General features: G+C 37.7%; 1 protein-coding gene across 1 annotated transcript; it reads right to left on the bottom strand.

Annotated features, from left to right (window-relative positions):
- Positions 1 to 11,064: 11,064 nt before the first annotated feature.
- Positions 11,065 to 84,631, bottom strand: klf7b (Kruppel-like factor 7b). The gene is made up of 4 exons (XM_042001293.1): positions 84,310 to 84,631; positions 35,145 to 35,796; positions 25,325 to 25,448; positions 11,065 to 14,973 (listed from the first exon to the last, which is right to left on the bottom strand). Exons 1-4 carry the CDS (start codon positions 84,409 to 84,411, stop codon positions 14,922 to 14,924), a joined length of 930 nt encoding a protein of 309 aa, XP_041857227.1. The 5' UTR covers positions 84,412 to 84,631; the 3' UTR covers positions 11,065 to 14,921.
- Between the last annotated feature and the right edge of the window lie 59,548 nt (positions 84,632 to 144,179).

The raw sequence follows: 144,179 nt of genomic DNA on the forward strand, positions 1-144,179 counted from the left end.
GTGGCATGCTTGTGTTAAGTGGGAGGCCCCCCTGCAGCACACCCTTCTTACCACACCACCAGCCTGTTGTGTAAGCACACACTAACGTGGCACTGAGACGCCACTATTTGTTCTGTGTGAATTACCAAAAAAGTAGAACACAGCAGTGGCTTAATAAGGAAGTCTGTTTTTGCCACATAAAGTGCAGCCACTATGTAAAAAGGCTCACATGTTAATAAGATTAGCATCATTTTATGGTAGTCTGACAGCCAGTCTGATGTTGACACTTGCCTTATTTATTGCTCTGTCAGACTTTCTTTTCTTTGCTTCTTCCAAAATTATCTTCATGTTCTTCTTTACTGAATCAGCCATGCTGCACGTCAAAAACAACCAGCGTGTTATTATACAGTTGAGATCCGGTGACACTACCATCAAGCAACACACAGCTGTCCTGTGATACTTCCTGGCTGAACACAGTGTTGTAAAGTGTGGTTTCTCAAACCCATGATACTGCAGGGACATGATGGTTCCAGAAATGTGCATAATGAATGTCAGTGTGCCACCACAATGAGTCAGAAGCACAGAGTTTTAAGATCAGAAACTTATATAGTGTTGTTTTAAGGTAAAGACAAGAATTGGTTAGAGTAACAATAATAATGCATTCATAGCTGTTGGGACATTCATCCTTATAAACACTTTAATAATATTCCCTGAAGTATCTTTTACAAATCTAAATAAAAAACCAACACTTGTGAATATATTGGAATATAAACTAATACTCCTTCTAAGTTATCTGCAGTACTGTGTGTACTTTCAGCTCATGGGTACACCATGACCCAAAGAAAAATTAAACACACTCAAGAGTCAGATGAGAAAATGGGTCTCCATGTACTCATGGAGAGATAAGATCACCTGCATTCTTTTAAACAAGAAAATGTGATTCACATGTTTTGTTAAGATTTTAAAGGACTAGGATAATTAGATTCTATGACTGTTTGATAGTTTATATGTCTCATATTAATAAAAACTTTCATACATAGCAAGAATAAAGTCTCAAGACACAGTACTGCTTCCCACAAATTTAATTCTGAGATGTAAGAACTCCCACGGTCATTCAGAATCACAGAACACATTAAAGAATGTAAACTACTGCTGTGAGGAATATAATTAAAGTATAAAATCAGATTCTGGTCAGTGGGTAAAATCCTAGACTGCAGGTGTTTATGATGGACTCCTCATTAACCTCATGCTTTTTACCCAAAATTAAAACTAAGGTTTTTATTTGTTTTTTTATTGCACTTTTTCTGTCCATGAACAAAGTTATGAAAAGACTATCAAAATACTTCTCATGAAACATAGTGGACATATGGCACCGTGGACAAAAAAGAATTTCATTGAATCCAAATAAAACTGTGATATTAACCTCACTGGAGGATGCAGCAGCACAAAATCAGTGTTTGTGTGTACCATTTTAAAGCCATGTTCCCATCATTATCAGGTCTCAGTTAATTTGTAAAGCAAGCAAATTCTTCAGGTCATGTAAAAGCAGACAGTGATTTGGAGGCTGCTTCTGCAGCAGATTTGGAGTTACTTATTTACTCCGAAGTCTGACTCATACTATCTCAGTAGAGAGTAAATTCCAAAATGACCGTAGTCAAATAATGATAATAATATTAATAATTATGATATTCATATTCATTTAATAATTATAATAAAATAATCAGTTTTTATTCATCATCAAAACTGGTTCCTGTACCAATAGATTAATGCTGATATCCTTGTTTCCCCCACCCAGTATCCACCCACACATTATTAAATTTTACGCTGATTCTACCATACTGTGACTGTATTGCTGAAACAATGAAGCTGTAACGCTTCAACACAAAAACAATATTCAGGAAGACAAGCAGGTAATGGGTTAGAGAAATATGACTACTGTAACACGGGGCAAGCACACTGCCAAAACAGAGTGGTGTGTATGCAAAAAAGAGAGAGGGAGAGAGAAAACTACATTTGTCCATGTAGTTTTGTATTTTTAGATCAGTGTGTTGGTAGTGAACCCAGAGGACTGTTTGGCACACAAACAGAGCTCAGATTGATGAGAAATGCTGCTGAGTGCTTACGAAAGACAAGAAGACCTGACTAAACATCTCCCGTGGTTCATCACAAACCCATCAAGGTAGCTACTCAGTCTGGCTAGATGGTTTAGCTCACTGAAACTGAAATATGGTAGAAATGTTGTCTGGTCTGACATGTCTCAATTTCTGCTGCCACAGAATTTGGTGTAAACAACACAGAAAACATGGATCCATCCTGCCTTGTAGCAACAGTTAAGGCTGGTGGGGTCATGAGGTGGGCCCCTCACTACCAACTGAGCATCACACATACACCAGAGTCTATCCCTTTATAACCACAGTGTACCCATATTCTGATGGCTACTTCCAACAGCACAATGCACCAAATCATCTCAAACTGTATTTTGTGATTTTTAGTGAGTAACACCCTGCATGGAGTGCATCATGACAGCTTTCAAATGGAAATTAGAGTCCTTATTTTGTTATTTCTCAGTGTTTTAGCCGCATAATCACAATTAAAGTTTAAAAATACTGAACCTTAAAAAGGCATAGTATCTGAATCTGATGGTAACTAGCAGAGTTTCAGCTTATTATTTAGCCATTTGACACATAAATTAAGATTCTTTTGTGAGTATCAGCTGCTTCAAAATAACCCCATAAATATATTTAAATCCACTACTATTCCAACTAACTTTGTTGGCCAGTAGAATCTGAGCATTTTGTGATGTACATTAAATCAGCTGGATTAAACTCCTCTTTCTCAGTCATCATAAATAATTTTAGAGCTGCTGATGTTCCATTACCAGATGTTGTGTTTTTTCCCCTTTTTAGTTCAAAGCACCATTATGCAGGGTATCTGCTGGTGGACAGTGTGGCCTGAAATGAGCTGACATGGTCCTTCTGGGAGATAAGCATAGAATATTCTGCAGGGAAATTCACCACATGTCTGTTTGTCATGCTGCTAAGGAAAGCTGATGGTTGCTGTTTCTGTAAACACTTAGCAACACTATACAGACTAATGCTGCTGAATAAGATTAGAAACAGCTCACTCGCCCTCTTTCTCCGCCTCTGACAGAAAGTGAAAAAGCGTGCAAAACTTCCAAATGCCAACACTAATCAGCATTGTGAATTCCCATTTTCTAGCCAACACAGCCAGCCCACTGCTGAGAAATGATAATAATCCTCTGTGCTGGCTTTGCTGAGATGTCTTCATCTTAAGTGCTCTGTAAGCAAAGAAAGCATAAGCAAATGTAGAACTGCAACGTGTTTATTCAGAGAAAGGCAGAGGGACCTGCTCAGATTATTTAAATCAGAGGAATGCATAACAAGTCTGTCATTTCAGAGAAACGCAATCATGGTTTAGTCCTTTTTAGTTAGTTAATTATCTAAGTAAGAACCACAGACCAAACTTAAAGAGCAGACATTGCATGTAAGCTTTCATCTTCTGCTTAATTGATCCCTAACTAGCCATTAATGATTTGATTACCCCATTTAGTCTACATGACACTGGTTTGTGTGTCAACTCAGTTAGTGACAAGTTAGCTGTAATTAAATACTGTAAGACCATTTACAGGGAGGAGGGAGCTATAGATATTCATGAGCCTGAATTAATTTGTAATAAAGACCTAAATTACCACCAGTGTTGAGAATATGATCAGTTCTTATGTGACACGGTTTCTCCCTGCAGTAAAGTCTGCGACAGAATGTGTCCATCTGCCTTAAATGGCCGTAATGAAGGCGTAATGTGCTACCACATCTCTCATAATTACATTTGGGTGGCCACATAGGAGAGATTTCTGTCTTTTTCTAGAAGATGTTTGAGTTTTTCACTTGTCTGATGTGGAGAAATAAAGTCCAGCAAATGTAAAAGATGACTGTTGTGTCACAGAAGCTCATAAGAAGATTTTGGCAGGAAAAATTCATCGTGGTGCAGTTGAAGGGAAAATTTTAAGAGCAATGAAAAAAGAATGAATGCTGTTTAGTAGAATTTTCAGGCAGAAGAAAAAGATGTCACATATGAACTTAATAAATGGGGTTTTTGGAAATTCTTATTTTTATTTCAATTTTAAAAAAATTAGTTTAGAACCCATTTTGAATTTCTGAAAAAGTTGTGTTTAGAATTGAAACACACTGAGATTGTTCCAGGAGCACTTCATCCCTGAGGAAGTGTGTGTTTGTGTGATTTTATTAATAATGAACCTTCATTGTTAAACATTGAACTAGTTAAAATGCATTTAATGCAAATACATTTACAAGAAAGCCAACGGACTGAAAAGTGTTTTCCACTGTCGTTAATAATGAACTGGTAGTTATAATATTTTGTTTGTTTTTTTTTAGGTTGAATACAGGCTGTCAACTTTAGGACTGTAGACTGTTGACATAAAGCAAGTAGAAACACACCTTTTTGGAAAATTTGATGATTTTATTTAAATTTTCTGATCAATTAATAAAAATAACTTGATGTAAAGCCCCAAACATTCAGTTGACTTTTAAAGGATGCTAAGTGCTTGTGTTGGGTTGCCCTTTTTTTAAAAAACAAATTTCCTTTGTCCTGCATTTACAGCTGTAATTACTATTCTAAGGTCAAAGATACTTGCTTTTAATTACGGCTATGTTTATAATGGCGGCCTGACGTATTTTGCATGTTTGAAGTGTCATTTGTGAATGTCCTGAGAAATTAATGCTATGGTTTTTTCAAGCTGCAATATGCAAGTAACCACTATGGACAGAATTGGAATCTTCTGGTAACAATCAACACAAACAATTGTGATTGCAACAGAGCCGGTTGGTGGTGTGAATGTAAAGTTAAAAAGCAAGTATATTTTTAATCTACTGGAGCACTGACATGCTCAAACACACACACACACAAATAAAATAAATAAATAAAAAATAGTGAGAGTAATAGTGCATCTTGGCAGAACTGCATTCAGCAGAATGTCTGTAACAAATCAAATGATCCTGGTATCACATGCACGTAAAAAATTTTCCACAGACTCATTTATTTTAAATGTAAGGATTTCTTGGAAAAACAGAAAAGAACAGCCTGTTTATGTTTGTTAAAGAATTTGGGATTTGTTTGTTAAATGTGTTTGTTTAAGCACACTCATGCTCTACTGAGCCAAATATAGCCAAAGGTATACTGTAGAATAACAAACAATCATGTATCACAACGTTTAGTGAAACAGGAACCTTCATGACGGACACCTGCTCAGATGACCAGGGTGTGTTAGAAAACGTAGGCTTGATTACTCAACAGCACATCAGAAACAATGTGTTAAAATTACAGGTCACCACCCTGAAAGCATCAAGTTTCTTTTTCATTGACTTGGTTACCATAGTGATGAGCCACACCAGCACTTCTGTGAAAAGGGCAGGGGCTTTACATGAAAAGGTCAGAGATCTAATGTATCTCAGCTAATGTTTGGTTGCCCAAATCACAAGCTTTTCCAAAATCTTGACAAGATATTTTCTTGCCTACATTAAATAAAGACTCAAAGCAAAAGTAAAAACTACTTACCCAAAAATAACCAGTGATTAGAAATGATATTGATATGATATTTCTGTAGATATGATATTTCTGTAAGATGAGAAGGTGACCAAACATTTACATATCTGGGCAAATGACAGATACCAGATATTTTTCCCATTAAAAACTGTAAATCTTATTAAAAGATTATCTCTTTGCAGCAGCAGATATAGATATAGCTCTGTGAGGTTATCCTAAATGATCTTTGATGGAATAAAATGCACCATAAGTTATAAAAAAAAACAAAAAAAAACAAAAAAAAAAACACCATAGTCACAACCAGATTCTACCATTTATTACACATATTACATTCTTAAATAAAAATGCTCCACTTAACAGTTCTTGCATAGATATCTTACAATACCAATTTAGAAAAGAATTATGAAACAGACCAGTAACAAAAATAAATTTTCTTCTTCCTTAATAAAGAACATTACCATACTAACATCATATAATACAAATAATATTTTAAACACTTTGTACAGCAAAACATTGTAAGCAAAACAATACAACTGAAAATAAAACAAACTGAACGGAGGTGACAGTGACAGAAGAGAGGAAAGGGAGGGGGTGGAGTAAAGGTTTATGGATCTGATGTTGATATGAATGGTATCAGTTACAGAGCCCCCTGTAAGACAGGCGTACGGGATGGTGTGATGGTGAACTTGTCTTTTTTACTTCATCCCAGAAGATATATATTTGTGATCCCTCAGTAGACTGTGTACACACACAGGATCATTTAAAAGGTGCAAAATACCACTTCCATTATTGAAAATGTTGGACTGGGTACACAGTATGTGGTGTAAGGATCAGTACAAAATTCGCTGCTGTTTTAAGATTCTTTTTTTCGTGTAGGTCTGTTTATTTATTTATTTAGATTATTTACTTAGTCCAACACAGCCAAAACATAAGAGCACTGAAAATAAAAACTGTCCTTTCTACATCTGTATTTAAAAAAGGCAGCTTTTTAGCGCATAAAATCGTACTTCAATTCAGTGGCAATAGCCTACGGAGGCTGAGAGCGGACATTCCTTCAATTATTTATTCTTTGTGCCATTATCGCAAATCATTTATTCAGTTATCTTGAGATAACGAAAGTCACTTTGAAGCGATATGTTACATTTTCCTCATTATTTCTAGAAATCGTGATTTTCTCTACAATTATGACAAACTGTAATTGGTTTTGAGCTTTTCTCAAGATCATGAGATGGTCGAGGTGAGCTTGAGAATAAGCGGTTAGCACCTAATTTATTTTGCAATTGTCGCAATCAGTCAGAAGCTCTAACATAAAGTCGAGGCAAGCATGTCTTATTTTATTTGTTTGTAGGCAAAGACTTTCCTGAACACAGGCCCTTGCTGTTTCATCTATTTTTTTTAGTTATCCAGATTTAGAAAATAGCGAAACCATGGTCTTTGTGTTCCATTATCTTGCCATAATAACGACAGAACAATGTTCAAGAAAATGTTCAAGCATGGCTACTCTTGGCTTTTGAAATAGCCTAATTGAAAATAATACTTTTGAAACAGTGGAATGATTTGAGAACCAGAAGATCGTAAAAGATCGGTTTAATCAGAATTTAGAAAAATTCTGAAAGGATTTAGCTATGAAAATTTCCAGCAATGTAATTATATGCTGAATAATACAAAGACAAACAGGACCTTTTTATACCAATCCTTTCTTCCACATACAGTGACAGAGAATAAAGTGACAAAGAAGGAAGAACACCTACAAAGATGGATAAAAGGAGGTTAAACAACCTTTACCAGCTGAGAATATTCAACTGACATGATGAAAAAGTTATTACAGTCCCATGAAAGAACTGTTTGGAGCTTCCATGCTGCATAGCTCCTGAGAAAACATCTCAAAACAGCTGGATATGTGAGCATGCTGTGCCCCAGAGGGCTCTGACGGTTGTGGATTCTGGTGGAGGAGGGGGTTTGGTCGGTAGGTAGAGTGATACAGACACAAGGAGAGAGGTTAAGACGTGTGAATCTAATATACTGACACATCAAGCATGAACAAACACAGTAGTTACAGACAGAGTCACTCCGGGATGCTACTGATACCAAGAAAGTTCAACCAAGTCACGGCATGACTGAATGTTTGCAGGGTACAATGTATTTCCCCCAGGGTAACGGTGATGAAAAGGCATTTCACCAGAGGGATTAAACAGATATGTCAGTCTAATCTATAACAAGTGGACCAGTAGAAAATGGTTCTTGGTGGCAAAGTGCATCCTGGTCATGTGACAAATGTTAAGTGAATATTTGACAGAGTGCTCAAACAGACTATGCTAGCAGTGCGCGCACATGATAAGTGCAATAGCTAAGTATGATCATGTAGTGCAATGGTTGCAAGAACTAAAGCAGATCTATGGAAATGGCTGAGACGGTGTTGTCGCCACATACGCTTAACTTCATACAGAGCCGTCTGTATGTAAGATCTCACGCTATTTACAAAAGCTGCCAGAAGTGACAATCTCTCTTCAGGATGATATGATGAAATGTTAGGAAAAGTGAAGCCTTGTCACTCAGAGGAAATGACTATCTGGATGATTAAAGGATGTTTTCTCTTTTGGTTTGAAGGTCTGGGAGTGAAAACAAGTGCCTGTTCCTTTTGTCTACTTTGCAGATTCTGTTAAAGTTTCATAAAGTTATTTGAAGTATCTTTCCATATCAGTCAATAGCCAATCACTTGTTTGCAGTAAGTAAGGTAAGAGTAAGTTTTCCAACACTAATTTACTTTTAAGTCAAAGTGATGCAAGGAAATAAACTAATGGCGTAATTGACATCTTGGTTAAATTAGTCAACAATCTGGGATTTGTTTGTTTAACTTTGCATAAAATTATAGCAAATCAAACTGCTGTTATTAGATCTAAGTTTTTAGGATAATAATTTAGGATAATTCATGAGATGGCTAAGATTTACAAATAAATAGCTGTGTTGGCACAAATGTTAGTTAGTTTAGTCTGGCAACTTTATCTTGTAAGTCACTGGTTCAAAAATACTAATCCAAAGTAATTAGCCCTCTCATGCTATCCAAAAGTTTTTTAAAAGAATTTTTTCACTGATAGCATTTTATGCTAATAATAATTACATAATAAATTCTTTGGGCCATAGCAATCATGGTCGAAATCACACAAAGCACCAGTGATTTACTTGGTAGACAAGTCCCATACTGAAACAAGATATTTGTCTTTTCAGTATTAGTTATTAACGATTAGGTCATAACAATAAAAAATAATACACACACTCCATTGACATGATTCACAAAAACTTCCAAAAGGGTACATGTAATTTAAAACTGTTGTTTCATTATGTGGAAATAAAGTTGCATCCTGTAAGACAGCAAACAATGCAAATTCATGTTTACTCCTGGTGCAGATGACTAGTTCATTAGTTCATTTAGTTCATTACATTTGTGCCAACATGACCAGTAAATTGAGAACATGCAACTGTAGCTGGGCTTGGACATCACAGAGATAACAAAATTATATATTTGATGCTGCAAAATTTTGGAATGTGCTAAAATTTTGCCAGAATTTATAATGAATTAATGTCTGACATCTGAATTTAGATAGATTTGCATTTGGTTAGTTTTATGTACCTGAAACAGAAAGAAATGGTAATTTTACCAAATTTCATTTGAAACGTTCTCATATTCAGACTGACATCCCAAAGTGAAAACACCTTTAGTAAATTCTTTTCCTATAAACGTTGTTCGTTGATGCATGGGAATGGTAAATATGTCTGATGTTGGAGATGCAACATTAGATTCATCATCAGTTTAACATTTCCAAGGCTGAAGCCTTTTGATTTTGAAATGAGACATGACACTGTGATCTGCAGTATGCTAAGAGGCTAACTTGAACTAAAGCTACGTCACTCCTGCTTAAGCTGCCAGCGCCACTATACTGGGCACCCTATAAGACCATGAAATATTTTTTTACATTTGTGAACAATGAGTTAGGCTCCAGCTTACAGTAGACAAGAGACTGAGAATGTTCATGTAGTCAGAACATGTCTGTAATCAAGATTGAATGGGATGGGCATGCAAAAAAATAAAATAAAATAAAATAAAAATAACAATCCCTTTCCATCCACCTTCCATCCATCACTTTTTTTTCTGCATCTCTGCCTCTCAGATCTTTCCACTACTTATATCTGGTACATTCACAGCAGTTAACTTGTAAATATGCAAATCTTTGGACAAAACGTGTAACATGTGCATTCAGCAGTTCTGCAGCTGATAGTATGTGGACAACTGCTGTGGACAGAAAGGGAGAGGTGGGGTGAGGATGGAGGGATGGAAGGAAAATAGAATGGCACTTTAAATGTAAAGGAAAAGGTAAGGGTTGAGGGACATGGATTAAATATCTGTTGGGACTTTGCAAATAAATGGTCATTTATTTTATCTATAATCCTTGAGATAAAATGCAAAAGTTGATTTCGTGATTTGGATATTCATCTGCATGAATTATTATCAGTTTTAATCTTTCCTTTCATTAAGGTTGAGTTTAAAAAAAAAAAAAAAATAAGAATAATTTTATCCTGGTACTTCTCTGTTTTCTTTTTGTTTATAGACTGTATCCGATTTGTCCACTGGGTGCAGATATCTGGTTTCAGCTTGAATCACAGGTATTGTCTTTGATTTATTTTTTCTCCAGACCAGATGATTTCCATGTGACCCAGAGCTATCTTATTAGCTCAACTGCAGCTAGAAAGCAGGCCCCATGAAAACTAATGCTAATCAGAGGTGTGGAGCAGTGGCTAGCTGGCTTGGAAGAGACTGGGAGATGACAGGGGACCTGGAGCAACACTGTGACAGAAAACCAGCACTGACAGGTTGAGACACAGGAAGGGAACCAAGTGTATATCTGTATCTGAAGTGACTTTGATATCTGCCAGATGTCAAGGGGCTGATGCCTATTGTAGCTATATAACTGCAGGATTTAAGTATTTTGTAACCTCAACACTTGTTGAGGTAACTGTTTTCTACAAAGACTCACCCTTTTTGAGCAAACTAATAGTCACTAGAAGTTTTGACTCAAAATTGCAGTCATTTTGCGAGCAAAGCTGATTTAACAAGACCCTATTCCAATTTCAATTTGAAGTTAGCATGCATGCTAAAGTTTGTTTTCCTCTGAAAAAAGATAATCCCCTCTGCTTTCTGTAATTTATGTCCCCATGTGACATTTTCTGAAATTTAATATCCATTAGTTCTTCAAATAAGCATAATGAGCTCTAATGCATTTTTATTGTTTTAAACAAAATTAATGAGCTTTATGCACCCTCCTAACTGAATGCAAACTAATCTGAGTGTGATTTTCAATACAGATCCAGCAGGGGTCTGTGAAGGCCTGTGTTTACATCTTTTTAATCTATGAGTTGTATGAATGCATGAATGAGTAGAGAGTTAGAAAAAAATATATACACAAAGTCAGAATTTGTTAAGAAGATAAAAAAAAAAACAACAACAAAAAAAAAACAAAACCAAACAAAAAACAAAACAAAAAAAAAACAAAAACAAATCCAACACCAACTGTATCAAGTTACTCCCCCCACATAGATGCACACTAGTTCAGAAGTTAAAAATCTGCTTTGAACCATCGCCTAATGGCTGCTTTCCTCACAGTATGCCTAATGGGGATACACACATACACACATTCATGCCGTTAAAAGCCTCACAAAGTGCTACCATCCCCATTCTCTTTTGATTGTACATCCTGTATAGGAGGGCTTCTTTCCTCATCTCTTGGCATGCCTCAACATTTTGGCGTGACTTTGCATCATCCAAGAGGAAAACAACCATCAACACTTTTTGTAAAAGAAACCAGCAACAGTGAAATAAAAAATGAAACACTGGATCCTAAACATGAGCTGCTTTGACATATTTAGCAGACGGAAAGAGTTTTAGTAGAGAGAGCTGCCGCTAGATACACAGGACTCATACGGAGGCGGTGTCACGCTGATCTCTCCTGACCGGGGAGACTCTGCCCATGGCTGAAGGGCAGTTCCATGCTGGAGGTTTTTGGTATCGATTGTTCAAAGCTGCACCATAAACCCCCCTGGAGGGGAATGTTTTCTCTGTTACACCTAATGAAAGCTGGCAAGGCCAACTAGCATGATGACTGGGCATGCTGGGATGTAAAATCCCCCACCAGCTTCAGGAACCTGCACCCTCACCCAACTGCACCAGTCAGCAACAGTGAGTATTGGACTGTTTGCAAGTGCTATGGGGCATGTGGGTGTTGGTGGGCGGATAGAGCAGCCGTGTGAGCGTTGGTGTTGAGTGCTGATTGCAAGACAAGATTATTTTTTTTTTTCTCCAACAATGCAGCGAAAGAAGGAAGCAGGCATTGAAGATGTGTGCTTGCCCCAGTTTTCTCTCATCAATCTTTTTGTTTCTTTGATAGTGATCACATTCTGGTATCATATAGAGGTCATTGGTTTCAACTAACAGGAAAGAGATTTCAAAATGCTGCAGGTGATGCACCAAACATCTCTATAGTTTCTGTTCAAATTTCGGTAGCAAAGATTTGCTTTGCTGAGATAAATTAATTCTGTTTCTGCATCTAAAGATCTGTGCACAACTAGCATTACAAGAACAGCTGGTACAACCGAACCGGTGACAATTTAGGGTTTCTAATGTTCAAAACAGACTAAAACTTGAACTTCATTTCCCAGAAACATTACATTTTTTAAACAATTCAAATCACCTATAACCTCAGATAAATCTGATATCATGATTAATTGTAAATATGTTTAAAATGAGATCCAAGAAATGCATTTTGTTCTTTATAAACACAACTGAATAGACAGTTTTTGAAACTTTTTGAAATAAATTGAAACAGTTTTTTTATGGCTTTGTAGATGCAATATTTCCCTTTGTGCATTCAAATTGAGCATTTTCTGTTTAAATTAACCGCAAAATATAGACTCAGCTTTAAAGACATATGTGCAAAACTTGGAAATAAGTATTTAATTTATTCGTTGAATGAAACTGGAGCCCAAAAGCAGGGTAAGTCGGGAAAAAAAGACAGCTTAATACTAATTACAATCAAATAAACAAATACAAGTAAAAGTTGTATTAATTTTGAAGTCTATTCTGACCTTTTTTAGACTCTTCTTGCGATTTTGGAGGTATTTAAAGAAGCAGCTATGCTAACCCTTCTAGCAACATGACTGCTGTTGTTTTTAAAATTCACCTGCTGCAGTTTTTTCACTTCAAGTTATTGCTGATGAAAATACCTGCTAATACCAACAATGTGACCACAAACTGAAGTAAAATGATTAAATGAGAGGTGCATACTGTAGCGAGGGTTATGTGGGAGATTGTTGGAGCTGAGAACAAGCTGATTTCTCACTTCAAAGGATTTGGAATTGTTTGTTACTTCCAGCCAAGAGCTAAGATACTCTTCCACTAAACAACAGTTGCTAAATTCCTACTGTGAAAAAAGATTTGGGAGCAGAACATATAATTCCAGAAAAAGTGTGCGTGTGTGCATTCATGAGCTGGAGTGTGTGTGCGTGTTTTGTAATAAAGCCCACCATGCAGTGTTTTGTTTTCTGACTCTGTTCATTAGTTTCATAATTATTTTCCTAAATCTTATTATTCTTATCTTGAGAAGAGCCGTGAGCGTAGGAACTGCAATGTGTGTGTGTTTGTGTGTGTTAACAGAGTACGTGTGCTTGTTTTGTATGCAAAGTGTAGAGCGAGACAGGATTGTTTTTGTGTTGTATTTTTTCAAGTCTTTTATGATTTTTTTTCTTTGTGTTCCTTTTTTTCTTATTTATCGCTGTAGAAAAGAAAAAGCACAGATAACATTGAAAAAAAGTCAGTGCAGTCAATGGATACGAAACAGGCAAATTTGACGGGTCGATGTGACCGTTTCTGTTCAGAGCCGACACGCAAAGGTTGGCTGGCATCTTTAGTCCCCATGAGAAAAACCAAAAAAACAGCTTTTCAGCCTCCGTTCTTGCCCTGCAGTGATGCCAGGGAGATGAAATCTCAGAGTCTGTGAAAGCACTCACGGATGACTTTTAAGAATAATAATAATAATAATAAAAAAGAAATCCCAAAAAAATACAGGTTGCCAGTTTTTAGCGGTTCTTCCTCCTGACTGGTAGAGTGTGAGACAGCAGGAGGTCAGAGCAGGGTTTTGTTTTTCAGCTGCGTAGGGCAGAAAGACCAGCACTGAAAAATGAAGAACTCTCTGCTTTCTGCTTTTATTTCAGTCCAAATAAAACACAAATCCCTTTTCTGAGATTTGATTCCATTTCCTTTTTGTTTTGTTTCCCTCCATCCACTGGTTGCTTACAGACGGCAGATGCAGAGTCGGTGCACATGGGAATAAAAAGACCAACAACGCTCTCCTTCTCTTCCCACACATTCTGCTGAAGTCATCTCAGATTTTCAGTTTTCAACACATTTCACTGAGTTTTAAGACATTTTCTCTGAGAGAGAAAAAAGATCAAAGTGTCTTTCTTTTTAATAACAACAATAAGAAGAATTATAATCCTCTAAGTAGAAAAAAAGGGAAGAAAGTGTCGCTGCGCATTTCTGTCAAATGGCCTGCGGAGGCGGCAGGCGTCTCAGCGAAGGTGAGGGATGAAAACACCTTCTGGAGGAGAGCCTGAGAGCTGCAGCAGCATCCGCTGACCGAGGTCCCATGGGCGCTCTCAAACACCCGGTGTCCGAGCCCTGGGTTCGATTGTCAGCCATGCTAGGAGTCAATCCGTACAGTCTCTCTCCTGCAGATTTAGCATTGTTGTTTTCTTCACATAGATTACAGACTGACTGCGGCAGATGATGGTTTCTTATGTTCCGTGTATGAAAACCAGCAACAACGAAAGAAAGAAAAAGTATTTGTTAAGCACTAACAGCTGACTATATGGATATTAAGTTTCTCCACCATACTATCTGCTTACCAAAGTGATTCGATAATGTAAACACACTGAATACATAGAAAAAAAATAAGGCGGCACTATGTTTTATCAATTGAGTTATGTATATGTTGGTTTGGCAGTGTCCAAGCCCCCAGAGCTGCATGAGAGCGGCCGGGGTTCACCGGGATGATGCATTCAAAGGCGGGTGTGTGAAGTGTTCTCTATTGCAAATGTGAATGTGTAATTTTAAAGAAAAACAACAATCTAGCTACTCCTCATTTTCCTCTTATTCCTGTCTCAGATGGCCGTTGGAGACAACTGGTTTTAGATGGGTCAAATGAGGCGGGTGGTTGGTAGCTTGACTGCCCCTCCTCTCTCCTGTTACCCCTCCTCATCTTCTTCTTCCTCCTCCTCTTCTTGCTCCTCCTCTCCTTCTTGTTTCTTGTTTGTCTTTAGATATGCCTCTTCATGTGCAGGGCCAGGTGGTCCGATCGAGAGAAACACCTGCAGAAAAAAGCAGCAAAAAAGTGTGAAAAATATTTCTTTGTGATTCAATACATGCATCGAGCTTGCAGGGGTAAAAACAGCAGGAACAAGCAGGAATTAAAAGCAAATGCAATAAGAATGAAATACCATAAGTTTCCACGGACATGCAAAAAATAATGTGTCAGTGCATGTGGCAAGTCCACAGATCGATGCCACTGGCTCTGTTTCTAAGTAACAAATGTGCCACAGTCCCAGTGCCCCAAAATTCCCACTGGGCCGTGTAATTTCTTTTTAAAAATCACCATAATTCCATGTTTCTTGAATTTCCCCCTGGCAATATTCTTTTACTGGAAATAAAAAAAATCTAGCCCCTAAAATGCTCCTCAGGCTCTGTGCTTGTGAAGAATGCTGCAGGTATTTTGGACTTTGGGTCTCTAGGCTTTGAGTAGATATGAATTATACCTGTCAGTCCAGAACCATCAATCATCCAATTCAGTTTCAGTTTATTTATACGGCTGCAATTCACAGAGACTCACCGCATGAAACTTTACAGAGTACGACAGACGCTTTGTACTCTGGTTTATGTTTTTAAGTGGAAAATGATGCTGATTTTAGTTGCAGTGAGAAATCCAGTTAAATAAGTTGGGGACCATTGGTATGTTTACTTAGGGACCATTTAATTGACTGATTAGTAATCATACAAATGATAAGAAATTGCTAATAGTAAAAAATGAAGAAGTGCTTTAGTTACATTTCTTTGGATGTGGCCCAGATGTCATCATTCCACCTCCTCTTAATTCCTAATTCTTAATATAAACTGTTTTGTGTTTAACAATCTTATTAGAGCTATTGATTTAACAAATCAAGCAAGGCGATGTTGGGTTTTGGTTAAGTACGATTGATCCAGACTGCTCTCATGGGGAAAAATAACAAAATAATTTCACTAAATTCTATTTCATGCTGACACTGCGTTTCTATAGATGATGTGGGATTTGACTCCCTCTAAGACTTTACTGAGGCAGTATATTTTGGGAAAATTTTAAGGCAAGCAATGAGCTTGTCCTAACTAATTAGCTTTTATTACCTAAACATAACCAAGTGGTTATAAACATCTAACACATTGTTTCCACATTTAGATACGCTTGCATGCCTGTTAACCTGGATTGTCTACTCCTTTCGTAATTTCTCTGCTATGAAATTTGCTTCAGGAGTTGCTGGGTGAACGGAGAAGCAAACAGACTCTATGTTAATGTTAAGTTAATAAAAATTAGTCTAAATTCAAATTAAAAGCGGAAAGCACTGAGTCAAATAGTGGATGAACTAAGTTTCACCCTCCAGTCTCTAAAGACAGACTTTACTGCCGGAACTAGTAAACACTCTTTTCATGACAGTTTAATGAAATGCCGTTTTTGTGTTCATGTATTTGTTGCTATGTTGCTATCGGTTTGCCCAATCTGGATAGATACTTGCTTAAATGTTGTTTCAGTAGCTGCCAGAAAATATTGAGTCATGTTCTAAAGTAATAATAAGCTTTCTAGAAGAACCCAAAAGTATAAGCAGAGTGAAGCACAGAGAGCTAAAACATAAATCCTTTGTCACATTGAAAGTACAGAGATGAGCGACTTCATTTTTAAACAAGTGAATTTAAGCTGTATTTCTTCTTCATGTTACAGTGACATCTCAAAGCGAATAAAGGCCAATTCAGCCTCAGCGACTCTCTACACATGACTCAATCACAGCCATAAATCACAGCCAGACCGCTACAGTTTCGCAGTCAGTCCAGCAGCTCAGAGTAAAATACAACTGTAGCGGCTAATTAGATATGCACTGACTAACACGGAGACTGGCAGCGCTCTCTGATGCTGGGCCATTTAGCTCAGTACCAACTGCACCTGATAACATAAAACCAGGTGCCGGTGGTGCATAATATAATATATACAATATCACAAGTATTTCCGTTTTATTATTTGTGCTTTATGGATTGTGAGCACATTAAAGCTGAACATCCACAATAATATCCAACACAAATAAAACGACTAAAGCGGAGGCGAAACAAAATGCGAGCGAGACAAAAATGAGAAATTAAAAATTCAATTTGCCAGAGGCTTAATTAATTATTAATTAGTCAAGCCTATTCTATGTGTGTTTGTGTGTGTGTGTTTGTGTTTTTAAACATGCTGTTCTATCCAGATACAAGCAGAAACAGAGCTAAATAAGTACAATTAATACTTTAGAGGGTGCTTCTAAGAATTTCATTCTAAGAAGTTTAGCATTTAGATTTAGTGAGGAACCTCATTTAAAGCACAGAAATCAGGGGGCAGTTTCCCTCTGAGCTACAACAAATTACAATAACAGCAACAACATGTTGTCCAAAAAAAGCTCTTAACTGATTTTACAAGGGGCAGGAACTACCAAACTTTCAAAAAATCTGTACTTTCCACTCCTCACATTTTCAAAAGAGGCTAGTTTCTTTGGTTTTATTGCAGCTAAAAGGAATTATTGATTTTTTTTTTTTTTTATTTAGCATCACTGTGCACCTTACCAAGACCAAGATCAATTTAAAAATGGGATCCCTGTGCTGTGTCCATTGGCACATACGGAACAGAACTGCATGTAATGATGTAACATAAAAAAGCAGACACGATGGAGACTTAGACCTTAACTACGCGACTCTAGACAGTTTCTGTTTTAAACTAATGTTTTTCCCCCTGTAATGTGTATACGACAACATGTTAAAATGCAGGAGAAGTACAATCTGAGCATGCACAGTAAGATAATTCTACTTTAGGAATTATAGAAAACATTGTGGACAATGTTTTACCTCAATCATTTATCCAAAACCTTTCAAGCAGGTGCAGTCGAGTACATTTCAAAGCCGGTACTTTTTCAGTTTTACTTTAGTACTTTACTTTAGTCGAATTAATACAAAATCATTTCAATTTAAAATTACAGTACAAAATGTAAGAAAAATTGTGATTGGTTGATTCTTTCTCCCCTTTATTAATACCCACAGATGCTTTATTATAAATGGCATCTGATCAGTGAGGTATAACTTGTAAGGATCAGGCTTCTGTGCAATGAGCAACACAGCTAAATGTGTGGGTTTACTAAAGGGAATACTTATATATATACTGTATATATATATTTTTTTTTTTTTGCAACTTTTGGACTTTTTTATACTGATGATTCACAGATTGCAAACTTAACCACCTGGATTTTGTGGTATGCCTTTTTCTTTTCAAGTGTTATGACAACAGTTAATCGAATCGAATAGAATCAAATCAAATCTAAACTAATCAAATCTGTAGGGTACAACTGACAATCAAAAAAACTTGAGCCTTGAGGAGGATCAAATTTTCAGTTGCACTTAAACCTGGCAGACTTGATTAATAATGCGGAATCAAACCATGATCTTCTGTATTTTTTGCAGCATCTTGTAAATCTGTGCACCAACTGTTCAGCATGAAGGGTTTTATTTTGTATGCAACCTGTACAGATTTTAACTAAACACAGAACACTCAGTTTTTGGAATAAATCCTTTTTTTATTTTGTTTTATTTTTATTTATTTTTTTTGGAGCTTCAATGAAGGCAGTACGTTTTCAGAATATTAGGGTAGTGGAAACTGTGTGTGGGTAGAGCTTTCTTGGATGCACTTATTCATACAGAATGGTACAATAAACCTGCTGTGAGAGTACAGTTGAACTCTGCTCTTTGTTGCCTGTGATCTGGTGTTTCCCTTTAGCGCCTTAGCTGGCCATGTGGTACCTACTGTACACCTTCACTGATCTGAGCATGTGTCTGTGTGACTGGACAGATGGCCATGCCAGCTACTCTGTCACTGTTGGGGGGGCGTAGCAGCTAGTCCAGCTGGTACCTCCACCCCTCCCTTCTTCTTCCCCTCAAACACACACACACACACACTAACACACCTCCATCTTATTGCCCTCTCCTCCTCCTAACTCTCCCTTCTCCTCCACTTTTAATTTTTTTGTCCTCTTCCTCATCACCCCTCCTCTTCAGTTCCATGGAAACATCAGGGGGTCTTTGCTTGATTAGGCAGGATTAATAACAAACTCGCACACATGCGTGCGTGTGTGTTTCCCCTGGAGAAATTGTGTCAGATTGAACATTATATCAAATGTTAACTTCTCCATGGCTGCCACTTTTTGCCATTCTCATGGTAATATTTAGTGGACTCCACCCACCACAGATGCGTGTGTGTGTGTGTGTGTGTGTGTGTGTGTGTGTATGCAGCTCGAGGTGCATCCTGGCTGCATTAACATTCAGTAATTACATGAATGTTCATATCCATTTTGTTGAAGCCAAAAGGGAAAAGTGAAAACAGGATTGCAAAGTCATTCTAAGGGCTCCTTTATCTTTAAAACAAATAAACCAAGGTGTTCATGGACTGAAACTTTAACCTGATGATGAAACCTGATAATGAAAAGACAAAAGCACAATAAAGCACATAAATACAGAGAAAGCCTAAATTCCCAGAAAGCAGGCAATTATTTTTGCACAGAGATTTCAGCTATATTTATGTGAGATTATCACACATGTATCTCCCCACTGAGCAGATAGCTGAGTGTAAAGTTGCCACTGACCACAGCAGGGAATAAAGAGAGTGTAAATCTTCCAAAAGAAAAACTGCTAAAATATATCCAAGTCATTCAATTACAATCAACATTCTCACTGAAGCCCTTTTTTTAAATATACTGGTTGAAATACCTATTAACATCCACCAACACCTAGCTTTTGAATGCTTTGGAAATAACTGATAGGAGCGTAACACCTGGGTGCACACCTGTTTTCAATATGGGCTCTGCACTCAGAGCTGCAAGACTAAGCACAGTTGAAGTTTTTTCTTTTACATGGCATTTACTAACTGTAAAATGTGACCTGGAAACTCTGAAACTGACAAAAAAAACTACTTGCAAATAAAAATAAGAAGATATTGAACTTTTCTTATGTCCAAGACAGATGGCAGTTCCCTCTCAGTCCCATTTGGTGGGGTTGATGTCTACGGTCCAGTCAGAAATAAGCTATCTGTATTATCTCTAAAGTTGTGATTACCAAAAATTGTGGTCCAACACAGCCTGCAGGATTGAATGTAATGCCATCCCTTCACGTTGTGGTATTTACAGACTTGTAAACTTGGTTCTGATTATGTTGTACTACTCAATGCACTGAGGGTAAACTAGCCATGTGGATTTGTTTAAGTGGTTTTACCAACAACAACAACAACAACAACAATAATAATAATAATAATAATAATAATATAGTAAAGACCAACATTATAACCCCCAGAGCTATTTTACATGTTAAGATTTAAACACCTTAATGTGAAAAACTACAACAGCCAAGGCTGAGAAGTCATTAGCCTTATTGTCAATTAAAAGATATGAGACAGGGGCCACACTGGAATTATAGAGTAGAACATTTTACATCTGAAGCCAGGGATGTCAAATGTCCGACCAGAAGGTCCAATCTGGCCCGCGGGTTGAATATGGCCGCAGGTGGCATGGCTCAGTGGGTAAAGTGGTTGTCCTGTAGCCCAAGCATTGCCGGTTCAATCCCGGCCCGAAGAACTCATGTCGAGGTGTCCCTAAGCAAGACACTGAACCCCTAAATGCTCCTGATGGGTCGTGGTTAAGTGCCTTGCATGGCAGCTTCCGCCATCTGTGTGTGTGAATGGGTGAATGTGACGTACATGTAAAAGCGCTTTGGATAAAAGCGTTATATAAGTACAGACCACTTACCACTGACCAAATGTGAAAAAACCCCAAAAACAAACAAACAACAACAAAAAAAAAAAAAAACACAGAAGACATTAACTGCAATTTTTTAAAACAAAAGTAACTGCAATTCCCAATGTGTACAAGTGAGGTTGCATTTTTAAAAAATATTTACAAGGCAGTGGGATAACTCGTTATGTCTTACTTAAGAGCTCTCACTCCACTTTGTATTATGAGTCAGTTCAAGTGGCCAGCATTACCAAACAGATGCGTATATTATCATCTATGTACATTTAAAATAACTTCTTGTTCTAGAAAGGTTACTCTGATCATAATGTTAAATTGTGTATTTTTCAGTTCCAGGTAGCTGTGATTAAGTTTTATCATTTAACAAATCCTTTGTGATGTGTAAATTTAGTGCACGTGTAAATAATACACGGAGGAAATATAGTTAAAACTGTACTTCTATTTCTCAAAATATTTCATGTTGTTCAAAACCTAAATGGTTTGTTCATTATATGTAAACATCTTGATAACGTGCAAGTACCTTGTGGAAAAAATATGTGGAGTTTTAATTACTTATGGATAATTATTCTGTTATTCTACTTTCCAGCCCACTTGAGATCAAACTGCACGTATGTGGCCCTGAACTAAAATGAGTTTGCCTCGCCCCTCATCTTAATTTCGGATTAAATGCTCATTTTGAATACCCTTTTGGATAATTTATGCTCATACTGGTTTTTACTACTGACTTTTAATTTAAGTTTCAGGCAAACAAATCAGTGAGATCTTTACTGCAAACACTCTGGATGACTTTCCTGCATGAAGTGGGCGGAGCTTCAGTTGTGGCAGCAAGTGAATCAGCTTATGTCTGTGTTTTTGTGTATCCAGGCATTGTTGTTGTGTCTGGACATTTAAATATTCATGCGGCATGCATGACTTTGTGATTCTGCATACAGTGTTTGTGATTGTGTGTGTTCCAGAAAGGAGCTAATACAGTCCCAGCTCTGAGCCTGGATTAGAAGCTTCCAGCAGGTTTCTTGGGGGTTTTATATCTAAAACCCAAACTAGAGGGAAGCCACAACAGCCAATTACACTGTCTCTAGGGTGAAAGTTTGTGTGTGTGTGTACATGAGTGTGTGTGTGTGTTTTTTAAATTGGAGAAATACACACACATACACACACACACAGAAAGGGAGTGCATGTTCAAGTGGAGCTGGCATCTGGTGCCACTCAATTAGCTGAGACCTGCTTGCCAATAGCCAGAATCCATTTAACAGGAGCATGAGTAAGCACACACTCATACAAACACACACACACACATACACTTACTCTCTTTACCTTGAAGACTAAACACTAAACAGCCACAATTTCACTTTCAACAGACTAACAAACACATCCCTGGCTTCAATCTACCAGGCTTTCGGTTTGTCTTTGGCTTAAAATTCACACCCCCTCATCTGCTTCTCCTTTGTTTTCTTCTAACTGCATCGGACGTGAGTCGGTGTAACAAACATATCGATGCGGGATCAATGAACAAAACCCTCTACCAGCAAACAGATAACATGACTTGAAAGTCAATACATTTGCAGTCAGTTTCTGAGCAGAAACGTGTCCTGGTCCTGCACACGGCCCTATCTCTGCCCTGTAATATGACTCCACCAGGAACTAACTTAATTTAAAGTAATAACTTTCCTTATGATTAAATCGACCACACCATAAGCTAGAGTGCTGAATCTTTATTATCCTTCCAGATAGAAGCTCAGCTGAGATCCTCTCGCACAGCTGCCAAGGGAACAAAGCAGCTTTAATAAAATGCTCACGTCTCTTGTAAACTTCAGAATGACATATTTGGAGTATTTTGTCTTTATTGGTGTTTATTTAAAGGGCTTGATTTTCTTGTGCATATGAAACAAGGTGAAATTTGCTGTAGATCATTACTGTCATGAGATGCATGTAGGATGCAGCTGGAAGAAAAATGTTGTTTTATTTATCATTTGTCAGGAACAGACTGATTCCCTGCTGTTTTAAATGCATTAAAAAGCAATGTTCAGAGGCAGTTTCCACAGAGGAAGAAAGAAAAGAATAGTTGTTATATAGTTATTTCCCAGCCAACTGTTCAAATCATTCTATTGGTTTAATGGAGAGGCATTAGGTTATAAGAAAATTAATGCACAAGTTTATTTGTCTTCCCAGATGTCAGTTTGATCATCTTTCATTTTCTGAGTTTAATGAAGCATCTCGGTGATTAGCACAAAGTCTGTAAGCAGGAGGAGACAGCTTGCCTTGCCTTCTAAAGATGCCAGCCCAAGTCATCTCATCTCTATGTATTTTACACTTGTAAAAACAAAATGAGATGCTCTGATTTGTTGAGTGCTGTGCTTGTTCATCTCTGCTAATTATCGGCACATAAACTCCTCAATCCTACTTGCAAAAAACTTTCAGGTTTGTACATTTTTCTAAGTCTTACACAAGCATATTTTGTCTCAGTAGATTTGTTGGAATGTAGCTAAAACCTGCTAAAATGGCTACATTACATCATATGATAATCAGCACATTCATTTCATCATAGCACTGAATTTGCATTCTGCTTTTTGCTGGCCTGTTACATTTACATTCTGCACTAACATTTGCTTACAGGCCACTTCATCAGGTACACCCAGTTCTTTTAGTGTTTAGATTGCTTCTAAACACAAATAGTTAATCAGCCAATCATATGGCAGCAACTTTAGGCAAATTTAGGCAAACATGGTGAAAGAAATCCACATTAGTCCAATTTATAATAACTATGTTCACACAAGCCTATTCATAAAATAATAGCCTATCAAAGGCTTTATTTTAGTGACTTTGAACATGACATGATTGTTGGTCTGAGTATTTTAAAAATCTGCTGATTTACTGGGATTTTCAGGCTCACCATCAGACAAGCTCACAAAAATTGGACAACATTAGATTGTAAAAATGTTGCCCGGTCTGATGAGTCTCCATTTCAGCTGACATATTCTGATGGTAGGGTAGGAATTTGGCATATGCAACATAAAAACATTAATCCATCCCGCTTTGTATCAAAAGTTCAGGTTGGTGGTGGTGGTATAATGGTGTGGGGGGTATTTGCTTAGCACACTTTCAGCCTCTTAGTACCGACTGAGCATCATTTAAATGCCACAGCCTACTTGAACATTGTTTCTGACCATGTCCATCCATTTATGACCACAGTGTACCCATCCTTTGATGCCTTACTTCCAGCAGGATAATGCACCATTTCACAAAGCTCAGATCATTTCCAACTGATTTCTTGAACATGACAATGAGTTCACTGTACTCCAATGGCCTCCACAGTCACCAGATCTCAATCCTGTAGATAAACTTTGGAATATGGTGGAAAGGGAGAGTCTCATCATGGATGTGCAGCCAACAAATCTGCAGCAACTGTGTGATGTTATCATGTCAATTTGCAGCAAAATCCCAGAGTGATGTTTCCAACACCTTGTTGAATCTATGTTATGAAGAATTAAGGCAGTTGTAAAGGCAAAAGGGGGTTCAACCTGGTACTAGCTAGGTGTACTTTATAAAGTGGCCAGTGGGTGCATATTGCATATTTATGTGACCAAATTCACAAAAAGCTCTAATTTACACATTTTTCTCTTATTGTTGTGAGATGGCCAAACAAGACTGAAAAGCAGCTGATTCAAACTACATGTTGGCCTGCAGTAATGATCAAACTATTGTGAGGCTGCTGCTCTGCATGAAAACCTTGGGTACATCCTCATCTGACAAAGTGTGTGATGTGATTTGGCCTAAATTTGACTGCATTCATCACCTAGTGAGAAATTTAGAAATGGCAGAATGTATTGAACATTTTATCCAGGTGAAAGATATGTGGCATCTACTGCTCCACTTCCACTGTTTTGTTGGTCCTGTAACACTGTGACTCCACCAGAAAGCCTGCCAACGACTTCTTATTTGCTGAGGAAAATCAGCATTTAGGAACAGTTTGTGTGTGTTAGGTCAAGATCACTACTGACTCACTTCTTCCCTCCTCTGATAGTAACTAAAATTGGAGCTCAGGCTAGAGCTAGTCTTGTCTTTCCTACTTACTGTCAAACTGTGGTAACCAAGGCTATATGACAGGAGAGTATAAATAGTAGGCTATGGCCCTTATCGTTTCTCTAGCTTTTCCTCATTGTCAATCCTTGATGGTGTTTGAGATGCACTAAAAGAAAAATGTTAAGCTTCCAGTCTGTCTTTATAAATCTTTGAAGAGTGTGATTTAACTTCCATAACATTGCTAACTTCACTGCTGTCAACATCAGTTGATACAGAGGAAGCTAAATCAACCAGCATGGGATTTTTCAGGACCCTCAGTTTCAAATGATCTCATGGTTTTTGATCCAAATGTGCATGATCACATCAGAATCTTCTGATTGGTGTGTTTGCATGAAGCATTTTTATTACAATCAGGCTTTTAATCAGCATACATATGTCCATGTAAACATGGCTAGTGTCTTTTTATTTGGTTCTCTCTATTAAAGGACTCATCCTTGCTAGTTAGGAGACATGGATGTCCTTAAATACAAAGTACATTGTGTGGTTGTAGTATATTTTGTGTACATGAGAATGACTGTGTGCTTACCTGTCGCAGTGGTTGCACTTGAATGGTTTCGCTCCGGTGTGTTTGCGGTAGTGTCGTGTCAACTCATCACTGCGGGCAAAGCGCCATTCACAACCTTCCCATGAGCACTTGTAGGGCTTCTCACCTAAGAAGGAAGCCAGAGCAAAGGAGAGAAAGATGAGAAGGTGTCAGATTTTATTACAATTTCTACATTTAATTTCACACATCTACACTACAGCTGTTCGCTAATATACAGGTTACCACCCCTAGTTTTTTCCAAGCACCCACACACAGGCACTGACACACACACATAAAGCCCAGGGGCCGACCAGGCAGAGCAGTTTTAACACAACAGCCATTTCAATGAGCCAACACACTTAATTAGCTGTAAATGAAGTCTTTCAGCACTGCGGCGTGTTAATTCATAATCCCAAATTCACCCTGAAATGAATCTCGTTTTGTTCCCTCTATTACCATCTCTCCCACCCTCCACACACACATACGCACACACACACCCTGAGGTGGGGGGATCTGAAATGTAAATGAAGTTTCATCCTCCGGTTCACCAGATGGGAGAAGAGATGGTCTATTGTTCTCAGCCTGTAGTTATCTCTCCATGATAGAAAGCCTTCCAGCTGTGTGTCTGTATTTTGTTGGAGATGTGTGTGTGTGTTGAAGCACACTGTCTTCAGATGGGACCTGATGATGTCTCACAGTGTTAAATGATTGTATGAGAATATGTTTCACAGTGCGTGTATGTGTGCATACATGGGGTCAGCAGTGAAAGCAGCCTCTCTGGCTTTGCATAAGGATCATACACCCAGAAACTAACCCAAAAATAAATATAAAGCAGCACGCATGTGGCCATCCTAACAGTGCTTGAAAAAATCTACAGCAGTGTGAGCTAATAAATAATAAAATGATGATCAGTAATTTAACAGCATGTTAGTGCTGCAACAAAAACCATCTGTTTTGCCTCAGATGCAGGTATTTGTGAGAAAATCCTCCAGGAAGTCAAGTTTCATCTGATAAATATTTCCACCAGAAACACTCGCACACTTGATTTGCCAAAATTTGTTTAATGACATGTTTCCGCATTGTTTTGTGGTGGAGGCTCAGTTTGCTCCACTGCTCAAACATCAGTCAAATCAGACATTAAACCAATTTTATTTAAACAATAAAACATTTTAAGCCACATAAGTTTGTCTACAGAGCACACACTGTTAAAAAAAAAAAAAAAAAAAAAACTGTTCGGCCTAATTGCAGACCCCTGGTGTGCATGTATGTGAACTGGGGGGTGGTAACTATAATTGGGGTCTTAATGATTCTTAATAGGGAGTAATACAGCAGCTTACAGTCAGTTAGCCAGATGTCCCGACAGCCTCTCCACTCCCATCACAGCACACACCAATCCTCTTAAGAAGACAAACATGCCCCAATTCACAGCTAAGTGGGACTGATGTTGAGACTGAAGCATCACAAAATAAAAAGTCTGATGTTCCCTTTAATGGCACCACTCAACCATAATTTTCAAGCCTATTAAAACTTTGTCAGCAACATAATTACCACAACTATCATTTTTTCACTCAAGGAAGAAAAGTTATAAAAATAAATTGTTCCATGCAAACTCTACATGCCATTGCATGTTATCCTTATAGGACAAGTTTGTCACTTAACTGGGATGGTCTGGGGCAACTAAGAATCCTTTTGAATCAACAAAACATTTTGTCAAAGAAAATAAAGAAAAACCATGGTTGATTATCAGGGTAGACAAAGTGCCATTTTATGTGCAAAAGCACTGCTACTACTGCTTAAATACTAGTACTACTGGTTTTATAAAATCTTACAGTCTAGTTTTACTGTATTGATGGAAGAAACACACCTCCTTTTTAAATTTAAGGAGAAATGCATAAAATTTCACCCAAAAATATAACATATATACAGAAGCAGGTTTCTTGCTTTTGTTGGTCTTGCTGTGTCAGTGTTCAGCGCAACTGCGGTGCATAACCTCTCCAACTTCTAGCAACGGGAGAATCTCAGTGCTTTTGTGAACTTAAACTGTCTTGATTCAACACTTCAATCATCACACCAGAGTCACCCAACCAGGAGAAAGAACACCTTCACATGGACTCAGATGCAGAGTAGCTCTGACTGCAAGGTGATGCAACAACAAGCAAAAGATGATGCGCAGCAGGAACATCCAACTATGAATGATGCCCACTTCCCATTTATTTCCTTGCAGTTTGGCCGTCTCTTTGATCGGACTCGTCTTTTATCCACAGACATTACATGACTGCACTTGCTCTTGGGCTGAATTAATTCCACATCAGGAGCCATGTTTCCAAAGATTTGCATATTCAAATTCTCCAGTCAAATTTCATCCAGTTGGTGGTTGATTTCCACAACAGAGATCTGGGTTTTATTGCTGTCTGATTGTGCCCTTTAGGTGGCATCTGTTTCTCTGCCACATCTTTCACTGTTTCTGATCTATTTGCGGATAAGATAATGGGGCAAATCATCAGCCTTTGAAAGGGAATTCCATCAACTGTACACATGCAACAACACAGTATGTAACCTTTTCTAGAAGCTCTGTGGTTAGCAACAACTTAAAAAAAATCTCACTCATCCTCATCCCTGCTATTAAGTACCAACTTAAAGCTGCCTAAACACATCTAAATCTCAGACAGAGCTATAGGAAGTTGAGTTGCATGATGGTTAATGTAGATGCAAGGTTGTGACTGAGGAGAACAATGAAGTTGAGTTAAATGAAAAGGCAAGAGGTATTTTTCAGGATCAGTGTATGTTTTCAGTTGTAGGATTTTCCATTTAAAGGTGAGTATTAAAAAATTAAAACAAGCATTTATTTAATATTTGTTTTAAAATCCGGTGGTTTAAAAAAAAAAAAGGAAAAAAAAAACAGCCGGTTCCATCAGTCCTTCAGCGGATTATTCAGCCACCTGCTGATGGAGCGTCTCTCCATCCTGACCACCTACACCACCCTGGAGCACTCTGTGCCTTCATGATAGACAAAGAGGCTATCTATGGCATTTGCCTCAGGAACATAGACATTGAGCATCCCACCTACAACAACCTAAATAGGCTGATTAGACAGATCGTGTCCTCCATCACTGCCTAGCTGCACTTTGATGGAGTCCTGAATGTCGACCTGACGGAGTTGTTTAAAAGAAAAAAAAACGTTTTAAAGTGAAAAAAATAAAAATGAATTCTGGGGCATTTTTTTCTTTTAACTATTAAAATGGATTTAACAAAAAAATTGAAAATGGCTTGAATTTGGTTTTGCAGCTTGTGGTGTCGATTCAAGATTTACAAAGAAAATGGAGGTTGATGTCAGTGTAGGTGTAATTTTGCAGAATTTCTGCTCTCTTATTTCAACATTATATGAATACATGCTTTCTTAAGACATATGTTTAGTTTTCTTTTTTGATGTTGGTGTGGTTGAGCTTGCACGATTGTTTGTAAATGCATCATCATTAGTGGCCTTAATATCTGTCTCTGCATCACTGGTGCCAGGGACATCTACGCACCCGGTTAATGTGCAGGACACGGGGTCATGCAAAGAGTCAAACACAGAGCATTCTGCTCTGAGAAGCATCCTGTGCATCATTAAGTGCCTCATTACATCTCCTCACATTAATTTGTTGCATGTTGGGGTGTTGTACAATTTGTTTCTGTATAAATTCTATACTTATGGCCTTTTAGTTTCATTGTTTAGGTAGCTAGCAGCAGGCTACCTGTTGCCTTTGCAATTGTGTTGTGTACATATGATGGCACACTCTCAGATACTTCTGTTGTCTAACATCCACTTTGTGACACTTTAAAGGGCAAACTTTTCAATCAACACCTCATGCACTAAGTCACTCCCAAACTCAGCAACATTATATGCACTCCTATTCAGTTGAATTAATACTAAAACTGGTGCTATGTTAGTGCAGTCATACCCATCTCTGGTTACTGGTATTTCAGGATGTTACCAGAACTTAAACTTAGTTGCATCTTAGTTTGTCAAAGTCACTCCATGCCACAATAGATACTGTTTGGATGGAATATAAAATCAATGCTATATTTTTAATACTTATTATAATTATACTTCACTAAAACATTTGGTAATACATACTATACATATACATGTATTCATAAAACATCAAACTAAACTTGAGGTGAAGTGAAAATAATGGTAGAGATGATCATCCTGCATAATTTGTAGATGTATTGAGTTGTTACGAGGTAATAAAAATGTTCCATATCTACAAATGATGCGAGATCATCATCTCACCGACCACCATGTTTCAACAGTAGCAGAGCAGAGAGGTGTAGGCCTTTTTGCAGGTTTCTTAAACACAATTAGCATTTAGTGTAACGTTGCTCCTGGTTGTCTCTAAATGCAACACGCTACACTTTAGAAGAGAAATAGAAACTAGCTGTAGTCATTAAAACATAAATTTAAAGGCAAAATATTTACCTGATGTGCGAGTAGGGTTGTTATCAGGATAATCAAACTTGCATATACATCTCTTTTTCAGCTTTTGGTGATATTTAAGGTCATAATAAATTGATTTAACAGTGCAGATAATCCAAACAACATGGAAAAGACACAATCTAATACTTACCCAAGAACACACATCAAGGTCTATATTTGTTTTTTCTTGCTAGAGTTCAGATAAAGCTTTGATAAATGTGAGCAAATTACTTCAAGTTCCATAAAGCACTGAAAGAAAAAGAAATCATCCATGTTCAGCAGCAGTATCTGCAAGTGAGTCCTCCTACTCACTTTACAAAGTCCCCTTCACTCAGGACTGATTATGGGACCATATTTTCAACATACAACAGCAGACCCCTTGGCAGCTTATCCTCCTGAAGAAACGCAACATTCTCAACCTGCATGTGTGTGTGTATGTGTGTGATATGGGGTATGAGTGTGGGTTGCAGGTGCCAGACAGGCGGACGTTTCACACTAGTTTTCTGTAATTGGCCTGAGCACCCCATCTTACTTCAACAGGAATCCCTTTAACACACACACACACTCACACACACTCACACACGCACACACACACACACACAAACTATAAAACATGCACACACACTGTTGGAGGAATGAAGCAAGGCCAGCTCGGGCCTGACGCCACGGCAACCATGACGCCAGCCAATTATAGCACGGCAAAGCAGGGATGCATGATAAAGTCACCTAGCAACTGAGAGAAAGAGAGAGGAGCGAGAGGGTGAGGGGTGGTGAGAGACAGTGAGAGAGATTAACAGGCATGGACAATCCGCCAGCCTCCAACCAATTATGGAAGAGTCTGATGCAGTTGCTTGGCAACCCAAACTTAATGAGCAAATGGAAAAGAGAGAGAGAGAAGGAGACAGGAAGAAAGAAGGGGGGGTAAGAGGAGTGTAGAGGTCCAGGTGTGGGGGGAGGTCAGCAGGGTATTATCCTGTATCCACATGAGGTTGTAGTTGCACCTGCTGTGGGTAGGGTGAAGGTTGAGGTCTAAGGAAGTCAGAGACAAACTGCAGGGACTGTACAGTGTTTAAACATGTGAATCTGATTTGCAAATCATGAAGAAAATTTTAATTCTTGTTTTTTTAACAGGTGGATTCATGCAGCATCTGCAGAGATGTGACAGACTGTGGGCCTTTATAATGAAGAGAACTGAGATAAAAAGGTAAAGCTATAAATGAGCTTTCTCTATGATGGCTGGGCTCTCCCTTAGTAATAATCTGAGGAGCTTGGTCATCCTGGAGGAGCTCAGAACAGGGTTACTGCCACTATTTAGGGTGGTTAGGGAGTTGAATTGACATGTCCAACCAGGAGGAGGTCCACGGGCAGACTCATGATTAGATGGAGAGATTAGGTCTTTTGGCTGGACTGGTTGGAGGTGGAGGAGGTGGTTAGACTGAAGGAGGTTTAGGGATATCTGCTCAAACTGTTACACCCATGACCTGGTCTTGGATGTCAAAAGTATATATACTGTCTCAAAAACAGACATATAATCAACCAAATTATCAATCCAACAGTATTCAGTGGTGTCGTTTATTTTGCCAAGGCTAAGGCCTCTTTGCCGTTAGTGAAAATGATTGACTGCAGCTGCAGCATCTTTATGCCAACATAAAACGCATGTGTTTGACAGAATTCACTGGTTTCACCTATACACAGAACAATGAGAAAGTCCATGAAGCTTGGTGCAGATCTGAGAAAGAAGAACATACATTTACACAACTCAGACATGTCTCTCGGAGCTATTTTGTTAAGCATTTGCAGATTCCAACATAACTAGTTTGAACAAGTGGAAGTACGAGCTATAAAAAAATTGAAGTCAGTTTTGCCACAGTTTGGAAAACTGAACTGAAATCTGCTTCTGTCAGGTGTAAGGAAACTGGTTCACTGGTAAGGAACAAGTTGGAAACCACCCAGGCACCAGTCAGTGCCTGGATAGACTGGATGCTTTTGGAACAGTTCAATAAGTTTTACATGGTCATGGGCCAAGCTCTCCAACAATGAAACCTCCAAAACTCATTCCTTTAATCTTGACTGTGGTTTGCAGTGGGCCAAATGTGCAAAGAAATAAAAGCTTCTGGTGGAAATTTTTATGGTCCGATGTGACAAACGTTGTTTGGCTTAAAAGTTCAGAGGAAAATTTGGAGAAGATGGGATCTTTTACCGCCATAACAAACTAGCACTAACACTAGCTGTTAAGTATGGAGGTGGTAGCATTATGCTCTGTGTCTACTTTTACTTTGATTTTAAAGGAAGCGGAGGATTCGGTCACACAGAGTTGTGGAACTAGATTAATCAGGCTAACATTAAGCTCTTTGAATAGCCTTTCTAAAGTTCTGGCCTGGTTGAGATCAAAAGTATGTAGACTGTGCCCGGAAACTGGTCATTTTAACTGAACCTCACTCATTCTACTATGAGAAAGAAAATATCCTAACAGGATTCTGGCATAAGTTTGTTGATGGAAACTAAATGCACCAGGTAAAGGTACAACTTGCTAAAAGAGACTTAGTTAAATACCAGAAAAGTTGTGTATATGTGTAGCTGGCAAAACTTTGAACTGCACAATCATTATAGGCAAGTAAAAGAACAGTTTAAAGTAAACAAGGCTCAAAATTACAAAACAAACCATTTATGTCTACTTCACTCTTTGCTTTTTGTAAAGGAACACTTGCAGTCTGCTCTTAGTCTGGAGTCTATGAACTTGGCTGTAACAATCTACAGTAATAGAAGTACATAAGCCTGTTTGATCGGTGGTGATGATGATGATGATTATGTTCAGTGCTTCTGTAAGCTGCAAAGGAATTCACACACAATAAAATAAAGTAAAATACCAGCACACTGAGCTTATGGCTAATACAAACACTTCTTTTGGGACACTCATTATTTTTGCCACCTCGAGTGCCAGGAATTAAGTTTATTATCTTGGACCGCTGCTTGAATAACTAAGATACAATTAAAGGCAATCTAGGGCTTTGAGAAAGATCCGACAACATCCAAAAAGCAAAAGAAAAACACACACACTGGCTCAGGCTCACAGCAGCTCTGACTGGGAACTGAATTAATTTCTACATGTATTAATGTATTAATGTTACAACTCATCCCTAATTGAATATCTTCATGCAAGAAAACCTTCACATCACAGCTGCATCTCAAAGAAATTGTTTTAAATGTGAACCCCGGAGTATGATTACCATCATCATGTAGAATTGCAGCACACGTACGGCACAGACACTGACAGACATCGATATAATGATGTTTCTAATGGCCTCTGGTGAGTGCTGTGTTTCAGTGAGCGTGCTGACACTGTGCAGGCTTTCTGCAGCTGCTCCTCCTTTTAGTCTCTGCAACGTTAATCCCTGCCTACATGTATGTTCAATGATTTATGGTCATAATAACCCAAAAAGAGGATTAAGCTAATTAAACCGCAGCGCTGTGCTTGTAATGAACACATCGGGAGGGAATACACCACCCCCACATTTATACCACACACACTCAAAGTGAGGAAGCTGGAGTGTCTTCAGGGTGTCTGCTGTTTTTTCTCTCAGTGAATGCCTTTAAAAGTAAATCGTTGGTTAGCATGACTCGACTGTAGAATCATCAGAAGATTAAAGATACTGTAGCTGCCAGCGTGGTTCCAGACGACTAGCTGCACCATTCTGGATTAGCTATAATAAAGCTACAGAGGTGGTTTCCCCCAGCGATGCCGGGTGCAGCCCTCGAGTGTAAAGCTACACTTAAAGCCATGCCATGGTTACAGTCTGCATAAGTCTGTAACATGCTGGATTAATGATGCCAGGGTTGCCAGTATAAATGCAGTGACTGTCTGCAGGCTACATACCGTGAACCTGGTGAGATTATTAACACTGGTAGATGACAACTGGAGGATATAAATTGCTGTAGATACCGCAAATTGAAGGTGTGGTTAAAGCTAAAGTTGAATAAATCCAGCCTGAGGTGGTACAAGTGAGCACAGGGCACATGCTGCAGATAAATGATGGATTCAGGCGAAAAATCTTTAGTTCAGGAGGTATTCTGACCTCGAATGGATCAGTGGATATCTAAAAATGGTTGGTTTCTGGTTTCTGCCTCTTTAAAAGTAGTGATGCTGCCGAACTGTAAACTTAAAGCAAGCTTCATGATTAAGTGTGTCCTGTAGCTATCACCTCATGCTACAAAATGGCAGCATTCCCTGAAAAAACCCCCACATCTAACTCAGTTTGTGTGACAGAATGAGACGATGTGACCATGTTGACAGTAATGAATGCCACACTGCTGCTGTTTACCTGCAGTCTGTTGTGACTGATGATAAAGTGTTTGTGTGGAGTTTTCACATCTAATAGCTCTTTAAACTCACAGATTCTTCTCAGTATGAATACTAATTAAAAAAAAATGACAGACAGATAATTCAATATTTTTCCATTAAAAACAAAAAACTTTCAACCTTTATTTCATTATGATCACCTGCACCGGTCACTTTCATCTACATCAATCCAAAGCTCTTCTCCTTGTCCTGCACCAGGGGAAGCTCACGGCTTCCTGCCCCTGCACACATTATCCTGATGTGTGCTCTGTCCGCGGTTCACTGAGGGGGCAGCTGTAGAAAGCAGCCAAAGCTGCACGTCAGACCCAGTCGCACATGGCTGAATTGGCAAACTCATTTACTCTTAGCCCATCAATCATTGGGTAATTACCGAGGCAGAGCTGGTATCAGGACTGAGATAAATAATTCTGGAGAAGCATGATCTTAATCTCTTTCAAAAACTCAAACATCTGATGTTTTCTTTGCAGATTTTTCCATCAGTCCCAGAAGCTCACATGGTTGAAGCATCTCCTGGTTTGTGTACATGTGCTGGATCATGTGCTTAGCTTTACGGGGCGCTTTAGGCTTAAGCATATTATCTGAGTTACTGCTGTTCTCCGTCCCCTAATTTTAGGGGCTTAGAGTCTTGCTGATATCATGATCTTCTCTGCTGGTGATCTAACAGGCCTGCACTTCGCTTCACTTGTTTTTGCCTTCAGCAGTGACACACATTTCTTGGCTGTAAAATGCTAAGCTGCTATGTATGTTTCCCTGCTTAAAATGGAAAAACATTTGTTTGAAAGTACTATCTAAACATACATTTGACCAAAAAAGCATTGTACTTCAGTAATTGGTTCACATTGGTATTTTGTGGTTAAATGAGCCTCAAGTATGCAAAGGAAAAAAAAGTTTTCCTGTGAGATGTCAAAATCCTTAAATTATACCTGGAAGAGTCAGGGTTAAAGTTAGCCAGAATAGCTTAATACATCTTTAGTAAGATATGTCATGATAAGAGAAGGTGATTTTACCTGTGTGGGTCCTCTGATGTGCCTTCAGATGGGAGCTTTTGGTGTAAACCTTCCTGCAGCCATTAAACTGGCACCGGTGGACTCGCTTCTTGTTCTCTGGCACATCACCTCCCAGACTTCCTCCACCTCCCTGCTCGCTGTCACTGAGGGCTCCTCCTCGGCTTGGCGGGGACGGTAACGCTCGTGCTGCCACCAGCTTAGCCGCACCTAATCCCACCTTCTTCGCCACCAGTTTAAGCGTTAGTGTACCGTCTGCTGTTGCAGTCAGCGTTTGTGTGGGTTTGATAAGGTGCCGGCCGAGCTCTGGTGACGAAGGTGGTGTTAGGGATGTGACGGCAGCGCTGAGCTGTGCGGCACTGACTCCTCCGAGGACCTGGTCCTTGACCAGGAGGGTTTCAGTCCCAGCAACTGCTTGACTCTTGCTGGGATGAGGGACCTGGAGGATTTTGGTCTGGACCTTGGGGAGGGTTACGAGTAGCGGGGGCGGGCTGGGCTGGTCAGGGAGGCTGGGAAGGAGGGGGTCCATCAGGTCCTCGTCACTGTCGCCGCCTTGCATGAACGCTGGTGTTAAGAGACAGTCCAGCTCCTCATCAAAAAGCTCAGACAGCCGCTTGGGCTCTGTCTGTAGATACCTCTCCAACTCCAGACATGTCTGCAAGAAAAGAGAAAAGCAAGAATCACGAAACGTTCATAAGCTGGATGCTGTGCCTTAACTGGGCTGGACACAAATCACAAACACTAGTCATTGCTTTAGGTCAGCAAGAGAAATAACATTTCTTTCTCTCAAAGTTTTGATGTGGAAGGTTTGAACACATTCACAAAATGTTTTTTTAAAAATCAGAGAATTAGCTGCTCAGATTCATTCAGTGTGGTTATTCTGTGTGTGGTCAAGTGCCGGTCAAGTTCAGAAATTGATGATAGCAACACACACACACGCGTGCACACACACACACACACACACACAAAATAGGGCTGTGATTATTACTACACAGAATTTTCTCTTCCTTTAATAACAGTCTGCAAACATCTAGAAAGTGAAGAATGTTATTACACAACATTCCAACTTTTTTTGTAATGAAAGTTATAACTAAAAGAAAACAATTTTTTCTCTTGAAAATAAGGAACAAAAAATCTCACTCCACTGTGGCCCTCCACTGTGAGAGTTGTACTGGGATAACAACATCCAACTAGGACTGGTACCAAATGAAGAAAGTCCTTATTTCTATAAGTAAGGGAGATTTTTTTAAAAATCAGAAGTGTAACTGCAGTCATATCAGAAAAGCTTTGCCTCCCATAATCTCTCCACACATCTCTACCCTCATTGGTTTACCACTTTATCTAAACTCAGATCGCGGTTGTAAGCTTTATATTTCTCTGCAGCTGTTGACTATGTCACCTGGCACAAAGCATTCCTCTGAGAAGAAGGATTTATTCTGTGATTGATTGCTGCTGCCTGGCCACGCTCTCCGGAGCCCTGAACTGTGGAGGCCTTGCCTGTTTCCCTCTGCTCACCCAAATCAACCAGCCATGGAAGTTATATTGAGAGATAGTAGAAGGAAAGTAGGGTGACAGAGGCAAAGTCATATAAAGAATCAAGGGAAGTTAAGCGAAAGAATTGTAGAAAAGGAGCATTTTTTAAAGTTGAGAGGTATCTAGCGCATCTTTTTTTGCTACAGATGTTGGCAGCAGAGCAGCATCACCACAGTTGTCAGTCTGCTGACCTCCAACGCCTTTGGTCAAGAGCACCTGCCACCTTACCTCAAGGGATCAGTGCCAAAAACCCTCTAATCACTAACCCACTTATATAAACTTAAGCCAATGTTACTGTCTCTAAACTTTGATGTTTTCTGTATTTGTTGCTGCCATTCAGAACTAACAACAGCAGTTTTGAGGATGACAAGGAACTGTCTGTTTCAGGCCTGTTTGATATTCCCCACCTGCAACACGGTTATTATCAAAACTCTGCCAGCAACTATGATCTAAAGAGATGAAGTAAAGCTTTGCATAGATGTTTAGTATAAATCTAAACCGTAAACAGCCCATATCAAAGTTTTAAAAAGTGCCTGTAACACATTGATTAAGAGCTAAATGTTTCCATCTTCTCTGTATAAATATAAGCTTTCAGTAGTTCCCACCACATCCACATGACTTTAATCCCCAATTCCTAACCCCTTAACGATTTATAACAACCAGTCACATGTTTTTATCTCCCACTTGAGTTCATGGTAACTGTCCAGGAGTGAACATAAACTATGGAAATAAGAGTGAATACTGTGTATGATTCTAAATTTAATATTTAATAACTGATGACATGAAAATAAATGCATGCAGGTGGCTTGCTTTAGAGCACAGTTATTTTTAAATATGTGAATAAATGTATTTAAAAATACATAAATAGCTTTCAGCCACATTCATTAAGTTCATCAGGTAAAAAAAACACACTGGAGTAAATTTTATTCTTAATATTTGCATATTGGATTACAAATAGTCTTTATTATTTAATACTTAATTGTTTGTTTGTTTAGGTGCAAAGACAGCAGGCTGGTCCCTAACTCTTTCCACTCAGCATTTTCTTAAAGCTCCCTGGCTCTGGTTCTGTCCTGCAGCTCCCTGACCTACTGTATCCTCCTGGAAAATGAATTTCCTGTTTGGCCAAAGGCCTTTGGCAGCTGAGGGTTCTCACCCCGATCCCCAGATTTTTTTTTTTTTTTTTTTTTTTTGTCACTGGAGCAAATTACAGCCATAATACAAATGTTTTGGGTTGCTTGTATTAGCTGCAGCTGGTTGACTTCGTCCATTTAGACAGGCCAGTTTTGAAGCTTTGCTCTGCTCAGCATAAGTGACGAGACAAACCAACACATTCAGTCTCAACATCTGTTGAGTGATGATAAGCTGAACTCCCCCCACTTCTCTCCTTTTTTTTTTTTCCTAAGGATGTTCATTTGCATATGAATGTAAATCAAAGATATTTCTTAGAGGATGCAATCCTTCATAAGGAAACTTGGAAAATGATAAGCATGAATGTAACAATGTCTTATGGAAAGCTGATACTGGGGCTGCAAGGAAAACATAGTGAGCCTTTTGTCAAGATAGTTGCTTTTTTTGTTAGCATTAATATTCCTTTCATCAATTGCTGGCTGTTTAACAATATATTAGTGATTTACACATAAAGGAGCTATTGTGTCTATTTTTAAATTAGATCATTTCCTCAGTACTAAATTAGCGTTGAATACTGGAGATGACTAAATAGCTATCAGATTAATGTGAGCTATACACAAGCAAGAGTTTTATTAAAATAAAAGACTGAGGCAGCCTTCATTGATCACTTATAAGAGGCTGCTGCACCTTATAACTGATTAAATACATGAAGCAGTTGTTACAGTGCTTTTAACAAAACACAGTGATAAATTAATTTCTAAAATAGCTTTGGACCTTTAGCTTACAAAGACAATTTTGGCTACTAACTAAGAATAAATTTACACCAGGATAGTCCAGCGGACTTGGACTAACTGGGCGGGGAATGCAGAGAAATGGCTGGGATTGCTTTCTCGCTGCACTTTACTCGAGCAGACCAAACGGCCTGGACAATGTAACACAGTAACCACATCTCGTTTAGGGTGTTATCACCTGAAATGACCACCAACTAAGAAGAAAAAAAAAAAAACTGGAGAAATTAGTGCAAATGAGGACTTGGACTATTCCAAATGTGACATACCAACTATGCAAGCAGACCAGGGTTCATTTAAAGCTGACCAAGCAGTGCCTGTGTTTATGTGTCCAATGGCTACATTTGTCTCTCAGCTCATTTGTTGAGAAAATTTGACTTATAAATATAAGTATCTATACAGTGCTGGGAGGCAATGGGGAAAAAACAGCCAAGGAGCAACTATAACATGAATATTGAAAATTATATTTATAATTTATATTTATTTTTCATCTTAAGCAAAGCACCCGTCTGAAAACAAATCACTGTTGGTGAGCTCATCTCCACCTGTCATTGCATTTATTCTAAAGCCCTTTTCACAATTATCTAAAAAAAAAAAAAAAAAAAAAAAAAAACTCCTCTATACTTACTAACTTGCTTTTAATTATATCGTGAGACTGTTTAATTACAGACTCAATCCCAAGTCAAATGATTCTTCTGTAGTTGAGGGTATTTTAAGTTCTGGCTCTGATCTGCATTCACTGGAGCATAACACCGGGTTGCACATGTTCATTCTCTTTGAGGATGTTATGCTTGAGGCTACAAAACTAAATGGTTAGAATTATATTGCTTAAAGTTAAGTTATGATAAATTGGATAAGTTCTAGCCAGTCAACATGAAAACACAAGATAGAAATCTTTAAAACGTGGTCACAACATCTTTTACTTTCCATTTTGTTAACAAGAAACAAAGAATGGAAAGCTGCACAAGTCTTCGCTTTTATTGCATGATTGCTAGACAGACAGACAGACAGACAGACAGACAGACAGACAGACAGACAGACAGACAGACAGATACATACATACATACATACATACATACATACATACATACATACATACATACATACATACATACATACATACATATAGCTTGGAAATGCTGTTCTAATTACGTTTCATTTTCTACAGGTTTAAGATAATATGAAAATGTAAAGTCATCAAGATTTGCACTTTGATTATTTATGCAGTTTTGCCCTGTTTGTTTTGCTGTGTGTGTGTTTGTTTATTAATGTTGCTGGAGATTACATTTTTATCCAAAGGGATTTAAACTGCAGCTGCTTGCGGTTCCGACCGTATTTATTTCCAGCGATAAAATGAAAGTTTCGTTAGAGAGCTCAAAATCTAAAATTGCTGTTCTACTCCTACTTCTTTCAAGGCCTCAGAAGAATAACTACTGCTACTGTACTGTATGTGTTACATGTATTATTTATCATCCTCAGACAACTGCTGCACCATGACTGTTAGTTCCCTTTGAAACAACAAATACATACCCTGTCACAGATTTCTGAATGCATATGGAGCCATTGTTTAAGTTGAACTATAAAATATAAATAGAAACTTCTGTGTGTCTCTTGGTGGGGGCTGGACTGATGCTAAGGATTGTGGGAGGAGGGTGAAGAGGACAGAGGGTGGAAGGACCCCGGGGCTGTGCAATAGAAGCAAACAGCAATCAAACTCATGGCCAGCAGTGAGCGCATCGACTCCAACATCATGCGCATGACCTTCTCCTTCGTCTGTTTCTCCTACACCATGAATATCAGGTAACAATGACATGCATGGCCTACAGCCCCGCTTTGTTGTCAGCACAATTTACTATATTCTCAGGGTCACAAAATCAGGATTTTGAATAGCTGTGTGATGGACAGGACACATTTTCCAGGTTAGGGTTATATAGGGTCTAAGTTACTGTAAAGGTTAGACTTTCACCTGTCGATAACATGTCCCCAAAAAGATAAGATTGTGAGGATGGTTGGGGATTTGCTTGTCTGTGGCTTCTGGCTTCCAGCTCAGACTGATAGCATGTGTAGGGCTCACCGCCTGCTCCCTGCTCAGTCCCACACCATATGGAGAAAGGTCAAATCCAGTAAGACACATGCACAGAAACACACACAAAAACACACTCACACACAGTGGATTTCAGCATGGTTGAGGAACTTTCACTGTTAAATCATCCATAAAAACAATGTGTTACCAACAGACTGCTGCACTAATAAAAACTCCTCAGGTTAGAGGTTGAGTTAGACTTCAGACAACAAATCATAATTTGCAGTCTGAAATTTTTGCTGCACACATATGAATTTGAAAGTGTTTATTCTGACATGGGAGCACTCTGCAATTAGTCCAAGTCAGTCAAACGTCACCGCTGCTGCCGGCTTTAATACCAAATACATTATAAATAATCCCAAACTAACATGATCAGCATGATCAAACAGTCATTTGATCATTTGCCAAATAGAGCTTTTAATTACCTACATAGTCTTTGTCATGAAGTAGCATAAAAAAAAAAAAAAAAAAAAAAAAAACTGGATCAGTGTGATGAGAGCCTTATAATGTAAAATTGTGAAGCAAAGATGTCTGAGCGGGAAAAAAATATGCCATGAAAAGGAATGTGTAGTAATTTCCATGTTTATAGCTGAAATTATATTTAAATATAATACTGTCACTTTGTCTAAGCTAATAATCTTCCAATATTGGGTTATAGAACCTGGCTGATTTAACGGTTGCTGTTCTCAATAATTTCAGGCACAAAAATGCAACATGTCCAACAGTGTAGCGACAGTCTTAAGACTTCATTATCAATAAACACTGTAAAATTCAAAAACCTCAAATCTTACGTTTTTTACTCAGAATTTAATGCTAGCTCTGCTTAAAAGAACAACAAAAGGGTTGTTTGGTAAAAACGGTCTGGAAACTATTCTTAATTGAACAAGAGTAAAGTACAATGGCCACAAATTAAAGCTTTTTAAATATGATTATCTGATTGCAAGGGCTGCAATGCATGATAATAAGTTTCTTTCTTTCTTTCTTTCTTTCTTTCTTTCTTTCTTTCTTTCTTTCTTTCTTTCTTTCTTTCTCTCTTTCTCTCTCTCTCTCTCTCCCAGCTCACTTGACAAGCTAACAATGTCTAACAAATGTGTATTGCACTTTGCTACTATGTCAGTTTGCAACAGCTTGATTTGTAAAAATCAGTCTTAATCAATAAATATATACAATTTGATTCTATATATAGTTTTTGCAAAGACTGTGTGTAACACAAAAACTTATTCTTCACAAACTCCTTTTCCAGTAATAAGTTCCAGAAGTTATTACAGACAGGGATTCCAGCCACTGACATGTTATGACTGATTAAAGTCCACTTACAGTATGTCCTGCAAAGAATCCATACTTGATTGAGTCATGGGTGGTGTGTCACAACACTTGTGTCGATACTCTAATGTGCATAAGACTTTCAAAGCAAATATACAGCTGGTAAGATATAAGGCATAAGATAACTGCAGCAAATCCATTTGATGGCCCCCTTGCATGGTGGATCTTCGCATGCTAGTTTTAATGAAGACATCCCCAGTTTGCATCATTTATATACTTCCCAATATCACAGTTATAATTTGCATGACTTAATTTAAATTGTTCATACAGTGTAGTGTTTTGAAACTGAATGCAACAATAGCTAAATAATTAGCTATTAATAACACATTCTACTTTAGATAGCAAAGGCTACTCAAAATGTAAAACGCTGCACCAGAACAATATCAATGCCGTTAAATGATCAAGGCGATTCAAGTCTTGCTGTATTATGTTAGGTGGGAGAAATATTGTATGTCCTAATTGCACAGCTTTGTCATGCACTGTGGTGCAGTATGCTCCCATAGTTTATTCTGAGGTCAGTCATTAATGGACGACTACACGGTACATGCAAGCTGTCATGTACAGTATAAAAACTGAAAAATGGGTCCTGCAGTTGCAGATAATATATTCATCTCTGTCTTTCATGAAGATTTTCATAGATGTGCTGCTCACTTTGTGTCTTTCATTACTGATTGTCTCATGTACATAATAGTGTACGAGTTCAATGATGACATAATGCACCACACGATGAGAAATATGTTAATGTCTATATGAATTCTGATTTGCTCACCTGTAAAACAGACCATATATTTGATCAGTGTGTCGATTTATTTCATGCGACCGGCTGTTCACACAGAGCTGAATGTAAAAAACAGAGGAAATTCTCCCCCCCCCCCCCCCCCCCCTCCCCCCCCCTACACGTGAATGTTTGATTTAATATTTTATCTGAAATCGCTGCCAGTGACGTGCACACTTTGCCTCTGTGTGTGTCCTCGGCCTGCTGAGGTCCATTAATAATGAATGTAGAGAGCACAGGGCTCTGGATGGAAGCGCTAAGAGCTTTTGACAGACAAAGGATGATCGAGGACGAAGCTCAACAAACTGGCTGGAGTGGATTTGGCATGCAATGCTTTGCCTGTGTTTACATTTGGACTGTTGTGTGACTATTACGGACAATGCCATTAGGACAATGGTGAAATTAAGCCATTTACACAATTCTGTAAAGTGACACTTCTCATGTGTGGTTATTGACTCATAAATGACTGAACAACATGATTCCACACAGACCATAAAAAGAAAGAGCCAGTTGAATATATACCCTGAAAAATGATCCGTTACTCACTTAGTAACAAGAGGAGTCATCCTTTTAGACTATTAGATTTGAAGATCTGAAGATATATAACTCTGTAGCACCCAAAATAATAACAAGTTCATCAAAGTGTAAGTAATGGGTGGACAATAGCAATATAAAGCAGAACCAATGAAATGGACCGTTTTCAAACATCATCTTAGGTCTGACTACAAAAGAAAATTGTGTGTCGACTTCGACTAGAAAATGTGTGGAATCAGCTTCAACTCACATTGCAGCAGAAAGCCTCTTCAGTGTTACCATCTCAGCTCCTTCCTTCTAAAGCTTTCAATTTGTTGCCATATTTCTTTATTTGTGCACGTGTATTAGAATTAGCTTATTTTCCCTCCACTTTGTGCAGCTTTTTGCTTCAAATTATGGTTTTCTCTTTGCTTTCTCCAACAAATAGGTCCTAATTAAAGTGCTTTGGCTTCCATAAACTGCTCTTTGAAGCTGTACCTCTTGATGGATCTCGCTCTCTCCACACAGCAGGCTCTGATGGCTAATTAGCCACTCAAAAGAAAAGGCAAAAAGAGGCTCTTTATTCAGTTAATTTGCTGATGTGGTTGTGTACACAAAGAATGTGTGTGTTTGTAAGGGTGAGAAGAGCATAATGACTTTTAACTGATGTGTGTGAATATGAGATGCCTCATGCTTGGGAGTGTGTACAAAGCTGAATGGGAGCCGCTAGCAGTTAGCAGCCGCATTAATATCTAATATTTGAGTTTGGTGTTGCTGCCTGTGCAGCTGACTGCAGTGTTACACTGATTTACTCCAGATCCTGTTAGATCATATTAACAGAATTACACCACAAAATTAACATTAACCTAAAGGGTATCTTTAATTTCTAAAATAATGCAAGATTCACCGAGTCATTAACCAGATTTAATTAATTAGCAAAGCAAGTCTAAAGGGATGTTTTTAAAGCATAGAAAAAGAAAAGTGAATCAGACACAGTTTTGTTGAACAGGTCAAGGTGGTGAAACATGTTGCAACAATGACTGATTGTAATTCAACACAATAAGTACAGCAGTAACTGGAAACAAATCTTAGAGGAAGGAAACAATAACTGTGGTGGGCATCCACAGAAGGAAATTAGATTAAGCTTTTCTACAGGAATTAGTTTAATCTCTGGGAATGCCTGGGAAGATGCCTGTCATGTTAGTTTATTATTTGCTGGTTCAGATCAGAAGCAGCTGTTGAGTCATGCCATCTTAAAGTGGACATTTTGTAGAAAAATCACATTTCTTTTGTGCTTGGCAACAATTTTTTTTGGATGTCTGACATCAGTACTAACTCAAAAATTCTGGCTTGTATTCATTACTTAGTCACAATAAAGGCACATGGACATCTTAATGTTTGAGGAACAGCCTCTAGGTTTCTGGGCTGCACTGGTCTGATCCCACTCAACCACAAGAGCATTATGTAGGTCCAGCAGTGATGTTGGAAGATAAGACCTGGCTCACAGCCCGTGTTAGAGTTTATCCTGCAGGTGTTGGATTGTGTTGAGGTCAGGGAAGAACAGCATGGTCTAAAATATCAGCTTGTGTTGTGGATTATAGAATTTGATGACATCCTGGACCAAATCCTGAAAAACCATCCCAAACCAAGAGGGGGTGTTCAAATGCATTTCTCCATGTAGTGAAACACTAGCATGAATGATACAGCCATAAACCTATGTAGGCTCATGGAGAGCTGCTGTGTTGAAATCACTAGTCCATGTTTCAAGTCAACTCTGTACTGGTCCCAGAGCAAGATGCTGCATCATCCTGCTGGGCGGTGACCATTTCATCCTGATTCTGCTGCCTGCAATGGAAATATCACTGATACCTCAGCCTTAAAAAACAGTGCTGGGTACTTTTGAATTACCAAATATATATTACCTCGTTGCATTGCCATGTGCACTTTAGTTACAATATCAAACAAAATGAGTTTGCCGATGCAAGCTGCTAAAATGAGTTTCCTTCAGAGGGCTCAGCCTTAAATATGAGGTCAGGAGCTCAAACATGGACGTAGAGTTGCTGCTGTGTTCTTTTGTTAAAAAAGAATGTTAAAAAAGAATGATAGAGACACAATCCAAGACCAAATTGGGCTTTGTTTGTTTTGGTTGTAGTTTTTCTGAGGACATAATACTCCTTGACGCTTTAGTATTGATGAATCACAACTTAATTATTGTTAATGTACAACTGCTCATCTGCATAGAAAAAGCATTTGTTATTTTCCATTGGGTCCAGACAGAAAATGAAGCCTCTCAGTTTTACCTAGGTCCCCAGCTGAGATGGATCCAGATTGCCTTGAGTCCATCATTATAACTTGTACAACAATTCGCTACTGAACTATATATTCTTTCTCCATGAGTGTAATGCTGACACTGCATGGTTGTCGGTCATCTCTTAGCTTTACTCAAACACTCACGCAAGAGTACAAAAATAAAAACCCAAAACACCCTTAATGAAACTTAATGACACAATTAATTGCATATGAACACCATTAAGACCCATTTATGCTCGAGACATAAGAGGAATATGCAGACAGACAGACACTTTCATCTGTCTCCTGCGTTTACGCATGTAATTGGTGTGTTTTCAGGGGTTGTGCATATCTGTCACTTGACACAGCAAACAGAGAAATACCAATGGAAAACGCAGGGTCAGTGTTGCGACCAGCGAAAGGAACCAACCAAAGAAGAAGAAGAAGACGAGGACAACAACTGTAGAGGTGGCATAGGCTTTTGAAGCTAGGCTGTGTGAGTGTGTCGAGTGTGTTGGGTGGTTTCAAACAACTTTGCACATTACTGCCACAAACTGACGTCCAAAACTGATGTCAAAATGCAGGAATGAACTCTGAACTCAGCATTTCCCATTAGTGGATGAACTGACTTCACATGGCAACGTAACAGATGCATAAACGTATGACAGGTGGCGATGCATGACAACGACTGAAACGGCCGCATTTAATATGTACACAAAGAAGCATGAATGAGCGTTTAAAAACTAACAATAAGTCTAATGTATGTTCCCCCAACCGAACACATGCTCTAACACACAAAACTTGAAGCAGTGACAAAGAAGAAGACTGATCGTTGTGCCAGCCACAAAGCCGGCATGTTTGTGTGAACACCTGTGTGTGTTCCCAGTGTGTTCAGCTATCCTCTCACACTGCTTTGATTGAAAAAGCAGCACGATAAATGGAGAGTCCTGTGGGGTCATATTTGAAAAGCAGGAGGAGGCTTCAATAGAAAGAGGTTAATGGAGACGAGACGTGATGGAAGAATGAGGCGACATCCCTGCAACTGCTAAGACTTTTTTTTTTAATAATCTGCAAGGATGGTCTGGACAAACCAAAAATATCTTAGTGAGGGGATTCAACAAATATAAGCTGACTTTGTGTTTCATCACTGAGCTTTTAAAATTCTTCTGGAAGTGTTTGGTATCAAATGTCTGCAAAATAGCTTTGTGCAACAGTCTGATTTAAATCCAGTGACACAAAATATCTCTTTTTTTTCTCTGTTTTTCACCTAATTTGGCAACAGTTTTGGTTTGTAACATTGAACATTTAGAGTACATTTTTGTAAAATGATAATATTGACAAAAAAAAAAAACAAAAAAAACATCAGAATATCAGCAGAATCAGTGTTTTACCAAAGTTTCACATCCTAGATTTCATGTTTTCTCTTCCTCAGAAATGACTAAATTTAACAAAAGAAATTGACAACATTTAAGAGGAAACAATTTCAGGTACCTTAAATAGAAATTTTTATAACTATTGCACTCAATCATTGCCCAAGAATCAGCATGCCGTAGTGAATTACATGGAGCTGTTTTCCATTGGTTTACAACAAATGTGACCTTTTCATCGTGACTAAAATCAGGTGAATTGGTGCTTTTATTCTCAGTTTAAGACAGCTAAGTGGAAAAAGACTAGAGAGCTAAATTAAAACGCAGTAAGCTTCAAACAACAAGAGACAGAGAAACATAATTAGCCAATGAGAGTGTGAGTACAGGAGTGACTGAGTGCATGAAGACAGAAAGCTTTGAGCTTTTTATTGCTCACACACACACAAACATGGAGCTTCACCTCCGACCTCCAGCCTCAACCAATGAAATTTTAATCAACAGCCTCTGATGGAGGAGAGCACTCAGACTCTCCTGCTGTGTAACTGCCTTCTCTCCCCCTCTTTCCATCTCCTTTCTTTTCTCTCAATCTTTTCATGCCTTTGAGCAGCCAACTCTCCTCTTCCTCCTCCTTCCTCTCACCTCTACAGCCCCCCCCCCCCCCCTCCTTGTGTTTCCCTACATCACACACATGCCACTTCTTTTTTTTTTTTGCTCACTCACGTAACAAAGGTCTTCCCGTCTTCCTCCTCTCTTTATCTTCCTCATCTTTGCAAGCTGATCATCTTATAGGAGTGTTTATATAACTTAGATTGAAAGGATAAAATCCAGGCTCATGAAGCATTAAACCAAAAACTTCGACTCGGGCTGTCAAGACTGTAGCCTTAAATTGTGTCTATAGATGCTTGTTTTATAGTTAAATTTATTCAACAAAGTTTCATGAAAAGGAACAGGGGGACTGGACCCATGGGCTCCACACAACCAAGCTTAATGCTGATATTAGAATTCTACTTTAAAGACAAACCTTAACATACCTCATTGTCCATTAGGGAAACTAGCTTCAAGATACATACCATACAGGTATGGCATACCATACCTGTATACCACAACAAATCACATTTTTGAAAATAACATAATTTTATTAAGTATGAGCCCTCTCAAAAAGTACTGTCTCTGCTGTAGCCTGGAGCAGAGATTATTATCAAGTACTTGCCAAGCAAGCGTCAATACAGACACCTAAATATTTATGAGTATAACCGGATTTAAAAATGCCCTGCCAGCAACCACTGGACTATGATCACTTGAAGACCTTGGATAAAAAATATCATCCTCTCAAATTTCTAGGAAAAATGTGTTTTTTTCTTTTGTTTGGCTTATTTTTCAGGATTTGGGCTTTAAGCAATTAACATCATAGTTTTATCAACACGAACATTTCTCATCATTTTATTAGCATTACTCCCTGGTTACACCAAATATCTGTAATTAAAACTAAATCAGTAAATGTAAAGGGTGGCTTTATCTGGGGGATTATTTTTCAGCAGAACAACCATGCAAATATTAAACAGATATTATGGAAACATCCTGATGCTGCTGCGTGTGACTGCTTGTATGATGCATAGCACAGACTTGTGTTTTTATGCTATACAGTTTAAATTATATTAATGATTTACAACAAAACTGTCAGAACGACAGGACAGAGAGGAAAAGTCACAATTACTGAGCCATCTGTTACTTCAGCACCACGGACAGCACCACGGATTTATCAATACACAGCAGAGCTGGGCCACTGATATTTCAGGGTCATTGACGGGGTGTAGATTTAATATGCACAAACCTCAGTAGGATAGAGGTCAATGTGTCACACTGACTAGACAAAAACAACCCCTCTGCCCCTGCAGTCTCTCTGCCATTAAGGGAGTGGAAAGGGGGCACGGCGGGGGAATGCATTTTTGTCATTTTGCTAACAAGAGGAATGGCATCCCCCCCCTTATCTGCACACACAGTGACTTTCATGAACACGCTGGGTGTCCGTGAATATGGCTGCAGGAGGATTCAGGGTTAGACTCTGGCATGAGCTGATGGATTGGCTTTGTCCTCATTTTTTAGTACTGAGACATTTTCCTTTTAAATTCAGCACAGATATATTTTATCTTTTGAATATGGTTTATTTCTGATTGGTTTTGAGTCAAATAAGGTTTGATTTTCTTTAAATTTGATTTTGAGATTATCTTACTTGGCTTTAATTCCCAGTAGCAATAATAGGTTGTAATCTTTGATGGTTCTGATGGATCCATCTTATTATATAATTTAAATTACTGATTTAAACTTGTCTAGTTAAGATTTGTTAATATGATGAAATATGTTTTGGGTATATTTGATTTGTGTTTCCTACTGGTGACTGATTGTAGTGCACATTAAATTGAAGGCTAAGATAACCATTTGCTTTTATCCCTCTTCTGTATCTAAAGCTCCATCTTCAGCTGGTCCTGTCTTTATTATCTACTGTGTGAAACTATGGTAACCAAGGCTATGTCTCAGGACAATACAAAACCTATTGCCCTTTACATTTATTTCGCTGTTCTTCATTGTCAAACCTTAATAGTGTTGGAAATAGATATTAGAAATTTAAGAGACTGGCAATATCAATATCAATAATATTGCAATAAATACATTTCAATAATAAATTAGCAGCTAGGGTGATGATATAGTGACTCATCCAGTGGTAGTAACGTCATGAGTGACAATCCGGTATGTCAGGAAACAACACTGCACCAGAAAGCTGACTTCTGCATCCTTAATACAGCACAGGGGAGAGAGAAGAAGCACCTAATAGCTACTCCTGTGTTTTTGCTTGCATGTTGTGTAAAATCATGTCAGAGTGACAGACGAGAGGGAGATGCTCTGACTGCACCTAAAGAAAGTTACATGCAGTGTGGCAGTTTATGGATCCTGCAAAAAAAAAAAAAAAAAAATAAATAAATAAAAAAATAGTGGTCAACTCTGTCACTGGCTTTCTTTGTCCATGTCTTTGACAAGTTCACTACAACAGAAAGCATCCACAAGGCTTTCTCTGTAGCTCAAAATGTTACTTTAAATACTTTAAATTCTTACTTATGATGGATGTCAATGTTAAGGTATCATAGCACTGGATTTGACAGTTTTTTTTTCCTATAGCTTTGTTACTTATTAAGTAGCATCAAAGATACACGGGAATGAATTAACAAAAAATTAAACAAATTAACATTTTTTGGGAGGGATATTTACCATTTATTACCATGTGATAGTTTAAAAATATTATAATGTGGTTTTTTGCTTCTGGGTATCTATTAGGGGACAGAAGATAAGTAACAGATTGTATTCAGCAGGATTTTGAACAAAGTTTATACCATAAATTGAAGCAAAATGTCTCAGAAACTGTATGTGACAAATATGTCACGTCGGGCTCTTATGGGTTAAAGAACCAATAAAAACGTCTGTTTTAAAATGTGCTCCAAACAAGTGATATTGATTAATTTGACAGTATATTGATTGTTGAGCATCGTGGATCGGTGTGTGAGGCCTCCCAAACACACAAAGCTAAAACACAGTGCTTCAGACAGACAGGAGGAGACTGAAGGTGCTTCAGGAACATACGCTGTGTGAATTATGGGCTCCTTAAAATGATATGGTGTCCCGTCTCAGCTGAACAGAGCTCAAAGACTGAAAAACTGTCTTCGCAAAAACCAGCACATGCTGGGTGCTTTGCAGAAAGTGAAGTCATTCTTTCTGTCAAACAAATGAATATGTTTCAGAGTTTAGACAGAAAGTCTACCTGGAGTTTTAGTCCATCACTACAAACCTTCACCAGAACAAGCTCATCCACCCTCTTTCAAATACACACACAGACACACACACACCATTTGTACTGTCCATGATAATTAAATACAAGGGCATTAAATTAATTAACAGCTTAATCACACACACACACACACACACAGAGAGAGCTCTAACACTCCAGGTACAGACTTTTAATTTCAAGAATAATTTAATACTGCTTAACCAGGCTTATGGCCTTTTTCTGTCTCCCTCTGTCTGTATGACTGTGTGTGTGTGTGTGTCCTTTCATTAATTGGCTAAAATGGAGGGATTGAAATCTGTGGCAGGATCATCTGCTCCTCTGTCTGTTGTGCTTTCTGTTAATGAGGCGACTCTCTGTAACTGCTTCTGTCTGTCTGCAGGTCATTTGTCATGTCGGACGGCCTGTCCTCCACCATGAGGCATTTGTCCAGGCTGGAGGAATAATGGCCTTGTTGCCCATGCAGTGCACACACACACACACACACACACACACACACACACACACACACACACACACACACACACACACACACACACACACACACACAGCCGTCTAAACTTTAGGCCAGACTGTATATGAATGAATCTCTGTTTAAGAAAACAAAAGAGAAGGAAATTCTGTATTTTGACGTTGAATGCTGACTGAATGCAAATGCAAAATAAGTACTTTTTAAAATATCAAAATAGTAAATGATTAGCTCTTGTAACAGTAATAAAATTAGTTTTTGGTTCTTACTATTTTCTCTATTTGTGTTAAAAAAAACAAAACATAATCAAATCCCTCATTACCGTCAGTTCTATATATTATTTTTTTTGCCTTCGCTCCATTTAATTTCAGTATTCTGATACAATGACATGATCTCCTCACCGGCATCATTAAAGACCGCTTCCATTTCATTTAAGCAAAAAAGGCCCTGAATAAATCTTAACCATGTTTTTCACATGTAAATAAGCTTTTCATCAGTCAAACTGTTTCCGATCCTTGAAGCATTAAGTGTGTTTTTCTCCAAGTGCTTTTGTTCTCTTCCATCAACTCCTCCATTTGAGAGCCACAGTCTATAAGTAAACATTCAGCACTCGATAGTGGGAAAGCCATTGACTCTAAAACTTAAATGAGAGCAAATGTGAGCATTAACAACACTTGGGTCGAGTGGTTTGATAAAAGCTTCATCTTGATGGAAGACAAAGGCAACATCACAATGATGTTCAGATTGGATGAAATGCTGTAAAGCTGGTTTTGTGATTCACAAGAACACTCATTTACATTTCGAAGGCTGCAGGAGGGCTCTTCTGCAATTACCAGCCACGTTTTACACCTATTAACTTTAACCTCCAATTGGAATGAAAACAGATTTTTAGAGTGTTTTTTTTTTTTTTTTTTTAAGAATGACAGAATTCCTGCTGGTTTCATCACAAAAGCCATTACATTAACTTTTCTTGAGTGCACACACATTACTTTAGAAACAAAGATTCCTCCCACCTACTGAGACTTAATTTAAAGTCTTCATATCCTGCTGAGAATTATGAACTTTTTCACAACTGCTTAATAGTATCTTCTGAAGTGGCAAATAAGCACAAAACTATTACCTCACAGAGCGAAACCACAATATTTTTAACTGCATATAAAACATGTCTTGCTTAAAATATTCAGTGCTAAATAACTAGACTGTTGCATCAGATGACTCATGCACATAATATTAATAGAAATACCAGCCCAGACTCACCAGAAATGCTAAAATAAAAATGTTTGCTTACAATTATGTTGCCAGTAACAGTAACCAATGAGCTTAAAATGACATAGTTACAACTAGGGCTACATCTAATGACTAATCTGATAGACGGTCAGTCATCGACTATTGAAACGATTACTCAACTAATCTGATTATGCATCTCATAATTATCAAATAGCTCTTATTTCACTTTCAACTTTAAAATCTTGCATGAGGTTGTGTAAATGATGTGCTAATTAAAAAAAATAAGATGGACACTTCATTCAAAAATACATCTGTTATTAAACTTTGTTGCCGATATTAACCAAATACTGATAACAGAAAAAGATAAAACAAACCAAAGAAAAAAAAAAAACACAGACAAAAGAATAGGCAAATTCGCAGCAGAAAAACCGCAAACAAGCTTGAGTTTTTGTTTAAAGAAAAGTACATTTTGTACAGAACAACGTAGTGGTCTATGGCATCTGTTAAAAGTTACAACTAACTACATGACGGTATGTCATGTTTGACTCATCCTGTAGTCCAACGTGCCTCCTCTTTAAAAGTTTGAGCATTGCAGACGCACTTCCGTAGTACACAAGGTCTGCTATAAAATCTCACATGTATCTAATTTATTTTCTAAGTTTAATGTGAAGTGGTCCCAGAGTTTTGATGTCTTCTGTCGCCATTTTGTTCCCTGGTCCACAGCCATATTTTTCCCCTGGGGGACATTTTGCGCATGTGATGAGAAAGAAGATGATGTCTTAGTCTGTAGGTATTTTTTTTTTTTTTTTTTTGCCGACAATAGTCGACAGTTCGTTGTTGACAGTTTTTATTTTTATTGTTGACAACGTTGACTAATCATTGCAGCCCTAGTCACAATTTTTCACAACTTTATCAGTATTGCAGTTGGCCTGAACAAAAAAAAATAAAAAAAGAAACGACTCCACTAAAGCTGTCTTTATTCACTTCACCAAAACATTTCAGAAGTTGGAGTTTTCTAGCCTCTGTTTTTGCTTTTCAGTCATTTATGGAAAGTTATTCCGTGATGAGGTTTGAAAATGTGACTTCCCAGCTGAGTGTAGCTGTCACATGATGTTCGAATCAAACATGAAGCCTACTTTGTCTTCAGTTCGATGGGACTATGAGAAAAGTGACTCATTTACACTTTCTCGGCAGTTTTGCACAAACGCCTGGTTACTCCGCCATCTCTGCGCTGTGGCTGCCTCCTCTCCCCCTGCTTCTCAGCGACTGTCAGAGTGGGTCATAAAATGCGAGTGTGGGGAATGAAAAGCAGCACAAATCTGATCTAAACATATCTGAGGCTGAGATAGAGCAAAACCACAGACAAATGTTTTAAAATCCCGGCGAGTTGCGCTTTTTAACTGGCAAAAAGATGCTCACCCTGGTTTAATAACTGATGCACAAGACGGCAGGAATTATATCTGAAGCAAGTTGATGCTGTTAAACGGTGGATGCTCCTGGTATGAAACCTGGTTCAGGTGCCGCACAACATGAAAATAAATCATGCTTCTTTGCCATTTGATAATTGCAATGCCATCAATTGCAATTTCAGTCTTAAAATGAGTAATCCGTCCCTATATTGCAGTATTGTGTTTTATCAGTTTTAAAGACATTTTGACATAAAATGAACAAATTCGGGGCTATTATTGGTTCTGCTTTTGTCCACGTACAATAACTAACCAACATGACGTGCAGAAATTAAATGCAGCCCTCATTTATGCACCAAAGATTAGCTACATAAATAATATTTGACAATATCCCATACTGTATGGATCTCGTCATGTTTTTCCAATATCTTAATAAATGCCTTTATATCAACAAGACAGATCCAGTATCAAACAATATCAAGTTAATAATAAAGCCAATTTATGGTGGGACACAGCATAATAGACACTTTACAGTGATATCAGTTGGAAAAACCTGAAATTAAAATGAACACGATGAATGCTTTAATGCCAGAAATGATGGTCTTACATAGGTTTCTGTGTTACGATTCACTCTGCTGGGTTCATTGAGCCATTAGGGCTCCACATTAAACTGCTGCTCTAACCACTGAACCATTTCATTGAAACATTTTTCTCTGAATGTGCTGTCAGAAGCAGAGCGGGGGAAAAACTATACTACAGTACCTGATTCTTTTTTTTTTTTTTTGCAACCTAAAAATATCCTCCACTGACTGCCGCAGGAACTCTCTGAGGGGAACTGCAGTACTGCAACAGAGACAGTGTAGAGGTGGAGTGTTTCCGAGAGTGTGAGACACAGAACAGTGTATGTTAAACTCAGAACAGAAGTGTTAGCGAGCAAGTCTTGTGTTGTATGTTGAACACACTTCTAATGAAGTGGAGATGAGTTTCAGTGTGGAGCACTGGTCATTATTACTGATTAATTCAGATTTTCTGTCTTGCCCTTTTTAAAATGCTCATCATATTTCCTGGTTAGATCTGTCTGGAATAAACATAACAATATAAGCAGGGGAAGGTCCTAAAGGTCCTGCTTGCAAATTCTTTCAGCATCCTTTGTAACTTGTCCAGAGAAGGCTCTGATTTCTTTTTATAGCTTCTGATTCAACTTAGAAACAAGCCAATGTGCATTACCTTTGTGCTTACAGGAGCAGTTTGCATCACATTTAGATTTATTCATTTAGTCGACACTTTTATCCAAAGTAACTTAGAAATGAGAAACAATGTTCGAGCTTTGATGCAGCAAGAAACTCTGGTGTTAGAACGAAGTACAAACTACATTTAAAGGAGTGTCCATGAGATGAGGATGTAAACAACTGCAAAGTCAGTGCAAGTTAGGTATGTTAGATTTTCACAAGTGAGTTTCTCCTCTGATAGCATCTGTAGCTCATTCCATTGTTGTTAAACCACAAATGAAAACCGACATCCACCATTTCCGTGTATGTTACTACTAAGGCAGAAATGTACTCAGTGTGAAAGCAGCTCAGTGGTTATTACTGTATGATTTGGTTTAACATAGCTGGCTGGAAGGGCCAAAGTCACTGTACAGGGAAGTATTAGCAAACTGGATTTGATTTGGGCAGTCAAGTGAGATTCAGTGAGTAATGGAGGGATGTCCTTTGAAATTCCTTAAATACCAGAGTCCCACTTGGGGCAGAATGGTTTGGTGTGATTTAGTCCGGTAAACCCTAATCTCTGTTGTGTTTCCATAGCCAACGATGACCTTACCTGGTAGGCGGGGTATGAACCAGATGGTGATACTTACATAATAACGTGATGCTATAGCACCGCATTGCCTTTGATTTATAAGATCATTAGACAGAAACAATGTCTAAAGTAGTGTAGCTGGCTGGTGTCTAAAGTTCCACCATTTAGGATCTGATATGATTGGGACCATAAAGGAAGGGTCCCAAAAAAGTAGGGGTGAGTCAGATCAGATATTCTGCCATCCTTTGTAATTCTGGTAGAAATGTGTACTCACTTGTCTCAAGCAGAAAATCTGATAATGTTGATTTCTGTAGGAATTATGTACTTTCTGGTTTCTGGTACCATTTCTGGAGTGTAGCTGTATAAGTGTCTTACAAACAACACCAACCATTTAGGATGAAGGTTGGCAACTAGTCCAGCCTGCCGAAAACAGTCATTTAAACAGTAATAACGATGTGCTGACTTTAGAATTTGCTCATGAAATAATCAACACATCAAATAATCAACACATTAAGCTTGCCACTAGAATTTCAGACTAATCCAACAGTCAACCTGATGTTTAACGTCCCAATCAGTGTAGTCTCTATAACTAAACCACACACCAACGCCCTGACAGACGGCATGACAACTCAGATGACTAAAATTTCTTCTAACAAAAATAAAGGACTTCAATTATTCAGTAATTGTTGGTTTTATGTGTGTTGAAATTTAAGTGACCTACTTATCTCTGCTTGTCTTTTATTTGTTTTTTGATATAAGGCCCCCTCAGGACAAAGTCATCTGGAATTTTTTTTTTAAATGAAAGGACACTCGGTCACACCTGCAGTCAGCTGTGCTAAAGCTAATAAAAAAAGGTGATAAAATGGATCCAAAGGGAGCTCACTTTTCATAAAATAACGTCAAGCTTCATTATTCAGCCTGAAATATTGAGGACCGGATGATTCTCAGGTGACCATTTCAACTGAGATTGGCCCTTTTTCTCACTATGTCCAGTCAATCATGTCCGCATAAAATAAGACATCGTTAATGATATTTGAGTGACAGTTTCTTTATTGTGTGTGTGTGTGCGTTTGGTTTATCTACGGGCTCATCACATTGACAGAATCACGAGTAGGATAGCTTGGGACAATATTGACAAAACAGGCGTAACCTTGTCTAAAACTAATATGGTCACATTACACACACACAACCACGCACAACCTCGCCTATCAGACCTCCGTCTTCTCTCTCCCATCCTAATTGACCATGAAAGTACCCCATAAATCGAGTTACTGCATTGTGCCCGTCTACTCATATAAAAGTGCTTTAATGGTTTTGCTAGGAGCTCTGTTGGGAACATTAGGCAGAACTCTCTACATTCATTAGCCCATTAGCCTGTTTCAATATTGACACTGTCTCATTTGTCCCCTCCCCTGTCTGTCAGGGCCGAGACACTCTGGGACCAGGTCTGAAATCTGCCCTGTGGCTCTGCTGTGGCCCGGATCAATTGTTGCTGAGCCACCGTTTGAAACAGACTTGTCATTAAGGCTTTGGGAAATGTCTTGAAGAGGAACATTAATTTAAAAACACAAACCTTCTTGGACCAACTAAACTGTCTGGTATTTCAGGCTGATTCTTAGGAAAAATATTGAATTAAACACATTAATATATCACTCACACAGTTGTAGTATGTTGGCATTCACTTGTGCGCAGCTCTGTTAAGTTCCTGTCACAACATTTCAATCAGCTGGAGGTCTGGACCTTTATCGGTCTAGTGCAGCACCTTGATTGATTTGCTTTAGAAACATTCTTGATGTGGATGTGCTGCTGAGTTTCAGATCATGAGCCTGTTCTATGACCTAATTTTGGCTCAGCATTAGGTTTTGGACAGATGCCCTTGAATCTGAATGTAGAATACTTTTGCATACAGAGGAGTTCATGGTCCATTGAACGACAAGGTCTCCAGGTCCACCTGTGTACTACTGTGCTTGTGTTTGGGTGTTTGTACTAATATTCTGTGTTTAGTTTTGTGTAGATATGGTGCTGTGCATCACGAAAAAACATCTCCATTTTCAGAATTCTTGTGGTTTGTTCAGATTAAACTTCAAACCTAAGCCATGTTGCCATGTTCATTTTAGAGAGAAAGCTATAGCTGTTCAGTCTTTTTCTGATTGTCTCCACTCCTGGAAAAATTGAAAACTGTCTTGAATCATTTTATAAATAATTGTCCTTCCTGCTGAATGTTGGACTCCAGACTGTTTGGAAATGACCTTTTAACCCTTTCCAGATTGATGGGCAGCAATAATTTCTTTTTTAATATCATTGCTGATGTCTTTCCTCCTTGGCATTATGTTTAAACACAACAGACCACCAAACTGCCAAAGCCTTTGATGATGAGGGGTTCATCAAAAGCATTTGGACATCACCTGGCTTATTGAAGCAGTGTGAGTGTGGTACTTGTTCTCAAACTACCTTTGTTTTGTATTTGTACAATAAATGTATTGTCCTCAAGTGAGTTTGTTTTTAATTTATTTAAAGAACTGGTAAGGACCAGATGATTTATTTATGCATACATTTTTATTACATTTGCAAAAACTTTCTTTTGCTCATGACTCTATTCAGCAAAGTGATACACATTTAATTTTCTATGCTGTCTCTATATGCCATGTTACATCATACACACATTTTATTGTGTATAAATTGTATTATTGCTCATATTATGCAAAAATTATTTCATGATTTACAAATGTGCAACACAAAGAAAAAAGTTAAACCTTCAGAAGATAAAACAGGAACAGCAATCATCTTTCCTTCACTGCATTTTTTAAAAAGTATTTTCAAAAGAAATTAGGAATACTGAAGTACACAGCCTAGGTACATAAAATAAACATTTCAAAACTTGATCATATATAAAAGAAAACCTTAGTGCTACAGAGACAGTGTAGTGCCACAAAAAAAAAAACAAAAAAAAAACACTGCACTGAACTCAGTGAACCTAGTAAAATAGAACATTATGAGAATGCTGAGAGACGAACCTGCTTTCCCACCAGCCAGCCAGAGATGAGACAGCATGTATGTAATCATATATGTGCGAAAACACACACATTCTAGCCTTCCTCCATCTTAATCCACAGGGGGTTTCTGGCTGCATGAAAGTCATACTGAGGTGTGCACCCAGCAGCGGCTACAATCATGATAAATATGCAAATGTACATTTGATTACTTTTATAGTTGTGCTTTGTGGACTGAGCTGAGGTTTTCGTCAGTATCAGCTGCTGTCAGCAGGTAGCTCTGCTTTGAGTAAGGCTTTGGAAAATGCTGATAGTACTGCTGCATTTTCTTCAGTGTGTGAGAATATGACAACCCATCTATAACTGAGTATGTGTGTGTGAAAGTGTGTGAGTAAAGAAGAAGCCACTTTAAGGTCAGTCAAGCTGTGCTGAGCCTGGCCTTTACCTTCCCGTCCCACTGCGAAGGGTCCTGGAGGGCGGTCTGCATTGCGTGACCGAGTTCACGGACATTTTTTATGCTGTGTTGGAGTCGCGGATAAGAAGTAAAAGCATCAAGCTGTGCCACCTGCATCCCGCAGATGCTGTCAGAGGGCAGAGCTGGTGTTTTATATATAAATAAAAAAAAAAAAAAAAAAACTAAAACTGTAATTCTAATACTGCGACCGCAGTGCCCTGCTGCTCCCAGAGTCACCGACTTTAAAGATACCAGGTTCAGGTACATAATCTATTTATGCCACTGAGACCCAGTTGGTTTGTGCAGACTGGGTGAACAAGGACATGCAGGTTTCAGAGGTGAGAGGTTACAGAGCTCATCAGAAGGCTCCACATGTGCTGTCAAACCCAGGTAAAATAAAAAAGGCAGAATATGATAATATGAATAATAATAAGTTGAAAAAAAAAACATTGATATAATGCAAAGCCCAACAAGGTGTGCGTTATATGAGACTGATCCAACAGCAAGTTTAAGTTTGTTTAGTGAATATGAAAGCTATTGGAGTGTAATTAACATTTAAAATATACTTTTATTTTAAACATTTATGTAAAATTTTATTTATTGCTGGTTCTAAAAAAAACTTATATACACAAAATATGAGCGTGGAAGACGGGACAAAGTTCAAATTTACAAGCAGTGGGGGCAAAATAGGCACAAAACCAGAGAATTTTTACAAGCCAGGAGAATATTTAAAAATGCACGTTAAAATAAGAGAAAACAAAACTAATCCAAAGAAACAGGATTCAGATCCAAGAAACAGAAAGTAAAAAAAACAAAAAACAATCACAAGATTTAAATCAGTTTTGTTTTTGTTTGTTGTTTTTTTTCTGTTTATGATTTTCTAAAAATGTTGGTGGTGTGTACGGGTCTGATAGTTGTTGTATTTTCCAAAGTAGCTTTGAGCTCCCCCCCCCCCCCCCCCCCCAAAAAAAAAACTTGTGTATTCAGTTTACTTCATGTTGTGTAAAATATTTTTGTGCTTACTTTTTGCTCATCTGAAAAGTTTTGCTAATTGTTTTGTTGTTGTGTTTTCAGATTTTTTTTTTCTTATGTTTATTTTTCTTTTTTCATTTAGTTTCCTTTGCTGTTGTTTGTGCTTTGAGCAGTGTTATATTAGTACCTTAAGGCCTTTGTAGAAAAGATTTGTTAATGAAGAAGTGTGAATTTTGAATTGCAATAATATTCAGTTTTTTTGTTAGAAGCTCTCATGGATCGAAGTGTTTGTTAAGGTGATGATTCGGTGGCCTGAAGAAAAGACAAATATCAGTGATCATCCTTTAAGAACCCTAAATATCTGAAGCAAGGTCGCCACATCATACTCAAGAGAGGAAAATTAAAGTTCAGTCTGCATAATGTGCTTCATGTTGCCAATGTTAAACTTATTACTGTTAATCAGCACACTGGAACCTTTCACTCAGATAATTCATAACACACATTTACACACACAACTGGAGTGGGCTAGCTATAAACTGGTGCATAAATAAAACTGAAAGTAGTTATGAATCTATTCATTTCCAGCTCCACTCCACAGTGGCAGAGAGCTCATTAGCTCACCCAACAGTTATTTGGTGAAATGTCGCTCATCACCCATTTCTCACTCAGTTAAATGAGGTTATTGTTAGTGATGATCATTTAGTTTAAATGGCTGCTACTCTGCACAACAAGCCAGATTTTATCACCCACACATCTTTCTCAAACACCACAAGCTGTTAAATGATGTTCTGGATGATGATGGTGTTTATATATGAGGTCAGCATCGTGTCGCTCGGGGTCTGTGTGTGAAATGTAAGGATGCACTGTGTTCTACAGCACACACACTGACTTTTACCTCCCTTTAGAATATTGCTGACAGCCTGAGGTTTGAGGAATATATTCATTTAATGACTGTTCTCCATGTTTCTTTGTGTTTCTGTGTGTGCATGCAAGTGAATCAGCAACAGCTTCTTTGCTTATTCCTGGATTTAGTGGTCCCTTATGTAAAGCTCAAAAAGTCAGAACAAATTGTTTATTTTTTTAAGCAAATATTAGTTTGTGTATCTGGCAGCAGAACACTTATTTCTTTTCTTACACTAAAGATATATCATTGGATTTCCACAGTTCCTGTTGAATTACCCATTAACAGCAGTTTAACAGTGTTTTCCAGGCTGGTGTGAAGTTAGTCTTTCAGCTTCTTAAGAGTGCTTGTGGCCAAACAGCTGCATTAAATTGTGGAAGGGGAGTTTACTGACAGAAATCTCACTTAAACATCTTAAACGTTTGATGCCATAGACAAACGCACGTTTAGTCAATAAAGCTGCTTTAGATACAGTAGTGAAAAATAAAGAAACACAGCTGTAAGAATATATTATGCTTCAAATATGGACCCTTTATTTACAAATTGTAAAGTGTGAATGATTCACACACAACCTAAAGCTAAAAACACATAAAAAAGACAGTAGCTGTGTTTCTATCTGATCGATAAAACAAGATTGAAATAAAGAAAAAAGTGATGTCATGAGAAGGTGAAGGTGATGTGGGCCACAGAACCCACAGCTGACCATTAATGTAATGGTTCAATGAAGACAAATCCTTGTGGAAGAAGACATAAGCAAAATCAGTGACCTTGACCTCAAACAATAAATAAAAAATGTGAAAAGGAGTTTATATATTTGTTTTCACCTGAGAGGGCTGTGATAAATGTTTCATGTCAGCAAGTACTGGCCAGGTTACAACTTATTCACAGTGTCTTCAGCTCCCTTCATCATTTGTGCATGACCTCTTTTTGGAAAAAAAAAAACCCAAAAAACCCAAAAAAACCAAAAATAAATAAAAGATATAAAAAATCACCCCAGAGGACTAGTTCTTAATAATTTTTTTACCCCAGATTTTGCTGTTGCAAGACTGTTTTGTAAAGGTACAACTTCAAAATGCAGCCTAAATAGAATCACAACCACTGCCACCACTTAACGGTGCTAATTGCAAACAAATAAAGTTTCAAATATATATATAAAAAAATTAACATTAGCTACAAACATCATTTGCAAAAGCAAAACATATGATGGAAAAAAAACTAAAAAAATGATGTGATGTGCATGTAATACCACTTTGTACCACTAGTTGGGACGTTAGATGGAGCCAACAACAAAACAGAAAAAAAAAAAAAAGAGGAGTTCCTTTTCTACAGTGATGATGGTAGGACCCATTTATAGAAAATGCTACCAAGTTTGTGCAAAAAAGAAATCAAGATGATTCTTCGATGTAAGCTGTATACACATAACAGTAGTTGTTAGTAGCTGACATGCAACAAGACAAGTACAACTTGTCAGATAGGTGACCGTGCAGAGTTTTCCAGCTTTCAAGGCAACAAATAATCAGCAATTCTTCTGAAGGTTGCCAGTTAAGGTCAAAACAAGCTGAACTGTAATACTGGCGTGAAATGTATCTTCCCGAAGATAAAAATTAGTGCATGCTTGTCTTATTCTTATATATAAGTCTTATTCCTTGATGATTTTTAATTTAAAATGAAAGGAGCCAGTCATTATTGTAATTTTATCCTTCTTGTTACCTTGTAGGTTTTGAGTAAAAAACATAAACAAAAAAGACTTAAAGTGTAAATATACCCACTACTTTTTGCGTAACTCCACCCACTGCCAAATTTAAAAATGCCTGAAACTACAAGTGTTGGGGTGGGAGGTGTGGGTAAGCAGGGAGTGGAGAGTATGTGGCTCGGGACACACACATTTCAAAAAATGATTGACAGACAGCAACTCAGCTCACTGGCAAGATGCAAAGCGAGATTCACAAAGAACCTACGCCACAGAGCGGTCTTTGAGGTGGAAGACTTTTCCCCTCCAGAATCCCCTCAGCTACACATGAACAAGGTGGTCCTGAACCATATCAGTCTGAGCCGTTAGTGCTGTTAGACTGGCCTGTCAGCAGCTCCAGCAGCTCTGGAAAGCTGTGGAGACTCGTAGCAGGTTGTGGCAGATGCAGGAAGTGCTGCTGGAAGTTGCCGCTGCTGCAATTTGAGCTGCCGTCTGTCACCAGATGAGGATCAGCAGGTAAAGAATAAAATCCGGTGTTACTTTTACATCCCTCAAAAGCACAAATCTGTCCCATTACAGGAATTTTTAATCAGAAACTCTGTTAAAGAATAGAAGTCTGAAACTTGCAAATCTACACCAAGTTCACATCCATTCACATGTGTTGGTGAGCATGGTTTTCTATGCCTGCAAGGCGAGGACCCATCTGTTTGCATCTGGAGGGAGGGGCTGTGGGGTTTTTAAAATTTTCTCGTGACGTAGATAACGTCATGTCGGTGATATCACTAAAAACATGACCTGGTTTTACTCTGTAGAGGGCATTATGAGCTATTTTTACCCACAAAATCCTGTTTTAAAATAAATTTACAAAATACAAATTTTATCAACAGTATATGTGCTTTTAATCACAATTAAGTAATTCTGTTTTGTTTACAGTTAAAAAAAACACGTCTTTGGATGCACTACCCCTTTAAATTAATGAATTAATTTTATGGAAGCACGCACCTTATCAGATAAAACTCTGCTTCCAGGTGGTTGTATTTATTTTAAAGACCAAAGTTAAAAAAGTTAACCTGTTTACCATAACGTACCTGAACATTTGTCTTGAATTTTAGTGAGAAAAATATGTTGCCATGACATATGATTCATGTCTCACCATAAGTGAATATATACCATAAAATCTTCCAATTCCATTTGAGATTTTGTCTAAATTAATTTATGTTATCTTCATTTATGCTTATTTTGTGTCCAAGTAGTAGTCAAAACTGTAAAGTTTTCCTTCCAGGATTTCCAAGATGTGTTCACAAGAATGAGACTGAGAAAAAGATGGACAACCTAAAAGATATTACGTTCATCCACAAGCTGCCATCAGCACAGGAGGAAAAAAAGACGATGAATCCAACATAAGTGTTTCCTGTTGCCAATGAGAAGACTCTAGAAAATCCAGTAAATCCACTTTAATGAATGCATCCATGAGACTAAAGGCTTCTGAGACAGCAAAACATTGCATAACTGTCTGAAACCATCAGACAGGAATATAAAATATGAAAAAAGGAACCACAGTAGCACTGAATTTATCCTACACCTTGACAGTAAAGCATATAAGTAACATCACTTCTAATTATCTTACAGGTATGTCTGAACATACTGTATCAAAATTTATCAAAGTTATCAAAGTCATTCAGAATGCAACCTGAGGAGGACGAGTTGTCAGAGATCTTCTGGATCAAGTAAAAAATATAAATCCATCATGTGTTTCCACAGTGCTTTATAGAAGCTCTTATTGTTCCAGAAATTGTGTGAGAAATTATGATTTAGGCTTCATTCCAAGTTTGGTAAAGTCTTTTAATCATAAACCGTTTTATGTTTCTAAGCGTTGGATCTGAGCCGAGATAGTTCTATAAATAAAGCAGAATTAATCAAATACATAAAGTTATTGGATGAGACAGAGACTCTCAGTACTTCCTGTCACTCTGTACTGTCAGTTAATGAAAACATGAAGGCAAAAGAGCTAAAAAAAGACATCCGTTCGGCTTTGTATAAAGAGAGAGAAAAAAAAATCCAGACTGTCTGTGATCATGAATAATAATAAAAAAATATCATAACATCTAGAACTCTGAATAACCCAGAAAAAAGACTGAGGTAAACAGCGGGTGAAATAAATAAAAGACAGCAGCGTGGGCTAAAAATAAGACATCATTCATTTCTGTAAACTTTGGTTTCCCTTCAGTTCGCTCGAAGGGCTGTAGACAACTTGTGTGTGTGTGTGTGTGTGTGTCTGTGTGTTTGTGTGTAATCTATTTAGGATATGGAGATTACCATTAAATCGTCCGGCAGGGATTACACTCCCTTTCACCGAGCTGATTTACAGGCCACACTTGTAAATGGGGGTTAACAGCTTGTTATAAGACTCTGGATTGTGTGTGCACGCGCACCCCACGTGTCAAGCTAATCTTCATTGCTCAGAGCGATGAGAGGGCCAAATAAAGTCAGCCAGCGCGGTGAACAACACCAAAACAAAGACGTGACGAGAGATGGGAGGAGAGAGGGAAAAGAGAACAAAAGAAAACAGAAATTGTTGGATTTACTCAGCCGACAGCAACAGTGAAAAAGAGGAAATACGTCATGTTTCTGCTGCATGAGGTCACATCAACAACTCTGTTGTGAGTGTTACCCGTGCTGTGTGTCAGTGCAAATAACATATAGCCTAAAGCTCACACTAAAGAAAATATTTCTCTGATGACAAAGAGGTAAAGGTACAGAACAATGTCAAACTGAATCTACACAACGAGAGCTGTAACTCTTCACTTTCTGCAGTGGTCCTGGGGTACAAAGCACAACGATAAAACCAAAAACACAACAATTCAGAAAACATGAAGTGATTTCAGATCGTTTGACAATATTTAAGAAAACACAGCAACTAGTGAAAAAGGGCAAAAAACAACAGAAACTAACTCACATTTCAGAAAGAACATAAACAAAAGAAAGAAAAATGCAAACTACTTCTCACTGCAGCTTCTCCTGCACTTTAAAAAAGCAGAGATAACAGGGAGAGTGTGCAGAAGATCTGCTGATGTGTATCTGAGGCAGAGAGTCAACAACAATGTTGACCCACGATGATACTGCTCGGTGAAGTGTTTACAGATCACAGACAAGCAGAGACGCTTGAACCAGGTGGAAAAGCCTTCGATTACTGCTGAGCTGGAAATCTGAGTAAATTCATTTTAACCACTGTGTTATAGTATATCTTATTAAAATCCACATCTGGCCGCACATCTGGGTCCTGACTCAGACCAGGGCTTCATTCCACAGCATCACCTGGCAGACACATGCTGCTGATAGCAGCTTGATACCAGAGAAAAACACTTTCCACTTGGTTTCACACACTGCGGCTGCACACAGATTTAACAAAAAGAAAAAAAAAACTTTAAAGAGATGTTGATGCCAATAAGTGATGCAACGAAATCGTTTTTTCTTTTAGTTTGAGGTTCCAAAATCAGCTCTGGAACACACAAATATAAGATACAGAAAATGCTTCTCTTAAAAGTCCAGTTCTGAAGGCTGACACAGATGGATTTAACAAACAAACAAACATACAAGAAAAGCAAGTTTCAATTTAGAGATTATCTAAAAATGTTTAAAAAAAAAGTGTAGATAAGAAAAAGAAATACTTACTGTTTGTGTTTACCTCACTGTTGTGTACCCTTACACAATATGCTAATAAATGACATTTTGCTATATTAACTTTGACATCCGACAGATGGAGGCTCTGTTAGCGAGTCAGGGGGTATAATGTAAACTATCAGTGTATGTAGCCTCATACTGCAGATAATAAATGGTCAAATTATTCAGTTTAATGGTTTACCTATAAGTCTGTTTTTTTATTAGACAAGCCAGAAGATTTCCCCAAACTTTTGTTCTTTTTTATTTTGTAAACTTAGATACAAAAAGCTGGATAATATTGTTCCATATATCCTTTATTGGAACAATATTATCCAGCTTTTTGTTCCAATATATCCTTTAAGAAATATAGACTTTAATGTTCAAAAACCTCACTGCAATAGATTTTTTTTTTTTTTTTTTTTTGTGGAGGATTTCTCCTTTTATAACACACATACACACACACACAGATACAGACACACTGCTTGATGTGCAACAGCGATCATAAATAAATGCATAACGAATGAAGTCATCACTTAAACACACGCACACTCGCTCAAAGCATATTTCACACACAAACACACACACACAAAGAGTCACGCATGCTCACACTTCACAATGACCTCATCCCCCACTTTACCCCCCCCATCTCACACACATACACACTGTCACACACAAAGAAAGGGTCAATCCATTAAGACAAAACTGCAGCTGATCCCTTCCTTTATGCTCCACTCATTTCACTTCATTGTCTGCAATAGACTAATGTAAATATATCAGGGAGGCCATTAGCTGATCAGGATGAGTAACTGAGTTATCACAGTCTGCACCATAACATCTGATCTCTAACACACTCGCAGAACTGTCGTTCAACTCACACAGTGGGTTTGACTTTCTTTGTATTGTTCAGACATGAACCACACAAGAAATATAAATTTGATGATCTAAATGAATCCCTAGATTTAAAAAAAAAATTTTTATGACGCTAATTCATTTTCGAGAAGTCAACTGTTACGACTTCAAGAGGCTCTGACTTGCTGCAGGGATTTGATTAAAACGTCTCCCAAAGCACATAAATGAACTAAATCAGTTAAAAATGCAGAATATACCACAGCAAACATCATCTACCAAACTAAGATACTTTTATGTTTTCATTTGATCCTCAGGTTAATCAGAACTATCTGAAGAAAGCAATTCAACAGGGGAAGATAAAAACTTGTTTTTAGCTCTTTGTTTGTTCTCTTAGCAATAATCCTCCATTGTCTTACCTTTTTTTGTTTTTAATAATCTCTAGAAGCTAGCCTTTCCAGAGCAGGTGTTTGATGTTATAAGCTCTTAAAATACATTCAAACATGCTTTGAACTCTTGTTTTGATCGCACACACCCAAATTAAAACAGCTCAGTATTCAAATAATTATTATAGAGACACAAATGGATGACAAATAAATAGTAAGATTGAAATTCAGTGTGTTGTTATTCATTATTTTTACTGGGATAAAGCCCATTAAGTACATCCTCTAAGTCCAGTATGGAAGAATATTGTTTATTTGTATTCAATGTGGAGGTACTAATGAACCAAAATGATCAATAGCAACAAAATAAATCTGAGTAAATAAAGAGTTTTGTTTGTGCTGTCGTATGAATTCACACAATGAACCATTTTATTGATGATTAAACTACGGACTACTGTCTTGAGCTTTAACATGTATTCCATTAAGTTATTAGGGCAGAGCAGTAAAAAGAAAAGCCTTGTGATAAATTACATGGTGGTAATTAATATATCAGAATGTGGGCTATTAATGATTCACATCACAAATCATGTCATATTCCAGCAGCTGCTTTATAGTGTTGTTGTGGCTTTATGTGCAGATAAGAATCTGTATGTGACATAAATTTACCGTAGTGACAAGAGAGACTTACATGTATAAGAGTCTGTGTGTGTGACCTTAGGGAGGCAGCTACAATCATCACACCTTTTTGCTTCCCTCTTTTCTTTTTCATATTAGACACCAGGGTGTCCCTCTCTGTCTTGTGTGCCTCCGGAGGTTTTTGTATTTTGAGGAAGTCACTGATCTCATCAGCCTTGCTGGAAAGCAAAGTGGGTGGATACATGACTCATACAGGCCTGAATGTGAGTGTGTTTGCAGACGAAATCCTCTCTGCATTAAAAAGTCTTGGGGGTGAAAGAGTAACACTCACTTTACCCCCTACTTTTCTGTCCTGTAGTTCATCCTTAGTTGGGGGCGGCGTGGCTCAGTGGGTAAATGGTAAATGGTCTGTATTTATATAGCGCTTTACTGCACCTGGAATGATACCCAAAGCGCTTTACATTATACATCACATTCACCCATTCACACACACACACATTCACACACTGATGGCGGAAGCTGCCATGCAAGGCGCTCGACCACGACCCATCAGGAGCAATTAGGGGTTCGGTGTCTTTCCCAAGGACACCTCGACATGAACCCGACTTGGCCGAACCGGCAACCCTCGAGTTACGAGACGACCGCTCTACCTTGCTGAGCCACGCCGCCCCCGTGGTAGAGTGATTGTCCTGTAGCCCAAGGGTTGCAGGTTTGTTCCCGGCCCGGAGAGCTCATGTCGAGGTGTCCCTGAGCAAGACACTGAACCCCAAATTGCTCCTGATGGGTCGTGGTTGAGCACCTTGCATGGCAGCTTCCGCCATCAGTGTGTGAATGTGTGTGTGAATGTGACGTACATGTAAAGCGCTTTGGATAAAAGCGCTATATCAGTACAGACCATTTACCATTTATCCCTAAATAATTTAGATGACTCCCTTTTACTACAAACACACATACACACACTCAAACTACATCATGTCCACAACTGGCATCGAAAAGAAGATGGAAAGCGAAGCCATGTGGACACTGACATGCATAAACCTGAAGACACCTCTTTGTCTGCCCTTGAACGTAGAGTTAGACCAGTTAGTGTGTCAACTGATTAATTGAGCTCATCTTTGCCTTTTGTTTTCCCAAATGACTGGCAACAGCCAACACCTCTACTTTATAAGCTGATAACAAGTAACTTTGTTGTTTCAGTGGAAACACAGACAATATACAAATATGAAACATGACATTCATATGTGTGTAAGTTAAACTACCCATGCTAAAATTAAATTAGAGCAGCAAGCTTAGGAATAAATCATCTGTTTTGGTTGCGGTTGTTTGTTTTTGTTTGATTTTAACCATTTAGATCAACGATTTACACTGTTTCTTATAAGAACTGGCGAGGCAAAGACATCAGGAGGGTAACTTTTACCACAAAACACAAACCAGGTATAAGTGACATCTCTTTGCTCAACATCCAACTGCATTTGAAATGCAGGAATCCCAACAAAAGAGGAGACTCATCTTAATGCAGGAGCAATCATGATTTTTTGAAGTAATTAAAAATTGCTCAATTATTACTGATTGTGCATGTCTGCCTTAATAGTCGAGCCTGTGATGGTGTTATAGGCAATAAACACATCAGCATCAGAAGTCGCCCATTGTTTAGCCTGATTTTAAAGACTGGCATGGCTGACTAATAAAGAAACAATCCACACTAAATAAAAGAGTAAATTAATATTGGATTTATTATTATTCAGATTATTTAAGTTTAGTCAAAGAAACATGTAGTATATGTGAATGATTGTTACATCGTCATGTCAGTGTTAATGTAAGCTGCCACTGATATCAGACTGATACCGTATGTCATGCTGAAAGTCTTTTTATCCACACACTTCACTCATTTTATGCTACACAGAGTTATGGAGGACCAGAGCCTCTGCCAGGAAACCAGAGCATCTGGAGAAAACTTACACAGCAACTCTCTCTGAAGAACTCTAAGAAAGAGCAAGCCAAAATAATTAAATTCATCATTTTTTCAGCGAGCATCCCTTGGACACCTTTTGTTATCTTTCATTTGTAAAAGACATTGAAATGGACATAATTCTTGCACATAAAATGTACAAGAACCATCCATGGGAACTAAGTCCACATTCCTCAAGTGTCCCAGTTCGATCCTGCTCATTCTCTGGGATGAGGATTTGTCTTCATTAATAAGCTACACATAGAATAAAGTTTACCTGAACCAGGTACCTCTTATGTTTTGACTCTAGTGAAGTAATAAATTCATGTCAGCTATCTTGTCTCTACTGGACTATTGTGATTTTATTTTACATCACTTCATTATGTGTATTATATTGCTGTCATATTTCTAACAGACTCATCACAGTGACCTGCATAGGCCGGCCTTCTATCTGGCCCATTGACTTTACTATTTTCTCCTCCAAAAAGAGACCAACTATGATCAAGGTAAAGTAAAAATACATTGCTAAATTTCATGAAATTTGAACCCAACCCCAATCCTTATCCCTCTGGTTTTCATTTTTGTAGGGTATAAACTTATTTTCTTTTCGGTATCTGGGAACAGTGGTTATTTATTCATCCAAAGTGTCTCTAAAGTTCCAGGTGAAGGCCAAAATATCCATCACAACTTCATTCCCAAAAGAAAATTTCCACTTTACCAGTAATTAACAGAATGTAGGCTAATATTTATCTCTCGTTCCGTAACTTTCAAGATATGAGAGTTTGGTTGAAAAGTCTCTTTTATATTTGAAGTTAATAGTTTGATTCCGAATTGGTGCAATTCATTTTAAAACGCTATGTGATCGTCACAAGATATATGTTTTCAGTAGAAAATCACTTTAAATATTTTTTATTTATCATTCCTTAAGCCACAAATACCCCAGTTTGTGCTCAGTTTCTACATCTGCACTAACAGTGAAGCTGCAACTTTTGTAAAACACTGTTGATTTAATTGTTTTATTTTTATGCTATCATACCTAAAATGTAAAAAAAGTAAGTGGCTGTGTGGCATGAGCACAGCAGCCCAGGAGGCTTGGTTGGAAAGCATAGTATTTATTTTTAATCCCTGCACTTTCTTCGTGCTGTCATGCAGCCACACAAACAATAGACAGAGAAGGCTGATCTAGACACCTGCACTGTTTGATCAGATGCACAATAGAGTTTTAAGCTGCAAAACCAAGCAGCATTTCCAGCTGTCTGAAATAGTTTATCCATTTATCAAGAGACATGAGCTACACTGCACAGAGGTTGGTGCCAACTAAAAATAGAGGTAGAACAGATGCGCCCATTCCTCACTCGCTTCCTCTGCTTTTATAAAACGACAGAAACCTTCTTGACACAACTACCTCGTTTTCAAATGAACTAAGTCTCCCGCTTTCCATTTATCTGTCATTTTCTAAGATATACATCAACTTTCCCTGATTTGTCCCTGAACCTGTCCACACATGTACAGTACACGCTGAATGGGAACACATCTATCTGCACACACACACTGCAGCGCTTGTCTATTCCCGCTGGTATTCCTGGAAACATTGTGGATTAAAATAGCTGGCGACCCACATATCCCTGCACAGCAAGCATGGTACTGTTGGACCAGACAACAAAAACCATTTGTCCACTGAAAACCAAACAGCTGGCCTGGTTTAGAACTTCCAATTATGACAAATATTAGAAGTGCTGCTCAAACACAGACGATCAATAGTTCCCTCGGCTGAATAAATAATAACAGGCGTTTGGACTTTAGGGAGCAGAAAAGTTATCCTAGAAAGCTTTAAAACATTCAGTGACAATAAAAGGGGGAGAGGAAGCTGCTTTTTTTAAAATGAAGTTTAAACCACTGATCCAATCAAGTCCAATGTGATCAGTGGCTCTCCAGCTTTTGCATGTTCTGTCTGTACCTGATAATCAGATCAAGTAGATCTGACCAATGAAATCTGAAGGAATCATGAGTGTAGAAGTGACACCTGTAGAGTCAAAGATTATGTGACATACAAACATGCAAAAGTCTTGATCCACCCCACATTTCTTTATGTTTTGCTACCAAGAAGGTAGATTTTCTTGTAGTCTTTTACAATGCTTTTAAGCAATACTTCTTTGGGCTTTCTGTAGGTTTTTCAAACTTTTTCTTTGAATATTGGCTGCTTTTTCCAATTTTTAGTCCTGTACCTGACATCTCGCAGATGAATGTTTTATTGTTTGTTAAGCCATAGAATACTCTCACCTCTAAAGTGTATCTTAAGAAAAAGGCTGAGGTATACCAAATGACACAAGAACTGGACTGAAAATCTGCAGCAAAATATTTCATGCAGTGATAATCTTACATAAAGTAGTGTGGGATTGTATCTACACACACAGCCAGACTTTCCAAAGGAGTGCTTTGGAAGAAGAGCTGAAATTAAAGGTGTCTAAAAACTTCTGCACTGTTTTTATTATGTAAGACAAACAAGTTGTTTGGTTTTAATTGATTTAACTGAATTTCTTTAGTAGAGAAAAGTCTTGATGAACTAAAACATGAAAAGGTTACGGATAGTTGTTTCAACAAATTCTGTGTTACAGAAGCCAAGACAAAGACAGATCGGCAGATCTGAGGAGAAAAACAGGACAAAATTCCCAAGGTCATCCTCCTCTGCATCTGACCCATTTACCATCCCACTCTGCACACACACACACACACACTCTCCACACACACACCCCAATCATGCATGAATAACAGCACACTAAAACACTAGCATGCTACGCCCATTCTGCAACTCTGTCTCATTCTGTCACAGTCACACACACACACACACACACACACACACACACACACACACACACACACACACACACACACACACACACACACACACACACACACAAACACTGTAGATTATGTTACTGTGTTATGCACTGACATCCCTTATGAAACTCTTCAGCAGGTTTCATAGACACACTTTGCCTGTGGCCTCAAGTGACACTTAGAAATAATTCAAACATGCTATAGCAACGTTTAAGGTATGCCTCTCTTAACCCATTTTAAAGTTGTGGCGTTTTTTTTAAATCTGCAGCACACATATTGATGTATTTGTTGTGAACACATTCCCTTTGCTTGCATATATATGTTATAGTGTACGCAAGCAAAAAAAAAAGCTCATTGTTCAAAAGAACATCATCACACAAGGTGCTAAACATTTAGACATATGGAAATATAATTGCAACAGATTATTACTAATCACTAGTTGTGATCATCCCAGATCACACTTGCATGTGTACATACCCACATTCTTTTAGTTTATGCACACATACATGCATGCATACACACACATATACATTTCCTCTAATGGGACCTCTTGGCCAGGTCATGTTTGCAAAGGAAAATTAGTTCTCAAATATTTTACCTGGTAAAATCAAGCTCAAATGAAGAAATATGGGTCAACACAGCATAACCTCTACATAACAGTGAAACATCATGGTGTGTTCAAGCAGAGGCTTCTTCAGCTCTGCTGCAATAGGGGTGCTTTTTAATAATCTATCTATAATATAAATTTTCTTTGAATAATTTGTTCATTTTATTTAAGTCATCAGTCATTCAATATACTGCTACACTATGATTTCCCTTTTGAAATTAATAGCACATAATGTAATTCAGTTCATTGGAATATGACATCGTTATCACACTGCAAAAAATTATTTATCACTGTTCATCATGTTCACATTTCAGACATTTCTATGTAAATTTCTATGTAAACAGAAATGTCTGGTAGCTCAGATGGTACAAGTTCACAAATCCAGGTTAAACTGGAGGAGTAGCCGATCATGAAAACTACAGTTTTATTGAATTTAAGTTTAAAGACAGCTTTACTGAGTGGCTGAGCCTACTGGCAAGTATGCAAGTGTCCTGTTGGCCTTGGTAAGCTAACACAAACACACACTCTGTCATTTCCTCTGCCACTATCAACATCCTCTGAACACTAAGTGTGGTGTCATCACCCAAACACACACACACACACCCAAACACACGTTTACACACTGGGTATATATCAGTGCAATGGTTGCTATTGGTTCAGGACAGAGAAGAGGGTTTGTTTCTTACCAAATGTGAAGATAAAATCATTTTCAATAAGGTGTAAAGTGTGAAGCAGCATGCTTTATGTGTGGGGACAGCTTAACAACCCCCACTCCCAAAAGAACATCATTATAAAAGGAGCTTCAACAACACTAGTGGTACATCATGACATTTTGATGTTGTAAAAACAAATTTGCCTCCTCCGGCCAAAACACAGCATGATTTTGTCAGCTGCCTTTCTTCTTTTTTTTTCCTTTTTTTGTTTGTTTAGTTTACTCTAGGCTGGCAGTATTAAAAAAGAGGAAGAACAATAAGTAAGAGGAAGCAGGTCCTATACTGACACTGTTTTTATTGGAAAACTTGTTTCCCACATCAACTTTTCCGTCTCAGTTTGGAGGAAAAACTCTTCTGTGTGCTTGAAATTCCCCTAATCTCCTTTTTTTTTTTTTTTTTTTTTTTTTTTGTGGCGTGCCTTTTCAAACAATGCATAAAACAAAAGAATGTTTGGGAGAGAACAGTGGTGGCAAATAGAGAGGGAGGGTAGGAAGGTTGGACGGCAGCCAGGTCACAAGGCTTTATCCCTGAGCCAATTGATCTGCAAACACTGGCTCAGCAGGATGTAGAGACAAAAATGTACACAACACACCCGAGTGTGTGTCTCATCACAGCACAGCCTGTGATTTCTCTCTCTTACTCTCTCTATCTCTCTCTCTTTCTATATATATATATATATATATATATATATATATATATATATATATATATATATATATCAAACACTGGTGGTGGTTGAATCGTGAAATAACTTCCCTAATGTAAGTGTATTTGAGCCATGTGCTCAGTCTTACAATATAAAATGGTGTTAAAAAAGATTAATGTAAAAGTTTATTCATCATGACAGGAAACAGTTTCATCAAGCCTGATATAATTTCCTTCAGTTGAAATGGTGAAATACTGTAATCAGTAAAAGTATCCTTGCTGCAGTTAATCATTTAATCACTGTGGGACTGTAGATATTTCTTACTGAAATGCATCATCTAATTAAAAACAATAGATGTTGCACTAATACAAAATAAGACATTTAAACATTAAAAAAAAGATTTAAATGAACAAAACACACAAACGTTTATGTCAAAAGCGTTACAGTCGTATTAAATCAGTCCATCATGTAATTACAACTGATAAGATCCTGTCCTTTGAGTCACGTGCTTCCATTAAAGTCTATAAAAACTGATCAAGATCAAAGTGTTACTAAGCCAGGGAAGTTCAGGACTGGTGAGGGTCACTGTCCTGTAGGCTTTAGATGTTTCTTTATGCACCACACCTGACTCAGATTGATGGGTCATTAACAGACTTGGGCAGAACTAACAACACGCTGTTGAGGGGCCCAATTTTATTTGAATCAGGCGTGTTGAAGCTGAAAAACATCTAAAACCTGCAGAACAGGGGTCCTCAAGGACAGAAGTTGTATTTAGCCTTTTAACTTGTAATTACATGTTTCAGTCCAATACTAACAATACATAAATCTTTATATAAGCTTTATATGTTACATAATGTTCAAGTATGTTGTGTTAAGGAGAATTTAACAGAAAATATTTACAAGGTTATTTACTAATCTTTTCATTTACATTACCACTTAAAAGTTTAGGATCACTTCCCCATTGGATTCAATGGGAAAGTCTGTAAAATCCTTTTAAAAAAAGAACAGTGTTTTTGTTAGCTTAGAATGTTGTGTTCATATGTGCAGAAAATGCTAGTCCACCACCTTGCATTTTCTACGATCTTGTACCTCTATGCTTTGACTCCAGCTCTGACAGACCTTGGTGCATGTGTTTGTAATATGCTAGGCTAACACTTTTCTATACCAAAAGCCACAAATACAGAAATAGAAAGCTTTCACACCTAACAGCAGGCTGAACAACCAAATTGCACAGTTCATAAAACTTTTGGTTCTAATAAAAAGGAGGAAAATCATAAACACAAGAATATCTATTAGAATGAGTGTCTACACAATAACAGATATTCCCTGTGTGCTTCAGGCATGAAGAGATGAATGAGTAAATCTCCTTGTAAACTGTAGTAATCAGGCTCTGTGGTGAATAGTGCTAGAAAGATGCCCTCCATAGAAAACCACTCATCTTGAAAGATCAGGGCTATGGCTTTCACAGTGTAAGTAAGCTCTCTCCATCACAAGTGCAGTTCATTTGTTCTGCTTTCCTGCCGCGGCAGTCTGACTGCTCAGTTTCTGATCTAATCTCTGCCACCGTACTCTCAATGGCTTATTTACTTACTGAATTATGGCCTCCCAGGCAATCATATGTGTGTTTGACTCCAGTGGTTTCAAATAACGGGGAGAAGACAATAATTGTATGTGTTTAAGAGCATGAATGAATGAATGAATGAATGAATGAATGAATGAATGAATGAATGAATGAATGGATGGATGGATGGATGGATGGATGGGGTGGCTCATATTGGTACCAGTTTGATATAAGAGATAAAGAAGGATGTTCTAATTTGTTCTCAGATTTGTGGCAGTGAATGGACAGTAACTTTGACACATTTATTGTCATGAATCAAATATGTGTTTGTTGGAAGTCTAACAGAATTTTAATAGTGGGGAATCATGCCTTGTAATTATATGACTTAAACTGGTAATTTAGTCCTCCAATATATTCAGTTTCAGCAAAGCTTGTTTCTCTCAGCAACACAGTGAGCTGCAGTCTTTTTCAGCATGTTACAAAAGAGATATGGATTCCCCTGAACCCTTAAGAGGTCATCCTACAGGGACAAACCAAATGTCTGCTTGTGAACTTTAGCCAGCCAGACCCTATTTAGGAAACATTACAATTACCTGCATATGAAAACCCACATCAGCAACCCCACCTATAGATCTAGGTTGGATTTTTATGCCCACAATACCAGAAAATTATCAGCAAAAATGAAACATGTGGCAGTTGATGAATCGGAATATTGGTAGATACTGGCCATCATCACTAGACAACTGGCTCTTTCCACCCACTGATTACATGAAAAGTCCCTGAGGTCATGTGTCAAATTTGATAGAATATCTGTTTGATATTTGTTAAAAATGTTCATCTTTAGACAGAAAAGAAAAACAAAACAACTCTATGTAATGAACAACTCAAAAGGAGGCTTGAACATCAATTTTAGCTCTGTATTTATGGTCATCACCAGAGGCATGCTGTGTCAGAAATAATTGCCCAGGCAGGTGCTGCACTGCAAGGTTGGAGGTGAAGATAAACACACACAGAGATGTGACACAGCATTTCATTCTACACCCCCAGTGTGAACCACATTAGACATACTGCAGCCATGGCAACTATATGACCTAACCACATGACATTTAGTTATTACGATAAAATTTCATAGCTGTAGTAAAAATCCACTTCACATAATATTAACACAAATTCAAATATTAATACAAAATTCCTCTTTAAAAATTTCTTTAACACCTAAAATTGGGCCCAGTACTGGTTCATTAAACATCCCACTAGTGTTTGGTGATTTTTGAAGAGGACCACAGTCCAGGTAGACGGCTTATCTTCACAATTTACAGTGTTTGTCTTAATTTCCCTCCAAACTGATTTCTTAATATAGTCGGTCTAGTTTAAAAATGTTATTTTTAACAGCTGGTTTTTGGGAACTCTCTCCATAACCAGCACCTTAAAAACCGACCAGTATTTACAGTATAAATGACAATGTTTTAAAGTTGGTGTTTGTGTGGCACCTGGTTGAGACAGAAAGAACTGGTTCTGAGTTTGGCTCTGGGGCTAAACCAGAACTAGAATGCTGTGATGGAAAACCGCCCATGCCTTTCTGCCCTTTTGTGGGTTGCTTTGCCGTACAGGCAGCTGGAAAAACACTGGAACATTTCTGTCGGTGAATAAATCTTCCAAAAATTTAAGTGAGACACTTGAGGAACAACCAACAGGAAAATCCTGCCTTTGATAACACCTGATCGGCCAACATCTGTCATAGTACAGATTTTTTTAAAGCCTGAAAACAAAGCCAAGAGGAGCTGAAAAAGTTGAATGTTTTCTCAGACCATTTAATGCCAAACTACAACTTTCTTCGCCTGAAGATCAGTGGAAAATTACTTTATTCATAGCTGATATGTTATGATATGGCCAAACAAGTGAATAATAAAACTAATAAAAGAATAAAAAAAACAAAATGATCAATTATATAAGCAGCAACATTACTCCTCCTTGTCTTATTCTTTTGTCTTTCTGTGCGCTTCATCTTTGCTGTTTCTCATTCTTTTCCTCGCCATTCCTTTGTTTTTCTCCCGCATCTTCTTCTCTTCTGCCTGTTGTGGCTATGAGGAAGCAGCTGTGCTCCGCAGACAATTACATAACACTGTGTGTGTGGGTGTGTGTGTTAAAACTGTCTATTGTAACACAGGCCGAATGGTGAGAGACACAAAAGGAAGGTAAAGAGATAAAAAGATGGATAAATGTCTTGTTGTCTCTGACTAACTTTTATCTGCACTATTATTGTGTCTGCTGGTATTTTCTCCCAGCCTTCCCTCCACTGGTCCTCTCACTGTCCCCCCCATCCCCCCCATCCTGCCCTCCATCCCTACATACAGAGTTACTGGGCTGTGAAATGTGAAAAACTGCAGCATGCATGGCAATTCATTATCTTGTCAAACTTCCCCAAGCCTGCCTCAAGCCAGGGGCAGACAGTAAGAGAGAAAAACAGAGTGAAGAAGAGACCGAGGCAGAAAAACCAGCGGTTCATGCAGTGGTCACTGCAGCGGGTCAACAGGTTACCAAAGAGACAAGAAGCAGGGGAAATAACAGATGCTGTGCATGAGTAGATGCACAGCTTGCAAGCATATTCTGCAGTTTGGACAATCAGCTGGTTTACCAAGTCTGGAAGCTCACCCCACCCCACCCCCCACATCAGGATTCAGGCATTTATATACAGTAACACAAATTAAAAACTAATTTAAAAGGTGCAAGATATGAGCTTTTGAAACCATTAGGTGTCACACTAGAGCAGCAGACTCTTAGTAAACCAAAATGGATGGAAACAAATCCATCAACTGCAACAGCAGGTAGACTTCTTGTCCTTCTCTCTGTGGGAATGCACATTGAGATTTTGTCTAGTGAAATATCGTGTTAACAACTGGATCAGTCACCACAACGCATAACAGCAAAGACAGACTGATTATAACATTAGAATGGATGGATTAAAATTCCTTTTAAAGTCTCAAGTTTGGTGTTTGGCATCACCTTCTTGTTTTTTTAAAGCTGTAAGTTACAATATTCAACCACAAAGCAGGAAGTGGAAAGTGATACTTTGAGAGTGAAATTAGATTAAATTACTTATCAATGAGTCAGAACATTTACTGATTTACAGAATACTTTTTAGAAGAATCACAAGTAAACTAAAATATATAATTAATATAATTAACATGTATAATTAAAAGACACACAGATAAAGCCTTATGCTATTGTGTGACTACTGTATTACACACATTTTTTGGTGTATTTACTCTGTATATAAAAGCACAATTTACATTGTAAGTTAGATATTTTGACTTTGAACCAAATAAAAAAATTTTTTAATCTGGATCATGTTAATTTGAACAAAATCCATTTAGAAAATCTTCCTTAGACAACGGTGTTACTGAGATTTTAATAATGGTATATAACACACAAATAAACTCTGGCTGACAAGCCAAATTAAAGGGGAGAATTTCCCAAAGTGCACATCCTTGGGGGCAAGGTTTTGATTGTGTTTGACCTCTTTTTTTCATAGCTGTCTCTGAACTGAAATGTCAGAGATTAGATTTGTGGATGTTTCTTTCACTGAAACATAGAGGACTTAATAGAAATGCATGCCGTTGCGTCTGCAGCTGGTTCTATAATGCCTGTGTGCACTCATGAAACTCAGGAACTGTAATCTTGCCTGGCCAAATGGAGACACTGTACCTCAGTAACACAGAGCTGGTTGGTATAGCATAGTGCTGTAATGACTCCACAGCAAATAAATCAATAAGCCTGAAAGGAACTACAGACACACTGAGCATGTAAACTAGAAGACAAGATGAGAAAGGGATTGTTTGAGTCAGCCAGTTTAAAGCACTGTTAGACTTTTAAAGCGATACCTGCAGACCTTGTCCACATAGTGTTTCAGTCTGTAAATGCAGTTTAACAACAACCACAGGAAACCTAAACCCCAGCTTAAATTACACCTTTATCATCCCTCTGTTTCCACTGTCTCCATTTCCCCCCTTGCTCATCAGACTTTGGAGTAGCTCTGCTTTGAAATAAATTGATTATATCTAATTGGGAAGTCTGGGTTTGATCCTTGACTGCTCCCCACACATGCATACATACACACACAAATCCCTGAAGCCCACCACATCATCTCTAACCTGCAAAGATGCTGCAATTATACACAGAACATGGGCTTGCCCTGTCAGAGGCAACAAGGCTGATAGACAGGCAAGTCAGGGAGTGTGTTTTCCACATGTTTAGCCATGATGCAAAGCAGCTGATAAAAGAAGCCAGTACGAGGAAACAAAGACCAGGAACAGGGACAGCCTGGAAAGATAAATGACACCCACAAATCAGGCCGGCTGTGTGTGTGCCGTTTGTCTGCTTGTGTGTGTGGTTCTGTCCGTCTGACAGCAAACGGCCAATTACTGTCAAAAGTGGCGGGATGAGTCCTGCCAGACCATAGCTTTCCATTAGTGCATGCCAGCCAAGCATGTGTGTGTGTGTTAATGTGTGTGCATGTGAGATGGAGTGAATGAGGGAATAGAGAGAGACAGAAGGAGCAAGGATGGAAAAAATGTGGGCGTGCCATGTCTCTGTGTGTATAAGTGTTTGTCTTTCTCTTTTCTAAGGCTATGTCACTGCTGGTGCAGATAAATTTGACAAAACACGTCTTTTCCTTCCAGTTTTAGCCTTCCAACCGCAATAAACCGGAATATTCCAGCCTGAAAAACTGAGCTTACAACACAAAATGGTCATTTTGGTGAAAAACAAATCCCATGTAGCTGTCTGACTAACAAAAATGGAAATATTCATTTAAATGAGCCTTCATAGACAAGCAGCATCCACATGGCAGCAGCATTAAATTAATATTGTGACATTCTGAATGCTAATGATGTTTGTGTGGAGTCATTTTTACATTTGTGTGCAGCATAAAAAGCTGCCCAGAAGTGGTTAACCAAGCTTAAATACTGGAAGAAGGTTCCACCAAAAGAAAATAACCGTCATCAGTTTCACCAGCTCGCTAGGAAGCGTCTCATTAACTAGCAAGTAGTAGCCATCAATGCATCAATCACCTGTAGCAAGTATTGCTGGCGAAGTAATAAACAACCATTTTGCCACAATTAGCTTTTTAATCACTAGTTTTTATCAAATCTGATCATTTTATTTGTCTTCACAGGTTAAAATATCAACATTGTGCCTTGGAAAATGGTTAAGACTTTTAGCAAACATTTGTTTGCTTTTCCACCAGTACTGAACAAAAAAAAACATTATTATTAAAAATAGTTTATTTTTACAGTGAAAGTACCAATAAAAAATACAGGAATAATTAGGCTGAAAATAGTCCTGAAAGAATTCAACTTAAATCAGAAACAGGCTTCAGGGTTATGCTACTTTCAAGTGGTGTTTGCTAAGCTAGGCTAATTGTGTACTGACCTTACTGAACACAGAAGAAAAACAGTATTGCCAAGGTAACAATGTTTTAATGCTGTGAGACCTCTCTGTACAAAAGGCTTCAGACAATAAAAGTGAGATCAGATTACCTATTACTGAAAAAGCATAATTTTGTTGTTTTATTTCAATCTTTTGGATTCACCTTAAAAGTTTAATTTAAAAAAGTGTTTCCAGTACTTATGTTTTGGCTGTTTTCAGAAAATATGCTTAATTATATTAGATTACATTTTTTAAGTCCACTTGTGTTTGTGCTGTGGTTACAAGCAACAACCGCATGCTAGCTTGTCATGTGTAGCATACAAAACTATTTTCAAGGGTTCCTAAATTTTTTGCTGAGATCATGGTTGTGTATCTTCCAGGATCCACAATACATCTGGCTTTCAGGAAAACTGAGTAATGCTGAACATGTTTCTTCTATGTGTCATGTTTCCAGCTGTTTACATCTTTAATAAGTTTATGACTTTTTAGTATACTTTATTCTGTGACAGTCTTTCCTGTTCTTTGTCTTTAATATCCAAATGTAACAGGAATCCAATAACACAAGTCTCCAAATTGGCATTGTGTCACAGTAGTGAATGCTGTTGCAAGCCTCCAGACTGTCCCTAATTAGTTTTACTCCTAAATCAATTAACAATATGATAACAGACAGAAAAAAATAGGTTACAGGGGATGAAATAATGTGATGTTTGTACTAAAAATAGGATGTGACAGTGTGAATTGGTGTCAGTAAGACAGTCAGAGAGGAGAAATGCAGTTTGTGCTTCATTCAGCACAACAGGAATAAACACACACGTGGTTCAAATACACACAATGCAGCAACCTGCATCACCTGAGTAGATTTAGTGCTGCACAGCACTCCAGCAAAAGACTTAACGAATTTAATCAAGTTTAAGGGAGAATATTTGCTGTTTGTGACCTATTACTCAATAACTAAAAATATATTAAAATAATTAAACAAGTACTTTTTTTCTTTTTTCCCCCTTTTTGAATTATTCAGCTTTTGATATTTGTTCATTTTTGCTTCATGTTTACAAATGAGAGCTGCTTCACTGTTTCCCACAGTGCACAAAAACTCATGTGGTCCAAACATGGCCAGTCTAATTTAAGGTAAAGTGAAGGTTTTAGGTCTTAAATAAAGGTTATAGAACAGTCTGTAGGCTGTCCTGCCCTGTCAGCTGTATGTTCTACAGTGGCTGCAATGCATTATTCAGCAGGATTATCTGCAAACAAACAGTGGCAGATGTGGATGTATTATTTAAGAACAAGTCAATTCCTATTAGGCACGTGTCCATCTTGTAGGCTATAGCCTGTGCTTGTGCGCGCGCATGAGTTAGTGTTCGTGCGTGCGTGCGTGTGTGTGTGTGTGTGTGTGTGTGTAATCAAAACATATCAAGCTGACAGACTGGTCTATTGATCACAGCCGTCACGCTACAAAAAAGCACCAGGCTTTAGGATTCAGATGCGCGAATGCAGAATCCCTCCACTTTTACCTTCAATCTGCTTTCACGGAGAGCTTGAACTGTCAGTTACAATCAGTAATACAAATCTTTAAAGTTTGTCTCATGAAATAATAAGACAAAAAAAACTTACAGTTACGTGTAAAGTTCAAACTCATTTGGTGTTTCATTTTAACATGACCATATACAATAATGAGCAACTTTAAAGCGTAAAACAACAAAAAGAGAAACACAGAGCATTGCATGTTGTTGAAATAGCCCATTTATCTCCTAAACGACATCCTTTACGAACAGAGAATGCGGGGAAGTAATGATTTATTTCTTTTTAGCTTCTCCACCTTCATTTCGGAGTTTTACGCATCAAAGGGAGGTGGACTGAAATCTGAAAAACATGAGGGCATAGAGCAACAGCGTGATGCTAATGTTTTTAAATGACTGATTAAGAGGTTTAATTTAAACTTAAATATCTTCAATAAAGATACGTGGAGGAAAATATCTTTTTCCAGTGTGCGTAAACACAATTATTTTTTTTATATATTTTACAAATCTTTTTTGTTTTAACTGCATGTCTATTAGTGCCATTAGTGGTTTGTGCTCTATTAACCCTCCCCTTCTCTTCCCCCTCCTTCCCCACTCCCTCTGCATGCGTGTTTTCTCCTGTCAGCGGACCTCGCCGTGCTCCATGTGAGAAAAAAAAAAAAAAAAAAAAAAAAGACGCAACTACGTGGGGCTTTCGCTGCCGCTCTGGAGCGCTCCCCCTCATGCAAAACACTAAAAACCCTCACAGAAAAACATCAACCTGCGTGCACATGACATTTGATCTTAGTTTCTAATCGTTTCCAAAAGAAGAAGAAGAAAAAGAGGAGAAAACGCATCATTTCTGACCTGCTGCCAGTTCTCCTCCAGGGAAGGCATAGCGGAGAAATAACCAGTGTCGTGAACGAGTTGGAGTTCCTGGAAAATACTGTAATTTGCCAACACATCCATGTTTGATGTAAAAGAGAAGTCAGTAAAAGAAGTCCGGAATCCAAACGTGAAAAACGCACTTCTTCTTCTTCTTCTTCTCAGACTGGACAAATTAAAAAAAAAAAAAAGATAAAAACAACCAAAGCTGGGAAAGCTCCAGCTGGTGCAAATGAGTGCACCTGAGCACTTTAATTAAAATGGAGAAAAGCTAGGAGGAGAAAAAAGTGTGTATTATTTTATCTTTGCCAGTGCAATCCCCGCTCCTCTCAGCTCGCTCTGTCACGCCTCTCTCCTCAGTTCGGGCTTGGGGGTGCCAGATCTATTTCCGCATTGCCAGATTGCCAATCGTTCTCCGTTCAAGCTGCCAGGTTGCCAGGTTTGCTCCTCCAGCAGCAGACTGTACCCCGCTGCAATCCAGGCGACCGGCGAGAGAGGGGAGGGAGGAAGATGGGAGGAGCCACCTGTCAATCAATTTCATGCGTGACCTAATAAGGAAAATAAGGGTGATGATGTCACTAGCGTCCAATTAAAGGAGGCGCTGAGACACACCGAGTGGGTGGAGCTTTTGAAAATACAAGACATGATTGGCTGCAAAGGGCTGTCAGTCCGGCTGTGGACGGCAGTGAGGGGTGAGTTATTTTTAGAGGCCTATATAAAAGCAGCAGCATTCCTCTTTCAGTCATAACAAGCTGCACAGGCAGAGAGGTGAGAAGACTAACTGTTTCTGCAAGGAAACGGTGGTAAAGTCATAAGACTTCTGCAATCTGCTGAAAAAAAAACAAAAAAAACAAAACAAAACAGGTGAGTATCAGAAACTGCAGCAGTGGTTGAGGAAGATACATTGTTTTTCTTTTTTATTTTTTTATTAGGTGCAACAGCACCACCACAGAGACTCCTCCATGTGGTTTTCCTCTGCTGATGTGTGCATGGAGAGCAAGGATGCAGTGAGGGGAAAAGCTCAGCACGATATACCCAGTCTTCAGTTTACCCGTTTTTATGTTTGTGGAGTAAAAAAGTATGCACATTGTCAGCATATTTGCCCACCACACTATAAAGACAACACATATGTTGAAATACAAGTCTGAACCACTGCCACCAACAGTTTAATGACCTAATGAGCAAGGATGGAAAAAGTTTTGGCCTAACTTTTTTTGCTTTTAATTTGATTGACAGTGGTACAGTAGCAGATAATTCAACTGTATTGCTTTTATGATGAGCTATCACTCAGTGTAAGTGCAGGAAACTAACCAAGTACATATAGAAGAGCTTTTACCTACTTCCTTTGCACTTCAGTTATATCTGAGACATGAGACCAAATGCCGTTTTGCTATACATAACTCCTCCGTGAGTAAGCACAAAGCCTTTTTTGAGGATGGGAATAAATGAGCTTTTGTTCATAAAAGATAGCCATCACAATCTTTTCTTTTTTCTTAGCACAGGAGATTCTCTACTTGCCATCATACTGCTAACATTTTTTGGTAGTGTGCATACGTGGAATAATTTTATTGTAACTGACAAGTAACCAAATATTATGAATTCTAAACCAGAATTTAAGTTTTTAACATTAATTCCAATTAAAATCATACAACATTTTTTCTTCTATCTCTAGCTTCAGGTAATCGTGTTGAGGATGTCTCATATGGAAGGTTTCATTGTTCATTTCATGGAATTCATGTTGGCTGGAGGTGGTTTCAGGTTCAGAAGATGATGTCCAAAAAAATGGGCAAATTTCATGAAGCGTGATATATGGGGATGAAAAGTTCAAACTTTAATTTGTCATGAATTACTTAGATGCTTTTCTATTAACTGTTTATTGGTCACTGCATAAGACGTGTGACTCACATAGGTTTAGACATCAAGAAAGTTGGGAGAAATAGTTTCCCATATTTCAAACTGTGTGTCACAATTCCTGGTAAAGGCAAGGAGGTTGGACCACAGCAGGACTACAGGCAGGTGAACTTAATTCACAGTTTTTATTAAAAGCAAACATAAAGGCTGTTGTGGCAGGATTATCCAGGAACTGAACTTAAACTAGGACTAAACCAGTGGTTACCAAACTGGGGGGCGTGCCCCTTAGGTAGGGGTTCCAGAGTTCTAGTTTTTGCACTGCTAACAAAAAATTGACAGATTTGTTAAAGTACTAATGGGGAAATGATGTTGAATTAACAACAGACAGAATATGATGAGGTCTATCTTGCCCTAGGCTTGACCTGCTAATTTTCAAGTAATGGTAATGGTCAATAGTGGATAATGAAATCAGACCGTGTGTTGTATGTCTCAGAATAATAGCATCTGACAGTATGAAGCCAAACAAGTTACAACGCCACTTTGGGAATTCACAACACAGAGAAATTTCTGTTGATTACTTGAGAAAAAAATGACTCCACAGTCATAAATATCAAAGTAGTTTTACTAAAGCAGAATCTGTCTGATCGGAAGCTCAACCCACCTGAAGTAGTTTGCAGTTTCCTGGTTTAAACTCCTCCTCTAGCAGAGGAAGTGATCTTTCCCTTATTGCCACTAACATGGTTTTATTTTGTGCCACATTTCTTCGTATGTTTCTTTGTAAGCATTTGATAGTGGGACAGGGGTGGGGCCTGTCATTATTTTAGTCAATTAAAAGGGGGCACTGCAAAAAAAAATGTTTGGAAATCACTGGACTAAACAAAGGCACATAATGGACAGATGGACTGATTTAATTCTTTCTCACCTTTAAAAAGTGTGTGCTTTCTGTTTTCATGTACTTTTTTATTTTATTTTATCTTGATCAAGTTTTGGTTTCCAATTTTTTCCCAGCTATCTTCACTTCTTACCCTTTGGGTCTCACTCTTTACAATATAAGGTGACACATACCACAGTTTACATCTTTTAAATCTTATAAATCTGGTGGAAAAATTAATAGTTAAAAGCAGAATTTAATTTAAAACTGATTTGTGCTGTTTGAGATAAAACGGTTCTAATTTTCACAAAAGTTAAGAAAAGATTTGCGAAATAAATTATTGAATGGGCTCTGGAACACTTCTGGAAATCATTGCGAATACAGTTCACCATGATATCTACAAATGTGAGTTAAAGCTTAATCATGCAGAGATGCAAACTGCTACCCTAGAAAAAAGAGGAGCACGTCCATCCATCTTGTTATCAGTGCTACATCCAAAAGACCTCATCATTTATGATATGAGGGTGTAATGTCTGAGTAATTGCTAACTTGCACCCAGATACGCACATATATCTGTGTGTGTGTACATTTATATATATATATATATGGACAATGATTAAAATTTTTAGCGATTAATTAGAATCATTTGCTGGACGGCCTGCCTGCAAACTGAAAATGCTTGGTGGATCATTAAATATTAAACGCAATTAAAAGTGCAAAGGATAAACATGGCTCTGTCCGAGTTTTTGACATTTCGTGCTGTCATCAAATCAAAATTTTTTTTCTGAAAAATGTCACAACTTTTTCTGCATTCTGGTTTAAATATGGATTTGCGAGATGGGAAAGTAATTATTTTCTTTCTGTATTACATATTTTCTACAGCATCTCAACTTTTTTTCAAATGCTATTATATGTAAGGACACAATTTTATCTTAGAAACTCTGAAACTGTTAATGTTTAGCTTTTTTTTTTTTTTTAAAGGCACAACTTGTTTACATAAGAACAAACTTAAACATTATTTCAATCTAAATATGTACCATCAGTCAAAAAAAATGTTAGGGAACACTATAAATCTCAACAAGAAAAGCTGTGATATGGTGAATGATTTAACTCTACTTAACACACCTAAATTAATTAAAGACCAGACCAAATGTTCCTGAAATAAGCTTGAAAACACTTCTTCCTGCCTCATTCTTATGTAACAGCCGCTCGACGTGAAGCCCTTTCCAGGGATTTACATGTTATTGTGTTAACACTTGCATTATGTTGTGCGCTTTTGCCTCTTTGCACTCTCTCAGCATCTTCAGTGTTTCTCATCTCTGGGGACTTGCTGCTGCTCTCAGAGGACGACCAGGGCCAGATGGCTTCTAGATCGGCGGTTCCAGGACGTATTTCATTGATTTTACAGCTCAGACTGCCACTGAAGGAACACAGGGGGGATTCTGGGTAGAGGAGCCCAGATCAATATAGCACTGACTGGCAATAAGAAGTCCTTGGAAGCTTTACATGCAAGATCAGATGTTTTTTTAATAAAAAAAAATGCTCATTTGCTCCCACAAATATACTATTAGCTCATATCTCTAAATACGTCTGCAACTGTGGTGGTATTATGATGTGATCTCTGTAATCACAAAGCATTTATTGCTGCTTTTTGTTTATTTTTAATAGCTTTTGCCATCATAATGCTATGGCGTCAACTTCCACCTCCCACTTAATATTACTTATAGTAGTCTTAAAGCCAAAAATTAGCTACACTTTAAATTAGTCTGCTTTTACTACAACCGTTATAAAACTTCTACAAGAATCCAGTAAGCAGAGATCAGCTGAAAGAATATGATAAAATTTTCTGATGGGAATTTCAAAATATTCTGTTTATTGATTAGACTCCAAACGCTTCATCTCAGCAGAGCTGTGCCATGCATAAAGGAAGGGGAGCAGAGCTGGGAGGCGGCAGATTCTCTGATGAGGCTCAGACGGTATCAGGAAGAGGTGGAAATGGGGAGGATGCAGGATGGGAAAAAGTCAACCGGAAGGGTCAAGGACTGAACACAAGATGGTTTTAAAGAAAGGGGATCAGACCCACTGGCTCTAAAAGTAGCTGGCTAGAAAGCTGATTTGAGTTGTAAGGACAGAATTTAAGAATGAGGAATTTGACATTGTGGGATGATGGAAGTGACGAAGCAGAAGTGATAAAGCAGGATGAAAAGCTCAAATATGAGAACACAATTTTAAATGAGAAATAAAGTATATTAGGGTGCATTCACACTAGTGGTGTTTGGTCTGCTTTAAAATAAACCCTGGTCCACTTCCATGGACAGTATGGTTTGTCTGGAGTCCTGTGAAAGCTTATTTGCACTCTGGTGTGGACCAACGAGATGAACTCTGGCCAAAACTGGGCGTCTTGCTTGAAAGCAAACTTTTTTTTTTTTTTTTTTTTTTTTTTTTTTTTTTTTAGCGTTGGCCAATTGATGAGCCTAATTTTCTTCTTTTTTCTTGGTCAATGAGCATTTTGGAATACTGCCCCTTGTGAGTACTTGTAACTGCGTGACATTGTTCAGGCAGTCTGATTTGCTTGAATAAAGTACAATGTAAAAATTAATCAAACTAATCAAATTGATGCCCCTGAACTATCCAGAATTTTTAAGTCCAATAACATCAAAGACATCAGCAGTGCTGAGACAAACTGGTGAACAGCATTGACTCGTCTTGGTAGCGGTGACAAATCAGAATTTGGGTGGAGAAATGCCCTCCCTCAATTCTCTGATAGTCATGTTTCTTAAATAGAAAACAGTGTTTTTCTAAACTTCACTAAGGGGTGCTGAATGCCTTAACTATGAGACATATAAAACAGCTTAAATCAAAATGCAGCAACTACTTTCCTAGACTGGACTCAATTTTTGGCAAAAGTCCTAAGTTTTAAATGGATGGGATTTGAATCGTTCAGTTTTATTCCCCAATTAAAAAGAATTATCATTGTGTTCTTTGTATTCCCTCTGCTGCTGAACAAGTAGATGATGAGAACATTTGAGAAAAAAATATTAAAGAGGATTATGTGAAAAGAAAAGATGACATTTCATGGTTAAATTGATCTACAGTATAATTCAGTATTTTCAGTTCCTAGAAACACCATACCACACAACTTTATATTGTGTGCATCTCTTCTCAGCCCTACACAAACACCCAGACTTGTAAAATAATTATTATGTTGTGTTGATTGTGCAGAATGAAGAATTGTGAAGAAGAAGAGCAGAAATGTGCACAGAGAGGAAACAGATTTGTCACCTTATTTCCATAATCTGATCAGAACTGGAACTTCAAGCTGGCTTGGATGCATTTTCTAATTATTATTAGTGAAGGTTTAATATGAATCTCTCTCCCCCATACACCCACATGCTTGCACACACCTACGCGCTAACAAAATGTTTCTTGAGTGTTTGTGAAATTAAACTTGCTTTTTCAAAGTCAGTGCACAAGCAGAGTGTCAGAATTAATCACAAGTAGAATGAATACCATCCATCCATTTTCTATACCTGTTTATTCCAATACAGGGTTGCAGGGGGTCTGGAGCTTATCCCAATAGTTTCCAGGTAAGGGGCAGGGTACAACATGGAGAGGTTGTAGAATGAATGGTTGAGGAAAAACCAGTCCAATAATCTGCCATTATGTTTGTGCATGTTATCAGTTATCGTTGTTCAACATAAATGTGCTTCAATCCAGAAGCTCATTTATGTTGGTTTGAAGAAATGTGATGGATTCATTGGAAAGAAACAGGGGTGGGTCTAGAATATTTTTTAAGGGGGGGCCAGGCAGGTTCACACATATACACTATTTACTTAGGGATATTTGATGTTTTGTATAATGTCAGAATGAACTTAAAATGTATTAAAACTGTTATAGATAGACTTAATTTGACCCTGTTTAAACTTTTAAATGCACATGTAAGACCTTATTTCATAACTAGCTGTTGTCTAAAAGCCCATTTGTGCTCTGTTATGTATGTAAAGCGACCTCCGTTTCAAACGTTATCATACGTCGCCGTCCTCATACTTCCATGTGTCTTTTGCATTGCCATGGTTCTGGAGTTAATAGTTCCACTATAGAATAGAATAGAATAGAATAGAATAGAATAGAATAGAATAGAAATACTTTATTAATCCCTTCAGAGAGCCCTCAGGGAAATTTGGGTAACTCTAGTGAGCAGTGCTGAGTTCAGAGTTCACTACTGCAAGCCAACGTCAGTTTCAGAAACTGTTTGGCAGCAGTAATGCATGGCTATACACATAGCTATACTGCCCAACACGCTCTAAACATGTTGTGCTCGTCTTCTTTCTTATTCTTCGCTTTTGATCCCTTCCTGATTCTTTTCTTCTCTGATTTGTTTGTTTCGCTGGTCACATATCAGCTGTTCTGCTCAGCACTGCCTCCGTGATTCCAGTGATATTGCTCCATCTTCTGTGTTAAGCAATGGATCGCTAAGCTCCCTGAAAACCTATAAAATTAAGTGTGTAACTGACGGAGAAGATCAAATCCAATCAAATTTTATTCATGGTTTGTCCTAAAACCATATTGATACATTTCTAAAATCTTGTATTTAATATGTACAGTTGATAAAAATTTAGAAAACCCTTTGGTAAATCAGGAAGGAGGGTTTGGTGGTCTATAAATTGTGCTGGATAAAACAGGCAGGTTGTTAAAAACAAATGAGTAATGCTCAAAAGAAGAACAGTTTTTCGATTTGTTTTTTTTTTTTTTTTTTGCTGATATGGATTGTTGAGTAATCGAGACAGTTCCACCGCTTTTCTTTTTACCTTCCCCGATAGAAAATAAAAAAAAATAAATTTGAGGGTGAAGCCTCAGTGAGAAAAACTGATGCATCAGTGCTAAGCCAAGTTTCACTTAAAAAGATACAGTCATTGTTATTTAAAATCAGATCATTAATAATAAAAGATTCGCTTTACAGGGACCTGAAATTTAAAAGAGCCATGTTGAGTGTTGCAGGAAAGTTTGGTTGTAAAATTGTGGATGTGGGTTCTGTACCAGGAGATGTGTGTATGGAACGGAGACATCTGACAGTAACTTTGAAACAATCATGGTGTCACAGTGGTGTACAGATATGTTAGGTGAAGAGATCCTGACTGAAGAGATCTGAAGTACTGGGAGTGTTTTATGGTTGCAGGTCCAAAATGTTCAGTGCCTTTCAGACCCTAAAAAAAACCTCACATAGTTGTTATTTTAGTATGTACACTCTTTTATTTTAACAGCTAAAATAGAGCATGTGCTCTGACAGTGTTTTTGCTTTTACATATACAATTTATTAGTATTTTCAGAAAGAAACATTATTGAGAAGCTTTTTTTTTTTACCATGAGTATTTAAAAAAAAAAAGAAAGGGAACCACTTGAAGGAAAAGCATCCTTTAACTAAACAAACTATCATTTTATCTGTCATAGTCAGTGAGTCAAGACTGGGACAATAAGTTCTGGTGCTTATTTATATAACTGGGAATATTAATACATATATACACTACTCAGCCACAACAATCAAACCACCTGTTATAAGATATATAACTCCTTTGTTATGTCCTTTTAGGACCTCTGGGAAGTTCTGTGGTCTCTGGCAGCTGCTTGGCAACAGATCCGTCCTGCTCTTCATCAGCTTGTGTATATCCAACATCTTCAAACATGTTCCTGCACGATGACATCAACTTTCCATATCACACTAGGAGAAAATTGCTCACAAATGGTTAGAACACATGTGGGAAAAACATGGCCAGAGAACTAAAAACGGTCTGTGAAATGCTTAAATTGAAATTGAAATGTCCAGAGAAGAAAATAGTTGGTATAAAAGTACTATAAAACTCTATTGTGGTGTTTCACTCAATTCCAGCACATTTAAGCTGGAGTAAAAGTCATCTAGGCTAGTAAGGTTAGCACCAGGTAAAAAACCCTGTGCATAATCCTTACCTTATTATATTGTGTATTATATCTATCTATCTATCTATCTATCTATCTATCTATCTATCTATCTATCTATCTATCTATCTATCTATCTATCTATCTATCTATCTATCTATGCAGGGGTGAAAGTAGTTTTAAATTCTTGCCAGTACTATTTCCAAAACCTTTATCTCTCTCTCACTTCATGCATTTTAAAATAACAAACTCAAACCTGAAACAAAATAAAACAAACATTTAAATTATTACTGTAGGCTACATGTAGGCCTATGAAGTAGGGAAAATTAAAAATACTTGACAATATGTTGAACTGTTCATTTTAATTGGAACATTAATAAACTTGCAGAGTACATGTCTCTAAGAACAGCTCATGAAGTCACGAACAAAACTTTTTTTATTTAAAATGTCTGTGGATGACAACAGGTAGATATTTAAATTTTGTTTAGCCAACCACAAGAATGTGTGGAATTTCGTTGGTGTAATTTATTGTTCGTTTTCAAGTAGAGTGGACAATATAATATCTTGACTACAGTTTTTGGTCAAGCTAATAATGCTACAAATTTTCATTCTTATCATTGATAAGAAAAAGTGTCTTCCGACTGAAATTCCAGTGAGAACATTTTGACAACCATCCTGCATAATGTCTTGCAAGCTGAAAAACCAGAGTGAGCCTTTCTCAGACAATGAATCATTATGAGTGTCACAGTCCATGATGTGAGGAGGAGAACCCAAACACAAGACTAAACAAGTAGGAAAATAGCAGGTGTCACAAATACAAATGACACATTATCAACAAACAGAATGCTGCCACTGCATGAAAAACCAGAAACGTAGTACAAAACTAGTTGGTATTAAGGAGGCCTGAGTAGGATTTAACAAAGAACAATAAAAAGAAGCTTGATTAGATAAGTGGATGTAAGTAATGGGTACAGGGAAGAGGTGATGCATGGTGATCAAGTGACAAGACAAACAAAACACCAAAGACATTTAGGGATAATTACAGGTCATAAAACCACTGAAACAGATTAGAACCAACACTTAGAAAGTGAACAAATTACATGAGAAATGAAGCTCCACATAAAACAGAAACAAGAGTAGATACTACATATACAATAGGAGCTGAACAAAGGCAAAGAGCACCTGCAAACCAAGACCTGTTTTCAGTAGGTTTGACTAACATAATGAAGCTCTTACAAGTCTCTTTAAAATCTCACCAAGACAACAGCAACTAATCCAGTTTGCAGCTGCCCACATCCTCACAAAGACCAAAAAAGGGAAACATTACTTCAGTTCTTAGATCTTTAAACTGGCTTCCTGCAGGCACTAAATGGCTGCTAAATGATCTGCTGATGCCATATGAGGCACTTCTAAGATCATCTGGGGAAAGTTTGCTTTCCATACTGAGAGTTTAAACTAAACAATGAGAATATTCATTTAGTCTATATGCTCCTAATATCTGGAGCAAACAGAAAATCTTAAGTCTGCTCCAAGCCTAAGCTTCTTTACATCACTGCTTTGCCACTACTTTTAATTAATATTTTTTTGTCAGATATGTTTACTCCTGGTAATGATGTAAGATGATGCATTTCCTGTCAGTTTCAATTATTTTAGATTATGTAGGGCCCATTTGGTTGCCTTATGCATGAAATGTGCTATACAAATACATTTGCTTTGCCTTCTTTGGTAAGGCGCATGGTCCTGTTAGGAATACTGCTGCCACTGCATATTCACTGTTGCGTCTTGTTCACGATGTGTTATGTGTCACAGTAACAATCATTGAGAGCCAGGGGCAAACATTTCTAAGCAAAACAGACAAGATTTTAATGCAGCAGATTTTAAGTGGAAATTTACTCAATGTCGATAAGAGCCTAAAAAAAAGCAAAGAACAGCTTATCGAGCCAGATGTTCTTCATGATAAATGCATTGTCTCATCAGAAAAGTCCTTAGTTCAAAGTGGACTAAACACTAAACAACAAACAAATATCTTCTTGGCCCTGACAGAGGGAGGCTACACAGGCACCATGTTCTGCCGCGAGAGTCACAGCTGGACCGCTGAACTGGATCATCAGGATGCAGCAACACATTTATGTTTGCCAGCAAGAACCCAAGGTGAAAGCACAAGCTGTGAACCATGAGAAACACGAAGGTCCAACAGTCCCACAAAAACTCAGGGACATTATGCATAAACAGCAGCAACAACCATAGAAAATAACAAAAGGAATTGCCTGACTGTAAATCCCTTAACTTTAATCGTTTAAGTTGGAAGCTTCGAGAAAAACACCTGCTGGTGGTAATTCTTCACGTGGGTGCTGTTAAACTACAGCAGAGGAAGGCACAGTAAGATAAAATGTTGCTAATCCAACCTCAACGATATAGAAAACTATAACCCTGCTATGTTTCATTAATTTGATCAAGGTTACCTCTTCCCCAAAGCACTGCCACGGATGCTTATTCAACATAAAGATGCATAACATGTCAGTGGAAATGCAACTTCTGTCAAGTAGAAACTTCTGGTAGCAGCTTTATGGATGTCCCCATCAGGTTAAAAAATAGTCATAAGACCTTCACTCATGCATGTTTCAGTGTCAGTCACTGAGGGACAGACGCCATCATGGCTCACAGCACCTTTACAGTCCAGCAATAATGGTTATTATCACCATATTTCACTTGTAATGCCACTGACATCCAGAGAATCCATCCAAACATTCTCACTCACAGCGTATAGAGATGCTGTAGATGCATGCATTTTGTCTACCGGCACACATAGCATCTGTCTGCCTTGCAGCTGCTGTACAGAACACATCTCCCAGCCTCCACGTTTTTTAAACAACCTGCAATATTTCCCGTCTGCTCCCCTCTTCCTCCGCCTCTTCTTCTTCTTGATATTTTAATAATGAAGAAGAAGCAGCAATATATCCTCGAGCTGAGGGAGTGATTCAGGGTTAAGCATATTCTGCAGCTAATTGCGCTTTCTGGTTTTTAATAAAGAAAAAACACATGCCTGCAATTCTGCTTGCCTGTGTAGGAGGGAGTATGTGTGCACCTGTATATGCACATGTGAATGCAAGTTCGTGCTGGTTCTGTATTACGGCATTCAATCAGTTGGTTTGTGTTTTGGTCAATAGATCCAGAGTTTGTACCAGAAAGTGGTTTTTGCTTCAATATGAAACGTCTGGAAGAGAAAATTACTCTATGCTGTTTAAATAACTGAGTTCACAGTATTTTTTTTTAGTAAAAACAGCCTAAACATTCTCATTCCTAATTCATCACGGTGGCTACAGCTGCTTGGTCACAACGCACAGGGAACTGCTGCATGTTGCCAGTTATCCTCCTGCAGCAGTGCTATGAGGGACAATGCGTAAATGGTGAACAGCAAAATGAAAACATAATTCTTTAGTGTTGGGTTATCAGTGACTAACACAGACATGTGTGAAGAGCCTGGGGGAGAGGAGGGGGATAGATGCCTGACAACTAAGAATATGACTCATGTTCAAGTGCAACCCTAATATGGCTGTTTTTCATTTGATTTTTATATTGTTCCATAACTGTACTGTTTTGTTTGCCATTAAAATGAATTAGTTTAGGTTATGGAAAGAAAAGTGATTTTGCATTTAAATGCATTACAGAGTGCATATTACACATTGGCATGGTGAGGCATCATGTAACTGTTAATGTTTCCTGTCGGAGAAATTCAGCTTTTTTTTTTTTTTTACTTTCTTGTCTAAGCTGACAGCAGTATGTGATGAGTCAGGAATAAGATTGGGTTGATACAGCCAAGGCTGGATTGGCCTTGGATTGGATTGGATAGTAATTTTGGGCCAGAACTTGGCTGAACCAATTACAACAAAGGACAGATGCCTGTTCCTTCTTGGGCCACAGTTGTCAGTCAATCAATCATACACAGAGAGGGGAAAATAAAAGGGAGAACACATCTCCAACCTCCTCATCAAGTTTGCCGATGATACAACTTTTGCGGGTTTCATCAGCAACGATGATGAGACGGACTACAGGAGCAAAGAGAACCACCTGCCATGTGGTGTGAACACAACAATCTCTCTGAACGTGGAGAACATGAAGGAGATTGTTGTGGACTTCAGGAGAAAGCACCCCCAGCATGCACCTCTGACCATCAATGGAGGTACGGTGGAGAGAGTGAGCAGTACCAAGTTCCTGGGTATGCACGTCACAGTCACATGGCCTGGACCATCAACACCACATCACTGGACAAGAAAGCCAACCAGTGCCTTTACTTCCTCTGCAAATTGAGGAAAGCTAGAGCCCCGGCCTCTATCATGTGCACATTCTACAGAGGCACCACCGAGAGCATCCTGACCAGCAGCATTGCCGTGTGGTACGGCGCCTGCTCCACGGCCTGTAGAAAGACCTTCCTGTGCATCATGAGAGGAGTTAAGAAGATTGTCTGTGCCTCTCCCTCCTCCCTACAAAACACCTACACCTCTCAGCTCACCTGTGAAGTCCTCTGCATCTTGAGAGACCCTACCCTCCCATCACAGAGCTTCTTCAGCCTGTTGCTATCAGGAAGGAAACTGCAGAGCCTGCAGGCCAGGACCAGCAGACAGAGGGACAGCTTTGTGCACCAGGCTGTCAGGAAACTGATATTAGTGATAGTATTTGTTTGTTTTGTTTTGTTTATTGGCTTACATTCTTGTATTTCATGCACCAAGGTTTGAGAAAACCATAATTTCAATTCTCTGTTTGTCCTGTACATGCTACAGAATTGACAATAAAGCTGACTTTGACTTTAAAGGTTTCCATGTTTGAGGAAATATTCTGTGTTGATGTGCTAATTGTTGCAACTATGGAGGTCTGAGGTGATTTTTTATCGATGTGGTGAGTACATAGTTTTTAAAAATATCACTCAATCACAATCTGTCATTTATACGTTTTAACATTCATCTCTTCTGTTTTCTGTGTCCTGTTTTTCAGGATCCCATCATACTTTGTTTGTTTAGAAGGTTTCTCCAAGTTCTGTATAAAGTATGTGATGCAACTATTTTCCCACATTTGTCTAGATACCAGTACAGTGATCATATAAGTAAGTCCATCAAGTGTTATTCTTTCTCACCTTTCCATCTCTGCCTCCTTTCACTTTTTAAAAGTTGCCGTGTTCGAGCAAATATTTTGTGCTGCTTTGCTGTTTATTGATGTGGTAAATAAATAGTCAATGAAAATATCACTAAATCTGTCATTTATTCATTTTCATATTAATCAATGATCGTATCTCACCTCTATTCCTCTCTGTCCTAATTTCAGGATCCCATCAGCAGCCTTTTGGTTTCCGCTAAAAACTGTATAGAACAATCGTCTACAACCTGTACAGTGCAAAGGGTGACTTTCCCTCTTAGTCCAGCTAAAAAAAGCATCATTTAGAGCCACAAATGTTACAAGACCTTTTGAAAAAAAATTATTTTTGATAAATATCCACTATAGAAAAGTTGTTTTCACTTTTTAAGAATCACATTTTTATATAGTTTTTTCTTTTAGGTTTTAAAATAAAGAAAAAAAAAAACAAACCTTTTGCAAAAGAAAAAAAAAATTATCTACCTATCTTACAAGCATTAGTTAGTTCATTCTTTGGTATTTTTAGCCATGCATTAAGAGCCATTGTGGGAGGTCCTGAGAGCCACTTGCTGCTCCGGAGCTGCAGGTTGCAGACCCCTGGTTTAGAATAACGGGGCTGGAAGGATAAGTTTAAGTTTAGTATACACGTATGTACACACCAACAAGACATTTTAGAAGTGTCACAAGAAAGTTTATTTTCCGGCTCAAAACGCCCAGGCTGATTTTTTCCCCAGTCCAGCCCTGGATACAGCTGAAAGTATCCCTTGCAATTAAAGCATAAAACAGACATCAAAACTGTGGCAGCTGCTGCAAACAGCTGCAGCTAAAACAACAAGAGTGTGACTGGAAGTGCAAGTGCTAATTGACACACTCTCTCTAGCACTTTGCTAGTCGTATGTTTGATTTGATCTGTTTCGTGGTTTTTATTGTAGGACTTTGTCTTTTACTTCTGTTTTAGATGTATTTTATAATTTTAGTATTTGTTTTTACGTTTTATCTTTTACTGATGAGCAGTACTTTGTTTCAGCTGGGGTTGTGGTGTGAAAGTGCTTTATAAATAAAGTTGGTATGGGATAGTATGGTATCACTTAAAGCACTACATGTTACATTCAGAAGTTATACAATTCCTACAGATTGTGCACCTTACCTGTAGCTCATATCTTATATGTTAATGTCAGCAATCAATGGAGAGAGAGAAACATTGTGGCTTTGGTCATAGTACATTTGTATGGAGCATATTTGCATTTAAAATCTTTTTCTATAATAAAATATCTTTAAAGGATTATACAGTTAGACAAACGTGCAATCAGAAATTTCAAATTGCTCGACAACTCTACAAGATTTCCTTCTACTTGATTAACTCAGATTACACATTTAATGGTGTTAAATTTTATAGTTCTGCCCTTGTCTTTGCAGGATACTCCCTGTGGGACCTTGTTGGATGCCTCCTGCTCAGTCATTTAATACTATGCACTGAAATGCTTACAAGGTCAGGAAATTACAAATTCTCAATGTAAAATTTTAAAGAATTGGTCAATTATATCATATATGTTAGATGATGTCATTAAAATAAAATTTGGAGTATATGCAGAAATCTCTAAACAACAATCAAGAATGAAAACCAGCATTGGGTGGCTGTGATTCACAGGCCAACAGACAGCAGTGCATTTTATAGCTCATCATTTTTAGTAGAATTTACTGCATTTGCTCAGAAAAACATCTGGAAACCACTGTCAGCATATACAGATTGTTGCTGCATCTGCAAGCTTATATTAAAACTCCACAATGCAATGAAAAATTAAACTTTATGCCTCACAGATTGGTCACTTGTTAAATATATTTAGTGGCGTAAAAGTTCACTAACAGAGAAACAGAAGATCTGACCTAATGATCACTTCCAACTTTTGGCAAGTCGTTTTTGTACAATTTTCAAGAAAATTAAAACTTTAGATTTGCAAATCACATTTTTACTAATGATTGTTTACTGATCATTGATCATTATGCTGCTGCCTAATGTGAGCTATAACTTTTAAAACAGCTTTGCTGTCATATGTTTTAATATTGTGTTTTTGTTAACGATGGACCTCTCGGAGACAGATAATGATTAGTAAAGCTTTATTTAACAAACAGAGAATGGTGGAATGGTCTTATGACTGGAAGACAAAATGGTGGAGTCGACAGAACATCTGGAAACACGGAGCCGGAAATGGGAAGGGGAAGAGTCCAAGTGAGATGAAACAAGGTCCGACAGGGAATGAGTGTGGAGCTGGAGTATATGTAGCCAGGTGATGAGATTGGATACAGGTGTGGACAATTAGGAATCCGGAGAGTGACTGGCTGGAGAGGGTGTGGACCATCAGCAATCTGTAGTGGGTGTAACAGTTTTCACACTTGTGCTCATATTAGATCTTTTCTTGTGAAACCAAAAACATTTTTTATTGAACAGGAACACAAGTTAAGTTAAAGAATTGTATTGAGGAAAATTATTCAAAAACATCACATCAGGGTCACAAATTTCAGCTTAAAAGTGAATCTCTAAGCCCCATTAATCCTCTTTTTCACAAATCGCTGAAGGCTTCTGTGAAGGAAATTAAATTTTGTAGGCCTTTATGGCTGTCGTATGGATTTAAGCTGCAGTTTTTATCTAAATGGGAAACCTGAGAGACAATAAGGAAGAAAGACAAGTGTGGGAAAGGAAAAGCCGTGAAAGTGAATGGAGGATGGATGTTGGATGGCTGAAGAGCCGGTGGAGACATTATGTTTTTTACGAAGCCATAAAACAAAAGGCTGCTGCCTTTCCCTTCATCCCGTCATCACAATGACCTTCATTTGATGACCAGCCCTGTTCACTGGGTTTTTAAAGAGCCGAGGTAATGGATGTTTATACATACCAGACATATACCACCTCACATAACAACATCATCACCCTTGCAGAGTAACATCACACCGGGCAATAATCTGCCTCAGGCTCCAGGTTTTATGATTGACACATCTGAATTAATCTTCTCATTTGGATATGCTGTGACAAGAATTAATTACCAGGCAATTGTGTCTAACATATTAATTTAGAGAAGATTATTCAATGCATTAGCCCGGGCACTTATTAAGCATGGTTATGTACGCATGGGTTTGTGTATTGAAATCGCACAGGCGAAAAATTCATTCCAATTTTCCATGCTTGGTTCCCGTTAACATGTCGCTATGTCCCCTCCTTCTCTTTTCACATCCTCTGTTCTTCTTCTCCTCTGTCCTCCAACTCTCATTTCCTCTCTCTTAGTGTTAAATGTTTGGGAGAAGAAGTTTATGACCAGGCTTGTGAAAAGATGGAAAAACCTACTACGTTTCTCTTTTTTCTTCATAAAGAGAGCTAAGTTGTTTTTATAGAGCTGCTTAAGTAATGACATATTGGAATATTGCATCATTAGACATCATCATATGATTGCATCATATCATTACAACTACAGTGCCAAAATATCCCCACTTTATTAAATCCACTGGCATCTCTGAGATACACAAAAGGCATCTTTTTCCATCACAGTCAACACATAATCCCCCAGGACTAACACCTTCCAGCTGGGTCCTTAGACAAGACCCTTAATGCTACTGCCTAACCATTGTAAGTTGCTTTGGATAAAAGCGTCAGCTAAATGACAGTAATGTAATGTAATGGAGGCACCATGTTTGAACACTTCAGTTACAATCACAAGAGTTTGTTTGGTGATGAAGTCTTCCAGAAGAACTGACATCCTACCAGTCTTTAAACCATGAAAATTAACTTAACGTTTCTGAAACACAAAAACCTGATGTCATCCCTTTAATCACATACTGACACCTCCCAGAAACACAAAGGGTGCTGAAGTTCATTTTAAACCAAATTATGACTTAATCCCAATCATATGATTTTAGTCAAGGTAACCAAAGAAAAGCGTAGGAACAAAGCTTAAAGTTAGCAATATCGATCTTTCACAGATTATTTGCACTTTGATGCCCCCTATCAATGACTAATTTAGCATTGGTCTTGCACCATGTTTCTTCTCCTAGCTCTCTTTATCCAGTAAAAGTCAGTCAAAAGTTGACTCGTCAACTCTTTTGTTGTCACTTTCTCTTTGTTTTTTTCAGCCCCAAGATGTTGTACAGCAATGGTAACCCCAGGAATGTGCACAATGAATGTCACTGTTTCACCCAAATGAGAAGTTTTAAGGGAGGAAACTTGTGTAGTATTGCTTTAAAAGTGCAAGTCACACCTGGCACGCTGAAATTCAAGCTGTAGAGTTTTAGGCAAAAATAGGAGAAAATAAAATGGCCTTGCAACAAAGGTGAACCCCAGATGTTTGCAGGTGCATTACTGCTTTGTACCAAACTGAAGAGAGAAACTAACCCGGTAGCTGAAATGCATCTATCAAAACAGGGCATCAGGGATGTCTGGGCTTCCATTCTTATGCTGCTGCCCAGGAAAGGACAGATGGACGGATGGACGGATGGATGGTTGGATGATATAGCTTCAGTTCTGTGGTTTTTTAGACATAATTGTTTTTAAAAAAGCAAATTAAACCACTTTTCTACCGGTCAAAACAAAGAAACAGATAAGGATCAAACTGCTTACTCCACTGCCACCTCTCCAACCTCCTAATAGGACCTTATTTGCTTCTTGATAGAGTTTAGTGAAAACATTGCAATTCTATTCTTGTATTTTTAAGACATATAAGACCTTTTTAATATGGGTTATCCTGACTATAGCTTCTAGATTTGACACCCTCCCAGTGCTCAGCTGAAGTACCAATAAGGTAAATCAAAAGCTCCAGCACTCTGTCAGCACCAGCACTGTGCATGAACGAGTTAAAATGAGCCCTGTCACGAGTAGCATGTAAGTTTTCTGTTCATTTTGAACTGCATTAAGCTGTTTTTAACTGATAAACAGGAGGGGATGGCAGCTCTTTCTTGCATGTTAAATGTTTTGTTGATATTGAACATGACATGCTAAATTGTACCATGGAAAGTCACAGACCTTGAAATGATTTCTGCTCCAGTCACAAGCATAAAGGCACCATATACACAACTAATGCAACTGCATTAGTTCAGTTACAGATATGTTAGCTTATAGATGTGCAGAACTATACAGCAAATTCCTACAGAAACTGACAAAAAGTGACTTATCAATAAAAAAAACAGAATGTTTCAGAAGGCAGTTATAAAGGATGGAATAAAGAGTGGTGCCTGCCTGCTGAACCTGAATGATTTACTCGATTGTTTTGCACACTAGAAAACCAGAAGAGAGGACCAGTAATGCAAGTTAAACCTTGTTTTTGGGGAAACTTGTACAGTCTTGTTACTGACTGCCCTAACTTATGTCTCAGACTGCCAAGGTATGATTTTTATCTGCTGCAGAGCTTCCGTTCCTGTTTATCTCACATAGCTTCGGTTTTAATTTTTTATTTTAGTTTCTTTAAGGCATATAACATGTTGTTGTTTCTTTGAACTGTATTTTTTTTATTTCCAATTGATGTTACCTCATGTTAGTGTAACATTAATTGTGAGACTGAAGCATTTGTCACTGGGCCTCTGCCGGCAATTATTGTTTAATCAGTGTGTGAAAATGATCCCATAAAATAAGCCATCCACTGAAAAGAAATGATTGTGTTTATCACAGTTTCATTTTGAGTATCTTGGTGATTTAGAATTAATGAAATGTTAAAATCTCCATGCATCTGCTCAGATAGCCATTGCGCCCATATTCCAGCACATCACATCCCATAATATGAGAAAATGAGGAGAATCCCTCATTATGTTTGTGTTACTTTGAGTTGCAGCTGTGCTTAGAAGGTGCTATATAATAAAGACTTACTTACTTTTTAATTCAGAGGTTCTAAAATATATTAAGAAATTAACTTGGACTGGCACAAAGAGATAAAGAATTTTTTGTCAATTACCAATGTCAAATAGTGTTCTTTTATACATCATTGGAAAGCCTGATTAGTCGCCTTTACAAAGTATAACTTCTAAGAATTGTGTTTCTGTGGAATAAACAACCAAGCTCAATATGTGGGTAGTACCCCCCAAATCCCCCTGCAGTATTTTCCTGTCAATATTCACTCTTTTTTGAGTTTCTTGGTGGATTGGGCAGTTGCACTCTTCCACAGTAATAAAGAAAAAAATAAATAAATAAACAAACAAAAAAAAAACAATATACGTTGGCAATTTTAACATTTTATTCATTGTAAGCTGTCCAAGCTTGGCACCTTCTCCTCATACTGGTCACCAGACTGATCACATTTTGCACATTTTTCCCCAACTGGGGGTTGTTGAAAGTCATCCAGCATGGTTGTGTTGGTCACTATTAACAGGATGCTCATGAGCTACTCTGTGATGATCCAGGCTCTCTGGGGGAAGAGTTTCGTTTTCCTGGAGAATGCAAACTAGGGGTGTAAGAGTAAAACTAATCTACATTGATATATCTATTCAGCGATCGACTATCCAATAGATTAATTTAAAAATGAATGAATGGAAATGATTGAGTTAAATCAGCAAGTGCTATTTTATATTGGCCCCTGGTTCCTGAATCTAAACAAAATTGTACAGTAGCAGAATTTTTGATATCAGGAAACATTGAATTGTTATCCATTGAACTGATAGACTGTTGGATTGTGATCAAACTGGTGGATTGCACAACACTGGTTTTGTTATTGGACAAATTACTCTCTATTCTCCTGGCAGAATATTTGTCCGTCGATACATGCAGGTGATGCAGAGTGGTTGTCTGAGATCAATGTAAGACGTCCACTAAATGTGGATATTTAAGTTTTGGTGACTAAAAACAGCAAACCTCAAATTCCTACTGGAGTTTCAGTGTTCTTGCTGACATTATACTGCTTTTAAAACACACTGCTGTGGGTGCCTGCAGCAACGTGGTCAAACATTTAATAATGATTTCCCTCTGGCCCGAAGCACTCTGCTCCAAAGTTATACTATGGGAAGTCTCAGAAGTGGTGCAGAGGTCTGAAACTGCTCTAAACTGAACTGTGGAACTGCTGTTTTCTGCTGTATTCCTGTCAACTTCATAACAACTGACAAACAAATGAAGGCAGAATTGGATGCACTGCTCATGCTGGGAGATGGCTGCTGCATCACTGAATAGATTAGCTGTTTGAGGCTGTTGCCATGGTGGTGTTCTCTGCTGGGATGTGTGGGAGGCTGTGTTTAGTGTGTGTGTGTGTGTGTTGCCTGTTATGGAAGTGAATGTTTGCCATTTCTCTGAGTAGTCATCTGTGTGTATGTGCTCCGAATTTTGTTGGATTTCTGGGAGTAAATTTTGGGGGGAGAATGTGTGAGTCTTCAGTCTCCGTTTGTGTCAGTCTTTCTAGTCTGTGTGCTGGTGTGTGTGTGTGTGTGTGTGTGTGTCCCTTGTGTGTTGCTGGCATAGCGTGGCGTGTTGCTCTAACAGGCTTGTCCTCCATTAGTGGCTCAGCACTGGGCTTAAAATTGGGAGGGAGGAGAGAGGAGGGAAGATGGATGCACAAACACACACATCTAGAACCACACACACACACATGCGCACATGTTTTTAAATTTCTTCTTTTAATAAAGCAATAGCACAACTGGATGTCATTGCAACTTCAGTTATTTGTTGTTTTTTTTTAATGATTTTAACTGTAATAAAAAATGATGGAGAAAAAATGTTTTAAAAACAGTTATCACACACACATCAGAGAGTCAGTTTCCTACAGTTAAAATGTGTAATGAATATTGACTCTCAACTAAAAATGATAAATAGGTAGGTTGCTTCAGTAACAAGGTTAGGTAAATCAATACGTCATTTGTTACAATTTCTCAACCATTTTAACTCCTGGTGAGTAGTGACAGTTGTCTGGTGCACGAGATGATGCAGCAAGAGTCTCCTTCAGCTCCACACCAAGGACAGCCACTGGAGTGGAAAGTGATTAAACCCTAAAAGCCTCCAAAAGTTATCGAAATGGTGGATTTGGTGGAGAACATGGTAACAAACTGGACTGCACTGAGCTCTTGTATAATATATATATATATATATATATATATATATATATATATATATATATATATATATATATTCATTTAAATGTATTGTTACACTTCAACTCAATTAGAGCACAAACACATCTGAATTTTGGTTAATTATCATTTAATCCAACACAGAAACAGCTGCCAACATCACCAGTTTTAGATAAGACCTACTATCTGTTGGACAACCTTGAGAATAAAGTGAAGTAACTGCAGAATAATGATATTTTGAGATTTCTCTGATGTCTATGAATGAGCCGCTATTCCTGGTGGTGCTTTTAGAAAGGTAGTTACGCACAGGTCTACTTGGCAGACAAGGGAAGGTCATGCATGACCTTTAGATTTTCAACCTAAGTGGTTTGGTCACTAATTCGGCAGACTGACAAAATGACTGAAGCTGAAGGCAGCGCTGACAAACAGTGATGACAAACAAAGATTTGGAAAGTAAAGTTAAAAGTTAGAGACTAAACCTGCAAACAAGAAGCAGGTGTGACAATCAGTAATGTGGACCAGGTGGAGCAGGAAGTAGACAACAGGAAATATCCTCTATATAAATTAAACAGGAAGCTAGATAAACTATTATAACTAATACAAACTGGGCCAGAATAGAAAGTCTTCAAATAAAAGGAATACAAATGAACACAGAAGAACAGAAGAAAGTAAGAAAGACAAAGGGCTGCTCAGTCAAGTAGGTTCATTGAGTTCATCTTTACTGAGAAAAAATGGAGCGAAGTAATAACAGTTGTGTAATATACTGTTCCAATCAATGAGGTGAGAAACCATGCAAACATGGAATACATTTGTACCCATTTCCCATAACAAAACCCCAACGAGCAGCCGGGATTTGTAGGATCGGCCATGCAAAATGGAAGGCAAAGCAGCAGACTTGAGGATGTGAGCTGCACTCATGAAAAACCTGCCAAATCTTCTGCCAAAACAGCTTATACTGCTATAAGCTGTTACTCTTGTTTTGAGCTTCTGGTAGGCCAGACCTCAACCCAGCTGAACACTTGTGGGAACAGTGCTCGTGCTTGAATGACCAACAAAACCACATAGGTTGACCTCCAACATATCCTGGTTGAGGAATGGGATGCCATCACACAGCGAAATGTGACCAGGCTGGTGATAAGCATGAAGAGAATTTACCAAGCCGTTGTTGCTGCATATGGATCTTCCACATGCTGCTGAGGTCCCTAAAATGTAAAAACTGGTAGTACATGTTTTTTTTCTCATTACTATGGGAGAGTGCAGTCATCCAACTAAACTGAATACCAACTGGAGAATATTGCAGGGAGCTCTACTCACACGTTTAGCAGTGTTGCTTATTCCACATAAGCACATATTCACATTACACCCCGTTGCAAAGGCGATGATTGGTCTTTCCTACCATGCATACAACATAAATAAGTATAATTAAAGTGGAGAAATAACAGACCAAAGATACATTTTCTTACTTTTTGTGCTAAGTTTAGAGAACGCAGAAGCCCCATTGTGAATTTAAGGAAGGAACTTAAAAACAGAGAACAAATGCGAAAATAACACTATAAAACTTGAAATAGAAGTCTAACAAGAACTAAAGCAAAACAGAATTTCTGTGTTTGAGTGTTGAAGTTTTTGAGAAGTCAGGTTCTTCAACATGTGCAGTAGATGCCTGCAGATGATCTACCACTGGGAGAAAACATCAGTATCAGGGCATGTGAAATCTCCTTTCGCAGTCACAGACAAACAGCGCTCCGGATGAAGGCTGGAATTAAAAACTTTTAATCAGTGTCACAGTGCACTGATTTCAAGATTGCAGATTCTTCCTGTCACTGTAGGGGATCACTCCTGACAGCAGAGTGACACAAATCAGATACTTCCACTCGCTGAAGCAGTCTAAAACTTAACATGCTGTGAGGAAGAATGACTCAAATATTGGGGTAAAACCGCACAGTCTGGAGGCAGTGGTGAAGAGCGGTACTATTATGACAGTCCTAGGCAGCCTCTACTGTTCCTGCTATGAACAGTAGGGGATCAGGACACCTACAGCCACAGGCTTGTCCCTACTTTTGGCTTTCTTGCTTTGCCATCCCCCTGCTCCCAAAAATGTATTCTTTTTAGATGTACACATTGTGAAATACATGGGATTGAGATTACAGATTTGTTTAGCCACAAAACAATTATTCCAATTGCTGAAAGATTAAAATCCATACGCCTTTAGAAACAAGACAATACTTGTTTTCTGAAAACCAGAATATTGGACGGATTAGTCGCATGCTGAGCACAAAGATTTGGCACTCATTTTAAAATTGTGTTCAAATGTGTATATATAAGTTTTATTGAAATTTAAAAAAAAAATCACAATCAGAAGTTAATACAGCAGGTTTTACATTGTCCCATATTTGTAAGATGCAGTCATATAAAAAAATTTCTTACAAAACCACAGGAGGCAGCTCAGTTTGCCTGTACCATTCTGGACTAAACAGATGAAACTTGGTGAGACAGAAATTAAACGCTTCAGCTGCTAAGCTCTGCTTCCTCCTGCTTTCTATTCGCCTCAAGTTGGTCATAATCCAGTCAGTGGACTGAAAGCCGCAGGGGGAGAAAGGTAACATACACCAACAAAACATTCATAAATATATACAGTGTATTGCAGCGCCTTGGGCCAGGTACTGTGCTTCATAAATCCTGTATTTACTGACGGATGGGTAGCTGTCAGTCAATTAGAACAAGTACAGTTCATGACTCCAGAAACATACCGACTTCCACCTCTGAGTGTGTGAGTGAGTGCAGAAGGCAAAGGTGAAAGGAGGTGTAATCACACTAGATGTTAAAAAACATGACACAAAGGAACAAACAAATCATATTTAGACACACATTCAGATGGTGTCTTACCTGCAGGAGTCAGCAATCAGTCTTCTTAGGTTGGAGAGTCATAAGCTTTCCTGACAGGTGAGTAATCTCTAAATGCCACTCAGAGTAAGGGCATCAGGTAGGAAGTAGGAGGCCACAACTAACATTTCAGAACTACTGAGTTGGACTAACTGGATGAAGATAGATTCCATAATTTAAGCAGGGCCACTGGGCTGTGACAATAACAACTTTTTCAACTTCTCCTCTCACGTATAGCCCTTTTAAAAAACCTCTTCTTACGTCTGCAACACAACTGTGCTAAAGTAACATTTCACACAACATACCAGGCCTCAGCTTTCGCACATTATTAGTCCTCACTGTGTGTTTATTGAGATATTAGAAATATTATCAGAACTCATGTTTTTAAAGTGTGTTTTTTTTTATTATTATTATTCTGGTTGGGAGTTACCACATATTGTCATTCAAACTTTGAACAGCTTCTGTCCTCTGCAAACCTGATGTGTCAGTCATTTTTCAAACAAAGTGGAGGATAAATTTGTTCCACAACATATTACATTCAGATTACTTAAAGCAAATCTTTGCAGAAAACATTGAGATTTGTATTACTGCTGTTTTACTACTATTGTATTCGCTTTGTTTAACACCAACCAGAGAGGGAAAACCTAACCTTTACATTTGAATATTTTTGCCGTGTTACTGACATCTAAACCTTTAGAATGTGCTATATTTGTCTTCTCTCTATAATTTAAAACGTGTTTGGCTCAAAAGTCCGCTGGGTGAACAACCCAACACAGCTCCTAATGTGTGAAAACAACAATGCAGATGCCCAGAGCCGTTTTAGAGAAACATGATGCCAAGAAGGAATGAATCTGCACTGTGAAGACTGTGCAACGTCTGTTGTAATACACAATGATGTTGACACAATGAAGAGGGATGATCTTATCTTTTTAGAGCATTGTCCTTCAGCTATAATGAGACATTAAAGGTAATGAAACTATATCTGATTATAATTAATATGAAATACACATTTTTAGACATGTGAGTATTTTTAAACACAAATGCAACTCTGTAATATGTGTTTTAATAGTAAGAATTTCACCTCAACAATGCCGGTTAACCGGTTTAAAGTAGTGGATAGATTTAAAAGTTCTCTGATTGGTTCATCTCTCTTGTTTGAAGGCTAGAAGGAGGAGACTCAATGTGGGGGCTCTGTCTTAGGATGTCATTGACCCAAACCTACTTAGGAACTTCCAGATGGCAAATGGAAAAAAGAAACAAATTAAAGATGTGAAGACAAACAACAACAAAACGTTGAGATGGGGTAAAGGATGAAGATAAAGAGATGGGTGATGGGAGGATGGGTGAATGGATAAATGAAGCGGGGCGGGGGAATAAGGATGGATTAATGGATGAAGGTGAATGGATGAGGGATGGACAAAAATAGGGATGGACTGTATCCTGCACTGATGTATTGTGACAGGAAAGTAATAAACTGACGCATAAACTGCACAAGAAACAAGAAAAAAATATATATTTCACCAGTTTTTAGTCTCAGCTCAAACATCCACACACTCCACACACTCAAAGGTCCATGGACCTTCCCAAAAGGACTTCCCAACAGTCAATGTGATGCTAATGTGACCTATATAAAAAGGATGGTCATTATTTTCAGACTTTGCTGCAGATCTCAACATGAACCAAGACTGTTTGCTGTTGTTGACAATGCAGACTACACTCAACTGAAAGTCTGACAAGAACCAGTGTAAAATGACCTTTTTAATAAGCTCCTTCCAGTTTTTAATATTGTCGTTGGACCAAGTGCTTGTCAGGTTAAAAGAATAAGCATTTGGAACATTTTTCTTCTTTCTAACATTCAACAAATTTCACAAAAAGGCAAAAGTCAACAGCAATCCTGCCAACAAGTGGTCTGTCATGCCAAAGCCTGTAATTCCCACTAGTGCCCTGGTGCCGTCCAGAAACTATTAATAACACTCATGAGAAGCACTCACTTCATGGATGACATGACCAAACATGTTCTGTGGTCTGGAACCAGAGTTACTCTCCAGATAATTATTGTGAAACTATGAATTGATCTAATAATAAGCATGTTGACGCAGCACAGTCACATGGCAGTTCATGAAACAGTCAGAAAAATGTCATCTAACATTTCATGTCCAGGGAAATAACCTTCATTTTGTTCATGCACGTGGCAATAAAAAAGGACTACATTTCAGGATTTAGTCTGGAAATTAAGAGGAATGTTTGCAAGTGTTATCCAGAAAACCTGAGTTTGTTCAGCTCATGGCAACCCTGTTCTTTTTACACAGAATTGTGTTTTAACTTTTGTATTTGATGTTGTTTATTTGATATTTATCATTAAGTACTTATCTGTTAAGTATTTACTCATTTTCTTAGACTCTTTTTAACTTGTCACATACAGTTTCTGAGACATTTGGCTTCAATTTATGGTATAAACTTTGCTCAAAATCCTGTTGAATGCAATCTACTACTACTCCTCTTCTTCTCCCCTAATAGATACCCAGAAGCAGAAAACCATTTTATAATATTTTTAATATATCACATGGTAATAAATGGTAGATATCCCCCCCCCCCCCAAAAAAAATGTAAATTTTTTTTGTTACATTTTGTTAAAGGGCCTCATATTTAAAAAATTTTGACTTTTCTTACCATTTTTTCATGGGTCGGGCCTTAACGGGTTACATAAATTTTTGACGAAAACACCCTAACAAAAACTTTAGACCTTAAAAACTACTTGGTCCTTCATTCAGTGTCTCATTCATGTGATGTAATGAAGAGTCCCAAACCAATTTCCTTAAACCCATACAGTTCCCCTTGGCAAAGTAAATTTGCTCATTCTGTTTGCTAAGATGCTGGACAGGACAAAGTTTAAAATAAAATCATTCTGTAGCTCCAGCTCAATTACACCATTTAAATTAATTAAAAATGTCTTAATATATACACAACATATATACATTTTTTATTTTAAACAATCATGAAGCTAGCCATCTTTTGTGGTCATTTTATGTTATTAATGACTTCTTGGGGATGTTGTCATCTTCCAATTCACTACAATGGATTGCAACATTCATAACCTGTGAACATTAAGACAAATACCTTTTTTTTTTTAAGATTGGGCTGCAACACATTTTTATAGATCTGGTTTTAGTTCAAAGTCTTGTACACATACTGCCTGTATGCAGGAGTTCAGGCCTGCTACAAAGACGTTCCTTGGGATTTTGTGAGAGAATCAACGAGAATCTCTGAGCAGTCTGCAGCGTTTTTATTTCATCATAACAATCAATTCAACTTGCCTTCAATCTCAATCAACAAAGTATTATGAAAAAAGCAGCAGGTACCAGCACCAATCCACAAGAGAAAAAATAGAAAACATTGAGAGGAGTTGAGCTGTTTAGCACCACTGAGGAAATGTGTGACATTCAACCACCTAGCTCCATGCTTTCTGCTGAAAAATGCATCAGTACATGTAATTTCCTTAAAGAGCTGCTTGCTCTAGTTTCTAATCAAATGCTATTCAAAAAAGACAAAGGTGCATTAATTTGAGATTTCACCAGCAAAGTATGATACGAGTGATGGAGGAACATGTCAAGTCAGTGAAACTGTGCTGCCCACAATTGTGTTTTCATAGTTTGTGTATTGGAATTTTCTTGTCAAAGTCAACTTGTCATGATTTTTATCTGACTTTGAATACAAAGAGTAAAGACTTGCTTATTAGATCCCCTTATTATTGGCTTAAATTTGTACATTTTCTTTGAGGGAAATGCAAGAAAGAATTTTTTCAGTCTTATTCTTTTTGTTAAATACCTGTTTTTAAAGCAGCACTCATTTCTTAAATACATGCAAATCTGAATGAATTAACATATTTGCTATTATACTGTAACTTTTCTGTGGAAGAAATAATATTTTTCTAAAATAGCAGGCGGGGTGGGGGGTCCCTAGCAGAAATTTTAGCAGTGTCTTGGTAAAACATCACACCATTTCTTCTGGCAACAAAGCTCTAAAACTAATATCCATTCATCCATTATCTGTACTGCTTTGTTCATTAAGGGAAGCTGGAGCCTATCCCAGCATTTAGCTGGTGAGAGGCAGGGTACACCCTGGACAGGTCACCAGTCCATCGCAGGGCCAACATTGAGAGACAAACAACCGTTCACACTCACTCCTAAAGAGAATTTAAAGTGACCAAGTAACCTAGCATGCATGTCTTTGGACATGCCACTGTTCGTAGGCCACTGTTCAAACCTCCCCCTGACTAAGGAAAATAAGTCAGTAAAGTTAAGTAAAAACAAAACTAATTTTAATTAAAAAAAAAGCAAGGTTGGCTTGTGTTTGCAAATTATCTAAATGCCATGCAAGAAACAATGAAAGCAGAGAAAAAAACAATACGAAAACGTATTATTCACCTGCTTCTGCTTCTGCTCATATTTACTTTTAAATTCTGTAACTGCGTATGAATGCATGTTTGGGTCAGGTGAGTTAAAAAGTAATTTGGCTCATAGTGAAACTTGAGACCTCATAATCACAGCAGGTGTTTATTGAATCGGTGAACTCCTGCTGCGCTGGAACCTAAACAGACTTGTACACCTTTATGTAACCAGCATGCTAACAGTAAAAGCTGGCAGGTCTCAATCAAAAACAGGAAAGTTTCACTTTTAAAAGTTCATTTTTGAGTTGAAAAGCAAGGCAAAATAAATTTAGGCAAGTTAAATTTTATTTATATATATATATATATATATATATTTATATAAAAGAAAATTGAATTTTTTTCACAGCTAATAATTCTGACTTGCCACATGTGTATTGAATTAATGATGCTGAATTCCTCAATAAACCTTAACAATGAACCTCGCAACAATGCAGGAAGCACCGATTCATTATTATGTGTTTATTTAACCTTTGTTTATACATGTGATCCATTTGGGTCCCCGTGTATGAAGTTAATTTGACTTGGTGCAGAGTTGCAGGGCTCTTTTATGATGTGTCGCCACACAGTTCAGGCGCAGCTGTTCTCCTCTGGTTTCTAAACACAGTACAATTTGCAACTTGCAGTGGCTGAAAGCTTCACTGATACTCACGACATGTTTTGTGCATTTATTCGCCAGTCTTCAGATCTGTTTTCCCACCAGAAATGTGTCTGATTACCTGATCTTAGAGGCAGTTTTTCCCCACATACTTGTATGTTAATATTGCAATTCATATTTTTTTATTCTTTTCATTGACTGTATTTAAACCATTACACCAATGTGCAATAATAGTGTAGTAAAAAATGTTCTTGCAAGTTTTCTTTAATTAACTTTAGAAAACTTGACTGCAGTCTTTGTTGACTTTCCCTCCCCGGCTGCCTGTGTTCTGTTGTGTTTTGTTGTTCATAAAATCACACTTAATTGCACCCAAAAGTAAACTTGCATTTCTTCTTGGTGTTACGACAAAACATCTGCTATGAAAAAAGGCCTTATATGATGTAATTATATCAGAAGCCTACATCAGAAGGATTTTAGGGTGGATAATTGGATTTTATTTATTCATTTTTTAAAGAGGTAAACTACAAAACTGTCTGTGTTTCAGATCAGCTGCAGCTATACTTTTAATCCAGACTCCTCTATAAGCCTAACTGCAAGTTCATTAAAATTTTGTGTTTTGGTTCCAGAAGATCTTTTAAATATTTACAAGCTTTCTTAATAATAGAAAGACATTGGAGTTAAAAGGTACAGTTTGTGCAAATTACTGACATTTATTGGTAAAATGGTCAGTCACCAAAATTCTTCCAGACATAAATATGTTTTCATCTGCAAGTGGATCCAGTGGCCTCAGGTGAATAGAAGAGAATAGAAGTCATTACTGTCATTGTAAAACTACAAACAAATTACAGTGGTCTACCAACATTGGTGCAGTCTTATAAAAACACTTAGAAAAAAGGTAATTAAGAAGGAAGAAAAGGTATTAAAGTTCCAAAAACTGCACTATAGGTAACTATAATAATTTTATCTTCTTTTATGTGATGTTTAAGGTGTTACTTATCCCAAACGGTGCTCCAGTACCTATTAAGCAAAGCGGTACTACAGTTTTCCAGCCCAGAGGGTGCTCACTTCACACAGAGTCTTTTCAGAGACACCACAGTAAAAATGGCGGTGCAAATATGGCATTTGGCATGTACATAGATCCACGACAGGTATTTGTAAATCGCTTGTTTTAACAGAATAAAAACATGCCAATTATTTTAGCAAAGTGAACAAACACCACTAGAAACACAGTATGCATTGGTATAATAAATGTTCTGGCATTGTTTTTGCTACATGCTGCACCTTTAATGGATACAATCAGATACAGAAATCTTTGCCTTTATTTCCAATGAATTAGTTTTGGCATATCAAACTATCAATTTTAGTTGAACATCTAAAGTAAAACTGACCAGGAACAAACCAGGAAAGACAAGAAAGATAAGAAAATAAACTTATAGAAACAAAAAAAAGAGAACCAGCACAGATATCAGGAGTGCAGTAAATGCACCCCCAACAAAGAACAAAGGCCAATTAATGCACCTGTGTCAGCTGACTAATTAGTGCACCTGTGCCTGTTTCCAGGGATTAGCCACCTCTGCTCCTGCATCCAGCAGTCATGTGACCTCACCATCCACCTGGCCCATGTTAAACTCATTTTGCAGTGTCAAATTAGCCATAAGACAGGATTTTACTCTGCTCCAAATCGAACATGCAAGATGTTTCCCTTTTATTGTAAATACTGTAACAAAACCAGCTTTGGGCTAATGATAAATACCAAGCCTGGGTTGTTTTGAAATGCGCATTATTTTACACACATTTTTTTTAGCTACTACTTTAATACTTCATAGCTTAAGTGAAAGCAAGCCTTTTTAATGTGTCAAATTCTAGAAAGTATTGACTTATCTGATCTCTAATTGCTATAAAACTGCCAAGTGCTGCAACATTTGAGCTTCACACTGTATAAGAAGACAGTAGCTGTCGGTTCTGTTAGATCTGTGTATGTGCTGCATGGCTTTTAAGCTGCTGATATTCTTTCCTCAGGAATACCATTACCAATAACTTTTTACATTGACTCTATAACTTAATATTAGTTTTCCTTATGTATGGCATATTATTATTTTTTTTTCTTCTCTTTCATTTCTTCTTTGTGAATCTTTCAGCCTGTGAGCAGAAGTTGGAGATCAGTCAAACCATTTAATCAGCTCTGTTGGTAATGAGTGAATGAATTAGTATTTTCCCAAAGAGGAGAATTTTCATGGCATTCCTGTGAACAAAGTGCAGCTCTCCAGAATGGCCTCATAGCAGTTTGCGTGTGTTTTTGGGCTTATTTTTCATTCACGGTACATGCATGACATTTTTCCAGTGTTAAGGTGTAACAAAGACTCATGTTCACCTCGTTGAGGAGGCCACTAATTCATACACTTAATTACATTTTACATTATCATTTTAACTCTTTTTTTTTGGCTCCAGGATTCAAAGGTTCTTAAATTAGCATTATGTAACTTAATGACCTTAAAAATATGTGGTTGACTTATTTTGATGGCACAGTGATGATTCCTGGAGCCGTCATTGCCCAGCATCATCCCTAGGCTGAGAAACCACACACAACTTCCTCTGGGATGCTGCATCACTTTACAGCTCGGTTTCGCTTTACACTCCATGTCACACGCCAGCAACTGGATATCAACTTGCTATTTAGAGTGCAAACTGTGGTTGATGTATCAAAAAAATGGAAGTGAGGATTAGAAAGAGAGAAAGGGACTGAGCAACAGATAAGACACATATCAACATTGGACTGTCTAGCTGTAGAGAGAACAGAGTACAGGTAGCATGTAAGTTGGATGCAGAATTAGCTAGTTAGGCGGCACCTCAGTAAGAAAATCTGCCAAAGGTCAGTAGTGCTTCTTTAAACTATGAATCATTTTTAACACTGATATTGAATCATTTAGGTATTGCATCAACTTTAAATAAAAGAAATTCTAAATATTTTATGTGTAATTTAACACTTGGAAAATAATTTGAAACAATGAAGTTCAATTAAGCCGTTTTGACCACGTTTATTTGGTCAGTGTTTGAAAATGTGGCTCAACTTTAGCTTTCCAGTGCACAGTGTACGGTGTGTATACTATCTGGTCACATTTTTAACCAAATCAATAAAATGAGCTTCTCTGTAAATAACTCAGTTGCTTATTGCATCTTCATTTGCTTAACATTATTTGCTCTAATTTATGTTTTGTGGACATCTAATTAGATTGCTTTGACATATTTATGCATTTTTAAATGGGATAAACAAAAGAGACCAGCAGTTATTACTCAATTGCAAGAGTCTGATTTCTGCTAACAGCCAGTTAGTGTTAGATGCTAATTGTGAACAACAGTGCTAACACGGGAATAAAAAACTAGGCTAAATCATGGCATAAAATGCCTGAAGATAAACATGGTTTAAAAAGAAGAAGAAATGCAAGTAAAGTGGTAGCACTGACTTCAGGACAGAAGAGAGGCTTTTAGCCTAGTAAATTATCATCATGTAAGATTTTATGTAAGCAACTGAAAGGTGAATCCTTAAAATTAACCTGAACTTTGCAGAGGAAGAAAAGGAACGGGATTTGACATCAACCTCACTGAAGTGATTTAAACATAATGCTTAAGTCACATAAGGTTGTTTCTGAAACTTGCTTCCTTTATGGTGTCACATCTCTAGTGTTTACTCTAACGCCTGTTAGCTAATTAGTTGTCACAACAACTTTCTTCATACGTTAACTTTGGACTCTGCGTAACTGCTTTATGCAGAATGGTCTATGCTGAACACAAATATAGCCAATTAGCTACAAATTTCTTGTTTTTACTGTGCAAAGTTTTCCTTTTTTAGGCATGTCCCACTTTATATTTTTATTTTTTTTTTTTATGAGTAGAAACTTGATGTATGAGAATTTTATTTAATACCTTATGGTATGGAAAAAGGTCTAATTTGTTGCACTTTACATGTAGCAAATAAAATAATGATTCTGTGATGTAGAGGAATGCAGGTTGTGGGTCAAAAAAATGGAGCAAAGAGAAAAGTGAACAGTAAAAAAAAATGTAACAATTACTACTATTAGCACAGAATCAAGACGAACTTTACAGTGTATAAGCCTGATGATTGTTTTGCAAACAATTTAAAATTTTACCCCAGTACACAAAATATAGCCATCTTCACCTTTAACTTGGACTGCAGGAATCTCTCAAAAATCTAAATGTCCACCATGTTGAACACAAAGCACAGTTTATTCTTCTAAACTCCCAGAATTAAATTCATTCCATATTTTTTTAGAGGACTGTATACAGCTGCGTTTCCACTACCCCTACAATTACACAAAAACTAAATATCGCAATAAAAAAATGGTAATGAAACACCTACATTTATGAAACAAACTCTCAAATATCGTTAAAAAGTTTTTACACTTTCATAAGGGAATTTTTCAGATGTGCACTAAACAGCATTCAATGTAAACACCTGCAAATCGCAAGTATACTTTGTTGTTTTAGAAATATAGCTTTTATTTTACAAAAAACTGTAATGGAAACACAGCTTATGACACATAGTTGAGTAAAGAAAATTTCACTTTAAGGATGGCACAAAATCTATTACTGTACAGACAATTAATTTAAGCCATTTTATTTGGTTATTAGATTCAAATGTATCATCTCAGAGAAGCTGTAACATGACTAAAGGAAGGGGGCAGGGTATGACACCTTGGAGTTTATGAAATGGTTTATGAACAGAGTTAGGAGCTGGCAAAGACTTCTGATGAGGCACCTTTGGTGTACAAAAAAAAAAAGAAAGTCAGCCAGCTTGAAAGTTAGCCTGGAGGGAGAATGTCAGAAAAGGGATTTTAAAAATGTGGATCAAACTGATTGGCTCAAATGCAGGCTGGAAGATTATTGGACGCTACATAATCTCATGGCGGTGTACATAAATACACAGTACTTACAGCACTTTTGTCATTTTTTTATGCATTTTTTTGCCATTTTATGCCATTAAAAAAAGTTAAATCACATCACAGGGCTTTGTTTCATCCTATCAATGTACATAGAATGAAGTGCTACGAAGAACTACAAAACAATGTGTGCTAATAGAATGTATAATGATTTGTCATGCAGTAATTACATCTGAATGAGAACAGGCTGTTGAATGTCAGTAGTGGTTAAATAATTAAAAATGAGGTGATCTTGGTGGCATGGAATAGTAGAACTGATGAAACATAAAAGCATAAAAACACATGAACATCAGAGAATCAGGACAGCTATGAGGTTAGAAATTGTCATGACCTTCAGTCTTGAAGGCCAGCCTTGAATGACGCAGCTGCAAACACTCTGAATGAGAAAGATTCACATTTGCTTCTTCTTACTTTAAACTTTGCTTCCCTTCTCAGGATTCTTTAATTGGGAAAAAGAAGAGATGGTTCACAGACTGTCACAAAATTTGATCTGTAAATTCATGTTTGTTGATATGACTCTCTTTGTGCACATGGGTAGGAAAATGATTAATGTAAGAATGAAGCCCCACAACATTTGCCAGTTTCAAAGGTTTTGTTATCTTGAAACTGAACACAATTTATTTACAACATTCACCCAGGAAGTTTGGATTTGTCTCCTGCAGACACAATGCTTTTTACACACGAACTCAGTTTTAAATTAAACTAAATGTTTTCTCTATCAAGTTTTCATTTAAACTTTTCTATATATTTAAACTTCCTAAAAAAATTAAGATAAAAGAAATCTGTATTTTAAAAATCTGTAATCAGTAATCAGTTGTATGCACATTAGTAAGTATGAGTTGTTGATTTAACCCACATGTTCCAAACCACCATGTTTTCATGGTTGTTTGCATTCAGAAACGTTCTTAATTAATCATATACAGTACACACCTTTAGAAATCATCTATGGGAATTGCTTGTTTGGAGTGGAGAGGAAAATATATATAAAGAAAATGAAATACTTACTTGCTGAGGCTGAAGCCAAACAAACATTGTAAACATAATGTATTAAATGTGCAAGGCAACAATGTGTTTTTCACAAATAAAAGCAAGTATTTGAGGCACATTGTAAAAGTGCAAATAGCAAGAGTCAATTATCTTAATAATGAAATTAAAAATATTTAGTCAATCCCAGAGGGAAATATAACAGTAAAATATAATAATTAATATAATAAGATAATCTTAAGACACTGATGTGATACACTGCATTGACAAAAAATAAAAAATGCTGCAATAGAGAACAACATAACTTACACCTCTGGATACACATTGCTGCCAATACAGCTCTTTGCTGTACAGTTTCAGCTTGGTTGATATGTGTTGGCTCATAATGACTATGCGTCCTTGTGTTCAGTGTTAGGAATTTTGTTTCTGTAGTACGAATTTCACTTGAGCAATAGCAGAGGCTTGTAAGCAGTGTTCCCATCTGGGCCCTTAAATTATGGAATTAGAGCAACGTAATTACTCTCAAATGTATTTAAAAGATTCTGGAGTTGTAAAATTGGAAGGCAGAGTGACTTTAAGCTCTATTTATGTTCTACGTTAAATGATCCTATGGTAGTGATGTCCGTTCCTGACTATAAAGGCGGATTTATGCAGTCGGCTATGGCATAGCTGTTACGGCCCCAGGCATGTCAGCCTAGACCTGCTCCTACTCCTTGGCTTTACCCTCCACTTCCGGATAGGAATCCTCCCTTCTCTGTGATTGGACGCTAGCTGGATTGGATAACTACGGCTGCCGGATCTCTTCCTACCCCTGCTGTGATAGGGTGCCATCTGAAATCAATTAACGTGGATGGCCATTCAGGACGCTGGCCTACCTTGATAAGCTGCCACAGCTCGTCACTTTGGGTCTGAACTCGAAGGTTCTTGGTTTGTGTGGCTTTCTGTGTGCTTCTGTCAGTTATTGTTCATCTTGTTTCAATGTGTAGATGGTTCTTTATTTGTTGTGCCATGTGGCCTCTAGCCTGTGTTTTAAACAGGACTCTTTTAGTTTGGTTTAGTTTGGTTTTGGTACTTTTACTTGTGGGTTTGCCTTGTACTGGAGCTGATTTATTTTTTTTTATGTATACATCATTTCCAGTTGTGAATAAACTGGTGTTTAATGTTACATTTTGACTCCGGGTTGTTGTGTTATATTCTTCCTCCCCTAAGACTAAAGAGGGGACGTAACATAGCAGATTTTTGGTGTCGTGTTGCAGTTTCTCCTCCTAATCTGAAGGTAGCAGCAGGGGAGGTTACTGCCGGTAAACTCATCAGGTCGGAGTTCTTTTGATAGTTTACTTTAGTTCGGTAGGTATTTTGTGTTTTAAAACAACAATGGGGTCCAGTATGGTTCAGTGTCTTTATTATCTTGTGAAATAAAATGAACAAATAATTTGACCAGCATCTCATCAACTTGATCCACTGGTTATTGTTTTTAAAAACAGTAGTTCCCACACAAATTCAGTGAGAAAATCCAGATATCCGGCAACACGTGATCCCACACTGACCAATCACAAGGGAGTACCTCCGCATAACCGCCTGCTTAGCAGGGGTGCATGTCAGGTCTGGAAGAGGTGCGCATCGAGCCTCTGCGGAGCTACATCTAGCCTACAACGGTTAGGCAGACGCCACACGAGCATAAATCCGCCTTAAGAGCCAATTCATTATAGTGAACAAGAATGATCAGCGTCACAGGAGTCTTCATGAGGGCCATATGGGCTCAAACATATCCTCTCAGATAAAGTATTATCAGGGCTTTTATTATTTAATTACGTTCTACCCCACAATCACAATGTCTGATGCTGAAACTGACCGAATTTCTGAAGTTTAGGTGCTAGTTGCCAAATTGTGATCATGTATCCAGAAAGAGAGCTTAAACCTGTTACTGCTTTCCACCGCTAGATGGCCGACATGTGAATCGGTTGTCAACAATCAGCCGTGTATTCGTTAATACTCACCTGACCCTACACTGCCCCTATGGAATCTAATATGGCTGCCAACCTGGGATGCCACAATATGAAATTAGATGAGTAATTTTACTGCCATCACAAACTTCATAATCAACATTGTTTTTCTCATTTACAGTATGCCTTAAAAACTTTAAATACTCTGGAGCCTAAAAGGTTAAGACTGAGCTCTGCACTGCTTAACAACCACGTAAAGCAACAGATGTAAAACTGGGGGTCGCGAGATCAATTCAGGGGGTCGCCAGATAATAGGAAAAAATAAATAGCCTACATTTATCAAATAAATTTGGTATTTTTACCAGGGCTGTCAAAGTTAAACATTTAATGAAGAGATAAATCTTTTTAATTAGCACCTTAATTTTTAACACATTAACAAATAAAACAAAGTTTGTACACATGCCATATTAAAAATCCGAATTTGACATTATCACAGTGAGAGAAGCTGATTTTGAGCATGTAGGTGTCTTGTCACAGCGGTGAACCATGAAAAGTCATGTTATCCTCCTTATTTATGAAGATTCAGAGCTTTTTCCAGTCTTACATTTTGAGGATGCTGCAAGATGACCCATGTGATACAAGACAATTTTAATCACTAAGTCATTTGGTAAGGGTGGGGTCGCGAACACCAATGTATGTTATTCTTGGGCTCAATAAGTTTGAGAACCACTGGTGTAAAGGACTCTAACAGCAGTATGTGAGCATTAATGTTTTGAAATAAATGTACCTATTTACATTCTTAAAGGGAACATAAATTTGCCTTTAAGGTGACTTGCTTACAAACACATACATATAATATGTGGAACGGGGCATAAGCTTTAAAAGCTAATTGGTTTTACATAGCAGCCTGCCACAAATTAGTTTGTCTAAACACAGAAATCTCCTTTTCCTACCCGACCATGTGACCAGCTCCAATCTGCACATAAAATACATACACTGCTGGCATAGAAGGAAAATCAAAGTAAAATAAATTACTTGAATTTCAAATTGTGTTGTTTCTTAAGAAGAAAAAGAAAAAGAAGAGGAGGAAAAAAAAACACAGTTTAATGCCCAATGAGACATTGCTGGCTACAACGTCCTTGATTATGGGACTTCCACCTGCAATAATAATTCAGAGTTGACATAGCTGAAGAACTGACTCTGTGGTTACTTCTGTAACAACTTAAAAGCTTACGAACAGCAACTTTTGGGCTGTTTGTCTCCTTCATCTTAGCTGTTCATGAATACATTCATGGAGCCCCATATTTTGAAAGAACTCTTATTTTACACCTTCCCAAACCTTCACCTCACACAACTTCTCCACAATTAGAATTCAGGACTGTTGCCACCTTGGCCTCAGTTAGCTCACACTGCAGAGGTGTTTTGAGCTGAAGTATCATTAGCACTGACATTATCAGCTGCCACCTCACAGGCTCTGAACTATAAAGACTGCTCGGGGTTCAAAGACTTTGCCTCCATAAACAGATCTTTGGGAGGAGGGTGTCTGCTGCCAAAGTTGGAGGGAGTATTTGAGAGAGATAAGTTGAAGGTGAAATAGGACAAAACAAAAAAATGAATTCCCAGTAGTAGCAGGGAGTGGTTGTGCTCTTTATCTTGCAGTTGTAAAATAAAGTCAGGAAAGAAAGGTATTTTATACTTTCAGGCTCCACTGAATGTAGAATAACAAAATTGTGATTATGCTGATTTTATGCTCTTGCTGGTGACATTGTGGGCAGAAAGTTGGCAGATTAAATGTTTAACATTTTACCTAAGTTTCAAATACTAAATAGCAGATAACACTGCAATATTAGTGCCAATGCATGCAGCTCAAATTCCAAAGACAGTGTCCTTCCCTAAAACCTTTGGCTTATTTAAAACTCTTTAAATCAATAATAACTGTTCTGAATTAAAAAAAAAAAGCTTTATGTTTCAAGTTTCTTGTTTTACAGTGCTGAAGAGATTAAATCTTTTTGGAAGCATCAGAAACAAAAGACATCGAGACATTATCATGTTTGTACTACCTCTATGCAAGTTTAGGTGACTTTAAATGAAAACACTGAGCTACATTAACACTGAAGAAGTGTACAGCTACATGATTGTGTCTGTGAAGTTGAGAATTGTCTCTCTTATTAAAGTGTTTGAACAGCCATCCAGTAAATCAGCTGCTGTATCATGAACAAGATGAAAACATGGACACATTTTATGTAGTTTGTCTGTTAATGTTCATTTGAACATAATCTAGCTCAGGGGTGTCCAGCATCTTCTAGTTCAGGGGTTTTAGATGCATCCCTGTTCCAACACACCTGATTCCAATTTAATGGCTGTCCTTAAAAGCTTGTTATCAAGTTCTCCCCAAGCATGTTGACCTATCAGTCTGATTCAGGTGTGCATCAGGAAATATCCAAAACCTGCCGGACCGACTTTGGACACTCTGTTGTAGATGTTAATGCATTGCTGTACATGGAGAAAACTGTAATGAGGACTATTGGTACTCACGTGAGAGGATTCAACACCCACACTTTCTCTGTAGTTTTGCACAAACATTACATTAGAGACATTTAGCAGACAAAGCAACTTACAGTGGTTGGGCAGTGGCGTTCAGGATCTTGCCTTCCTGCCTGCATGCCTAGCAGGGGCCCTGGATGTTAATATCCGTCCCCTCCGGGATTCGAGTTCTGGTCTCCCACATGGGAGATGGATGCTCTGCCAACTGAGCTAACCTGCCACCATCCTCCAGTTTGTCTGCTCTCTGGCTGCCTCCTCTCCCTCCCTCTCATCTTGTACCTGAAACATAATAATAATTGAGTGTGGAGTGAAATGCAGAACCAATCCAGTGTAAACATATTGCACTTTTGGCTGAGATCAAGCAAAATTCCAGACAATTTATTAAAATTCTGACCGGATGCATTTTTTTCTTCTCTCAAAAAGAGGACATTTTTGGGTAAAACAGAACATGGTTACTTTTCTGTTATTTATAGCATTGAGTGGTTCATTGTTATTTTAACTAGAATATAAAAAAAATAAAAAATAAAAAAACTAAAATCACAAATATTTCTGTTAAGAATCTTTGTTTTAGACTTGTCCAGGCCAACGTTTTGCAGTTTTTAATTTATTTATATATATATTTTTTTATGGCTGTTCACATTTTGTTAAAAGATGATGAGCTTTTATAATTATTAGGTTTTATTTAACTATAAAAACCAGGAGAAATAAATAAAAATGCTAATATATATCTATATTAACTGATGAAATGCTCCAATGACCAAGAAATATCTTACTTCATAACCTAACTCAATCCGCCTTTGCTTTGAAGATAATTCATGACTGGCTGTATGTTTGGGTTTGTTTTGCTCCAGAATAAATTTTGCTAAGATAAGATGCCTGCCTGATCATATTGCATGATAGATTAGAATCTAAACATCTGTGTTGCCTAAAACATTTGCACAATGTTGTACCAGTATCTCTAAGCTGGGTGCACAGAAAGGAAATTAATGTCCATCTTCTAATCTCCAATCTTTGGTAACCTACAAGATTTTTTTTTTAAAATGTCTCAAAAAAATGTTTCTTTGAAGAGAAAAGAAACCGCAGCTTGTATGCAGACTGGTAAGACTGCTTGTATGTACCTGCATGAAGCCACAGCAGCTGCGAGACTAAAGTGGGATTACCAGAGCTGCCTTAAAAGGATTAGAGGGTTCAAGAGAAACAGAGGACCACAGGACATCTTCTGAACCACATGGGAATGTGCACATACAAGCACATACACACACATACAAATGTCTATATTTCTAATCTTTTTTCAAGTGCACTGCCACAAACTGTTGGCCCATATAATCATAGCAACACAATCCATAAAAGCCAGTGCAGTTGACAGATATGAAAACAGAGGAGGAAGAGGACAACAGACATGGGGAGAGAGAAAGAGATTACTGTGGAGAGCAGAAGTGAAAATCAATGTGACTTGAAATGGTGCAAGATTAAGACAGGCAGAACAAGTGCTGCTTATGTGGCTCATGAGACTGAGGATGCTCCGGTGGCAATTTTTTATTTTTTTTTCAGCGAGGACACCAATGTTGACTGTGGTCTCTGAATGTTTTTCTCATTTTTATCTGTTGCACTGATTTAACGTTTACAAACTGCAGCAACAGTTTTAATATGTTCTATGTTATGGGCCATTTACACCATGACAGTGAGTGTGTCTGGAGCATCGATGAATGTTTTGTCTCATGTAAGCTGATTCCATCAGTGTTTCAGCTGACTCAGTGTGCTGAATGGCTCTTGTCCACTAGTACAGGGGTAGACAACTTCAGTCCTAGAGAGCCACAGTCCTGCAGGTTTTCAGTGTTTCCCTGGTTCTTCAAATCTTTGTGCTCTTACACATTTTTTGGCTTTCTGTATCCTGGCAGATAGAAGTCATCTTTGTTGTGTGTTCAAGTGTTTTTATATTCATTCAGTAGCATTGAAAACCCCAGCAGGGTTTTCTAGCAGTGAAAACCCTGCTGGGTACTTCTCATGATTGTTGATTCTTTGAGTTGGATTGATAGCTATGAACCTGAAAGATATTATTTTCTTATGACACACAAATCAAAAGAATCTCTGAGTCTGGCTCATGCAATACACTTGACTTTCAGCAATGATTAATTTTCTAGATGGTTTTATAACTTTTAGTTTATTGAGAGCAAGCAAAAATTCTGTTGTATATAATTTCATTTCATATTGCTGTACTGTAACCACAGTCCCATCTGCCTTATATATAACTGTTCTCAAAGCACACTTACGCTAGTTATTTAGTAAAGAAGAGCTGCTCTTGACCCCATCCTGATGGGCAGTACTATGAGTATCCATGGTTCCCAACAAATTAATGAATGTTATAGATAATCAAGTATTTAAAAAGGAAAAAAAAAGTATTGTGCTCTAAAGAAGTTTTAGGTTTTCTATTGCTTGATCTGTTCAGATTTCAATGAGAAGGGAAACATTTATTTCACACTTTTTCATTAAAGCTATTATTCTTTTAGCAGAGCTGTCATAAATTAATTAATTTATTTTCCATACCATCCATCAAGCTAGTCATTTCCCATACACACACACTCACAATTATCTGAAATAATTGAAAATATACAATATTCATGCTTTAAGGTCCTGATTACAATATGGATTCAGTTTATGATTTGGTTCAAGTTCCAGCTGCTGCAGATGTTTTTGTGGTTGTGTCTAACGTCAGCCATCATACTTACCAGCATACATACATACCGTCATACATACAGCATCAACCCTGTATAAAAATATAAATTATTGCAGGGATAAATATCCAGATTCTCCCTGTAAAATTGTTGGTCAATACATTTTTTTCACATTTAAAAATTACTCACTGAAATTAAAACATTTGTCCCATTTTTTTGACAAATCAAAGCACTTTGTTTAAATCCAGGAAAAAATGTTGTCTTGTTAAAATATCCATAAAGTCCACACGGACCTGAAACAAAGGAGGGGATGTGCTTATTTTATCAATATACACGCTAAACCACAATATCTCCCTAACTTTTACTAAGTAGTTTCAGCAAACTTACATGTGTGTCAGTCAGTCAGTGTATTTCTAGCAACACCTGGGATTTTAGGCGCAAAGCCTGTAGCACACAAATCAGACTGTCAAAGAGATTCTAACACATTCTCATTTCCAACTTATCACATACTGACATTTGAATGAGAGGACTTGACATCACATTTTAATTAACCCCTTCTCATCTCAGGGTGTCAAATACTGACATTTTGTCAAAGCCAAAGGCATCACTGAGATTCACATAAGATGTCCTCAGGCACTGGTGCCCCGATGCTCCAGCAGTCGTTAAATTGGAAGCAGCAAGCAAAGGTCCTCACACAGATGCTAGAAGGGAAAAAGGTAACCGAAGCTGAGCTCGGGACAAGTTTAAGACAATTAGTTTCTTCACTGCCTTGTTTTCCACCATCTCGCTGGCTTTTTCTGGGTTGTAAAAACAGCCTTTAATATTAAACACACTTTATAGGATAAACCGCTTCCTTCAGAGGAACATTTCACCTTGATATCATAACATTTCAGACCTCTACTGAAGCAGAGTGGAAAGTTCAGTGTGTTAAATATGACCACATTTTTCTGACCCAGCATCCATGAGTTGGAAGTGAAAGAGAGTTGCAGAAACACCTCTGAATGTAAAAGAGAAAATTTTGCAACTGTGTGTTTGTCCAGGCTGAGTTTACTCATCATGCAAAACCTTTTGTGTCCATTCACCTAAAAATATTTTTTGACATTATATGAACTTGAAGGTAAGTGCCCCATCATCACAGTTAAGGAAGCCTGTATCCTTGAAGCTCAATCGCCATGACTTCTTTTATGAATACGCATCAACATCAATAATACAAGACATATTTTTCCATTCCTGTTGTGCACGTGGAGCATATCATTGCTCTGCAAGATGTTTTGTACAGCACCCTGCATCCACTTGTTGGTCTTTCTGTAGCGAGTAAATGTGTCTGCAAGGCATGATTTAATCAAATTCATATCAGTCAGTTGTTTGCACAGAGCTTATTCGTTATTATGAGCTCTATTTTATTTCCCCCAATTTCAAATAATACTCTAGCACTGTAAAGTTGTTTGTTGTGCTTCATCATCACACAGTCTTGACATTCAGCCTGATTTTGTAAGTGTTCAAATCTAATTTCACAAACCTCTTTGCAGTGAAAATCTTGTGCACCCTCAAGACTGTGTTAGGAGGTGGGGACCCAAGATAAAGAACTACATCTACAAATGATCTCAACTAAATTAACTTGTTTTTTCTTCAGTGACTTAGCTGATAGGATGCTGTCAGTACCATCTCACGGGAAAGGAAGTCTAACCTGACTGAAGCCAGCTGGTACCTGCAGTTTTCAGCCACAGCTTAAATCACTCAGATCACTACTGAACCGTATTTTCACTCACTCGCTGTCTCTCCTCATTGGCTAACTGCTGTTTCACAACCAGGGGGTGTCCCTGGAGGTAAAAAGAAAAAAAAAAAGAAAGAATCTCATTGCCATAGCTACAGGGCCCAAGGATGACAGCGACAGCATTAATTATTTTAGCATTGGGAGTGACTGAGGCTGACGCCTGGTGGGACAGAGATGGAGGGCCTATAGTAATTAACCACTGACTGCTCTCACGTGTCACTTCCTGTGCCCTGGGTGTGCGAGCAGGGGGTGGTGGTGTTCTTCTGTAATTACTGCCCGTTCAAATTTCTTATCTTTGCTCTCATTAGTTTGATTGCTTGACTAAAATTAACATGTTTGAGCAAGTATAGATGTCAGTTATCTTGTATCTTTTTGTTTTTCCCTCCTTTTTTAATATTTATTTACCTTATTTTTGTGCTCTGATGAAGTGGTAAAAATAAGGAGATTTTCTTAAACTGCTGACTGGAGTATGATTTCACAGTAGAGAGCATTTCATGACGCTATTGTTGTGTGAAAGTGAATCAGAGACACAGTTGGACAGAACCTCAGGTCAACTTGATCCACTACAGAACCAAAACATTTAGGAGCATATTGGTTAATTTCTAAACTGGGAACAGGAGGTTGCAAACCTACCGTAGCATGGAGACGGGACAAAGGAAACTTCTGTTATGGATGATCTACTATTAATCACTTTAAAATAATCTGACATAATGCACGTTTGATTATGATTTAATGACGGTTTTATGAGTCATCCCGTGTTTCTGTGCATGTGCATACTTGCATTAAAATCCAGTCACTGTGTATTTTTTTAGATCTGATGTGATACAGTGTGATGACACTTGCATTTCAATATTTCTTCACTAATCAGAAGATTTTTCCTGTAAAAGGATGAGCTCATTCTTTCAACGGAGAACTGCTGCTCTACTCCAGCATGTTTTATTCAAGGATGACATCATGTTACTGGAAGACTTTGCTTCCCTGTGAAGGTCGTGAAGCAGAAACAAACCTGAAACCAGAGTGTGTGGTTGTGCAAAACAACCAAATTATGTTTTCAATCTTCTGAAATACAGTTTTGTAGTTTATGCCTCTGGTGATTTTCTCCAAACTTCTATGAACCAGAAACCTTATCACACATTCTGTAACCACCCACACACGTACTGTACAAACACACACACTGACAACAGCTACGAGCTTCCCACATGGACAGGCACAATGTGAATGCACATGCCGAGTTGCCCCTCTGAAACTCTCCACTGTGCAGTCTGAAAGCTTCCAAACTGCTTTCCGCCCCCTCACCTCCTGTCTAAATTCCATCTCCATCTATCTTTCCATCTATCTTATAGTCCTACCATGTCTTTTCTGTTCCTGTTTTCATTTTTCCATTTCTTAGCTCTTCTCCTGTTCTCGAGGACCTGACATAGAAGTGTCACTCTGGAATAGAAACTTTGTCCAGAGCATTGTTATTGTCATTCACTGCATCTACATTTCTATTTGTTGGATGTGGAAATATCAGACATATAAGACAAGAAAAATGTTTTGAAGATGAATTCAGGAGGTGGAGATATGACAGAAGAAAATATTTCATTAAGCTTCATTGACATGTGGATGATTTGGTGAATTTAGTCTATTATAAGTTACTTCAGCTGCCAGAAAATTCTTCGGGGTGAAACTATTAATGAGCAAACACGTTGTCTCAGTACTAATGATTCCTGACTGGCTGGATTACGCTGTTACTGGTTGAAGCAAAATGGATGGCCATAATAAGAATTTGGGGGATAAATGAATAAATAAATAAATACACCCACCCACACTATGAATTAACATTCCTTACTTACCCATGTAAGCTTTGTTTCACAATGACAGAACATATTTTAGTTGTTGACGTTCTCATTAATATGATCTCCCTTTTATTTTAAAATCCTGTTTTCTTTTTTTCCCCCCAAGCTTCCACTTTTAGGAGAATTAACATAGAATGTGCCTTTTTATTTATTTCTGCAAACAGTTTTAATATATAACGTGGTGTGAAAGGTAATAGTGGATTGTGCACAAATGTCTCACATTTCACAGCATTTCCTTTTTTATTTTTATTCTGTATTGTTGGTGGCATTGTTTCCTGTTTTTCTAGAATCTGTGCATTTGCCTGGGTCAGAGTTGCGTGGAGGCTGGAACATTTTCCCATCAAGTTTGGTTTTCATAAATCCCCAAAGTTAACTATATTTGGCATACGTCGTTTTTGGTTGTTTTTTTTTTTGTTCCTAGGCCAGCTTTATAAATGAGGTCCCTGGTCTTTATACCTGATAATTACTACATGTTTTTTATTAAGCCACTAAACCCTGACCTATCAATCACACCAGCATAAAAAGATCTCAATGTTAAGGATTAAACCAGTGTTGGGTCTAAAAATAATTTGCAATTTAGCAAAGAACCTATGTGAATAACATTTTCAGGCTAATTTTATTAGCAGCCTGTCACAGAGGCCCATAATTTGCTCCAATTTCTTCAGTTGCATCTTTAAAAAAAACAGCAAAGATAGCACAGTTTAAGATATAATATCAGTGTGATTCACAAAGAGAGATTAGCCATATTATACAAACCCTTTTCCTTTATATAGTGCATATATTTGAACCTATGTCCTGTTTGCTTGGCATTTTTTTAAACAGCTTAATGATGACTCACGACACATGCACATTACTATATTGTGTAGCAATCATAAAACACACTGAGTCATCTCTAAAAACTTAGAGATATTAGAGATATTACTGAGATGTTTTTATTGTAATGAAGATCAAAATGCTCTGGAGTAAAACAAGTGGCTGAAAGGCAATCAAATACTTTGCTGTAGATCATTGTTGATGTTAGGAAAGCAGGGTGAAGGATCCATATACAGCAGCAGAGCAGGTAAGAACAGATTTTCAGCAGCTGAAAGATGGATGCAACAAATGAAGCCTTACAGGCAGGATAGCAGGTTAACAAACCAGAGGGCAACACAGAGATCGTTGTCAAAGGGTGTGTGCTACACAGCAACACTAATGGATCACAAAGTATCTTGAGATTAAAGCCAAAGATTTCAATTTCACAGTGACAGCTCTCCTTTACCCTGGTTAGCTTAGCATGGCAACTTCTGCTGAAAATCTGGCTTGTGTCACACGAGGCTTTTATCAGAGTTTCAGCTTAATGACCCCTTACCAAAAGAAGAAAAAAAAGAAAAGAAAAGAAAGAAAGCAACACTTTCACTGACAATAATCTTCATAAAAGGTCTGTAGATTCATACTTTCTCACATAGTTAATACCCAACAGAATGCAAAGTGAATATTGTAGATGAAAACAACTGTGAACAAAAGGCAGACTAACCAAAAAGTAATCTCAAAACTAAATCTTTCAAGTAATATATATTTCAGTGGGACACATCTGTGTCTCTGATATGCGTTTTGCATTTTTTTACTTATTATCTTTATAGAAAACCAAGCATCCATATTGTAGCCGGTTTTGCCTCTCAGCTTTCTACAGCAAGTAAAAGCAAGTCTGACGTTGACTCTTGTCTTAGCTCTTGCTCTGTCACTTTCGTCTAATGACTTCTTGTTTTTTTTTTGTTTTTTTTTTTTGCTGAATCAGCCATGGTGCTGAGACACATTGTTATGAAGGACTACCCCAGGATGCTGCAGGCATTGACAGCTCCAGGAACCCTAATGAAATGTCAGTGTGCCATCAAAAGCCCAGAATTCTAGAGTCAGAAACTAATGTAGTACTGCTGTTATTAATGGTTTTTAGATCAAAAACCAGTATTCCCATACTTAAGTATTCTTAAATCTGCTTGATGCATTGACTATAAACTGGATTTCTTATTTATTAATTTATTTTTTTATTGCAACTCAATAATTGAAAGTTTTTGCATGAAGAAAATGTGAATACATGGTATTTATTTATTATTGGTACAGTTGTGTTGGATAAGCACGTATTTCTCTCGTGTTGGATGGTTCTAAAACCAGTGCATGTCCTTTGAACTGCTGCCCGCACATTGGAGGTGTTTAGATCAGGATACCGAACAGACTCCATGCGGAGTTTCCTTATCTCTGCTCTCAGCTGCTCGTCTATCTGCCGTGGACCATCTGCCATTCATTTGAATAAATACTACAGGTTGTTAGCTTGTCTTTGGTGGAAAACCTGCCACAGGTCTTTTGGATTTTGTCTTCATATCTGAGCACTCTGGGGAAGACACTATCAGGAGATAAAAACAAACATCTGCTATTCTCTCTCTCTTTCTCATGTTCATGAACTTAGAGTACATCTGAGAGGTGTACACAAAGATAGACCTGTTGGTTTGTTTTTCTTTCACGCCGACAAATAACTAGTGAAGATGATGAAACTACGTGAAATGACAAATGATTAAATATATTTAAGACTAAAGATAACAAAATTGCTTTTGACTTTCACATAATTTTATCCGTGGATGTAAAAGGGATTTTAAAGGGAGGTAAGTTGCTACTTAACGAGCAAGTCAACTGAGGTTCAGGAACAAGACAAACAGTGAAACCCAAAACAGGGTGTGTCAAGTTTGTGTCTGCTAGTATTTGTGAATTGAACTAATGCAGTGGTTGTCAAACTTTTTCTACCATGATCCCCTTTGGAGGAATAAACATTTCCCCCAATCCTCCACCCTTATACAGAGTGAGGGGACCAGGTATATGTAAATAACTTACTATAACTACATATCTTATAACTATGCAACTTACTATACTCATAACATCACAGAAGTGAGGGAGATATAATGAGATACACATTTACAGTTAAACCAAGAGCAAGATATCTGCCCTCTTTTATCCCAGTTACCTGTTTCTCCATATCTCTCTTTTTCTGTTCTCCCTTTGATGTGTTTAGTAAACCCTGATCTCTGTGCTGCAGTTTTTCTTCTTCTTCTTTATATTTTTTGGCAGTTGGCAAAAACAAATTGGTGCATTACTGCCACCAAGTAGTCTGGAGTGTGGACCAGAATGTTTCCAAGAGCCCAAGTTGTCAAAACATTAGTTTGTTTGTCTGCTACAAGAAATTAACAAGCTAGTTGTAGGGGTCATTATAGGAGACATGCTCCTCCTGTCGACCACTGAATCTCCCAGGTTTAGAAAAATACTAGATAAAATGATTATGAGACAAGTGTGCCCATTTCTTCCCACAGACAGGGATGTTGTTCTTGTGGTTTTAAAGCCGTTTTGTTTACAATATACAGTAAACACTATGCAGACAGGCAGTGATGATTCAGCTATAATGTTTGCCACACGGTGAATTAGGAAATGGTAAAGTAATGGGTAGTGACCTTACTTTTCAGCACTAGTAATTTCATTACAATTTACAGAAGTAAGTTTGAGAACCACTGGACTAATGAAATATAAAGGCAGTGCAGTATACAAAATTATATTTACAGTTTCCAACTCTGTAACTCTGTTTTGTACACTCACACCAGAGACTATGGTCTCCTGACTCATTCTGGGATGGAGGAGTAAGGCAAGGTAAAAGGAGGACATAACCTTTCAAACACTGATTTATTTTAGTGGTACACTTTAAATGTAGTTTAATGAGAATTTATCACACAGTCAAATAAAGTGATCTCATGTACAATTTTACACTTCATGGATTAGAGGCAGGGAGGAAGGACCCAAATGCAGGATCACGAGAGTTGTGGCAGGTAAACTGACAGATTTTATCATAAAATAAGCAAAGTGCTGCTAGGGCAGGATGCATGGAACTACAATAAAACAAACAAGAAGAAATGACAGACAGGAGTTTCTGCAACTGAACAGCCAATAGACAACAGACACGTTAGGCTGATTATATACTGAGGGAGCTAATGACTAAACGCAGAGCAGGCGTGAGGGAATCAGAACCAGAAACCAGGTGTAAAAGTTAAACTAACCAAAATGAACAAAGGAACATAACAAGGAAGTGCCATAATCTGAGAATTCAAAACCACAAGGCCAAACCTAAAATATCCAAAACACACAGATCATTACATTTACATCGGTTGTTTGGTTGACTTGACAAAACAAGGTTTTTTAATACTGGTTTAAAACCAGCAAACCTTTTTCGTACTATATCCAATATCCATTAACTATTCTGCCATCTTTTCCAGTCAGTGTAACTTTTAAGGCTATTATTGTTCCTAGAGATTTTTTTTTTTTTTACATTTAGAATTGCAGGTTATGTTTGGGCTGAAGCTCCTAATGTTTTCTGAATAGCTCAAGATCTAAAGACAGAAGTAAAAATCCATTCCAATCATCTATTAATCCCACAAAAATAGTACAATAACATTATACATATGCTTAACATGACATATAGGCCATGATTTAGTTTCTCTGTATTTCACATAAGTTGCATCTGCTTCACGATACCTGGTACTGAGACTGTCTGTGACTGGCATGAGCGCATGGAGAGGGCACACCTGGCTCACAGCTTATGGCTGGGTTCTCCAACTCTGGTCCTTTAGGGCTACTGCCCTGCAGGTTTTTACTGTTTCCCCTCTTTAACAAACCCAGTTTAAATTAAGCTCATCTCAACACCTTGGTCTCAGGTTTTGTACAAGCCTGTTAACACAACACTCATTCGGGCCAGGTGAGTGCAAGTAGGGAAACAGCTAAAACCTGCAGGATAGTGGCTCTCGATCACCAGACTTAAAGAACTCTGTAGTATTCAGTAGTTGTGGACTGGGCATTAGAAGATGTTTTTCTCTGGTACGAAGGGCAAGTAAAGCTTAAAATATTTGAAAAAGATGTCTGTTAAATGGTGCTGTGGTATATAAATGGGCTAAGACATGATTTTAAAAGTTATTTAATAGGATGGGCATTAAACAGTATTCTGAGGCTTAATTTGCAGGATGCCTGGTTAGAATTTACATCCTCAGTACTCACAGTATTTTTACAATATAGTTGGCTCATAAACAAAGTCAATTACCCAGATTTTTAAGCAGCATGATGCCACCTTCACATTTTCTGTTTTACTTTTTTAATAATCAAACATGAAAATTTACACGAATGCAATATCTCTTAAAGAAAATTGTTCTGTCTTGTTTTAACAAGGCCTTTGTTTTATATGTTAGCTGTGCAACATTAATTATATTATTAGTGGTTAAAAAAATCAAGGAAGAAAGAAAAGAGTATCTTTTTCATTGTGGACACTGTGGACACAAGAGTCAGCTCCTAAAGAGATTGACAGGTCAAAGGATGATTGTTTTCATTTGTATTTGTGCTGGTCAGTTATGAGCAACAAGAACAACAAATTTAACTTTGTTTTTAATAGGTAAAAATAATTGGAAAAAAATTGGTGGGACACTGGGCTGCTGTTGTCGCTGATGAAATCTCACTTCAAACCTCGAACTTGAGAGAAATTATTCTTATTGAGTACCTTGTGATTATATTTCATTATGTTTATTTTTTATTTGTGTTTTATGTATTTATTGATTACATTTGGTATTGTGAAGCACTTTGGTCAACAACTGAAGTTGTTTTAATGTGCTATACAAATAAATTTGAATTAAATTGAATTGAATTGAATTGAATTGAATTGAATTGAATTGAACTTAATTGAATTGAATTGAATTGAATTGAATTGAACATTTTAAATCACGTCGACAATGATAACTTTACTAATAGCTAAATCTCTTCTTAGAGCTATCGATTAATGCACATACTGTACATACCTGTATATAGCCGGAGTCTTCTGTCCATGCTCTTTATTATTTTATGCATATTTCAACATATTTTCAGAGAGATTTGTGGATACTTACCCAAATGCAGCAAATAGAGCAGAGGCACTGGAAATCATAGGGGGCAGAGTGGTTTAGTTTAGCTCACATGTGACTGGCAAAAGGAATGAAGAAGAAAAGAAGATAACAGAAATGGCAGAATTGTGCAAATGTTCAGATCTCTTTTTGAGAATGTGCAATATCACATCTTCTCAACCATAGCCATGTTTGCTGTTTGATGTTGTTACTGAAACTGATATCGGAGCTTGTTAATTAACTCTAAACCTTCCACCGCCCTGTAGTCGAGTTGTTTTAATTATATATATATATATATTTGTTTAATTATACTTTTACTTAAGTATGGTGTTTGAGTACTTCCTCCACTTCATGAGAGCAATGACGCTTGACAACGTTTGGAATGGAAATGCCTTTTTGTTGACACAAAGTGAATAAATGACCCTCTACTTTTTACATTTGAAACTAAAGTAAGATGCAATAAATGCACTGTCATCCTTATATTATTGTAAGATAACGAGCCTTGTGAATTTTTTACTGAGTTCACAGCTCCCTTTGAACTAAGCTTTTCTGCTCCTTTAAATTTGAAATCTTACTTAATGTGTCTGAGTACACTTGAAGGTGTATGTTTACTGTAACAAAATAATCAATGTTCTTCACTTCATATTCCACTGGTTTTAATGTTGTGGCTGATTAGTGCACTCCTCATTAGCCTTCTAAACTTGTACACATTTCTCCATCATCAAGTTAATTTTATCTCTTTTATCAGCTGTTTCCTGTCATGATAAAGCTTTCTTCACAGCATTTCACTCAAACCTTTGGGTATCAATGTGCTTCTTTAATTATCTTTGGTCTTAGGAGTTGGTGTCTGATATTCGCCTGTCTCACTTTGCACGCTAATATGAGTTAATTCTTCTACCGTTTCAACTGTCATTGCTTTAGTCAGTGCAGATCTTTGAAGACATGGGGCCTGACCTGCAACACAAATACTTGTTTTTCACTTGAGGCTATTGATTATTAAGAATTGAGAAAAAACAAACACCTCCAGCTGTTTTTTTCAACAGTGAATGTAATTACATTTGTGCCATAAAATGAACATTCATCAGCCAAAGGGGTGGGGGCATGTGGGATGTTTGGTTGGCAGATTAATCTATGAAGTATGTGTGTGTTTGTATGAAAGTTTGAACCACAGGCTAAAAAGCTGCCACGTTGGAAGGATTGCTAAAGGTTAAAGTAGGGTCTGCAAAGGAAGACAGAACGCTCCCTAATTCCTTATAAGCCAAGGCAGAAGTGGTATTATTTTTTATATATATTTTTCCTTTGCTGTTCTCCCTCAGGACTTAACCATTAAAGCTGTGTGTATGCGTGAGTCTGTGTGCGGCTACCTGCTGCGCAGTGCATAGCAACTACACTGGGATTTTGGCATCAATACTTCAGGGTCTGTCTGATAAGCTTGGCCTGCAGAGAGAAACTAAACCAAAATAAAAACCCAGAGAAAAAGAAGGATGTGCACTGTTAAAGAAGTAAAAATAAAAACAGACACAACAATAGTAGAACAAGTGCAAATTTATCTGGTTCCCAAAAAGCTCAGATTGTTTTGACTTTTGTCACTTGCCAGGGAAAAAATAACATGTGAGAAGTGAAAGTTAAAGGGGTGGTGTTTATTTGTTTCCACTAATGCACTAGTTTTAAAGGGGAGGTGGGTAACCAGGGAAAACAGATGCCGTGCTCTTCCTCTGATATTTTGAAGATTAACTGTAGCCCAAAAGCTAAAAGACAGACTTTAAAACAGCTCAGTTCTTATGGCAACAATAGGAGATTAGGAAGAAGGGGGAAAGGGTAATTGGTCAGACAACAAAGCAAAAATATGATCGACAGATCTGAGACATGGTTTTACATGACCTGGTCAAGACTGAATGGTTTTGTTTTGTATGACTGGTACAGAGACAGGATCAGGTGAAGGTAACAAAGACAATGTTCATGAAACCAAATCAAGAGCTACATGTTTAGCAATCTTCCAAATGCTGAGCTTAATTTAAATATAATAATGTTCTCATTACGATGTGTAATCGAGCTCTGTTGATTTTTTTTTCATAGTCCAATAAATGACTCCACCTACACAGCTGAAATGTTTGTTTCCATCCAAAGCCTTCCTTATGTCCATATTCCTAATAGCATTAATCAACTCAGGTTTCTTACACCAAGAGTGTCTTTACTCCAAACCTTTTGTTCTGCTCTGAACTTGGAGATACCATATCAAGTGGCCTGGCACATAAATCAAATCCAACATAAAACCTAATTGCTTGTCCTATCATCATTTCTAATTGAAAGAGGAATATGATCCATTACAAAGGCTTACAATGTCAATAGTTTGATCCAGGGCCGGCCCGAGCCTTTATGTGGCTCTAAGCAGAAACCATGAAATTTACATTGTGGTTCTGGTTGGATTCCTCATGTTTTTTTTTTTGTTTTTTTTTTGTTTGTTTTGTTTTGTTTTTTGGGTTTTTTTTTTTTTTTTTTTGTGGTTATATGATGGTTACGGTTTATGGTTAAGTGTCTGCCAATAGGATAGTTTATATTACCTGTACAATTTGGATACATGTGGTCTGCTGATTTATCATGTAAATGTTTTTTAATCTTACCAATATCAAAGTAAACTTCTTGGAATCTTAGAAATCCCATATAAATTCGAGCCTATAGACAATGAACAGGGCTGCATGGTCATGGTGGTTAGCACTGCTGCTTCACAGCAAGAAGTTTCCTGGTTTGAGCCCCAGCTGGAGGAAAGGAGGTCAAGTCGGGCCTTTCTGTATGTTCTCCATGTGTATGTCTGGATTTTCTGTCATTACTCCGGCTTCCTCCCACAATCTAGAGACATGCATGCCGAGTTATAACGTGACCATATCACATCATAACGTGATACGGTTCAATTTTTTTTTTTATTTGGGTGACAGCTCCACGTATAAAATGAATATTTGTACTCATTTCACAGTTTTTTAAAGCCCTTAAAACAAGGATGTTTCTGATGCACCAGTGCAGGGATCTGTCGACCTGTTGAGCCAATGTCCTGCAGATTTTACATGTTTACTTGCTGAAACACACCTATGTGTCAATTATGTGTCATTAAGAGGTTTGTGCAGAACTTGACAAGGTCATTTATCATGTCTGTTGCTGCAGGGAAGCATCTAAAACCTGCAGGACAGCTGGTGATCCCTGCACAAAGGTATAGCATATTGGCCCTCCTCTCTACATTCAGAGAAAAAAATTCTATGCGCTGCAGTATTAGTATTTTAAATTTCTCTGTGGGTCAGGATGGATTTTTGTACACATTAAAAATGTTTGAATAAGTTATAATAAGAGCATATTTACTATTCTGAATAAATGTCAGTGTTCACCTACAGATTTTCCAGATTCAGTAAAGCAAACGAATTGTTCAGAAGAAAGGAAACAGAGCTTTTGTTAGTTTAAGCTAAAGATCTGTGCTGTTACATGCTGGTAGGTTAAAGTGTGAGTTTTCATTTTAAATTTCTTGGATATTATAATGCAGTCTTCTAAGCAGACCAGACGGCAGGTGTTGCATGGCAGATTACTCTGCTCTAAAACTGACTCAAGACTTTACTTGGACTTGGGCCAAAAGACTTAAGACTTAACTTGGACACACAAAAAAGTACCTGTGAAGATCTCTAGTGACATAATATTAATATGTGAAATATGTCATTATATGAGGCTTGACTGTATTTATTTGGGTTTTGTTGTTGTTTTTTGCATCTTCAGTTATCTGGAGCAATGACCTTAAAAAAATATTCATACACTTTGCCTCTTGAGTAACAGGTTTTTGTCCCCCATTCTTCTACATTGAGCTTTGCACCTTGATATATAATGCAACAATGATCAAAAAGGCAGGTTTTAGGTGTACGAGTAGAGAGAGTTAAGGTGGAACACGAGTTTTCAGCATCACAGTACCTTTTCTATGCTCAGGTAGCTGTCGAGAAAATGAGGAAAGAGAATGCTAAAGAGATTAAATGCAGTTGACAAACTAAAAAGCTTCAATTTGTGTTACTGATTCATGAGACCCACCTCTAGTTTAATCTACTGTGATGCAGTGAAAGTCCTAAAGATGGATGAACTGTGCGTGTGCATGTGTGTGTGTGTGTTAGAAGGGGGTGTTACTGAATAATTCAACTGTTCTGTCCAAATTCTGTGGTGAAGCCAGGCGGAAAGAGGACAACATGCAGTGTGTGTGTGTGTGTGTGTGTGTGTGTGTGTGTGTGACTGAGTGAGTGGGAAGGTCAGACACGTTAGGGGGGGGATTTAAATGGGATTTCTTTTTTCCTTTAGCTTTAAGAAGGTGCAGTGGAGACAGCAGCAAAACTAGGTCAAGGAAATGGGTGAAGGTGAGTGTATCCCTCAACAAATTACACACACAAAGACGATCTATAGGAAGCCCACAATGATGGAAGGATCACTCCCAAAATAGTTATTTATTTATGGTCTGAAAAAAGTGTCTTTTGTGTGATTATTTTTTTCTTTTCCCTTTTTTGTCATTCTAGAAAAATCCTTGAATTGTGGGAACCCTGTAAATTTGCTAAGATACAAAAACCTTAGATGTTTTTTTTTTTTTTTTTTTTTTTTTTTTTTTTTTTTGACTGTAAAATACAGACAATTTAATAAAGCACTTACCCCGTTACCGAGCCGACAGTATCCATGGATGCAGTTATAAAATTCTGTGAGGCTTTCTCTTTTGTCTCATTTTTTAATCTTAGAGAAAAGACAAGCTTGTATTAAAATCAGCAGGAAGCAGATCATTTTTTGTCCATGTTCTGATTTAAATGTGTTTTGTTACTGAATAAAGATAATAATGAGAGGAAACAGAAGACTAGAAGAAGTGATGGGGGCCAGGTTTGATGTTATGGTCCCTTCAGTCAGAGGAGCCTGAAGAGACCATCAGCTGATCAAACTTTTTCATCAAACAATTTATGATAATAAAGAGAAAATTTGACGGATGTATCAGCGCAGGAGGGCAGAAATCATCATTTGACTGGTTTACAGACACAATTTATGATCTGTGTTTAATCTTTTTTCCCCCTTATCTGGGTGTCTGATAATTAAAGCTTAGACATGTGCAAATGAGAACAGCTGAATGATGAGCTTGGCTGCATTAAGATACATTGATGGTGAGCATGAAGTCGAAGATCTGAAGCAGAAGAACCAGTCTATGTTTTCCATTTCCTAATGATCTTTGTAGGTTAGATGTGATTGGCTGCTCACAGACAAAAGCATGGGTATATTTTTGTCTGTATTGAAAAAAATAGCTAAATCTCCATTTTACTTGTGATCCTTTCTTTGTCTACAATTAAATAACTTTATTATTTATAAAGTGAATATTAATGAGATGTAATATCAGGCTCTCATCTCATTGCTCGTTCCAGCCGACAGGTGGATGCTGGGGTGGTGGAGAGGCTCAAAAAACAACAAAAAACAACTGTGAGGCAACAAGCAAGACAGGAACTTTGCAGATACTCCACCCAGATTGGATGTGTGCGTTTGATATGTGGCATGTAGAATCTGAGGTATAGATAACATTTATTGACAAATAAAACGAGAACATAAACACTCACTCTTGGCAAAATTAGAATCATCATTTTACTTAACATGCACATTTTCAGACTGTGAGAGGAATTTAAAGTCCCTAGAGGGGGTATTTAGACTGACTTGGTTCTGGTTCTAGCTTTGTTCTGGAGTTTTATAACCTTTGTGCTTCCTGGTGCACCAGATTGTTCACGCGAAGGTAAATATAAACAGCATAGAAATTTAATCTTGAAAGTTGATGGTTAAGTCATGAGGTTCCATTTTAATCTGTGGTTTCCTAAAATAAACAACATATTCAGGCAGCGGAGTGAATTTCATAAAATAGTAGGATGTCAACATGAGCTTTTATAAATTGCCTACTAAAATTTAAACCGGTTACCAGGCAACATCACACAGCAAAATTCAGGTTTTACTCTAAATGAATGATTCCAGTGTTTGATCAACCTAAATTAGTTCATCTGAACTTCATTTTAAATATTCTTCCTACCATCTTTATCTGTGAAAGACTCACATATTTGTGTATCTCTTTGTTGGTGTAGGACTGATAAGAGCAAAGAGAATACAGGCAGCCTACTTATTTTGAAAATCCATCTGATTATTTTATTGTAAGATAGCTTTAATGTTTTCAGATGTGTTCTTGTATCCTTGTATTTTAATATCTTAACTTTCACTGTTTTCACTAAAAAATAAAACCTGAATAGAAAGCAGGTAAAATGTAAGCAAGTAATAGAATATTTTGTTGTGGAAAAAAATGTAAATATGCTCTAATGAGGGTGGATTTAAATGACTGGAGAACAAGCGATTTCACAGACAAGCAGTTGTTAATTTTGGCTCTAGTTATTACTTGGGAGGGGATGAATAATTATCCACATATGTGCTCCAGAGTGAATTGAAATCACTGACCAGGGCATGTAATATTAAAATGACCCACCTCCCCCAGAGAAATAAATTCTGTTCACGTGGGCTTTTGTTCAAATGTACCCTCTTTGCAGTTGCAATGGTGTATAATTGGAAATAGAAAAAAATTATACAGCAATTTTCATGCTGCAGGGAAAGCTTGCCTTTCATTGGCTGGTAGCTCCTGGCCGAATTATAAACAGAAAAAACACAATCCTTTTTTCAGCCTTAACCATGTCAGTGTTTGTGCACATATTGAATAAGATATTTTTAGCTTAGCTGTCAATTAGGGGAGAAAACAAATGGAGCGAAACCAGATATCATGAGATTTGCAGGTATTAGATCCTTCCATTGTAATGTATTATAAAATAATAAAGATACTGCAGTTTAGTCCAAAGCTTGTTGTCAGTGTCATTTCATAATGTTCATATAAATAAAATTTATCATATACTTAATAAGAAATTTAATCAAAATTATTCCATTTATACACAAACCTTTTCCAACAAATGGATTTTTTTAAAAATAACTGTGCCACTTCCAAGCAACAGTAAATTAGGTTGTGTATGTTTGTGTATCGTCTCTTGTAGCTGTTTCAGTTTATAATGTGTGTATACTGGTGAGTATTTTTCTCTGTGTGTGTGACAATGACAAATGTAGGCAGCTTCTAGTCCATCAGTAAAGTGGTTGTTTCTTTGTGTGGTTGATAATAGCTAACAATAATTGCCATGAGACTTAAAATGACTTGTAATTACATTGTGCTTTTCATATTCGAAGGCCTGGGCTTGTTACACGGCAGGGATTTGTTTTGATGTCATGTTAACATCATCACTTCTTTGGCACTGATGAACAACTGAGCCTCCAGAACGCTCAGCTTGAACAGCAATGGCACAAGATCTAATTCAATTTTGTTCAAATTTGCTCATGCAACCTGCTCATTAAGTTGGATCTTTGTTTGTCTTCAGAAAACATGAGCTGAATGTAGCTCAATACGCTGTAATTGAGCTCGTGTTTAAACCAGAAGAACACAAACTCATCACTGAGAGTAATGAC

This window comes from Melanotaenia boesemani, chromosome 12, assembly GCF_017639745.1.
Source record: "Melanotaenia boesemani isolate fMelBoe1 chromosome 12, fMelBoe1.pri, whole genome shotgun sequence".
Classification (NCBI taxonomy): Eukaryota; Metazoa; Chordata; class Actinopteri; order Atheriniformes; family Melanotaeniidae; genus Melanotaenia; species Melanotaenia boesemani.

Excerpts from the sequence above, each read along its gene's own strand:
- klf7b (XM_042001293.1), bottom strand. The coding sequence starts at position 84,411 with ATGGATGTGTTGGCAAATTACAGTATTTTCCAGGAACTCCAACTCGTT. Across the intron at positions 35,797-84,309 it reads TGGAGGAGAACTGGCAGCAG|ACATGTCTGGAGTTGGAGAG; the intron begins GTCAGAAATGAT and ends CTTTTCTTGCAG. Across the intron at positions 25,449-35,144 it reads ACATCAGAGGACCCACACAG|GTGAGAAGCCCTACAAGTGC; the intron begins GTAAAATCACCT and ends CTTCCTTCTTAG.